The following is a 144,179-nucleotide window of genomic DNA, read 5'->3' on the forward strand; positions in this document are numbered from 1 at the left end:
TGCGAATATGCCGTTATACTCTAATTATTGAAATATGTACATAACTTCTGACTAAAACAAGATAGAACGCTACAGTCGAGCAAGCCCGACAGTAAAATAGCCTGTACTCTCCACAAAAAAAGAAAAATTAAAAAAAAAAAATTTTAAAAAAAAATTAAATTATTAAAAAAAATTAATGAATTAATTAATTAAATTAAATTAGAATATATGTTTATGTTTAGTTTTAACAGCATACATTTACATCACGTACCTATGCGTGTTTATATGCGTGTATGTATGCAGCACAAAGTTGAACCAAAGCAGCAACAACAACAACAGCTGCGGGCAGCGCTGCCGACAGAGGCAGCGCATGAGCAGCGATTTTACTTATGGCTATAACTTTCTTCAGAATTGACCTATCATGATGAAATTTGGCACACGGACACATTAGTACTAACTGGATGTACCTACCAAAATTGATTTCAAAATTCCGAGAATTACGGAAGTTATAAGAAAAAACACGAATTGCGGGGGAGTGGGGGGGTGCATCGAAAAAAAACTCAAACTCGTACTTTCTCGGTCTTAGGAGAATATGGAAACCAAGTTTGGTTATTCTAGCTCTTATACTTTCTGAGATCCTTGCGTTCATACGGACAGACGGACAGACAGACGGACAGACAGACGGACAGACGGACAGACGGACGGACGGACAAGGCTATATCGACTCGGCTTCTCATCCTGATCAAGAATATATATACTTTGTGGGGTCTGCCACGCCTCCTTCTGTGTGTTACATACATGCGCACAAAACTAGTATAGCCTTTCACCCTTTGGGTACAGGCTATAATGAAGACCGTCTTGCTACCAAAACATTCTATTATCAATGAAGTATTTTGTGATTTTGAAAAGAAGTTCTAAAATATGGAATTTGTACTTAAAGAGGTATTCAGTATGCCCAACTATTACGTAAAATGCATACATTTTTCGCTGCGTGTATGACTGTGCGGCAACATCAAAAGCCTGCCTCGGAAAACTTTGCAGTCTCACCCACTCTCTGTCGATGCTGGCGGGCGTCCCGTGCACTAAAAACACACTAACTGCCTGTGGGCGGATTCTAGGATCCTAGTCCAGGTCCAGGTCCAGTGACAGTCGCAGTCCCAGTTCCAGCTCTAGCTCCAATGTGGGTTGCTGATTTCCAGGCGACACTTGTCGAAAGTTGCGCGTAATTACGACAGTGTGCCAGCAGCAGGGGGTGTGTGGATGCGAGTGGGGGGAGGGGGTTGGTTTCATTTTGCTGCGGGCCTTGTTTTAGTTTATGTGCTCGATGCCCTACACTGAGGCGACAATGCGGGCTGACCGGTTAAGTTTGTAAAGTGTTGAGAGCGTACTTATCCAAAAGGTCCTTGAACAGTTTTCTGCAGACGCCTGCACTTGGCATGAGCTTGAAATATTAAAAGTTTAATTAGCTAAGCACTTATTGTTTAATAGGCTATCTAATGCTGGCCAACATTTAATTGCATCAGAACTCTACTTACCTTTAGCTGGCCGGCTTAGTAACAAATGTACAGGGCGCAAGAAATTGCGTTAAGTTGATTGATGAGAGGTTTTTTTATCATTTGAAAGAAACTTTAATACTTTGAAAAAGGAAGTATTACTTTTTTATAATTAATTAAAAGTGATTAAAATCGCATTACGAGAGTTATTGTTGTTGAAATATATACCCAGCAATGAATTGCAATTCATATTTATAATTTCTTTTAGTGATCTTGCAATTCAATTGAATTAATATACGAATAAATACATTTACATAATTATGTAGTCGATGTTGAGCACAACAACAAAAGACTGTCATTAATACGTTTACGTGACCGAAAAGTATGCTACATTTTGGGAATAAAAGGTTTACATAGAAGAAAACATAAATAAATGAATAAATAGAAACCTTTTTATAAATGATTTCTTTGTAATTCACAAAAATGTTATTAACAAAATGCTATTCAAATTTAATGAGATTTTTGAAAGATGTCTTTAAAAATTAATGGATAATAACATGAAAATACACTCTGCGCCACTTGAACCTTAAAGTTCTCATTTAAATTGCTAACATCTTAACTATGTCTTGTTTATATCTCATCTAGATATAGATGATCTAAATCTTAACTGTATCTAATCGATATCCATTTTGTATCCTATCTTTACCCTAACTATAATCGTATCTATATATAATCTATATTTTATGTATAATCTTATCTATATCTTACAACTTCCTAATTTATGCCTTTACAATATCTTACCTTTCTAAGTTTTATTTAAATGGCCCCGATGGACTCTGTAGTGTTTTAGGAGGGAGCTGTTAATAGTATGCGGAACAATTTCGAAGGAAACCATATACCATTATATTAAAGATATTCGATTATATACTAAGTAATTTATGATCGATTAATAAAAAATTCATTGCAATTTACAGCTCATTCCCACTTCGTCTAAAATGCACCTCATAAACGAAATTCAAAAGCCGGCTAAAATAAAGTAGCATGATGTTTGGTGCAAAATTGTTTGTCGTTGTTTGGCGCCTTGGCTTTGAATTGTGTGCCATTGTTAGGCTAACTGAAAAGTTTGTTTCAACTTTAAATTGTTCCCATATATGATTCCCCACTGTATTCAAAAGATGGCGACAGCATTAATTTGCTTTTAATATAATGATGCCACTTCAATGGCCCCGTCACGAGATTGCCAAGACAATGAAAGTCGTTTGGTTTCGGCCATCAATCAAAGCCTGCAGTCCATCGTCCGGCTTGCGCCGTCCACAGTCCGATGTATGAGAACCATAATAAAATCATTAGTCTGGTAATCCCTAAACGTTTTCAGCCGAAATCAAAATAAAATCATCCGGCGGCCAACAACGAGCCGCCTGGAATGATGATGAATGGTCAGCACACTGTGGCTAAGGCTAGGCCTTTGCCTGTCCCCGTGTCCGGCCAAGGACACGCACCCACAGGATATGGGGGTCATGACAAAATCTTTTTGCGCTCGAATCTCTTTTTAATAAACAAAACACAAACATAAGCACACACTCACACATGCATTACCATGCAGTACTGTGCGATGAGAGACCGGATCGACTCAAAAGAGATTAAAAGCTGTTGGGAAGGGGACGATGGCTGACTGATTGGAGACAGTGTTCATGTTTACCTTTTTGCTATTTGTCTCTTATTTAAAATTTTTGTTGGTTTAGTTTTTAAACGTTAAAATGTAATAACAAAATAAATATTTAATACTAAAATATATAAAAATAGACTTCGTAAATAAGAGGTTAACAAATTATTGGAATTAAAGCTTGAAAACATTCAAATAAACTGAAAACATAAAATATGTTAACAAAGAACAAGGGAAAATATATTGCAAGAAAACAATGTAGTAATATACAAAATAAAATAAAATAAAACGAAAATAATAAAACATAAAACAAAGAACATATTTTTTGCATTTAAAAAAATTACAATAAGAAAGTAAAATAAATAAAACAAACCATTACTATATAAATAAAAAGATTTAACAAAATGACAAATATAAGAAAAAAAAGAAAAATATTCAGGCTTTCCATATAAAAAAAAACCAATTAAAGTTAAAGTTAAGTTATATAAATAATTAAATTTACTATGGGTCTCACAAAATTGTCGACGCAGTCCCGTTACTGCGGGGTACTTTCAAACATATATGGGGCAAATGATTGTGTTGAGCATGGTTCAGTAATTTTTGCTCGGCATATAACACTCAACATGGCCAGTGGGAAAAAATGACGCTGGCGACAACAGCAACAATGCCAACATGAATGGCAGCAACAACAACATAATTTACAGACAAAACGTCTTGCATTGCGAGGCTGCCTTTTTGTTTTCTTCGCTTGCTGCCATTTGTGTGTTTCATTTTCTCCCTCTCTCTCTCTCTCTCTCTCTCTCTCCGCCAGTCTCGCTCCAGTCTTTTTCGGGGGCTAGCAAGAAAAATGAAAATGTTTAACGGAAAAAATAAAATACTCACGTTTCTCCCAAGCGAACGTGATTCAATTTGTTTTGTTGGTTAGAAAACTAAAGTAGCAACAAAAATACAGAGAAAAAAGAAATAATGAAGAATAGAAAGCAAAGCGGGAGCATGGCGAAAAGGAAAAAAATGTTTAAGGAAACAGCAAAATATAATGTGGGTGCATTGTTGTCAGTGTTACCAGAGTTGGCGGCGGGCAGAGGGCGACGACAACGACAACGACAACGTTGTTGGGCATTTTTGGCTAAGCCTTAAAGCCAGGCAGTTAGCGGCGGGTGGCATCACTGGTTAGGGAATACTGGAAAAAGAAATTCATGAATGAACAGAGTGTGAAGGAGAGAGTGAGTGAGGGTGGGATTGTGAGAGGAGAGAAAAGAGAGGAAGAGAAGAAAAAAATATATCATTTCACAATCATGCAAAAGTATTTGTATCTGCTTAGAAGAGATTTCAATCAAATGAGAGAGCGAGAGAAAGTGAGAGAGAAAAAATGCCACTTTAAAAAAAAAATAAAACTAATGGCGAAACTAATAATAATTATTTCCCAATTATACAACAGTATTTCATTAACAATGGTCCTTTTTTTTAGCAATTCTCGCAGGAAGAGTAAATTAGTATTCATGAAGTGTGAAGTATATATAAACTAATCACGTAAACAATAAATTATTGGTGTATTATTTAAGCTGTTTGGTCGGTGAACGAACAATGTCAATCCCATACCTCTTTTTTGTTTAGTCTAGCATGTGCGAACTGACTGATACTGATATTAATTATTTTACAATTATGCGAAATTGCATTGTAATTGCGTCATTTTGCGCGTATGTACATACATGTATGTATGGAGATAGATCGGATGAGTTGTCCAGATCGTATGATTTCTGTTGCTCCTGATTCATTGGTAAATAGGTAGAAGGTATGTTAATAGTGGTCGCAATATTTTTTATCTCTCTTGTACGAGGGAGAGAGCGCGCGATATATTCACATTTTCTGTTCATTTTTGTTAAAATTCATGTAAGCTTACTGCAAGTGCCACCACTGTTTGTGGCGTGTGGCATTTAATTATTAACGTTGCACACTCTGTCTACACCAAATAACGATATTTTGATTGAACTTTAATCTTAAAAATATAAAATAATAATGCATTGCGGCTACGCCTCGTAGTCATAATACGACGTCACACGAGTAACGGATCTGAGTTATTGCATACTATTTTCTTTGTACCATGAGTAGCAGCAGCTCATTACCAGCTACTTATTTAACTTACGGCTCTTTGCGCTCACTTGTTTGACCCTACAGTTATTTAGTTGAGTTTCAACTCTTTACTCTCACACATGTTGGATGCCAACAATACATACATAACTATATGTTAAATGAGACGGACATTTTGAAGTGCCATTCAACGTTCAGTTTGGCTTGATCGGTTGCGCGGGTAATGCCGCGATTTATTTTGTCATTATTAATAATCAATGATTTTTTGTATTTGAAATACTATAAAAGTTTTAAAGTACATACATACAAGTATATGTATTATTTTTATATATGAATGTATGTAAGTTTGTGCTGATCAAATCAAATAAATGTTTAAATTTAGTTGCTTTGTGTTTTTGAAGTGTTTTGTGCCTGAGTGTGTGTGACAAAATTATTTAAAGGTAAGTTTAAATAGAAATACGTACAAGTTTTAAATTCTTTTAAAAATTTGCAACACACGTATGCATGATTCATGCATAATAAATACAATAGCTATAAGATGCTTTACTTGTGTGCATTTATTTACATATGTATTTATTTATGTATATTCATTCCTATTTATCCTAATAACTAATTTTGAAAACTCGAAAACCGAAAAGGAAATTATTCTCTTTTTCTCTCTCTCGCTCTCCTTCTCTTTCCGTTGTATGTTGGTAGAACCAATTGTAACGCGTTACGTTAATCGAGCGGCGATCGCACATGTTGCGCTAAAAAGTTGGAGCAAACATGTTGGATCGGCAGTTCGAGTGTCGAACTGTAAGGAAAATATTGAGAGCTGGGTGTGGGACGGAATAAGCGGAGGGTAGTGGGGCTGCTGAAATTAGTTGTCTTGCTGATTAAGAAAATAATCATTTTGCGGGGTCTGCCACGCCACTTTCTGGTTGTTGCAAAAATGCGTACTAAACTAATAGACCCTCTACAATTTACGTACAGGCAAAAAAAAAAAGAATCCGCTCGCAACATACTCATGTGTGTGTGTGTGTGTGTGTGTGTGTTATATGAAGCCATGGAGAGACAGCATGTCGAAGGTCATTTTAAATTAGTTTTTCTATCTAACATTTGTTTTGTTTTCGTTTTGTATTGCGGCTTTTTCGAGATTTTGCTGTAAATATTTTCATGTGCATCAGAAACAAACTGTTACCATAAGGACTGTGCCGAAAAGAAACTCTATATACAGGGTGCGCCATCTTTTATGTCGGTATGTAAATATTGAATAACTTTGTCATTAGTGAACCGATTGACTTGAGTAGACCAGTGTTGAAAACCTCAGTTCAAGAAATTGTACAGAACCAAATTTTCAAAGATATTCAATGATTACATACCGATATAAAAGATGGCGCACCCTGTATGTATGTATATGTGGTCTGATTCCGTTATATTTTCCAATTGTAATGGCTTTGTTTTATAATTTTTTGTTGAATCTATTACTATGTATACCACAGAATCATTAGACAATTGAGTATAGGTTTTTGATTTTTATCTGCTACTTGTTTTCAGTTTTATTTGCCATTCCTTTTATTTTTGTTTTATTTTTCAATGATAAAGGTAGTACTTTTTGTCATCAAATATCGCAGCGGCATTGGTTTATTCATGCTGTTAGATTTTTTTTTTTTTTTTTTTTTGAAGATTTGGTTAACGTTTTTCCGTCCATTTTTTGGCAAATGCTTAAAGAGTTCGTTGGTAGGCTTTTTTTCCGCATCTGCAAAAGTGGCCCTCTAATCCTTGCTTTGTAATTCTTTTCAAACATTACTAAGGATATGAAATAAGCCGTGTGAAGGTTTCTCCTCTCCTTAGAACTGAGCTAGCTGTCTAAAGATGATAGCCAATTGTTTGTTCGCTAAGAAGAAGAAGAATTGTACACAGTAAGAAATAGTGGCTATAATCTGTGTGCGTTTTCTTTTCAGAACAGTCTGCATATTTGTGTGTTCATAGAAATGTTGTTTAGACATTTCATGTCACGTTTGCGAACTCTGCGAGGAATCTCGACTCACCCTGGGATACTGGAAAAGCATTAACTAAGCAGAGCGCCACTTAACTTGTAATGCTGACTCATGCCAGTCTCGATTTAACTTTTCTTTCTATTTTGTAACTATTTTTCTTATTTATTTTTCCACAACTTCATTTCGAGCCAAATGGAGCAATCTGGAAGTCCCTTAGCAATATGCTCTTCACACTTGGCAGCAATTATTGGTCAAGAATGTGAGGGTCAAGTTATGTAGTATGTCAACCTCTTGACTGCGAGTATGTTATCTATATACTATATATATGTATGTAGCTATAAGTACTGTGTACACGCGTATAGAGTATGTTCCTACATGTATGCCCACACCGGCATTGTTCAGGACATGCGCTTGTCACAAAAAGTAATAATAAAATAACAGAAAAGTGCGTAACCCACTTTGGCCACCTGTCACAAGTATCTGTGTGTGTGTGTGTGTATGTGAGTGTATGTGTGTGTGTGTGTGTGTGCGTGTCACGATGATGTCGCAAACAATGAAATAGTGCCGCCTGCTATGATGTTGTCATTGGCATCACAATCAACGGCAATGCACAGTGGGCCACAATTGTTTTACAACGCAGAAAACTCAAAGTCCATTAACAATTTGAACCATTTGGGGTTCTATAGCAGAGTTTATAGGTATTGGTTTCTCGACTAGAGCAAGGAGAGTGTGGCCTCTAAATGCTGAGGCTGGGCTCGATGGAATGCTTGCTGTGCCAAATTTTTCTTGTGGGACACCATTTATGGCCACGTGTACATATGTATCAGGGAGACAGCATTTATCACCTTCACTTGGAACAGTGTGAGCTTTGCTGAAGGTAGCTTCAACTGTGGGTCCCACTGTGCATGTGTCGCTCCAAATGACATGCAACGTATTTCAGGCAGGCACTGAAGAATGAGGAATGAGCGTTTGCCAACGGTCCAGCGACTGAGCACAACTTGCAGAAATCTTTCAATAATTTGCGCAAAAGTCGTTTTGTCATTTTTAGGACACGCAACAGCAGAAGTAGAAGAAGCAGCGGCAGGAGTTGAACAACTTCCAGGACATGGCTGTGCAATGTCAAAAACAGGAGCAGACAACACTCGCAACATCGCAAGAGGGCAATGGGCGATGGCAACGACAACGACATTTCTTTATTGAAATTGTCGTAAAAGTCGATAACAGAGCAGTAAGTAGCAGCTCCAGAGACGTGGGCGACATGTGCCCCATAGCCGGGTCACAAGCAATTTAATGTCAATTTTGGTATTAAACGTGCTGCCAGCGCCTGCCTTACTGACTGCTTTCTGCCTGCCCGCCTGGCTTACATTGCTGTTCTGACAGAGGTCTCACACATTTCCCTCACCTGGTCGAATCGTTCTCTCACCTACATATACACAGCCATGCGCTTGTGGGCCAAGGTTTGCCGAGCTGGCATGTGTTTGACATTATTTGCTTTCGTTTTCAGCATTCATTGTTGTGGTTGTGAGTGTTGTGACTAAGTTGCAAGAGTTGCAAGAATAAAATAGTTCTTCTAATACAGACAAACCTTCAAGATAATTAGTAAGTGGATTGTTGGATATTAGTGATCGTCATTCTTTTATTTAATTTTATTTAGAAAATCTAGTTTCCCATTTCAAAGATATATATGTATATATACATATGTAGTAAGTAAAAATGCTTCTTTGTTTTACTGTTATTTATGTTTAACTTTAGAAAAAGCTGTTTTTATTTGAGGGAAAATTTGTTTTTAAAAGAATTTTGTGGAAGGACGTGATTATAAAAGCACGTCTTCTTTTTTAAGTAGCTTAATTAAGACTGTAATAGCGAGTGATATTTTATTAACATTAATTTAATATTTGAAACATAAAAGATAATTACAAATGCCAATTTTTATTTTATCTTGTGTTGAACTTTCTCCTTCATTAAAGATATATATAATTTCTTCCGTTGTTTTATTGAGGCCTTTGTGGTCCGTTGAATAATTGCCATTAAATACGCGTATCGACAGCATTTTAAATGAATTAAAAACATTACAACACACACATTTTCATATATAAATACATAAATTTTTCGTTTAAATAGTGCTTTCCCTACAGCGTCGTCATCAGTCATACTTACTTGATACTTTTGGGTATTCATTTTGTCTTTTAAATTATTATTGGCTTTTAAATATAATTGGAGCTGTTTAAACCAAATTCGCCTGTTCTATGTCTCCTTTATGGCTTCACGTGTTTTAGCCTTGCTGCTATTTTTTTATTTATTCTTTATCAATTTTTTTTTATCAATTACTTCAATGAGAACAAAAAATATTCCAAAATTAAAAAAAAGCAATTAGTACACTTTATTGCTGCTTTTTGTTTAAATATTTGTAATAATAAATGTATGCCGAACAACTTTTCATAATTTTTTTATAATTTGAATTCCTTTTCTACCAAGTTGGAACCAAAGTCAAATTGCAATTAGCACTCAGCGCTTTTTCCAATAAGACACAATTTGTCTCATCACTGTTATTCGCAAAATCAGATTTCACACACAGACATATGTACACAAACGTCCATGTATAAGTATGAATATATATACATAGAAGGATAATGTGTGCCAAATGAATGTTGACAGACCTTTGGCGTTTGATTAAATGTAATTAATTTTGTCCGCTCATATCGCATGGATTTTGTTGCTTTGACAACCTGCTTGATATGCCTGAATTGTTTGCCTTCGATGTCATTATAATTGCGAATTTTAGTTGCAGTGCAGAGATACCATAAAGTAATTACTCATACGCACACAGAAGCGAACGCCTAAAAGCACGCAACATTCTTTTGAGAGCAACTTGAAATTCTCAAATTTATTTCGCCGGCCAGCCCGTTGGCATATCTTAAGAGCTGGTTCAAGGTTCAATTGTGTCGTACACATAACACATGTTAACAAAATGGCCGCCTGACACACAAAGGCAACTGTCATTACACACAAACACACACACTATAATCATTGCAAGCTGCTGTCACAAAATAAAAAGAAAGAATGAATAAGAAAAGAAACTGTGCCCGCTGCGTTTTGCCTGGCGTTGGCGTTTCGAGTTGAGAATTTGCAAACAACCGACCGACAAAACGAAATTATATGGCAAAGAAGTCAACTTCTGTCGCAGGCACTGGAAAAAAAACCCAAATATAAAAGCGAAAACTTTTTAACACACCACATAAAAATGTGGAATTTAAGTCACACAATCACACACAGAGTCGGCGACACAAATAGACAGACCGGCGGTAAGAAGGACCCGCCAGCAAAACAAACTAGTTTACTATTTACTGAGTGCCTAACATTAATAAATGTGTATTAAGTATTACTTAATAATAAAGAATAATAGCATTTGTTAAAATTTTTAAATTAAATTTCAAAATATTTGTATTTTTGGTATTTGTTGTTTTTTTTTTTTTTAATAATCCTGTAGAAACTTTTTCTGCTGGGCCCATTTTTCCCGGTTTTTTGTGGCCATGAGTAGGTTTTGTTTGCTCTCTAATTGTCCGCCAACGTTGACCATAAATTCCCTGACATACACTCTTTTTATATCTGCGATTTAAAGTTTCATTAAGAATTCATTCACCAGTAATTGCGATAATCAAATATTATTTAAAAATTTTTTTTTAAAGAATTAATTAATTTTTGTTATATACTTTCGATTACGCAAAAATAATTTTGTTGGGACTTTGTTAAGCAGTAGATATTAGTGTTCATATATATTAATTATTTATACTATTAAAATTATTAATATTTAACGTTTTCTTTAAGAATTGCCCTTACTAGTTAATGATATGATATTCCTTTAACACTAGTCTAGTTAATTATATATACTTATGTCTGTAATTCCAACTAGTTCACCAACTGATGCAGCAATTAGTGCGGAGGCTGCAACTGACACTCTGGGGCTTTTGGGGCAGAGATAAACACTGAAATCCAGTGGGCCAAAGCGACAGTTTGCATCAAGGCCGAGACGCTGCTTGTGTTGCTCTGAATGACACTGTGTGTGTGGGTGTGTGTGGGTGTGTGTGTGAAATGTTTTTGTGTGCGTGCGTGAAACTTTTCAAGTCAACTGCCACCATTTTGCGAGCATACGAGTATAAAAGACCCAAAAGCTGTTGCCGCTGTTGCTGCCTGCCTTCCTTCTTCTACAGTTGATGTATTTATTTATTTATTTTTTTTATTTTGCATTGCGTCTGAAAAGTTATTTTATTTCAGTGCGTGTGGCAAATGTTGTAAGATACAAATGCCACTGCCTCACCGTACAGCAATTAGCCAAATTGCCGAGCAGTGGCTCGGGGTCTGGCTTGGGCTCTGTGTTTGGGTCTCATTGAGTTTAAACTGCTCGCACACACGTTTATCGACTTGTCTTGACTTGATTAACCAACCTGTGCATGTGTGTGTGTGTGCGGTGTTCGGCTTTCAACCGTAATTACATTAACAATTCCAAAAACATTGCAAGCATGTGTGCTGCATGTTTGGCATGCCAGTGAATTGGCAAAATCGGGTTGTGGGGATAGGAGAAAGGGGGAGGGGGAGCGGGCGTAACGCCAAAATTCGTGTAATGTCACTCACTGTTGGGCATTCAATGTGGCACGAAACAAATCCATTATTCAGAACGTGGTGCAAACAACTCGACCGACAAGCCAACAACGTGCCTGCGTGTAAGACGCAGTGTCCAGGCAGTCCCCTACACCCCCTACACCCCCCACAACTCACCAAACCACTAACTCCAACACTATCCAACTAGCCAGTATAGCGAGCAAGTTTGTGACATAGACTCGTCCATACATCTGAACTTATAGTCTAACCTTGTGCATGGGTTATGCTGCAATTGGCCCAAAAATGGCCTCAGGCCACACACACACACCAACCCCCACACACACACACACACACACACGAGTGCACAATTACGGTGCAGCAGGCTGTGCAAACATGAGTGCTGTGCCGTTGCCGATAACGACGGTTAGGTACAGTCAGACACGTTTCCAATAGAATTGTGGCCATCTGATGCATGGCTTAGAGCCATAGAAAGGATCTTGGTTAACACCAGGGCCTGCCCACATGAGTCGTTTGCTTTTGTGTGAGATGTAAATAGCAATCCTTGCTTACTGAATTGTCAAGCATTTAATTCTACCTTTTTTCCCAACAAGCTTGGAAAATCGTTCGTAGCATTGAAAGCAGGCGAATAACAAGTCATGACATAACTAGGATAACATTAAGAAAGGCTGCTGTAAGGCAATAGCATTAGTGGAATTATTTACAATTGGTCTGCGTGATTATAAGTACCCTACTTTTCTGGTACTATCATAACTTTCATTAGCAAGCATTTTATACTTATTTTACAATTGCTTTCCATTCGCCACCCTCGATATATCTTTAGAAATAAACATGTTTTTCATCTGCAGGATGTTCTTCTTATCAGTGAAGAGAATTAATATAATTATACACACACAATTAATAATATAATTAACAAGTTAAGTGTTCAACTGTGTGGGTACAGTACAATCTCGATAGCTCGGACAACGTATTAATTCGGACCGCCCTTTCATTGCTATTGTAGACTTTGAGATCTGAACATTTAATTTTTTTTTTACGCCCAATAGCTAGAGATATAAACATTTAAAATGTACTTTGTGATTTAGCAAAAGATTTTTAATTAAGAATTATCTTTAATATTCTAAAAGATATTGCTTCTCTTGAAATGCTTCACGTATTTTTGAATAAAATTCGAATAAAATAACATTTAAGCAGTAAGTTATTGATTTCAAAAATAAAATACCTTTTGATTTTAACTTCTTTAACGGTATTTTGGTATGTGTTCGGATTATTTTCCCAATAATTTATATATTTGTGTCGACAAATAAGACTTTCAAAAAATGGAAACAATTTAATAATAAAAATTCGTCAATACATTTTTAACGCCAATTGTTTATCTTTCTGTAAAATTTAAAGAAATTTAAGTGTAGTTGTTTATTCACTTAATAAATTTTAATTATTTGATTTTTAATATTGATTTTAATTGAACAAAAAAGTCTTTAAATTTATTTAAAATAAACGTGATTTAAAATTTCTATAAAAATTCCTTTAAATTCAAAAGATCGTAAAAACAGCTTGCAAATAAAGTTTACCTATTATTGTTATTATAAATTAAAATATTTGAATAATTTTTTGTTATACGGCTTGAATCCCAAAGAACTGCTTATGTTTTATAAAACGATAAATCACATACTAATATATAATATTTTTTAATAAAATTTTTTTAAATAAATTTTTGCTGTTAATTTTGCTCTGCCAGGACATAAAAAAGCAATGAGCTCGCTTTGAAAAGCTTGCATACATCAGGTAAATAACTATTCAAGCAAGCATTAAAGCTTGTAAATCAAAGGATAACAAGTCTTACGATGATGCTATGATGCTTGGAGCATCTAAAATGTTCCTCAGCTGGGATGACAAGCAAATCTGTTTTGAATATACAAGTACATACACATATGTGTACATAAAAGACAGCATGATTACATTACTATATATATACATATATACACATACTAGTGGGCAAGTGGAAAGCTATAGCTTCGAAATCAAGCTTTTAAAGCCCCATGTCCATCTCTAACAAAACGCCAGCAGTTACTTGCTATACTTGTATGATAGTCATGCTGCTTTGCATCAAAAGACACACACAGTGGTCGCTCCAATGCATTGGAAGCCACATAGCTATAGCCATAGTCATGGCCATATCCACAGAAACGCTGCGCCTCGTTGACTTGGACTGCGGATTTTGTTTTGTGTAGCATGTTTGTGTGTGTGGGTGTGCGTGTGTGTGTGCACACGCCTGGCGGCTATAAAAACGACAAAATGTATGTTGTTCCAGCTGAATTGCAGATTTAGCTCGCATGCTTACACATATATACAATATATGCACTGAGAGAAAAATGCTTGGCTATTTTACAGATTTATTTCATTGATTATTTAGTTTGTAATTTGTCTGCAACTAAAATGTAGCTGAAGCAGCTAATCAAGTCATAAAACTTACTATCCACAAATAAACCCTCCCCTTCATTGCATCTTCATCATCATCATTGTAGTGCTTAGTTTCTTTCTGTGTAGGCACGAGTGTGTGCTACCTGTGCCATTTGTGTTTTACTTTCTGGGTTGTTGTAACAATGTTTTGCCATACACATGAATATATTACTAATGCCTCATTGTGGCATGTGCTTGCCTTTTGCATTAGTCGTGTTGTTCGAATGTAAGCAGCTCTGTAAGGATTAGGCACGACCAGCAAACAGGCAACCATATTTTATGTTGAACTTGCCAGCTGAGCAACTGGATGCCTATTCGCTTAAAAATTAGCAGCAGCCTTCGAATGCAATTAAGGGCTGGTGAATGCTCCAATTGGTTTTCATTACAACTGCCCTCCTTCCGCCCACCTTTTCATCACCCAAATGCCAATCACGGCCAACCGGCTGTGCCGTAAGCCTTAAGCTCCTTAACAGTCGCTATGGTGACGACAGACGCCCTTCCCGCTCCTCCTCTCCGCGAGCAAATAATGTAGTGTGCCTGACGGCCCACCGACATAAATTATAACAATAAAGACACTAAAACGCATAAAAATCTTATTTATACGCCGCTTTCACACGCAAGAACCCCCAGCAGCATACCCGAACCACCAAAAATCGCTGCGTTTGACTTCGACTCGTGGCCATTGCTGATAATTTACGTCCATAAATTAACCAAAACTTCCGTATATACATCAGTACTATTTATATAACAAATGAACGAAGGTGGTATGATAAATCCCCACAATAATTCATAGAGACTTAAGGCAAATTTAAATTAATCGCTGAGCTCATATTTGAATTTAAAACGTAACATGGAAAGGTGTTAGAGATGAACCCATTGGACCCATTTTTTAACCATACCTGAACAAACGACAATGTCGTCCAGTGCTCGTATGAAGAAACAATTCTTTGAAATGCAAAATACTGCCATTAGTTATGAGAGGTGTTTATATTGCAACAATAGAAAATCCACTTGACCTAATTCAAGGATGTGCTTTGTTATGTTTCCATTGATTATTGTTAATACTCTCTTTTAAAATAAAGGCTTTTGTTGGTTACACGAACGATTTTTTACTGATATTTTCTTTCGAGTTCTACTATATGCTGAAGAAGTGCTGGAATTAGAAAAAATTCGAAAAAGCTGAAATGGAAAATTGAAATGCTTTTTAATTATTTATAGGGTCAAAAGTTGAATGGATAGTTAGGATTGAATTGAGTAATCTTTTTTCATTGTTTAAATCAAAGAAATCATTTTTTAAGGGGCTTTACTTCATTACCATTACGAATTTCGAATCTAGGAATTTTAAAAACAACTTAAAATGTTGATATTTAATTACTGAATAGCGTAACATATAGTATGATAAATTGTTTCTTTGTTTGTAAAAATCAATACTCTTTAAAGGATAAAATTAGCATTATTGATTTGCCTAAAAAAAAGGCGTATATTTTAGTTCGCTCGAGCTATTTCAAAATTGTCTAATCTACAGTTTTTTTTCCTTGTATAAGAGTTTTATTTTAATCTGTAAGGCTCAACAGATGTATGTTTACAAATTTACTTGAAAAAAATTTACTTTTCAAAAGTGTTTAAAAACTAATGATAATCTATAGTCTAATCTACAGTTTTTTTCCTTGTATAAGAGATTTAATTTAATTTGTAAGACACAACAGATATATGTTTACAAATTTACTTGAAAAAAATTTACTTTTCAAAAGTGTTTAAAACCATGTTGCCGTCAAATATTTTTCTATTTGCATATTTTCCTACATTTTCTGAAATGTTAGAAACCTCAGGAGCTTTCCGATAATTGATTGCACTGCCTGTGTTTTATTGTGCGCTTTAAGGTAGAGCCTAAATGGCTTGGCACTTGGGTCTACTTTGAAGAAAAGCTAGAAATTATTTCCCTCACGGCTCTTCGTAGCAAACAAACTAATTTGTGGTGTTTAATAATTTATAGCTACAGTTTTCATAAATATTAATAAACTTGTCATACCATCCTCGTAGTGATGCACACACATATACATACACACATATGTGTGTGAATGGCGTAGAGTTCGGAACTGGTCGATGGCCAAACAATGTGTTTCCAATTTCTTTGTGGGCTCCATTCAGGCCCAGCAACGTATGCGGGCGAAATTAAAAACTGCTGATGTTCTCTGCCATCCAGCCGGTCCCGCCTCCTGCCAGAATAGCCTTCGGAATGCCAAAAATGGCTTTGTGCGTAACGCCATTAGTGGGATGCGTGGCCAGCTGGTCAAATGCCGGTCTGGCCTAGAGCTGGTCTGGTCTGGTCTGGTCTGCTCCGGACTCGTCTGATTTCTGTGCGCCCATTGCAATCTGTTGTAATTTTTGCAATGCGTTTGCTGTTGCTTGAATTGTGTCGTAAATCTGCAGAGAGCGTTGATAGCTGAGGCCTATGGCTGTGGGGGCTTAGCAATTCGATGGTTGTTGCTGCCCCAAACCACTGTGGCTCTACTGTGGTCGTCTTCATTACGAATTGATGCGCCCTCATGTGAAATAATTGGCGAGTAGTCCATCGGCGCTTAATAATTCATGCACCAAAGCCAGCTCCGTTGGCATTGGGGCTAATAAGCTTGGACTGCATTGCGTGTAGGCTACGGATACGGTTCCATTGTTATTTCGTTTAGCTCTTTGTCTGTAGTCGGCAGTTCATCAACTTTTGTTCGCCCACCATTCAGTTTACTGTTGTGGGGATTTCTTTAATGGAGCTGTGGTAGCAGCTCCTTCATGTTGCTGCCACTTAACTCGGAATAGCCGCACAGTTGCTGGTCATGCATATAGAGCTGTCTAATTGATAGGAAATACGCTGAAAACAGATTTTTCCAATCAGGCTGGTTTCAGTGACAGCATGAAGCACTGTGGAAAGGATGATGTGTTGACATGTTTTCTTCAGCTGTGGCATTCCTACTAAATGAATAATTAAGCGTTTTAATGCATTTGTACATGACAATTGATTTAAGTGCGAAATCTATTAAGTTAATTAATTATCCTAACACGACCAGGTAGCTCAGACTATTATTGGATCTGGCCTGTTGAACTATGAACTATGAGACGCGACTCCATGATAGCTATGCCTAGCTTTGACTTTAATTTCGCAATACTGTGTTCCTTTTTTAAAAAGCAATGTTGACTTTAGAACTCACCTTATAGGTTATATGACAGGGTTGCCAATGTATCCATAATTCACTGCTAATAGTAATGCTGCCTCATTCCAATTATTTTAACATTCAAATTGTAGGGAATATTTTTCTTCATGAGTCTTTCCTTTAATTTAAAAAATTATATATTAATAAGCTTTACCAGCCCTCTAATAAAATGATTTCTCCTAAAAATATTCCAAAGTCCGTTCCTTCCCTAGAGTTTTCAAAAAAAAAAAAAAAAATGGAACCCTAATTACCGACACATTTTTGTGAGGGAACTTACCTTTTCGTCCTTTTCAACAAAGTAAGTTAAATAAATAAAGTTAACCCTTGAGGCTTACAATTTGTATTCTATTTTTAAAATCCATTTTATTTAAATGAACTGTATTTTACAATATTCGTGTGTTGTTATTCGTTTTTATTTACTTGTTGACAAATACCAATAAATGTTAGTTGAATAAACAAATACACAAAGAAGCATTCTCTGCACATTAAATTTAAAAATAGCTCTTCCACAAAGAGCAAGAACTATATGTTTTATTTGTAAAAAGTTGAACACTTTTTTGGTAAGTTTTTGAAAGTTTAACTCCATTCCATGTCGAGTTACTTTTCTATAATTTGAAGTGTGTTTTTAAATTATTATTTGAATGGGAAAGAATTGTTATTTAATTTTCGAAATTGATATTCTCTAAGTTTTCAAACGGATCACAGTAATTTTTTAGACGATCTATCCAAAGAGAACGATTTAAAAGCCACCAAAAGGCTAACAAGTTGAAACTTTTTAAACAAATGATGAATAAATAAGTAGTGTAGTGTTTATGTTTAATTTTGTTGTTTCTCTATGCTTGCTAAAAATGTATTTACATTCAAAGAAAAAAAAAATAGTTTTAAATATTTGCCTAAGATTGAACCAACTTTGTGCTAAAAAATGTATGTAGTTTCATTTACTCTTTATTTTCCATAGAAATAACTAGCGTATAATTTGTATAAATTAAAATGTACAAAATTGTACTTCTACGCGTTTTGCGTTAATCATTAATTTTCCATTTTCGACTTCACATTTGAACTTTAACAAAATTTTAACAATTTCTCGCTTTTATGGAACTTTTTCATGTTTGATTTGAGTTTTACTTAAGACTTAAAATGAAAGGCTGACTGACTGCTGGCTCCACGTTCCTCGCATATACATGTGTGTGTGTGTGTGTTGGTGTGTGTGTGTGTGAGAGAGGCTAGTAGTGGTAGTTGTTCTTGTTGTCAGAATGGACGTGAGACTGTGTGTGTGTGTGTGCGTGTAGGGGCGCCGTTAGTTGATCTCAAAACGTTGCGCCTAGAAAAGTTAAAGTTTATATAGACATGTGTTTATGTTTGTGTATGTGTGTGTGTGTTAAATTTAAATTAAATTTTAAACTAGACAACAAATTGAATTTGTTGAGTATTTTGTTTTCAACACTGTTGTTATTGTTATTATAATGAACTTGTTGCTTTTCTTGTTATTTTGTTGTTGTCTTTTCTTTTTTTGGCATGCTTTCTATTCTGCTATACAAAGGTGTTTCTTGAGTGAGATGCCTTGAACTTAAAGGACTTGATAATAGGAGTTGTTTGTTGTTGAAATACCCGGCCATATGTGATATGTTATATTATATATAATTATATATAATATATGCTGATTATTTGGTTTTTCTCTTATGTATCTTTTGCTTTTCCTTCTACTATTTGCTTAGACACAGGCCGTGCCTAAATTACGGAGCGGCGCTTTGGCCTGCGAATGAAAAGAAAAATAAAAATCGTGTGTTAAAATACTAGAAAGTGAGAAAATTGTTGAAAAATAAAAATACATTTATTTTTCCAACTAAAAATTAACTTACTCTTATTAAAAGTAAACAAATTTTAAATTGGTTAATAATTAAAATAGGTTTTTTTTTTTTAAATGAATTTCAAAAAGTTCAATTTGAAAAAAATCCAATTCGAATTAATTGCATTTAATTTTAAACTGAAAATCGAATACAAAGACATAAAGTTCAATTTTTTCCTTTAGTTTAACATTTTCAGAATGAATTATATGTTCTCAGTAATAAAAATTCGATATTTAAAGAAACTTAATTCCTTACTAGGACATAAATATAAAGTACATATAATGAAAATAGTTTGCTCGAATTAAACTAAAGACTTATGAATATAATTAAAAAATATATAGAATAAAGTATTAAGAAACTATTGATTTATTATAACAGCAAATAAAACGATTAACAGAACTAATTAAAATAAAATAAGTAATGTTCCCAACTGAACAAATAATAATAATAAAATGCTTCACAAAATGCAATTTAATGTATTTGTTTTGATTATTTTTAATAAACTAAATCTCAATACGAAATAAAAAAAAAATTGCAAAAAATATTAAAACTCTTTCATGGATTTTGAATTATGAAGTTTTTGAGAGGGCTGTGTTGGCAGTATACTAATTTTTGAATCATTAAGACACTGATTTCTAAAATTGTGCTGTTTGTTTTTTCGTATTAAATCAGTTATATTTCATTTCTAATATGTAGAAATGTATGTTTTGGAAAAGATTTCCAGTTACAATATTATTAAATATTGCACAAGCCTTAAATATATTTTTTGAAAATATGACTGCATGGAATCTAAAATATTTTCAAATGTATGCATTGGAAAACTTAAAGTTTCAATAAAATTTCCAAGACAAAATGTGTTCTATTGTAGTTATTGGAACACAAAAGTGTTTGAAACATTGTGTTAAAAGCTAACCAAAAAATATCTTTCCATTATGCAGTTTTCGTATTCATATTCGACTCTTATCTGACAATTTTGTTGAGCTACGAGTAGAAAAAATCTGCGCATGAATTGCAATTTTATTGCATATTGCACGCATTGTAAATGAATAATTTATATGCGTGTTGTGCCTGATTTTTTGTCGTTGTTTAAAAACAACAAATAACACCCATTTAAATGACACGATTTAATACAAAGCTACTGTTATATCTTGCGGCTTAAAGTCAAAAATATGTACATATTTGTTTGCGCATATTTTGAAAAGCTGTCGTTCAAATTGCAAATTTCAGGCAACGAGCCTGCAAGCAAAAATCCCCTATAATACCATTCTGTTTAATTTAGCATAATTATGTATTTGTTGTGTCGACACAGACAAATACACAGAGATATAGAGATTCTGTACACAATTTATTAATTAAGCGGGGCTAATTAAAAACTGCGGCAGTGGCAACAGCCCCGAATGTGAAAACCCAAAATTAAATTTGTACACAAAACCAATTAATTTTTTTCCCCTTTCAGGTGACAGATTTTAATGTTTCTCAGTTGACGCTATTTAATTGGCCTTTTTAGGTAATTGGCCAGTTGATTTTTTCGCATTTATGCTACTGTTTAGGCTTAGTTGTTTTTAGTCGTGTCGCATTAATCTCCAATTTCTATCGAATGTGGCTTTCGGTTTGTTGCCTGATTTGTGGCCTGACTGTGTTGACCAAATTAGTAATAAATGAATTCATGAAGCAATCAAATGGTAATTAAATTATGCATTAAAAATAATAATGCTAATATGTGTGTGTGTTCCAAATATCCGCATAACTTACCTGTTATTAATGTGCTGGTGCCCCTTTTTTTTGTTTATCGATTTGCATAGCTCGTCGCGTGCAAATTATCAAATAAATAATACACACAACAATTTAGTCATATTGACGCTTGAACGGGCAACATAATAAATGAATGCTCTCAAAATTCGCATATTTACTAAACCTAATTAAAACCTGGCAAAATTGTTGTTACAACCGTCGAGCACTGAATATACACTAGTCGTTACGTGAATAGAACACCCATTAAGTCTAACTGAATTGCTGAAAACTTAAAGTTAATTTAATTGTTACAGTTCATTAAAAGAAGGAACTAATGCTGAAGCTTGAGGTACTCACAGGAAATAATAATTGCAAATAGAGTACACAGGGTGCTCTATTCATGCGTCGAGGACTGTATATACATATGTATAATTATGTATTGTCAGGGCTATAGAAAGTGTTACGTTGTCGTTAATTATATATTGAACTATACAAATACTTGCAACTGGAATGGTTTTAATGCACCAGAAATCATTAGCATTATTTATATGACACAAAAATTGTTAGCAAATCAAATGTAAATTAAATTGTTGTGAAAAAAGGCGAGTAGTTGCCATTGATTATAAGAATTACAAAAAAAAAAAAAAAAAAAAAAAGAAAAAAAATACTAATGCAAATGGCTCTAACCAGTTGGGAATTTGAAGAGCCAAGTAGCTAATTAACATTTTGCTCAGAAGTAGGCAATATTTTTTGAAACAAACTTATTATTTTTTTTTTTCTAAAAAATATGTTGTTTCTTTTAAATTTAAAATAATTTGTAATTTGTTTTATTTAAATTGCTCTATTGGTTAAAAAAAATTGGTTCGAAAAGTCTACCCGTTTGGAGATCTTTAAAGATCGAGTTGGAAGTATGGCCAATGGCCTACAGCGCAAGCTAGATGGAACAATTTTCATAAAATATTTCAGCTTGTAAAGCAGGATGAAGCGCATTTCAACATTTATATTAACACGTATTCAGAAGTAAGCCATTGTTCATCTATTTGAACATTGAACATTTATAAATAATTGGATTGCCTAATCTAAACTATATTTGGCAATTAGCGCTAACTTAATGCTTAGTAAATGAACTAATTTTTTTTTCATATTTTCAATCATTTTAGTTTAATTTACAATGCATTTTGTGTGTGTGTGCGTGCAGCAAAAAACTTAGTTTTTTAATTTACTTTCATTTCGTGAGCTGATTAGTTAGTAATAAATTGTTGATGATTGAAATATTTTTGAAAGAGCGATATTTTTGTGCGAATTTGAAAACTATTTATTTATTAAAAAATGACTTCTTTCCCACGATTAGTGATTTTAAAAATCCATTCTAACTCAGCATTTTTCAATTCGCTTCTTAGGGTATTCTTTCTGAAGAAAGAATTGTGAAAAAATATAATATTGTGAAATGTGGGAGTTTTTGACTTTACTTTCATTTCATTTATTAAAAAATGACTTCTTTCCCACGTTTAGTGATTTTAAAAATCAATTCTAACTCAGCATTTTTTAATTCGTTTCTTAGGATATTCTTTCTGAAGAAAGAACTGTGAAGAAAATATAATATTGTGAAATGTGTGAGTTTTTGAATTTACTTTCATTTCGAGAGCTGATTAGTTTGTTATCAATTTTTGACAGATACGAGTATTGGGTGAAATTGGAAACTATTTATATATTAAAAAATTACTCATTTTCCAAGTTGAGTGATTTTAAAAATCAATTTTAAATCAGGATTTTTAATTCTTTCTGAAAAAATATAAATATTTTAGAAATATATTGAAGAGTTTTTCTTCAAAAAGTAGTTTTTATAATGATTGTTTTTGGTAGCCATATTATTCATAGCATTGGAAAACACATTTGGAAACATAACAAAATATAGGATAGTGGAATATTTTATTACGATTTCGTTACATCGCTCAGTATGTTTGCTGCACACTCATCAAACACACACCCACCCACAAGAATAGACGCACTCGCTCATAGCTGACTCCAAAGCTACGAGATGGTTTGGTGTAGGGTATGCCTTAAACCTATTAAGCACACACACACACACCCGATACATAGAGCTAGCAAGGGGACTTAGCTTAGCATAGTATGTATGTATGTATGTATACGTATGTATTAAATGTAAATATGTACTACTTATCGAGTCTATGTACAACACTAACTTAAAACTTAGCTTAGCTAGAGCTACAGAATTTGGCTAGTGATGTTTTTTTTGGCATCCGAACCGATTTAAAACCGCACATAGCTAAAATCATTTGGATTTGGCGGCACCCCGCTTACCTCTTCCTCCATTGCTGCGGCATACATGTGGGAGCGGGCGTTCTTCTCCAAGCTGAAGTCATCCTCGGTTGTCTTGCGATAGACAGGATTCTCGAAATTCATTGAGTTGCCCGGTTTTGTGCAATGGCGATGGGTGAGGAAAATTATCTGAAAAGCATATAAACTTATAGTGAGGGGGAGTGAGGAGGTAACAAGCTCAGGCTTTTGCTCACCAGCGCTGTTCCCGATATGCTCATCAGCACGGCTATAACAATGATGGCTATCTTGCCCGAGTCGGCTTCCGGCGTCTGTGCTGCAACGGTGCCGCCATTATCGGGATGTGTTGCATTTCCGGTGGGCTGTTTGTCAACTGTGAAGCAATTAAGTAACAGTGTGAGAAATATTCGAAATTGTAGGTGCTGAAAAAATTATGAAGCCATAACCGGAATACGAAAACCCACAGTAACACACAAAACAGGTGAGAAAAAAGCGTAAAATTAAATTAAAATTGTTAGTCAAAGGATGAATGAGAAGAAGAAATTAATGAATAAGTCAAACAGGACTGGCTTCTTGCTTTCGCTACTGCCAGTTTGGAGCCCAAATATAATTACAATATTTCTTTTTTGTTTTCTCCCACTGCCCTCCCCCTCTATCCGACGACATCCCGCCGACAACATTTCCGTCAACTTTTGTGCCACGCTTTTCTCTTGATTTTCATTTTTTTGGTCGTTTTGTTTCGTTTGGGGCGCGGCGCAGGAAGTTGTTGGATTTTTCCGCTGTCAACATAATTCGCTTTCATATTTTCCGCTTAGAATTTGTTCGAAAGTTGTGCGCGGGGTGCAAAGGATGTGCCGCATTTAACGGCATGGCACGACGAGATGTTTAGCGCATTTTTTTGTTGTTATTAATTTTTTCTATCTCGGTCGCTCTATAACTTCCCTGAAGTGGACGGAGGATGCGCGCATGTGGCAGCAGAACAGCAGAAAATTTTTTTCTCGCAAAAATATACAGAACAAAAAAACCAACTAAGAATTATCATTAAAAGTTGGCAGCGGCGACAGCTGCCGCGCATCGATTTTGTAACTGACTGTGGAGTGGGAGCGGGGGGGGGGGAGGGGGCTGGGTTTTGGGGCATAGAGTTCCGGGTGTGCTGACAACATATTTGTGGCATTAACAGACAGTATGCCAAGCAATTGAAAAGTTACACGCATATTGCTACAATTAATTGCATGCCAAGGGCAGCTGGGGATTGGAGTTCGACTGTGAAAGCATGACAAGGCCGACTGAATGCCGGGCAAATGGGGCGGGAAGTAATCAAAAGTTTGGGTCGGTCTAGTTGGGAGGGGGACCAAAGAAATGGTTTTAGTTTGAACAGTCAGTGCTCGACAATTATATTTCGGGGTTGGCTGAACACTATCTGCAACATTGAAAAGCTGCAATGAAGCTAAAAGGGTCTCTAAGACGCTCTGGAACGGAAAGTAGGGTAGGGAGTAGGTTTCAGATAAAAATGTAGATGATGGCTTATTCGTATTGTTGGACTGTGGAAAATTGAAATACTAGAAAAATGACACTGGAAAAGCGAGAATAAATATCTAATATATTGAAAAAAAGAGACAAACTCTAAGGGACACACCTAAAGTCTTTCAACCTTGATGCAGAGACTGAAAAGTCCTCCCAAGCACTCCCGCCTAATAGTCGGTGTTGCCAGAAAGGAAAATCATGTTGAATTATCCTTATAGCATATGGCTTATATGGCTAGTAGCTATAATACAAATGCTTGTGGGGGGAGGTGGGGCAAGATGATTTGGTGGCACTGACAAAACGCTTATGGGGGGAGGTGGGGCAAGATGATTTGGTGGCACTGACAAAACGGCAACAGCAGATAGCTTAAGCGTAATGGCATCGGCAAACATTCGCTGTTATTGGAGCGTGCCAATGCGAGCGACACTGTCTGGCATGTTTTATGAGTCGCAGCTATAAATGTCATATATTACAAACCCCAACTCTGGCACCGCACCCCCCACACCCTGCACACTACACGAAATGCAATTTGCCTGTCACATACTATACACATAGTCCATATATTCAGAACGCACCGAAAACGAAGGGACCGAATGAGAGAGAGAGAGAGACAACAACAAGTAATACCCATTTTTCTAATCCCCACATGTGTTTTATGTTTTTTAAACGGCCCGTAGAGCCGAAACAGACAGTGACACAGGTGTGCGCCATGCGGCCAAAAAAAAAGGAGAAGGAAAACAACAACAAAGAAATCAACAGAAAGCATAAAAAAGACGCGCCTGCCATAAAAAATGCGACAAAATGGCGCACGACTATGAGGCATGCCCCCACCTGTCCCCCAGCCTACAACTTGTCTCGTTTTTCGCACGTTTTACTGTCGAAGGTTGCGCTTTTTTTCCACAGCGAGCAGCGCTCGGGGGTGTCAACATTTGCAAATGAAATAAAAACGCATAAAATGTGCGCCGATGAGGACTTCACCTTGCTGCCAAACATTTTTTCCTACGCAGATTAGATAAACAAAGTTAAAAACTTTGCAACGGAAATAAAAATGAAATCGTGCGACTCTGTGACTTTGTCAAAAAAAAAAATGGCGAACGAAAAAGGAAAACAAAATGGCGGCTTTGCTGCTGTTATTTTGAACTTATCTTTTGTGTGGCAACGACAATATGTAGTAAAAAATCCTCAAATCGTAAGAAAAACAATGGAATCTGTTGGCCAACTGCTGGCCAATGGGAATGCACGAGGTCGGTTTTATAAGTGGCGCTAACGAATTTATATTTAAAACTTAGAAGGTCTCTTGCCAGGCGCCTCTGGGCAGCTCGCCCGCCTAATTATTAACTAACCCAAATATATAATGTATTGTAAACTTGTGATACTTTGGTCTCCTATATGTATGTTTAATGTAATGTTATGGCCTAAATCTGCAGGCCGAGTTTAATAAAATATTAGAAAAAAAGAAGCTCTATGAAAATATAGACTGCTGCCAATGCTACCTTGAAATGCCATCAAAAAAAGATGTCTAGGAAGAAGATGAAAAGAATAACTTTCCTCCAAGAAAAAATGAGAAAAATGCAGGACCTTTGCTTTGAAACATGGAATCAAATCAGATACTTAGTAATAATACTATAGGAAAAAACATATTTAATTTAACAATCGATATTAAATGAAATAACCAAACCATGTCACTGGTCCCTGTTGTCTTCTTTTTCTTGTGATACTTATCAACATAATTAGACTAGATTTAATATAATTTTAAAATATAATGTAAAGTTTCCACAAGCATGTAAAAGTGTCTCTCTGGAAAGAATTGTTCGACGAGCGAAGAAGTTCCAAAATGCCGATAGAAAGAATGTGCCTGGGCAGCTACAGAAGAGTACTTGTATGTTGAAGATGAAAATAAACGACTCCAATGCATTCTACTTTCAAATTCTTCCTTCCTTTCCAAATTCTTATTGAACCAACCCACGAAATAATACAATTGCTCAGACAACTAGAGGAGAGTGTGTTGAAGATGAAAATAATCGGATCCAATGCCTTCTATTGTTTAAATTCTTGCTTGGACAACTACAGAAGAGTATGCAGAAGATGAAAAGAAACGGGTCCAATGCATTCTACTTTAAAATTCTTCCTACCTTTTTAAATTCTTATTGAACCAACTCGGGTAATAATAAACTTGCTTGGACAACTACAGAAGAGTGTGTTGAAGATGAAAATAAATGGATTCTATTTTCAAATTCTTCCTTCCTTTCCAAATTCTTATTGAACCAACCCACGAAATAATAAAATTGCTCAGACAACTAGTGGAGAGTATGTTGAAGATAAAAATATTGTTTAAATTCTTGCTTGGACAACTACAGAAGAGTATGTAGAAGAAACGGGTCCAATGCATTCTACTTTCAAATTCTTCCTTCCTTTTCAAATTCTTATTGAACCAACCCGCGAATTAATAAACTTGCTTGGACAACTACAGAAGAGTGTGTTGAAGATGAAAATAAATGGATTCTATTTTCAAATTCTTCCTTCCTTTCCAAATTCTTATTGAACCAACCCACGAAATAATAAAATTGCTCAGACAACTAATGGAGAGTATGTTGAAGATAAAAATAAACGGATCCAATGCATCCTATTGTTTAAATTCTTGCTTGGACAACTACAGAAGAGTATGCAGAAGATGAAAAGAAACGGGTCCAATGCATTCTACTTTCAAATTCTTCCCTCCTTTTCAAATTCTTATTGAACCAACCCGCGAATTAATAAACTTGCTTGGAAAACTACAGAATAGTGTGTTGAAGATGAAAACAAATGGAAATAATGCATTCTATTTTTTAAATCAAATTCTTCCCTCCTTTTCAAATTCTTATTGGACCAACCCACGTAATAATAAACTTGCGGCCAGGTGGCCACTTTATAGACTGGCTATAAAAAAGGCAGTCGTTACTTCGACGGCTTAAGCTTTATGGTTCCAAATGACTGTTCATTTGTAGCCGCTGCCAGTATTTGCAGTTATGCATTTGTCCCTCCCCCAGCCCCTTCTCTGCCAGCAACCACTGTGTATATTTGCAGAACTTTGCCTTCGCTTAATTAAGCAATTTGAAGTGGCGAAGGCAGACTCCTCCCTGCAGGGAGAAAGTGAGCGAGAGAGAGGGACGGAGAAAGGGAGAGAGATCGCAAGCAAAGCAAAATGAAACCGCTAATTGAAATTGCAGTTATGGCAAATGGGCACGACTATCGTCCTTGCCGCACTGGGTCATCTAATTGAAATAGTCCTTAACTAGTTTATAGTTATTTGCTTGCCCCCCTCCCCCCATCGCTCCGCCCCTCCCCACTATGCAAACTTTTCCTAAGTACCAAACAGTTGCTCGTCGTTGTCGTCATCAGCAGGCCATGAAGCTTAATGGAAAATTTCTTACAAATTTTCTTACAAATGTATTGCAGTTTCTATTCCTGGCGGCTTACGATTCTCTTCTTTTTTTTTAAATATTTGAGCCGCTTAGCGTCTCTTTTTTCTCTAACTTTTTTTAAATTGTTGTAATTAGACGCAATTGTGCGGGTTCAGGGCTAAGCTTCAAGATAATTTGCCAGAAATTTTTTCAAGAGGGTCTCAAGTTATTAGCAAAACTTTTTAGCAAAAAAATTGTTCGTATTTACTTGATTTTAATGAGAGTCGCCATTAGCATGGAAAAAGCTAACTAAGTAACTAGAGACAGGTATAAAGATACAAGTATTTATAATATAAATTGGCCGTTGGCACTCTAATAAATACACACATAAAAATAAGAAGCTACAGTGGGTTATAAGCAATGAACATAAAGCGAAATACAGCTAAAAGAAAACAATTCACAACTTTTTAGTAATTTGAAAATAATATTAATGGCAGATATATTTGTATTATACTATAATAAATTTAGAATTCTGTATTGAATAAATTAAGAAAGAAATATTTAAGAGAAATCATCAAATATTTAAGTTGTCGTGAAAATGGTTTTGAAGAATATATAATATAATATAATAAATATTAGGTAAGTGTTGTAGAAAGTTCTAAATTGTGGATTTTTATATTAATTTAAAAATATCGATATCGATTAATTCTTAGACATAAATATATGTTGCCGATAACGATTGTTTTAAAATGACGTACTAATGTAATAATTTAATACGAAAAATAGCAACAGCATCGATGAATAAATGTTTGTCAAATCAATATCGACAAATATATATTGGATAATATCGGTTGACAAACATAACACACACACACCAAAATATCAAGAGCCGTACAAAAATGTAATAAAATCGATCATTGGTAGAAAATAAAATTATGGAAAAATTTAAAAATAAACAAGAGAGAACGCTACAGTCGAGCAAGCACGACAGTGTAATACCCTGTACCCAGGTAAACTTCCGTCACTGCGTTATATGCGCCCAAAACAGCAGCAAAAAGAGGAAGAAGAAGAGCGAACTTTTTGCTGCAGTTTGGGGGGGGTTGTACTGGCGAGAATTTGTTTCGCTAATAACTTTTCTTAGAATGGACAGAATTGAATAAAATCTTAAACAAAAGTAGATAATTATTTATAAATTATGTGTGTTTTGTTTTGTTTAGGTAGCATTTGAAATGTGGACGCTATTGACGAAATTCTGTAGCGGAAGGGGGGTAAAATTAAAAAAAAAAAATAAACTCGTCCTTACTCGGACCTAGGAGAATCTGGATGCCAACTTGGTTATTCTAGCTTTTATAGTTTCTGAGATCCTTGCGTTCATCCAGACGGACAGACGGACGGACAGACGGACAGACGGACGGACGGACGGACAGACGGACGGACAGACGGACGGACATGTCTAGATCGATTTCTCTCGTCATGCTGATCAAGAATATATATACTTTATGGGGTCGGAGATGCTTCCTTCTGTATGTTACATACTTTGCACAAACCTAATATACCCTTTTTACCCTACGGGTACAGGGTATAAAAATATCTGCACTGCGATATTATATCAACAAACGTAGTTTTAAAAGAAAACATTGAAGAAAAATTTTATAAAAGCACATGAAAATGTTGAAATATTGAAAATCAGAAAAAATATTAAGAATTATTATTCGTGTTCAGTTATTATGACTATCGACTCGAATAGTTTTTATGATTTTCTTTTTATTAAATTAACTAACAAATCAGAACCAATGTGCACGCACAGTTTGACATCAATACCTACTCGTAAGTATAGTATGTATGTGAGAAGTCTGAGCTATTGGGTTTTTGTTCCCCTCTTTAGAAATGTTTTTAATATGCTCGCTTTCTTTAGCATTCCCGGACTCGTTGTTAGGGAAATGCAAAAAGCTCTAATTTCAATTGATCAAAGTGTACTTTTAAACGCATGAAGGAGGATGCTTGGAGCGTGTGTTTATTAAAAATAATGACATGGCAACTTATCGTTGATTGACTGACTGGCAGACTAAGAGTCGTGCACAAACGTGGGGGGATGGGGGGAGTATATCAAGTGCTTACTGTTCTAATTATATGGATGTTAGAACATAAATAGCATATATGAGAGACGACGACAATAACCACAAACAAACAAACACACATTTTCTATCGATGGAAAAAAAATGTACACTCAGAAAATTAAACTTCTTTGATGTTCGAAAATCGCACTTAAATTTTGAGCAAAAAGAAGATAGATATTTCCTGATTTGAAGAAATACTTTGCTATTTTCATTTAATCTTAGGAATATATTCAACAAATGTGGGCTTGTTTTTAAACGACTTCAAAAAGCAGGAGGTTCTCAATTAAAAAGTATTCTTTTTTTTCAAAAGTGAAACTTCTTTTTTGTAGAAAATATGTTTCTATTTTAACAAATATATGATTCATTTAATTTCACATTTAAAGAAAAAAGTTTCCCTAAATGAAATCTGCGTAATTTGAAAAACTGATTTTATAAAATATTTTTCCAATTTAATTTAATTAAAAAACAAAATGGCACTTCTTTGTAGAAAATATTTGCTGATTTTAACAAATATGTTTATTCATTTAAAATTTAAAAAAAAGTTTTCGAGCGTGAAATGCGCGTTATATGAAAAATAGGAAATATCAAAATATTCTTCTAATTGAATTTAATTGAAATAAAACAAAATATTCCCCACCAGTGGGCCTAATTGTCTTTTTGCATTTTAAGAGCTATTGTCTAAATTGAAGTGCGATTTCGGCCAACTTATTTTGCTGAGTGTATGGCAGGGCTCTGTGCATATTTGTGGGACGCCCCAAACCTGTTACATGGCACCCATGGTGGTCGTATTTCATTTTGCGACACAACCAATGTAAATATTTTGGTTTTAGGCCCACTGCCTGGCGATATGCAGATGCAGGAGCTGCTGACAGCGCCAAATTAGCGGCCAACTTGGGCGATAGCTCTGCCGATGTCAGCAGCAGGAGCTGCTCCTGAATAGAGCCGGGCAATGTGTATGATGATGGTGATGGTGATGGCGATGGCGATGGCGATGGGGCTGCTGATGCTGATGATGAATTTCTGGTTAAACTATTTGATGTGTTGCTACTGTAGTTGTCGTCGTTGCTGTTGTTGCTGTTGTTGCTGTTGTTGTTGTTGGTATAGTGTTGGTTGTCGCTGTCGCTTGTGTACAATTTAATTTCGTGGCGATTTGTTGACTGATATGTTGCTGTCAGCCGTTCATCATCGTCGTTGCTTTGCTGACAGAGTTGCGTGCAAATTGCATGCAGAAATTCGCCCGGATAAGTGTCGTAGGGTTGTCGCTTAAGCTCACTAACACCCAACAGGGTGGCGGGGGTGGAGACGTCAGACGTTGTTGCGGCTTCGTTGCTGCCGCTATCAGATCCGTTGCTGCCATTGTTGCCATTAAACACGTCAGCATTGCTTCCTTTTTGTGGTCCCGATATTTATATATGTATGTATATTTCACACATTTCCAGCACCCCAGTCCCACAACATGGTTGTGTATTGAGTACGTGTGTGTTTGTGTGTGTGTGTGTGCATTTTGAGTGATTATGTCGATATCATTGATGTTGATTTATGATGATGACAAGTTCGGTGCACGAGAAATTGGCGTGAAAAATGGCAGACAAAATTAAAATCAAGCGCATTTGAGGTGAAACGGCATTTACATATCGCACGTGAATAAACATATACACGTACTACCAGTATGTATGCCTTCACATATAAACATATATAGACGAGTAGGTGACTGAGTATAATTTGTGGACGTAACACTTGACATGTAGATGTGAGTGAGCACGAGCAGGCTGATGAGGAAGCATTTGTAAAAGAGTGCAAAAGTATGGAAGTGAAGGAAAAATAACAGAGTATGAATTGTTGGTGCACCCGAGGCGAATGATAAAACAACATAAAGTAACAGAGAAGAGGAGAGGAGAGTTGTGGAAGCCACACAAATCGACATAAAAAGCTGAGGTATGGAGGTAATTTGTTTCCTTAATGTAACTTTTTAAATGGATTTCAGGTATGGGTAAAGCAACAACACCTGGTCATAGGCAGATAAAACAATTTAAAATAAGTAAAGCATTAGAAAAGTTTAGCTGCACTCGAGACCTGCACGAATTATTTTGAAATATACTTCTGCATTGTTATAATCTATTCAGGCTCATATTTGTATTTTGTTGTTTAATTATGATTGTCTGTAAAATGTTATTGAATTCATTACTATTATCATTCCATTTTCCATATAATTATAATATTATATATAATTCTGCATTGAGATGTTAACTTTTCGACTACAAAAAGTGCCGTTTTTTCAATACTTAAGATACTTAGCGATTAATAGTTTTTATTATCCTTTTGATACTTAGCTCGAATGATCGTTATATTCTTTCCTAAAATAAAGCCGATGCTATATAACTTTGTTTCTATTTATTCATTTGGTTCTGTTTAAAATAATATTTTAATTAAAATGTTGCATCAATTAAATAGCAAATGAATTAAAAAATGAATCATAAATTGATTCATTCACATGACATTAATTTAATCGTTAATTTAATTGAGAAGTGCGCGAATCATTCAATGTTTTACTCACCAAAATAAAGATGTTTTAAAGGAATATCAATAATGCAGTAAAGTAATAATATATAAGGAATTTTAATTACAAACATTGAATGAAGATCATAATTTTCTTGCAATAATCAAAGAAAATTTAAATAATCTCTTTAGTCTTCTCATCACTATCTTGCCCTTACATGGAACGATTACATTTAACTTTTTTACAGCTCTATACTTTACTTTCTCTCAACTGCATCGAGAATTTATACTATAATTTATTTATCTTTTCTTTTGAGAAATTTTAATGATTCTTCTTTATTAGAAAGTTATTTTTAATTGTTTGCGGTTTTAAAACTAATTCGTGCAGGCCTCTACTACGCAGATCTGCTATAAAATAATGCAATAATTGAGTCTTTTTATTTAGATTTAGTTTATGACAGAAATATGCAAATATCTTCAAAGGATTGCCTCCAATCAGTCCACAATTGTTGCACATTTTTATGTTTAAATGTTAAAACCTTTAAATTGTTGCTTTGACCACGCTTGAGAAACATAAATAAACGAATATACATATGCACATAAAAGGCCCATCACCAATGAAGCAGAACACGAAAAAAGTGTACACCAGAAAATAAATATATATTAAGGTTTCATACCGACGATGTGCGCTTCAGTGGACGCATCTTGAGGTAGTCTCGGGGAGGCGTTCGTGGAATTGACGCGTGGAGACCGCAAAATGGGACGTGTGGTGACTGTGCACACACACAAACACAATAAATTTGGTTGAAAATGAAATTAAAAAAAAAAAAACAAAATACGCAAAAACAAAATTTAATAAACTGAAAACAACAAACAAAAGGAATTTATATGGCCTTTATGGGCTTTAATGGGCGTCAAGTGCAGCGGCGAAAGCGGCGGCGGCGATGGCAACCACAACCACAACATGGGCGATGGTCGTGAATGAAATCACACAATGCGCTTTAAAGCCCGCACCAAAAAACCAACAAAAAAAAGTCGGAAAACAATGACAACAAAGCTACTTACGATCCTCGACACACATGAGGCCGTCGGCCATGAGTTTGAGGCCGGTGGGGCAGGCGCAGGAGATGCGCGGACTTCGCTCGTTGATGCGCGGGGCCGGCAGACACAAATGCGAACAATGTCCATTCACCGATTGGCAGTGATTGATGCCGTCGGGCTGGCGATAGGGATGATATACGTGTATAACCATAGGGTGTTGTAGCTGCGAATGGGAAGGGTATATGGCATGAGTTGGCATGTCGCTGAAGGAGCTTTCAAATTAATCTTACCATGTGCATGGCAGTAATTGATTCCACACCTTCGCCCGTAAATTTGTTTGCCTTGAACACAGTCTGCTTGTCCCAGTCGCTCCAATAGATATAATCCTCGAAGGTGGTAATGGAGAAGGGATGTCGCAGATATTCCGTCGAATACAGAATCTGACGACGCTGTGAGCCATCATAGTTGGCCGATGATATAATATTCAGTTTCCCATCCACCCAATAGATGCGCTTTCGCACCAAATCCAAGGTAATGCCATTGGGCCACTTCACATCGTAGTTGATGATGGTGGTTCGATGCGAGCCATCCATGCCGGCGCGCTCGATGCGTGGCGAGGCGCCCCAATCGGACCAATACATCCAGCCCTCAATGGGGTCCAGAGCAATGGAGCGAGGTATGTCCAGTTCGTCCTCAATGAGCACCTTTCCCATGTTGCCATCGAAGTTGGTCAGCTCGATGGTGCATTTGTGTGTGTCCGTAAAGTAGACGTGGTTGTAGATCCAATCCACTGCCAGACCATCGGAGGTAACTGAAGATTTCTTCAGCACCACAGTCTTCTCGTTGCCCTCGTCGATGGGCGCCTTATATATGCTCTGTGTGGTGACATCGCTCCAGAAGATCATGCCGGTGCGGAAAACGAAGTCCAATGCCGTCGCCGACTTCGTGCTATTCACTATAGACGTCATCTCCATGTGGTCCAGCGCTATCTTGCGTATATCATGACGTCTGGCGAGGAGCAGGGAGGCGTGTCCTTCGGTGGCTTTGCAGCGAGTGTGGTTGCGCGGATCTCGCATATAGCCTGCTTCGCATTCGCACTTGAATCCGCCCACCTCGTTCACACAGAGTTGAGAGCACACTCCGGGCTGTTCGCATTCGTTCACATCCACACAAGTGTGACTATCGGCGGCCAATCGATAACCGTTTTTGCATTCACAGCGATAACCGACTGGCTGATCCACACAACGATGCATGCAGCCGCCATTTTTGGTGGAGCACTCATTGATGCCACACTTGCCCGCCGGCTCGTCCTCGCCATCGGGGCAGTCCTTGCGTTTGTCGCACACCTTCGAGAGCGGAATGCACTGACCACCGCCGCAGTCGAACTGGGTGGTGGCATTACACGTGGCCACCTCGGCGGCAAACATGCAACGCCTCTCATCGCTGCCATCCGCACAATCCTCTTCGCCATTGCAGGTCAAATGTCCGGCAATGCAGCTGCTGTCGCCGCACTGGAACTGATCGGGACGACACGTTATATTCTTGCAATGCATGGGCAGCTCATCGTCGGCATCGGGGCAGTCGGCCTCGCCATCGCAAAGCCAGGTCCAATGCAGACATGTGATGCGATCCTTGCACTGGAACTCGTGCGGCAGGCAGGGTGGCGTTGTTTTTGGCAACTCCTCGCAACTCTGCGTAAATAAAACAAAAATAGAATACAAAATATATGTTAATTTAGAGAATACTTAAGGGCTCTCAACTTAATAGAGTGGCTGCCAAGAATCCTTCGGATTAGTTCTTCTTAGGCTTTTCTACCTTGTAAAATTCATTTTATAATTTGTATATATTATGTTTGTTCACATAAATAAATAAATAAAAAGTTGTTTGAAAACTAAAAAGCTATTGAACTGGTTTAAAATTTGGGGAGCTCTGTTAACGCAAAGAACCTAAGATCTTCACTGTCTCATACGACTACAATGCTGCACTATAGCTTTATTTAATTGAGCTTCAAAGCAGGGACTCTAATCATTATGTGTTATTTAAAAATTATCAATTTCAAAAGAGTTGAATTGTAAAGTATAACACAAAATTTATCATTATGTTGTGAGAGAATAAAAAAAAAATTTAAAATTTTTAATTTTTTTGTTGAAAATTACGTTTTAAGTGAATTGGGCTCTGGTTTTGGCCATTACAGCCGTAATTCATTTACTTGTAACCAAATTTTTTTAAAGAATGCCCAAAACTGTACTATAGGTTTGTCTTGGCTCATTGTTTAGGCATATAAATAAATTTAATCCTTATTCCCTATGAAAAAGGCAAAATTACAACTTGTTCAAACAACTTTGAAGTAGAAAAATTATTTTTTTATTTTTTTTTTTTTTGCTGAAAAATAATAAATATTGGTTGGCTTTTAAGGTATAACTAAAAAATAATCATTATATTGTGGGAGAACGAATAAAAATTATAATTTATAAATCATGGTGAATATGCATAAATAATTCTAAAAGAAGGATATACGTATAATTCTCGTTTTTTGAATGATTTTCTCTCTTAAAGAAAAAAAAAAATTTATTATTTATAGTCCCTGCTTCAAAGATGATGTTTCTATAACCACGAGTATCTAATTCTGTTCAAGCTCTAGTTATTTGTGTGTAACATAAAATAAATTGGCTAAAAGGTTAAACAAAATGCTAATCTCCATGGGCAAGCCTAAGTTTTGTTAACGAGCTAATTTGTTTGCAAGCCGCAGCAATTCTCTGGTTGGCACATCTGGAATATAGGATTTGCGTAAAAAAGTGAACAAAGCGTCTACCTCTCAGCATGAAATGGTGACTAATAAAATTTATTTAAGTTATCCACAATTCCCCTAGCAACCAATTCAGCTATAAGTATTTATAGTGTATTTTTCAAATTCCACTCAAATGAGAGAACGAATTGATGAATAGAGGCGCTTTGTCTGCATTGTCCTTATTCCGCTTAAGCGTTATCTACTGTATATAAAGGAGAGCATCTTTAGTCAATGAAATTGCCTGTCTGCGCACAACTTTATTTAAAATGCAACTCATGGACGTTGTCAAAAAGGAAGCCTGGCAAGGAAGTTTGCTATAAAAGTGCCACGGAGCACAAATACAACAACAAGCACAACAACAATAGCAACAACAACTGCTACGAGTACTTGGCTTGTTGTTAAGTGGCAGCAAATATGCATAGCAGCTCAGCTCAGCTCACACATACACACATATATACACACACACATATACACACACATATATACACACACAGCTGCACATTGCCGGCTGGCCATCAGAGCTTCAACATTTTTGTTGCATACTTTTTTGGGCGCTGCCTGAAAATTTTGCGCATTTTTTGTCTGTCTCTATGCCTTGGTCTGTGTGTGTGTGTGTTGGTGTGTGTGTGTGTGTTGCTTAGCTCAGTGCCAGGCGCTATGCAATTTCAAGCGTTGCTGGCTGACAACAAAAGCTGCTTCGGCATGCTGCACATAAATGTTTATATAGAACAGTAGTTGTTGTTGTTGTTGCTGCTGCTTCAACTCGTCGCCGTCGCCGGCAGTTTTGAATAATGCGCGCATCTTGCATAATTTATGCGCGATGTGTTGCCCACCAGCCACTTGCTTATATCTACATTTCATTTTCTTTTATGCGCTCCAATATATATTTCTATATTTCTGTTTATACGTAAATATTCGAATATGGCGGACGAAATAGAAAATGCAAACGAAAATCATATCGACTAAGTTTTTCATTTCTTTTGGCTTAAAATAAAGATAATCGTTCCCTTAAGTCTCATTCACTACAACTATTGCCAATTCTATGTGTGCTTAGTCTTTCACTGAATAGTGCAATAAGAGCAAATTAAATAAATGCATATATTACTCTATTTATATTATATACGAGTATATCTTTAAAAACAACTACCGCATAGAGATAAGACACAATGCTCGGCTAAGTTGAAAAAAAAATTACTTAAATTATGATTGTAATCATTTAATTACAAATAAAAACTGAGACAAACAGAAGTTAAAAGAAATTATTTAACAGCTCTAAATGAAAAGCTTGTTAAAGCTTCGATAATTGTAAGTAAGTTGTATGCCTAGAAACAAAAATATTTCAAATATTTTGATTTTTAAATAAATAAAAAATATTAAAAAATAAAAACAAAACTGTAATTTATAAATCGATTGTTTTAAGCTCTTCCTAGACATTATTATTGTGAATATATGATGTTAACACTTATATAGGAGTGCTACACTAAACTCTAGATGATCTTTAGTTGTTTTTAAAATCACTCGAAAAATTAGTAGGTGCTACATAACTTCGAAAGATTTCATTTTTCGAATAATAGTTGCTTAATTTCTAATTTTTTTTTTTTTCAAGTTTTATTTATTTATTGAATCTTCTCTCACGGAGACATACGATAAGTTATCAAATCTTAATATAGTTATAGTTCTTTAATTAATTACAATTAAATATTTGAATTATGGCCCTAACTGTTATTGCTGGGTTGGGAGGTCTCTTCACAGGAGTCGTGTATTTTTAATTCAATTATTTTTTTATTAATAGAGAGCTACAATTACTGAGAGGTATTTAGAAATGATCGCATTATTAGAATGCAATTTTGGCATTTTATAAATTTTGGCTTGCAGTTGAGATTCAAGATTTTTTGGGGTGGAAATATAATTGATATGACTTACGCGCTCATCGCTGCCATCGGAACAATCCGGATCGCCGTCGCAGACCCAACGCTTGGGGATGCAAGCGCCAGTGGCGCATGTGAAGGAACTAAGTGGGGGGCACTCCCGGGTGGGGCAGCCCTCCTCGTCGCTGCCATCGCCGCAGTCGTGGTCGTGATCGCACACCCAACGCTTCTGTATGCAACGGCCATTGCCGCAGGTGAACTCATCTGAACGGCAGGTGTCGTCTACACGATTGGCAAGCAAAAGTTAATTATATTAGCAATGTGAAGAAGGATTGTTTTTTTTTAGTTTTGGGAGGATTTGCGTGCATTTAAGTTGAATGTGGTGCGAGGATGAGAGCTTTACTTAGTACAAATGAAAATGTTGTTTAAAGTATGCCATAAAGCAGCGACAAGGCCACTTCTCAGCTGTTTTATAAATAAAGCCATGAAACCAAAAGTATGTGAAACATAACTCAGTTGAAAACCAACACTGACAACAACACTAACACTAAGACCAACACCGTAATAAAAATTGCCAGCAAACAAACAGAAACTGAAATACAAAAAGAAGCATATATGGGAGGTGGCATGGGAGAGAGATTTGATGTTGAGCTGCAATAAAGAAGACCAGCACCAACAACAACAATGCCATAAAACATGTTACGAGCACCAGTGTGTAGTGTTTGCTAAGCTACAGAACAAAAAAATTGTTGTGCTGTAAATATTTGTGCATTGTGTACAGGTAAGACAAGTATGCATAGAAATATAAAACATAGTTCTGTAGCAGAGACATAGAAAGGTAAAAGAATGAAAAAAGAAGATAAGCATCCGACACCAAATGTTGCAAGTACAAGTGCGATGCAAGATAAGAGTATAATTTTTATGTTCATGTCTTACTGCAGGCGGCCTCATCGGAGCCATCGGAGCAGTCTTTGCTCTGATCGCACATCCACGCTAAAGGTACACACTTAACCTCGCCGGACTTGCAGACGAAAGAATCCGGCGAGCAGGTTTGACTTCCTGTAAAAAAATAAATAAAATTGTTTTTGGAGAAATATGATATGCTGGTCAGATAATTGGTTGAAGGTCACTCTTTGCTCTTCATAAAAAATTTTATATCAGCGTTGGATAAGAATTCCAAAAAAAGGGTGACACTTTCTTAAGAATTCCTAAATACAATGTTTGTTTGGTAAAATCTTATTATTTGTAACAGAAGCGCACGTATGTATTCTAATTAAACTTCAGAATACAATGAGAATCCATAAAAACCTTAATTTGCTTACATTTGTTTAAGAAACGAGCGCATATTTTGGTCAAACGCGCTTTTTATCATCATCCATCATTAATTATATTCGGACATTTAAAAAAATTGATAACTTTCAAATATAGTTACAATCTCATCCTAAATAAAAAGTAGTTGGTTAGAGTACTGTAGCTGTTTTTTTAAACAATAGTTCCCATGGCAGCGATGTAACGAAATATATTGATGCTATATATGATTCGTGATAGACTTAATCTTTACAAAGATAGCATAGCTCTACATATTAAGTTTAAAGTCCGTAGCAGTTATGGTTTAATAGTTCTAGATGTTCATACATTCGAACAGAGCGGCAAATGAAGGGCACTTCAGAATATAGCGAAGCATTGTCAGAATATCAAATTGGGCTGCGATATGCTAAAACCTTTTTCTGGTGGTTATGGTAGTGCAGTGATATAGTGCAACGATTTGATAAAAGTGATATTTATATATTAAACTCTATTTGCAAATCATTAGAACGCGTCCATGTGCCATGTTTAGGTAGCTCTAGCTGCTGTGGTCTACAAGATATAGACGTTCATACAGTAAAACATTCGGACAAATGAACGGATAAGCCGGCTGCCATCGACACAAGCTGTTTCTTTAATTTGTGTTCTGCCACGCCTACTTCTACACAATATTTTTCATCCCAACTAAATTATTTAAATTCATAAAAATGCACAATAGACTGGGCTTTAAATTCGTTCACTTAACCACATATTTGGCATAAATAATAATAATACAATTTTCTGTCAATATTTAAACAGTTAAGGCGCTGTAAAGTATGCAACACATTAGGTTTAATGCGCTTTGTGTTTGTGCGCCCATGAAAGCTTTTTCGGTTGTGTATGTATATAGCTCTGTAATTAAGTTTATAAGCAACAGCAGCAGTCAAAATGCGCCACATGCCATGCATGTAATAAACATAGTTCTTACACACAAACATACACAAATAATCATACACACATACACACACCATGCCCGGCTGAGCAACGCCATTTTATCTAGGCAGTAATTAAGACATTATCAGCCAACACTCCATAAAGTTAAAACGCACACATGCGTATGCACATACCAACATCCACACCCATACTACTTACATTCGAACATACACGCACATTAAAGCAATTATCGCACATATACTCACGCATACAAACAAACCAACACCCCTGCACTTGCCGAGGATTGGTTAGCAGCAGCGTCTTGTGCCTAAAACTTTCATTGAAGTTGGCGCAGCAGGGTGCTTCAAGTGCCACAAAACACAGCCGGCTCGGGCATTAAAGTAAGCTGAAACCTCCAACACACACAAACACACACGCACACATACACAGGCAATCACATATACATATGTATAGAAGTACAGCAACGCTTGTGTCTAACCCTTAATGCCTATTAGTATGCTGCCTTTTTTTCTCTGTCGCTGAATGTCCTCTTTTTATGTGCCAGCAAATAGCAAATGAAATGGAGCGTATATATTTCGATATCAGCTTGGCGGCACTACTAAAGAAAAGGAGAAACAATTGAAAAGACAATTGTATTTGATGAAAATCAGTTCCCCTATTATTATAAATATTAATGGTAGACTCTACAATTCTAACAAAAAAGTAAGGATAAGGCACTGCGACCCTGTTTTTTCTATTGTGCCCAGCTACATAATCACTGAGCTATTATTTGTTTCTAGAAAAATCAGCAACAGATCGAAAAGAGCCAGCTGCAAAGTTGTTGAGTTATTTTACTTGCAAATAAACATGTTTAAGGCTGAAGTTATTGTATTCATTCCCCACAGAGTCGCCTCATCTCTACATGAATTCGTTTATTAGATCTTACTCTTTTGCGCTCCGGTACTTAACAGACAAAACCTCTCAGATAAAAATGACAAATTAATAATTTCAAAGATCGCCCTGCAGAATTGTACAAAGTAGTTTCTAGGATTAATTTTCAATCTGTCGATGGCTTTCTGATGAAATTAGGAATGAAAATTGATTATATACCTTAATGAAAGTATGTTGGCGTTTTCCACTGCTTGCTTGTTCTTTTCTAAAATTTGTTAATAATAATTGAAACTCTTCAAGGACGCTTCCGCTGGCTAAGAAATGTATGTTTATCACAAATGTATCTTCTGTATTCTAAAAAGATTATAATACACTATCCCAGTCTTTTTTAAACCACATAGAAAAGGACCTATGTAGAAGTGCACAAAGTTGATGACGTCCTCAATGAGCAGGCTGCTCAATACATGGCACAGAAAGGGAAAAAAGCTAAAGAAGTCACATCCTGTTGACCGTGTCAATAGATTTACATAAATTATGAATATTATTTAAAATTTAAATACGACTAAATTTCTAGTTGTTGTTTTAATTAAATTATTGTAAATAGTAAAAATAATTTTTAAAAAAGTCTTTTTTAAACGCGTTGAATTGATTTTAGAAGCACTCATATAATAAATAAATAAAATGAAGCCAGGGGCTGTTAGGGGATACCATAAAATATTCGACAATGTCTTATTAATACTTTATTTTAAGCAATTCCTGCACTTTATAGCATTTTTACAGTAAGTAGGGCCTTACTTCGGATACAGCCTCTTTCTCTTAAAACCCATGTTACCATTCTACTTGTATGTCTCTTATTTCATAAGTGATACTAGATAAGTTTTTTCATTACTTTTTACATTTAAATATTACGTTCTAACACATACTTGTACATCTAATTCTGTTTCTACACGGACTTTTTTTTACACGGGTTGGATTTAACACGGTTTGAAAATTAAAATTTGCATATATTTTTTTTATTTAGAGATAAGGAACCAATCACTTATTCTGCATATGATCAATGTTTTTTTTTACACGGTTGTTTCTGGAACCAAGCTACCGTGTACAAACAGAAATAGGTGTATTACACTAATTTTATTATACATCTACAAAATCAGCCTGATAGAGTATTGTGCCGCTTAAGGCTTCAAAGAGCATGCAAATACCGGCGTGTCAGTGTAGGCGTTTTATTTTTGTTTATGTTGTTGTTAGCGCAGCCGCCATTATGGTTTGCTGCCACAGTGGTCGCCACTGATGCTACCGCCATGCTTGATTTTGTTGATAAGATTATGTAATTCCTGCTGTGTGCAAAAGTGTGTCTGTGTGTGTTGTCTTCGCTTCATTTTTGTTGGCCATTTTGTGTGCGCTTATCGCTGTGCAATAAAAACAAACGCATGCACACCCAAATACACACACACACACTCACACGCACGCACACACATTTGTTTGAACGCGCTTTTTCCCAAACCCAAACCGACACACACACACACACACATGAGTACACGAGTACAGTGGCAGACATCCAAAGTCGGTTAAGCGGTTGTTTGTTTACCGTTATACACGCAACACCTCGCCATGCACAAATTTTTGGCATTTTTGTGTTGGCGCAAATAAATTAATTTATTATATGTGTATGTACACACACATATGTACGTGTATTTGGAGCTTTGCATGTGCAACGCGTCGTATGCGTGATATGCCTCAAATTGGAATTTATTAAGCGCGCACGTGTGTGTGTGTTTGTGTGTGTGTGTGTGTAGTGGGCACACACTTAATGTGCCTGTGTGTGTGCAGCATCAAATTTTAATTATATGCCCTGTAGATTTCCTTTATTATGATATTTTTCTGTAAATATTGCGTATACGCCGCGTTTTATGACTTCATAAAATTTGCAGCGCTTCTAGGACTTCCTTTTTCAATTTAGCTGGCCGCTGAGCACGCAACTATGCCTTCAGTGTGCTGCTGGGCGCTGGATAGGGCGTTGTGGGTGGGGGCTGAGCGCTGGGGGCTGGGGGAGTGCTCGTAAAACTGGTAACAGTAAGAGGCAACCAACAACTGCTACACGCTTGAAAATGAAATGTCACTTGTGCTTAGCCTGGCCAACTGTCTGAATGCCTCGTTGGTTTTACTTGCTTTTATACTTATATATTGTTGTTCAGTGTGCGTGTGTATGTATGTGTGTGTGGGTGTGGGTGTGTGTGTGTTGCAAAATCAATTTGCCATTTACAATGGCAATGGCTGGCTCCCAGCACAGCACCCACACATCCGCACCATAACTTTGTATTGTATTCAATAGAATTTTCTTGTTATCTGCTGCCAACTGGGCTACTTCATCGTTGCTGCCATGCTTGCAATTTGATTTTAATTTTATTTAAAATGCTTTTAGTTTATGTACAAGACGTGCAGAGCTCTACTCTGCTGTAAATATATCCTTCACTTCAAACAACACAAAGCCAATGAAGTTTGATGTCTCATGTCGGAGCGAAAAAAGAGTTTCAAAGCAAAGTTTGTCAATATAAAAAATAGCATTTCCTCCCTCTCTCTCTCTCTCTCTCACTCTGTATCTGTATCTGTCTATTTGCTGTGTTGTGTGCGAGTGTGTTAGCGGAAAAGTACGAACGAAAGTGCTAAATGAAATCTAATAATGAAAAGTTTTTCAAATGCCAACTTCCTCGCACATAAATATTTGATAGCATTCTCGGGAAGGTGCCAGCTTGTGGATGGAGAGATGGATGGATGGGCATTGCTCTAAAAGACTAGGTGTATAACGACTAGGTCAGATTCCAAGAAACAAGAGCAAGCACAGAGCTTGTTGTTTTAAGTAAATGCGTTCTAAAAAAGACAGTAGTTGAGTAGGTAGTGAAAAATAAGTAGCGGAGAAATAAAAAAAGAACTACACAGATTTTATTAGAGAGCATAAAAGGATTTGGCATTGCCAGAAATAATATAGTCTGCTTCTTAACTAACTCAAAATATTTTGAAATTAACTCCACTGCTGATAAAAATGTTCGCAATTCGATTTAACACTAAAATATGCCTCTAGGAATACATTTGCTTATAACTTTGTTACTAGCTCTATAAATTTAGTGCGGCTTTAATAAACAGTGAAGCATTTTTGTAATAATCTGAGGCACATTCCGTTTAATTTAAATATATTTTTAGAAAATTCCATTTAATTGAAAGTGACTTCAAAATTTCGATTTCTAAGTCGCGATAAAATTCCACACAAGCTAGTATTTTTCATTTATGCAAGCGCACAATTTTGAGGGTCTTCCCCTCGCCATAAAGTTCAATTAAAATACGCGGCGAAGCCTGAGCAGCCCATCGGGTAATACGTCAGTCAGATACGAAAAAATGTGATTTGATGAAAAAATTTAGAGAGGCAAAAAGCCATAAAATGACACACGTGCCGCTGCTGCGGCCGGAAGCGCTGGGGGACCCGCATAAGTGACGTTGGTTGGCAGAAAATAAACCACAGCTAAACTTTGATTATAAACATTTTTATTTTGCAGCTGATGAGTTACGTGATGAGACGATGATGGGGCAGTCAGCGGCGATGGCAACATAAAAATCGCATAATTTTTTTCAATTACGGCCAAGTTGAAAAGGAAAACAAAGTACCGCATGGACTCAAAATGTCCGTCACATGCTATATGGTTAGTCGTTTATAAAAAGTTATGTTTTAGGCAAATGTGACAGAGAAAATAAAGTGGACAAAAAAACAACATGTTGGTCAAACATCAAACAAAAGGAGTGCATGCTGGAGTGGAGAAGGTGGGGGCGGAGGACAGTAAAATTTTGGGCCAAACTAATACATAAATACAAATTAGTTCCGCTGCCAGCGGCGTTTTTGATGCGCATGTCGAGATATTGTCATGGTCGCCAAGCGCAAACTTTCCCTGCCAGCCTGGCTGACAATAATTTATGGCTGCCTGCTTTTAGGCGCGCCGCAGCCAACAAGCCATAAAGTATGAAGTAGATGATTATGAGGCTGGCGGCATGCATTCAAATGTATATTATAAAAAAACAAAAAAATACAACTAAATTATCATGCTTTATATGGCAGCCACTTGCAACTCATGACTGACTTAGTCTAAGGCGATGTGACAGAAAATCTTCAGAGTTTAAAAAGAGAAATTGATTTTAAAAAGGTTTGCCATAAATATAAAGGCTCCTTAGCTAATTAACTTTTCGTGACTGATTAAATACTTTCTGCAACCGCCTAAGAATTAAAATCGTTTCAAAGTGAGTTCTGTTGTTAGTTTGAGTGTGTCGATGAAATCCTCCTATTAGTAGTAGTCAGTGATTATTATCGGTAATTGCTTGCTTACTACACTCAGCCTCGTCCGATTTGTCGCGACAATCGGGGCTGCCGTCGCAGACCCAGGCACGTGGAATACACTGCTCTCCATTCTTGCACTTGATCTCAAAGCCCAAGCAGAAGTGCACTGTGGAGTTGCAATTGAAAGATTGTTCGCACAACAGGCACATACAAGTACATTGAATATTTAAAGCATAAATGTGTATACTTGCATGTACTGATACATCGACTTTTTATAAGTATACGGTTTACTTACTGCAGAGGGCCGGCGTTTCATCGGAACCATCGGCGCAATCGTTCTCGTGATCGCAACGCCATTTATTGGGTATGCAGTTTCCATTGTTGCAGCGAAATTGCTCGACCCCGCAAGTCGACTCTGTAAGGAAGCAAGAAAGAAAATGGCTTGTTAAAAATTCAATTTGCAATATGAGTTCAAGGGGCAAACAATTCATTTTCCTTTTCTTCGCCCTCTACTTCTTATTTCTTGTGAATATACTATAAGAGTATACAAGTATAGAGCATAAGTCGTAAAATATGTAAGCCATTTGCGTGAAATCAAAGCATTCCGCCCTCCCATCCACCTTCCCATCCAACTCGTTAATGGAGTGGGCGTGGGCGTCGCGTCGGAAATCTACTTTTTATGCTTCAATAGTTTTTCATGTCAAAAAATAAATGTGATTTTTATGTTGTTTGGGAGGCTCCCAGTGAAAAACGTGCCACCATCTAGCCCGAGGAAGGAAGTGTGAAGTGAGAGTGTGCCGGCGTTTGCAAATTTTTGGCAAGGCTTTGTTTTATGCGCACAGATACAAAAAGTATAAGATATATGCATAGACATTTTATGGTCATTGATTGTGTTTATGAGTTGCTTCCGAATTTTCAAAGCGCTTAGCTCAGCAACAACAGCCATAGATGATTTGCATTGTTAAATTGCTTTGCCAAGCAATAACATTTTAAACAAAACAAATACGAGTCCTAGCCGGTTACACTTGTATTTTGGAATAGCTGTGAGCCGGGCTCTGAAATGAAATATACTTGTACTCGTGTTTTCAAGACAAAATAAATTGCTGTGAAAAATTGCTTGTGATTTCAATTGTGGATAAAAAATTAAGCGTCAAACTTTCCTTATTTCCACTTAGAAAGGTATATTTCAAATTTAAATTTAAGCAAATTTAGTCAAGCAGAAACCAATTAATTTTGTAGAAAAGAAAATATCTAGCGATTTTTTGTTTGGTATTTTTAACTTTAAATATATTGATAAAAAAAAATGAATTTTTACTGAACGAGCTTTGTAAATTTAGTTTTCGAATGTGGCGTTAGTTTCAGATAGAGTTCTTATTTTTCTAACTTAACATTAAAAACTAAGAAGAACGCGCCTAATTTTAGAGAAAATAATTCTTTAAGAGACTTTTAATCATTTAAACATTTTTTTGTAAAGTTCTAAATGAAATTCTAATTATATTATATTTTTCTAAAACAACATTTATTCTGAAAATGTAGAAAATAACTCTTTTTATGGCATTTTTTTAAACTAATAAGGAATCGAAGTTTTCGGTTTAATTTCTAAAAATGTTGAATTGTTTAATTTATTTTATGCAGCTATTACAAAGAATGGATCCTTTTTTTTGAAGAACTTTATTCATTTCCAGAGATGGAATTATGTGCTTCAAATATACATAAAGCTTTAAAAACAGCATATTTAGGAACTTTGTAAGCTATGCAGCTATCAAGAGATAGAAAACAATGAAAAAACTTGTTAAAATTACAGAACAACAAATCTATTTTTTGCCATTACTATAGTTACTTTATTTGAATCTAGTGCCTAAAATTATAACAACAACAATTTTTCTGAAGAGAAAGTGTTTTGAAGTCTTCTACTTACGTATTCAATAAAAAATACTGTAGCCAGATAATCTCAAGTGAACTGTTACTGAGCATAAAGTATGCAATAGCGGTTTTTTATATTTATTTGTTATATTGTAATTGAATAAAATGTCAATGCAAAAATACTTCGTTGAAGAGCTTTCGAGTAATGTAAGTGGCTGCTCGAGTTTGACCCTATTTGGCTATTTTTGCTTTCTGTTCAACATAATAATATAGGGTGTTTCTTTCTTACTTCAAATGCCAATTGCATATTTGCAAACATAAGTGTTACATTACGAGAGTTCCGATGATCCCCATCTATATGCCATTCTTCTAACACTCTTGCATTGGAGATGATGATCAACAAATAGCAAGGGCTATCCTAAATGGTCTGTGGCTTCTATCTAGAAAATAAATGTTTCTTTTACGTGGCATGGACAGCCAGAGCTCTGTTCGTTCTCGTTCTGACGACAAAACGAAAGATGTCTTATATCGAGAGGTGCTTCAATGAAGGCGCATGCTTCGAATGCAACCCATCCAACAACAATAGTTTTACAAAAAGTTGTGCAATAATATTTGCCTAAAAAAAGAAACTAAAGATGTTATACCTATACTCTATGATTTATCTATACGAGTGAAGGAAATATGTTTTTCTTTGTAATATCAATTCAATGGTTTTTTGACAGGTGGTTGCTTTTTTTAAACACCATTAAATGAACATAAAAGCACATAAAAAGATATAGAGATATAATTTGAATGCATTTTCTGAGATGATTTCAGTATAACGTATTTCGTTTATTTATTTTATTATAATTATTTTTTTTGAAAGTTCGAAACGACTTGAAAAACACCCTTTATTCCATTATATGGCTCTTTAAATGTTCAGTTAATGTTTTGCATTTAAACTAAACTACAAATTTAATGCGAAAATACCAACCAAACTCGACTCCCCACTGCCGTTTGAATTTCGTCATGCCACCCAAACCATTGGTGAGGCATATTCCTAGCCCCCAGTCAACGTGCAGCTGCCACTGCTGCTGCTATGCGGTAGCTTTGGGCAGAGAGGCCCCCTGCCGAAAACCATAAACTTGGGCTCAACTTTTTGCATGTTTGCTGTGCCTTCGCCCGGCAATCCCAGCAGGCCGGCAGGCTGGCAGGCAACGTGGCAGTCTGAGGGTCTGGCAGCTAGTCAGTCAGGCTGTTAGGCTGTTAGGCAGTCAGTGTCACCGCACTGCGAAAAATGCGCATCACGTTTTCCGTTTGGGGACCTAAGTAACGTATTTACCTAGCAGCGGCATTTAACGCAGCGACGCGGCAACTGAGCGTTAAACAAAACTTGGCCAGCGTAATGAAACAGACTGCCACGGCCAGGATGAGCTGATTGGGGGAGACTAGGTTTAATGAACGACGCCAGCAGTCGGCCAACAGTTAGTCAAAAAAAGTGGAAAAAATTACTTGCAGTTGTATGTGAGATTGTAAGAAATTAATGAAATTTTCATAATGAAGTTATGAGCTGAGATTATAGTTGCCCGACAGCTGCTTGCCTTAGAGGTCTTAGTTCAAAGGTCCTGCTGTTTATACTACCGGCTGTCCTGTTGCTATTGGCTTAGCTGAGTGGCGAAGAAATAGAAAGTAGACAATTTTTCATTTTGTCATTTTAGTGACATACGCTGTAAGTCTGCGGACGACGGACATGCCCAATGAATATACTTGTGTGGAGTAACTAAGACGAGACGCATCGATTGCGACATGTCCGCTTGTCCATCAATCTGTCTCATCCGCTGTGCGAGTGTATGAACAAAGATAACTTTTGAGCCATGGCAGCTAGGAACAACAAACTTGGCATGCAGACTTGGCCTATCTAGCTGCAGATAATGTCAACAACAATATACATATATAGCCTTATTATTTTATATAGCTGTCATAGAAAGAATCGAAGAAGAAAGCACAACTAACCAGCACTACTAACCAGTACACTGTATCTTATAGTTGCCCTAGGAATTATCTGTTAGAAAACGTTTTTGTACATCACGTTTTCATAGAAAAATGTTGTATTTGTCTGTTTTTAAGAAAGCTTATATTTGTTGCTGAACTGTGGTGGAGAGGGAAGCCGTTGCAGAGTATCCAAGAGTCGTCTTCGTGCGTGTTTGAATGTTCTATGTGTTCCTTTTTCTTTGGTTACTTCATATGTCAAAATCTGCGCGCCTTGTTTGCTTCTCAATGTCAGCACAGCGTCAACATTTGCATATAATTATTTATTTATGACTTAATAGACTGGCAGTAAAGTCCACACCTACACACTCACGTCCACACACACACGCAGGACACACATTTTGTAATTCGTATACATATAGATACCTATGTATATATGACTGTATATATTCTATTCAGAGCAGCCGTCTAATGCATTAACAAACAGTCTGGCATTGAAAGCCTACAAAAGTCATCTTCTTGCTTGTGTTTTAGAAATCTTGGGTTGTTATGTTTACGAATAACTGACTACGTTGTATGGCTTTTTTATAATTTATTTTTTTACAGAGCTCGTTATTTGTGCAATGTTTATGAAAAGAAATTCTTTTAAAGTCAATACACGAGTAGCTCTCATATTTTTGTTGTGTGGCATATGTTTCGATATAAGTAGAGAATAATACATTTATGTATTTATATTCGAAACGGCCGACTTTCAAATTGTCTCATTTTAATTGGAAGTGTGGTTTAATGTGCTTTTTAAATCAGGAAGGAAGGAAAATCTATTAATGAACAAAATAGCTAATTCCAGAGTGTTTTGAACATTTTTATAATGCTATTTCAACTGTGATTGCGAATGCATTTTAAACAATGATCGAAGTTCTAAAATTTATTGAAAAGGGGAATGGATAGGTGGCTGAAAAGACGGATTAATAGATTGAGGTTTACGTTAATGGATAGACGAATAGATAGAGATAAGAATAGATAAACTTAGAGACAAACGAATAAATAGACAAATTGAAAGACGAACATTTAGACGTTTAGGTAGACGAATAGATAGGCGAATAGATAGACGAATAGATAGACGAATAGATAGACGAATAGATAGACGAATAGATAGACGAATAGATAGACGAATAGATAGACGAATAGATAGACGAATAGATAGACGAATAGATAGACGAATAGATAGACGAATAGATAGACGAATAGATAGACGAATAGATAGACGAATAGATAGACGAATAGATAGACGAATAGATAGACGAATAGATAGACGAATAGATAGACGAATAGATAGACGAATAGATAGACGAATAGATAGACGAATAGATAGACGAATAGATAGACGAATAGATAGACGAATAGATAGACGAATAGATAGACGAATAGATGGACAAATAGATAGAAGAAGATATAAACGAATATATAGACGAATAGATAGACAAATAGATAGACGAAGAGATAGATGAAGAGATAGAAGGAGAGATATACGAAGAGATAGAAGAAAAGATATACGAATAGATAGACGGATAGGTAAACGAATTGATGAGGAATAGATAAGCGAATAGATTGACAAATATATAGACGAAGAGATAGATAGATAGATAGATAGATAGATAGAATAGAATATATAGACCAATAGATGGATAAATAGATAGACAAAGATATAGACGAAAACATAGACAAATAGCTTGACGAATTAATAGACGAAAAGGTAGATGAATTGATATAAGGACAGTTAGACAGAAGGATAGACCAATGGATAAAGAGGTCGGCGAATAGACGGAGGGGAGGTACATACATACATATACCCGTTATGTAATATACTTTTTCACAATTCAGTAATTGTTTCTATCTGTTTGGATAATGGTTCATAAAGGAATGTAAATGAGAACAAAGTGAGAGACTAATTGACTTCGCAAGTCTACTAATAGAGGAGAGAGAGCTTAATTAATTCAATAAAAATGTTCGATAACAAAATATGAAATGCGACATAATTTTGAATTCATACGTTGAAAAATTGCGCGAAATTGTTGGATAAATGACATTTTGTTGCCGTTTCTAATACTGTTTTCTTATTCTGTTTGTGCGTTGGATATAGCGTCTGTAAAAATGTGATTGCTGCCATATTTTGTGATGCATATTTATTATATTGCGGTGCCGTAAAAGCATTCAACACGCCTATTTTTGTTTGCTATTGCCCTCAACGGGACGGGTTGATCAACAATCGCCAGATGAGGAGGTGGACGGACGGACGGACGGACGGAGCACTTTTCCTATGCAAGCTGCGTGCCTGCTTTGCCCATTTCCCCACCGATGTGGAGGGGAAACTTCATTATTTACAGTCTGTCGCGTCGCGACGACAGCTTAGGCATCCAAGTGGGTCTGCAAGGGGGAGGTGGGGGGCGGTTGGACTTTTTCGAGATGAAAAACCTTTTAATTCTACCAGCTGACAAGGGATACGGACGCCGTGTGTATGAATATGCGCGCTAAAGAGTGTGCTCATGTATGAGTGTGTGTGTGTGGGTGTGTGTGTGAGCCAAGGTTGACGTTGGTGCTCCTACCTAGCACGGTCTCATGCATATTATGCAATTCATTTAAAGTGCTCGTCGTTGTCGCCAGCGTGGCACGTTGGGTGGCAATGTTGCCATTTCGTTGGCACCTTTTTGCCGCGTCCGAAGTCGTGAGTGTGCAGCAATGATAATGAATGGCACAGAGGCTATCCATGTGTATCTGTGTGAGTATGTGTGTGTGTGTCTGTGTAGTAGGTGTACAGTGCGGGTGTTTTTGGTAATTCCATTGCCATTTCAGTTACAGTAAAGCAACGTTTTTAGAGAAACTCAACTGAAGGGGAGCGTAATTAGGAATATAAATAGTTATTGTTATATCTTTTGCATCTTTTAAGGTCAACTTTTTAAAGATGACGACACTGCAAAATAAGGCCTTGAGCTAAATAGTAGACTGTGACTGTTTTCTTTCAGTTTTCTATTTAGACTGAGACTCGGTTAAAAAGCAGCTCGTCTTTTTTGTAGAACAGCGACTCATTGCTGACCAGGAATACTAGCTGATGAGCTCAAAACCAGAAATTAAAATCGCGTTACTTTGTAGATTTCAGCCTGCTGTTTTAAAGATTTTCCAGTACAGTCAGTGAGTTAAAGAAACTGGCTTTTGGATATAAAATAAAACTGCCTGCAAATAAATAACAAAAGCATACACGTATGTTCAAAATCTAATAAAATTCAAAATAAATTAGAAAAAACACGCATTCTTTCTGTTGATGGTAGTTGGAATAATGCACAGTGCTTTTGTTAAGTATTTAAGGATTCGTCGAATGATTGTTGCAAATGAAAAAAGAACTACAGTTTATGCATTTAATACATTAAATTACCTTAATTTGTTCTTGCCATAAAACCATAAATTAAATGAATTTCTGGACTTGTGTTTCTGGGCCTTAAAGCCATTCATGCTACAGCTAAAAAAGTACATGGAACGTACTTCTGTAACTTTATACATATGTGTAAATAGCAGGATGCACTTAAAGGTTTTAATATTTCCCAAGGAATTATTATTATTCTCTTGTTTTGCAATGCCATTTAAACTAGTATTTTATGCCCATCCTAATAACTTAAAGAACATCCACTGTATTCTATTTACTCTGCAGCTATTAAGTGCTAACGCGCCGTGTCAGTCACTCTTCTGGCCGTCTCGCCAACCGCATATACTTGTACGTGTAAGTACATATGTGTAGATATGTATGTATATATGTTTGACAACATTTGGAATTGATTTAAGGCCCTCCTGGAGTGCACTGCACTTTGTGTGTGATGCTGCCTGTTGATAGGCACCCTATCATCGTCAACAACATGACTTACAAGCCACTTGGCTTTGTTGGCGAGCCCACATTAAGTTGAAATCAAGGTTCAAAAGTTATTACCACAATGGGGCCCAAACTCCGGCACTTTTTCACACTTGGCGCGCTTTTCATTGCCGCAAGTGTCAAAGTCGGCAAATAGAACATGAAAAGTTGCATGCAAGCCTTAGAGGGAAAGAAAGGAAAATAAAGTTTATGAACAAAATGCCCACAAGTGCAGCGATCCCCACCCATCCCGCTGCCCCCTCGCTCATTTACACTATTGGCCACAGCTTAAGGCAAAAGTTCTCATGTTCGAATGTCCAAAAAGAAACTTTTGCGGTCATCTATCGATTTATCGCATTAAAACTTTTTTCTTGTAATATTTGCAGACTTCTGTAAGAGTGAGTGTGTGTGTGCGTCAAGTCTATTACTGTGTGTGTGTGCCATTTACTAGTTTTGTATGCCATTCTGTAGTTGACTTTATCCTGCTGACCGCTTTCTGAACTTTAAATCCTGGCATCAATAGGAAAAAAGTAAATTGAATTTAAAGAAATATTTATAAGTTAAATGAGAAATGATTTCGTGTTATTGTGCGTCCTCTACTTCCTGTGTGTCCGTCCGTCCGTTCGTCCGTCCGTTTGTATAAATGAAGTTTGTTGGTGCCACATAAATTGAATTGTCCGTTTCATTTAAAGAGCGGAAAAAGGCAAGAAAAACGTGCAGAAATTTCACTTTCAGTTTCGCGTTTCTTGCCTCGTCCTGTCTTGTCCTGTCTGCAATAAATAAATGAAAAATTTGTGCCGCAGTTAAGGGATTTTCTTTTTCATTGTTTACAATTGTTGAACAGTGCGGGGGCTCCTCCTTATTGTTGTTGTTATTGTTGTGCCCATAAAAAAAGGCTCGGCACAATGTTGCTCATTGTTGTTTATGGCACCTTTTTGCGCTTTATTGAAGTTGTGTTGTGTTGTCTTTTGCTTGAAGTATTCCAATAAAAACCAGTTTGGGACAGATGGGGGGGTATGGGGGATGAGCAAAGGATGCGGCTATTGGCGGCTGGCTTTGACTGCTGCCTGGGGTCATAAATCATTTGAAGGGAGGCAGTGTGGGCAGCACAGCTCTGGCTTTCCTTCACTTTCTTCAGCAATTTCATGCCTTTTTTTGTTCAGGAGGTAAAGTGCCTCCATTAATGAGCGCCACTTTTACATATCTTCGGAGCAACAGTTGCTTGCACCCAACCCCTTTTTCGCTGAACAATGAGAAGAAAAAGCTTCTACAATAGACGGTAGTGCTGCGCTAAAAATCACTAACTGTGCTCAAGTCGCTGTCTGATATTTCTGCGCTAAGTTTTATGTTAAAACTACACTTAATGCTATGTTAGTTGCACTGTTAGCCTATTGCCACTGTTAATGGCGCTTCATGTTTCTAAAAGTACAGCTGTTAGCTTATTAACATTTCTCAACATTAAAACTACACTTAATGCTATGTTAGTTGCACTATTGCCACTGTTAATGGCGCTTCATGTTTCTAAAAGTACAGCTGTTAGCTTATTAACATTTCTCAACATTTTTAATTGCCCTCTTCGCTGTTAAATGTACAGCTGTTGAAACTTTTACTTTATTAACATTTCTCAAAATGTTAAGTTGCCTTGTTTGCTATTGCCAGTGCCAACAGCACAGCTGTTAGTTCTTTTGTAATTAAGTCTGTGAATGTTAACAGAAAAACATTCCGATTGCTGTTAAGACTCGAGTTCTGTTAAAAAACCGCTGTTAGTGTTATTGGCATTCAAATACCAAAAGGCGAAGGACATTGTGAATGATAACAATTTATTTTAATTAGTTAATAATTTAGTTATATATATTAAATTTATTTCAAAAATGTTAAAAATAAAGTTTAAAAATAAAGTTTGCACCACCTTGGGTTTTCTTTACATAAAACACAAAATATTTTTTTAAATTATTGTAGCTACTCAGTTTTTAAGTAAAATACTTTCATTTTGTGCAAAAACATCATCAAAAGTAGCTACTATTTTCAAAGTTAAAATTATTGCTGTTGAATTTTTTTTTTTAATATTTTATTTATTATTTGAAGGGAATTAGCTTATGGGGAAATATATTGTTGGATGCGAAAATACACAAAATGCTTAGACAACTTAGAATATTCTATAAAAATAACGTCGCATATTTTATTCATTGATTATTGTTTATCAGCTTTTTCACAATATATAGATATATTTCCAACCCAAATATCTATAAATACTTTCTGCCTTAATTGTAGCTGCTCAGTTAAGAAACGACAGTATGGAATCGCAGTGACAGCAGTCACAAAAATCACTACTTTTCTCAACACCCAGTTGGCTGTTCAAATAAATTAACGGTCATTTCCTTTGCTTTTAGCATTTCTCCTTTGTATTCTCAAATGGGCTGCAGAATTTAAGGCTCTCGTTCTATGCAGAAAATGTCTGCAAATGCATTTTAAATGCTTTGCAATTTGTATGTTAAATAAAGGCAAGCGCACAAATTGAATTGAGCGGAAGAAAATGTTGTCGATTTTTTTCGACTCCTTTCAACTTCTCCTTTAGCTATTTTGCAGGCAGCAGCCTTGCGAATAAGTCCAGCTACTTTGCCTTTTACATATGAGTTTCCCATTCCGACAGTGAGGCGAGCAAACAGCATTTTTTTTGGCTTTGCCTAAAAAAGTGAGGCATGCATAATTTATGGCTTATAAGGCTGGGAAGAGGCAGAAAGTCGAGCAAAAGATGTGACTTGACTTATCTAAGGTTTGCAGCGCAGGCACACACGCTCACACAAACAAACACACACACACAGCCACGCGCACATGCAGACCAGCAGCATTCTATTTTAGATTTTTCAACATTACAAGCCAATGCACTGATAAAAATAAGTGGTATCTTGTATTTGTTGTGGTGTCAACAGAGAGTATACAAATGATTGAAAGAGTATGCATAATGTGTCTATTATAAGATGGATTCTTATTATTCACTTATTTTAAAAATTTTAAAATATCCTGTTTAGTTTGAGAGGTTCCTTATATTATATAGCCTTGACTCTTCCTGTGCAATCATTTATCTATCTATACTAATAGACTTAAAGACTTTCCTATAAAACCCAAAATTAGAAAGCTTTGAAGAATCTTTCAAAGTATGTTCATATCTGTACGTATTCGCCATCTATGTGAGCTGAGTATTTTAATATATCGGTGTATCCAATTGAATTGAATTTTCTCTCAGTGTGGCATGGAATGAACGACTCTCGAAGCTTATCAGCTGTCTGCTTTTTTCAAATGTGTTGCATGAATATTTATGCGCATCGATATCGAACGCCTGCAAATACAAATACTCATGGGTATATAGACATACACACACATACATATATACTAAGCATACATATATATCTGTGTGTGTGTGTGTTTGTATGTAGGTGTGGTATGCGGCACATGTGTTACTCAATGCTGTGCGGCAAGCTGCTTAAAAGTCCAACATCGTGGCGTCTCGTGCTGGCATTTGAGTGCACACTATTCTGAAGAAGGCGCTGTTAACGCGGCGTATACGCAACGTGGCAGGCACTTAACGCTGCTCTGCTCTGGTCTGGTCCTCGTCGGCATGCTTTTAATAGCTGCCAATAATTTATTTATTTATTTACTTTGGCATTGCTTTTGCTGTCGACATTATTTCCGTTTGCCATGTTTTTTTTTGTTATTGCTCTTGTTATTTATATATTTTTTGGTCGAGCATTGTCATTGGGCTTAAGTTGTACGACTCAATATCATCGATATCAATAAGCCGCAGCCACGCCCATGTAAAGGAGATAAAAACCAAAACAACAGCCAACAGTTACTGACAACAACAAGAACAGTGAATCGTATTATACTTGAGCAGTTAATGTTTTCCCTCAGAGGTGGCTCTTGTTGCTGCCTTAAATGCGAGAGCCTGTTTGTGACAGACCCATTTGGTTGACAGGTATTTGAATTGCCAGCGCTGGATTCGAACGTATACACGTAGAAATCGTATTCAATACAAGTAGGTGTACAAATGGCCAACCAGCATGATGCTAGGATGGGTTTATTAGTGGCTTTAGCTCAAAATTAGGGAACTGATGGAAAACCGTACTGTGCGAAAGCAATTACAGGTAGGTAAACAAATTCCTTAGAGAATAATAATTTGTAGGCATGAGCTTTTCTAAAGGTATTTACTACATTTGTACATACAATTTAAATCTTTATTAAATATTGAAATGTAAGAAACTTTCAAATGCATTCTTTTCAAAGCCGGAGAATGGGGAAAACTTCAAACAAAAACTAGGATATGTAGAAATTTGTTATGTTTTGAAAAAAAAAATGAACAATGGAAAAAGTTGTAGCATAAAATTAAAAGAAATTCAAACGTCAAAATATGTGTTCGGCCCAAAATGAAAATACATAAGAAATAACATTACTTTTCAATTATTCTGCTAGTTTATTATGTTTCAAAATAAACACATGCTTAAATTTCTAAAAGTCTTAACCCTAAAATACCCAATCAAATGGGTTATGGCGCCAGCTTTGGTGCCTTTTTAAATTGCAATTCAATCAAAAGAAAAGCGGGCGTCGGAAAAGGCTTAAATTAAAGCCTGCCATTCATTGTTTGCATATAAAATGAAGCGATAAACTTTAACAGCAGGCTTTGTCTGTCTAGACCAAGTAAGTTGGTCGGTAATCAGTAAAAGTTGAAGCAAACTTCGCTGATCACCCACGAGCTCCATAAAAAATAAAATGTCTCGTTGCAGCACTCAGAAAAAATTGCGAAAAAATATAAAAGGTAAATGGGAAATCCACATTCAACAACAAAAAAAAGGAACACTCTTTGTCTATCAATTCAGGATTTAATAGATAATAGATCGAGTTAAGTAAGTGGAAGAAAAATCATACAATTTCAACAAAATGTCAGTATGACGATTTTATGAGGAGGGATTATTTAAATGAAGAATAAAACAAATGTTCTTCCAGCTAGAATGTAGACCCACAAACTGAATGGGAATAGTAAATGGAGCTTCAACAATTTATGAGGCTTTATTAAAGTCATTATTAAATAAAATAGTAAATTAATTGTAGCAGTTGCATGCTTGTGAATGAATTGAACTATCTATTTAATCTGAACTACATACAAGTATTTACGAACTCTTATTATTTTAATCCATACCACGATTGCAATTAAATCAACCATAGTTTATATTTATAATTTATTTATAACTTGTATATTGTATCTTGATTGAAGAATCGTCTTTTTTTGCGATAAATATTGGTACTTTGTCATTTTATGGTAAAAAACAACTTGAAATGATCATATAACTCTTATATATATAATATATAAAATATTTATAAAAACAATATCTATCTTACGACAGACTGACGAAAACAATAACTGTGGTTATAAGTTAGCCTTTTTGGTGCTGACATGAATTTAGAAATGTTTTCCCAACGGTAGAGCGACAATGTCGGAGTTTAAAGGTGAATTGAACACATTTGAAGAATTGAAAGATTGCGATCTAAAAACTAAAAATTCCCATTTGTTACAATCGCCCTAAGTTCAAGCCAAGAAATCTGCTCAAAAATAGAAATCTTTTTTAAAATGTAAGAGCGTTTTTTCTTCAGCGGCAATTATCTAGCACCTAGAACATTGATTTTTTTTGAAGTGTGTTTGCTTTGTTTTATGTTTAAAGTTTAAAATAATGGTCATACCGTTAGGTGCTGCTGCTGCGTATGTTTTCGGCTGTTGCTCGGCCTGCTGCAACATCCCTGTGATGAGCAGCAGCCATCCAAGGCCATTGCGTATTAGTCCCATGCTGATAGGTTAATAATTGTCGCCTAAGTATGTAGTATGTGCAGTTGAATTATTAAATTAAATTTGTTGTTACACTTTGCTGTTGTTTTTGTTGTTGTCACACACATACACAAATTATTGTTGTAATTATTTTAAATGGCATGAGACGCTGGCGGCGGCGGATGCGGCTGCGGCGGCATTAGCAGTAAGTAAAAATGGCAGCCCAGTGACCTGAACTGGCAGTCAAGTGGCGCCGCAAAGCAGGCAACGCTTTTCCCCTAAATGGAGCGCAAAATTGTGCGGCTTACAAAAAGAGCAACAAACAACAGTTATTTTTTACGTCTGTTGAGCAAACTTAACCCATTAGCGGCATGTTGCGCTTCAAGTTACTAAAATGATGCTTCATTATTTAAAATGTTTTTCGATGCACGTAAATTTGTGAATCAATCATTATTCTAGTACTTTTAAAACTTATTTATTTGTTATTGCTAATTTACAATTTGTAAATCAATCGTTATCGTTTATTTTTAGAATGGTGTTTTATATTTTTATGGTTATATTGGAGTTTTGTAAATCAATTGTGTTTTAATTAAATAGAAGTGTTTTTAATTATCATTATTCAGGTTTTAGTTTGGATTTTTCAACCTAAGTTTTATGAATTTATAAATTTGTTTCTAACTTGAGCGCCAAAAAGTGCGGCTTACCAAATACAAGTATCTTTTTTGCTGGCTGAGAATGCTTTAGCAATATTTAATAGCATTTTTAGCAAATTTCTTAGCTAAAATAACAAATTTAATGCTTTTGCTTTTATGCATTTTAAACCCGAATATTTGTTATTTAATTTAAAAATAAATTCCATGCGTACTAATAATATCTTAGAAATAGAATTCATCAATATATTTCCCTTTTAATTTTAAGTTTTAAATATCCTTAGACATTTTTTTTGGTTACAGAATAGTAACTATCCGAAACGATAGATTAGTTAGCCTCTCTTCTAAAGTTATTCAAATATTATTACATATTTAATATCGTTTCGATGCATACAAATTTCAGAAGTTAAAGTTTATATACTTGTATAATTTGGTTTATTGGAAATTTGCAAATCATTTGCAATGACAGCAGTCATTTGGTAAGAAAGAAAGAAAGAAATTAGTTTGTTCTCAATTTGGAAAGTACTTGGTGGCTAGCTAATGGGCATTGCAATTGCCTTTCGCATAAGTAATGAAAAGTTAATATTGAAAGGTGAGCAGCAAAAAAGTAGGTCAGAGAAAGTTATGGCCAGACCACAAGGGGGAGAACAAAAATTTGTTTGAGTTCGTTCATTAAAAGTTCGATCGCTCATAAATACGCTTAGGTAGCGAGAAGACCAAAATAAAAAGATGAATTCAATCGTTAAGATGTAGCAATTATTATATCAATGCCCAATTGATATGAAATACAATTTCTTTTAATTTTTTATCGCAACCACATAACTTATTGTCAAAAAAAGAGAGACTAGTGATATCTTATTGTTATTATTCTCTTGATTATCGATAGATTAAGTTATTAAATTACGTACTAATATTTCAACAATACAATTGTTCATTTAATTGCATTATTAATTTATATTTATTTATTTATACGCGATGTTTATACCTTTAAATATTATTTGGATATTTGGCGAATTTAATAAATATTAATTATCATTTGTTTCTCATATTTAGCAAAAAGAAATTACAAAGCCTAGACTCTTTTGGTTCTAATTGGAATATAGACATATTTGTTCATTAAATTTGTTCTTTACTTTAAAAGTTATATTCCAATTAGCATTAAAATTGCATTCTCTCTTTTAATTGTTAATTGATATTAGTTTAATAATTGCATTCATTCAATTGAAAATTTTGAATGAACTGAAAATTGTTTGCCTGCTGTTATTTATTAATTTTGAGCATTTCTGCGTTTTGCAGCAAATTAAATTATTTGTGCTGATTAATTAAAATATGTAAATGGCATTAATTAACTTTTTATTGCATTTTCTAAAGTTTTTTCTTCTCAATTGAGGACTTCATTAAATTGTCATTTAATCACAATGCAATGCTACATTTGCTTTGATTGTTTTTCTTAATTTTTCTCTTCTATTTTTTAGCACTTTTGTTGCATTTGTTGTTTGCACAATCAAATTAAAAATCCCGCCACATTTTTTGTGCATTCATTTAATGTCAATTTCTTTGCCGTGTTTATTTTGTATTATTTTTGCGAGTTATTTCATTTCAGCGGCACTTCTTTTGTCTCTCATAATCCGCTCATTGAAATGTTGCGAGTGTTGGCAAAGTGTTTGCTTTTAATTATATTTGTTTATTATCAGCGCAGATGAACAGACGGGCGTACTTAATGCACGAATACATATAAGGCCAGATAAATGTAATGTGTATTTATGTTCTTAGTTAACTTTTGCATTGCTCATTGAGAGCGTGTTAATAATTTAAATTAATAATTAATAACGCTTTAACATTGCGTGTGTGAGTTTAATGTTTGATGTTTGTTGTGTGAGAGTTTTCATAATAATTATTGAACTGCCACTCCGTTACAATTGCCACAAAGAAACATTTGCCGCACGCGCCACACTCAACTCTCTCAATGGCAATGGCCGCAAACAATGGCCATTTATGTCAAGTTCAGACCGAATGTAAACAAAAGGCCAAGGAGACGAGGCAATGCCAGAGGCACAGCTAAATTGCAGTTGGCAAATAAAATTTGCAATACAATTACGCACTATTCGCCTTAAACTAGTGCTGGCTTTAGTTTCGTTCATCCTATTATTGTTTCTGTCCTTTTTTGTGGGGTTTAGCCTGAAGAGTTTTAAGAGCGCGTAGACACAGACGCTCTCAACGCCCTTTTGCCTGCTGATGGCACAAAAGAAAAACAGACGACGACGACGACGCGCAGAAGCGTGAAAATAACAGACGCACAGACAATGCCCAACAGACAGACGGACGGACGGACGGACGGACGGACGGACGACACAAACAAAAATCCAAGGAAGACAGTACGCGACCAAAAAAGCTTGCCAAAAGCTGTGTTGCCGCCAATGGGACGCCAAAATGCCAGCGGCACGAGCCGCCAACACCAAGATTGAAGCCATATTAGCTCGGAAGTATTATTATTTGCGCGCCACACTTCACTGCCAATGCTGGCAGGCGCCGCCGAAACGCCTCAAAGCATGCCATTGATTTTTTCGTATTGCACATTTTATTTATTTTTATTAAATTTTTGCCGTTCAACAGCTGTTCTTTTTTTTGCACTTTTCCTTACTTTTGCGAAACTTTGCCAGTTATTGTGGTTTTTTTTTTTTTGTGAAACAATGAAACAGTTTTTGGTTTGTTTATAAAATACACTGCAGGCGTGCTGTTCGAGTTCGGTTTGAATTTATACGCCGCCTTTGGGCAGCTCCTGTTCTATAATTTCCTGCAACTTGTTTGCAGCACACGTCCGTTTAAATTAAAAGTTCGATGCTTACTGAGTTTTGAGCGCGTGTTCGCAAATCTTAAAAATACAAAAAAATAGCAGCAGTCAGTAGCCAGCAGTGGCAGTGGCAGCGGCATCGGTCGTCGCAGCATCAACAGCCAGCCTGCTGCGAGTCCAAACTTTTGATAAGAGCGCGCCACACGGCTGCGAGCTTTTCCTCCCAACCACTGCTCCCGACTCCAACTGAGTGAGCGAGCCATTGAGTGAGTGATTTGTGAGCAAAGCACTCAAAGCCCCTCAAATAGCGCTCAATGCCTGCACACATCTTCTGAATGGAAATAAATGGCATACGTAAACATGTTTTTTCACTGCCTGTACTGTCTATAGTTTGCAAATGCGATTCAAATTTGTGCTTTTTTCAAAATATTTGTGCGCAGTTTTTACAGTTTTTAAGTGCAATTCAAACTGCGCAGAAATTGAAAAATCACAAAAGTGACATTAACAAAGGAATGAGTATCAGCTAGTTCTTACTATCATAAAGACTTTAAGAAGAAATACAAGTTTGAAAAGATAAGCTAACTATCTACTGAGCTAGCCACTGAGCTCGTGATGAGTGCTTGCAAAGCACTTAACATTAGTTTTTTTTTATCTGATTTCACTCATGATATAATCCAATTAATAAATTTAAAAAAATATTAAAGAAGTAATTGATCAAATTATGAAATTATAATATTTTATAATTATGATTATAGGTAAAACAAAAAACATTTTCTACATCAAAATTTTAAAAAATAATTGCGATTAAAAAAAATCGCAAAGAATCGCAAGACGAGAGATAAAGATAAGAGATAAATTTAATATTAATTGAATCCTCATTAAAATTAATCGGGTTATTAATAGAAGCATTTTATGTTTAGTGAAAATACTTTAAAACAATACTTTAATACTTTAATAAATAAGCTGCATGGATATTAGCAGAGTCTACATATCAAGTTTGAAGTCCAAGCGTTCCTCCAGACAGACGGGTATGGCTATATTGATTCGTCTTGGTGCTTTTTGGGGATAGAGATGCTTCCATCTTTCTTTCATACTTTGCATAGAGCTCTAGTTAGTGTCTATTTTATAGTTGATTGGTTAAGTTTTAAATTCGAGAGTTCCGTTGCTGCAGACTGATAAGTGAAGCTCAGTTCTTAAAAAAATATATATATTTGTCATTATTGTTTGCAATAAAATGAAATCCGCAAACAGTACATACTCGTATTAGAGATATAAAAATTAAATAAGTTGTTGCTGCAGCTGCAGCGGAAATTTTAAATAAAAGCTGCCCTTGAACGTATCTGAGCACAGATAGCAGTTCTTGGGAAATTCCAAAAAAGTACACTCAGAAAAAAAATGGCTTTAAAAATTTAACTAATGGCAACTTTTACTTAGAAAGTAGATGTCTATTTTAATAAGCTATGGCATATTTTTGGCGCGTAAACAAGGGCGTGTTTAAATAAAGATGTTATTATTTCACCATATATTTTTTATTTTTGAACAAAATCTTCTTTTAGGTTTATTTAGCTTTTCCAAACTTCCAGAAAAAAAGCTTTTTTCTCTGCAAAACCTACTTCATTTGAGCTAATTTATTTTTGCTGAGAGCCATGTTTTTAAATTAGAAAACATAATACGGCGTTAATTGCTAGGACAGCCGAGTAAGGTGGTTGCGGAAGCAATTCAAAGCCGTCTAAGGTCCAAGCCTTGCTATGACATTATTAGTTGTTCATTTTCGTCATTATCATTTAATATATTGATTGCCTTATCATACGAGACACTTACAGCCTCAGTTAGTTCACAAACATTCGTTTGGCGATCAGTTGAAGTCATTTCATGAACCTTTTCTACGATTTCCTCGTTAACCACCTCCTGGCTGTTCCTCATCGAAACTACTTGAGCTCTTTAAACCAATTTTTCCCTATTGTCAGAGATTGTGAACATTTAACTTTTATTTTTATTTCTACGCAATTTTTTCCATTTAAAAATAAAAATCGAATTACACATTGATGTTCCCATTTTTTTATTTTATCCTTATAACTTTATACCTTATAATCGTTATAATAGCCAATTGCTGGTATTTATTGATCCACCCTCGAATGTAAGGAAAAAGACCGGCGTAGAGTGCTCGTCTAAATGCGTTTAGTTCATTGTAGAACAATTTATTAATAAACATTAACAAGTAATTTATATCAGCTGACACATATTATAAATATGCGCGGATTAGTGAGATAATATAATTAAAATGCATTCGTAGATAAGGCTGTTTAGTTGTGATTTCCCTTGAGAAGCTTGAAACAAAGGAAAATGATTTGTCTATCGGACAAATGCCAATATTTCTACATTCAAAGCATTCGCATCTTCGATCACAATTAATTGTAAGTGTTATATGTTTTCAATAGTCTGGAAAATTATAAGCGTGAAGCACATTAGACAAATGCGCAGCTGATAAGTCGATTTGGTCGGCGCCTAGGGTCGATGCGAGTTGATAGCTTTCTAATCAGCACTGGAATATGGCCGATGAACAACTGCCACAGCCGGCGCAGGGCAATTCCGCTTGCATCACTGCAACAAAATATATATGTAGGTCAAGTTTGTGCCGTCTGCAGCCATATAAGGAAGACGCAAATCGGAATGCAGGCTTAGCAGACAGTAGTCTGTAGCTCGAGTGCGTAAGTCGCAGTTTGCGAATCGATGATAAACTGGCGGACCAGACTGGTGACCAGACTGGTGACTGACAGAGGAAAGAAGGGCGGAGAAAAGTGCATTGCGGTCTTATCATTACAGTATGTTTTCTGGTCAGCCAGTTGGCTCACTGACCTCTCGACTTCCTCCCCACAAGCACACACTGCTGAGCAATAGTGCGAGTCAACGAACCGCCTTTGTGGCCGAACTTTTCGGCGGATAAACAAACATTTCGAAACATGGCTTATCAGCGCAGTACTTTGAACCAAAACCAACGCTAATGTCGTTGACCACAGCGGCTCTGGGTTTTTGCACTCTGTGGTCTTTTGTTTAATGTAAAGTAGTTAATAGAAAGTAAACAAATACAATTTATTACAGCTAAGAGAGACAGAGAAAGAGAAAGAGAGAAAGAGTTCTATGCTGTAATACAAAATAAATGGAAAACAGTTATTAACAGATAAGTATACGGGGAATACCTCTGTATACTTCAAATCCAGAGTCCATAGCTCTACAAACATAAAATAGCACACATTTAGAATATTTGCTGTAAAGAAACTACAGTGGACTCTATTTCTTCAAATGAAATATTTCGACAAATATCGGCATTTAAAATTTGAACAAATTTCGTTTTCCTTTCACGAGACTTTTCCGTAAAAAATTATAAAAATAAATATTCATCCACATTATTACTTTATAATAGAAAGCAGTTCAACATTATTCCACAGTGTCATAATTCTTTATATTCTACCTATTTGCATTTATTATATTTTTTTAGATTAAGCAAAATCAACATATTCATCAACATTATTACTTTACAATAGAAAACAGTTCAATATTATTCAAAAGTGTCATATTCATGTAAACTATTTATTATCTATTTATTTGTATTTTTATTATATTTATTTTGGATTAAACAAAGTCAATAAAATCATTTTAATTGATATTAATTGGCAAATAAAACTTGTAAATGTCATTTACACTAGATAAACTGTAAATTGACATTCTAGTAACGTAAATATTTTTCCAATTATATAAATTTAATAATTAAACATTTAAGCCAATATCAGCATTGTGTTGTTTATAATTTCTAATTTGTTTACATAAACACATTTATTGTATTACTTTTTAGACACATTTTTTGTTTGTTTTAATACGTAAATAACAATATTCTCATAAATTATTTTGATAACGTTGCGATTAGCAAATTCAAATAAAGGTTCAACTATTGTCGTCTACACTAACACACACACTCACACAATCACACACACACATACACACTGGCAGTGTGTCGCTGTGTGGCCGCAGTTTGAGCTTTTGGTTTAGTCTTTTCGAACTGGTTACGAGTGCGGAGCGCAGCTTTTGTTGCAAATGGCATGATGCAATGGCTTAGTTTGATTGCACTTGACTTGTTCTTACTTGCTTCAGTTTAGTTTGGTTTAGTTCTGTTTGGAGTGTCCCCCACTGTCGGTTGTAAATAAGACTCAACACTGCTTGGGTTACACAAAGTTCTTTGGCTCTCTGTGGCCCGCTCCCTAGCTCTTTGGCTGCTCAGTTCGGCTCAAGGCTGTTGTTTATGGGCTGGCAGCAAGTCGTTGTAATTATGGTTTAGCAGCTTAGTGGCTTGAACTTGATAAGCCGTTTGGACTTAAATTGCTGTCAAAGAATGGGCTTAACTTTTGCTTAAAAGTGCAGCAAAATTAAAGTGTTGCAGAGTTAAAATAAATCGTGAAACGTAGTAGTTCAAAACAAATGTAAATAAATAGAAAAAGTGAATCCTATTGTTCAGCTCTGGACACTCAAATCTGCTAATTGATTGCAATCAAAATAATAAAAGTATAAAACAAACATATATACCACATTTTGTAAAAAATATAATATAATAATATTTATATACATACGATTTATTTAGAACTAGAATGCAAGAATTTTCTTTAAAACTAAAGTACACAAAAAACAAATGGGCATCATTTAAAATATTTTTGCGCGTGAGTGTGCTTTTTAGTTAGCCCTGCCTAATATATGTGCGGCCATTGTATCATTTGTGCTTAATGGCGCTGCCTGAAAGTATGCAATGCATTTCGCAGAACTAACTCCCTTGGGCTTAAAACGAAAATATTGTTAGAAATGGCGCCAATAAGTTAAATTTAAATTTAAATTTTAGCAAAAGACAGAAAAACGAGGACTATCCAAAAAAAAGTAAATAAATGAAGCCAATTGAATGCAGTAAAGCGTGGACACGAACAACATTTAAACCAGACTGTTCTGTAAAGCAAACTGAAATTAAATGGATAGGCTAATAAAAAAAGAGAAAACCACACACACACACGCACACACTAAAAATTAAACGAAAATAAATGTGCCAGACTGTGCAGGCAGTGAACCAAAGGCTCTGGTTAGCTATTTGCCCGTTCCGTTCCGATCCGAGCCGAGCCGAGGCTCATGTCCAGCTGACACTAAATAAACAGCCAGTTGTTACTTACTCAACAACGAAGCCAAACAAACAACCAAACAAATGGCAAAACACCAAAACCAATACAAGAGCAAACACACATAAGCACACCCACATATATGCACAGAGTGCAACGGCAACTAAGTAAATGGTTAGTTCTGTGACATTTCCAAATTGAAAAACTACAAATGACTGACAACAGATTAGAGAAAGGAGCGGGCACGTAAGCCAGAAGGCAACAGCTGTGTCCATGGCGAAGGCGTCGTAAATCCAAAGGCAACACAAATGCTTGACTTTGAAAAGGGATGCACATGACAAACAAACACACGTACATATATGTGTATATATAAAAAAAATGGCGCTGGCAAAACTTACTTTGTAAGTCAACAATAGCAGCAGCAACAACAAGCAACTCGACGCGACAAGATGCGACATGGAATGCCAGGACACTGACTTTGTCTCTGTCTCGGTTCTGTTTCTGAAGCACAAACACAATTTGGTAAAGTACGAGCATTTTGTTGTAAGTGCTAGTTGCGACCACAGTGTGTTGGCCAAGGTGTTGCATAAAGTGAATTGATGTGCGCTAAACAAACGCAAAAGTCGAGCGAGCTCATTAGTGTAAAAGATGTTGCGGTTCTGCCTCTAACTCGGCCATGATGGATGTGCAGAGGAAAGTACACAAAAACATAAGATATTCAATTTAGAAAAGTACAAAGTAAACGCACTGGCCAGTCAGTGTTATTTATTTTCTCTTATTATGAGACATTAGAAATGGTTGTTTATAAAAGTGACAAATGAGAAGCATAAGCATCCATTTAATCTGGTAAACACTTTCTAAAAAGGTAAGAGTGCTTATTCCACTCTTAACTATTGATAATTGAGAGACATTCTTAATCTATTACAAATGATTTACAATCTATGCATGTCCCTGGCGTATGGATTTATTAATTTTCTTTGAAATAAACTTGAACTCACCACTTAATTTACACTCTGAGCGCAGCTCGTCACTACTGTCCCGGCAATCCGGATCTCCGTCGCAGACAAAGCGCGTGGGTATACATTCGCCACTGGAGCACTTAAATTGCTTCTCGTCGCACTGAGCTGGCAAACTTTGGGCTGGAAGGACAAATCAAATGCATATCAATTAATTAACTAGAAATTTTTGCGGTTGCCGAGGCTCTCCAGAGCCCTCTCTAGATGATAATTAAACAACGGGTCTAATACAAAATTCATAACTAAAATTTAAAGCCGAAAACTTTTGTCGTTAACAAACCAAACGGATAGTCAATGGATACGGGCTGGAGAGCGATGTTAGTTAGCTTTGACAGCCGTTAAGCCCTTTTTAATGAAAGGCAAACAAAAACTTGTAAATAATGGAGCCCAACATATTTAATTGAGGGCAAAGGGGAACCATGTGTGTGTGCGTCTCAGTCGCAAACGAAAATGTCACAAATACCCGCAAAGAAATTACAACGACAGAGACGGTGACGATGACGACAACTACGTCTGGGCCACAAACAAAAGGCAAGTTTTCTGAAATTAATAAGTGAAAATTGTGCGGTCTAAGCCAGCGAGGGTGTGTGTGTGTTGAGTGTGATATGGCGTTTATTGGGGTAGGCAAGAGCCCTGTAGTTCTATGGCTGTAAGCAGACAAGGGGAGCTTACTGCTGTGGGAAAGGTGAGGCGGGAGACATTATTGTTGGAAAGTTATATGATTACGTATGTGGAAGATCCACGTGGTCCCTAAATCCAAGTGAGATCAATAAGAGAGCGTAAACGTCTTATCCGTTTGAGTTTCTTTAATACAGTGAAGTGAGCCTGACTTAAGTGCTAGTTACAAGGCGTAAATTAATCAGCTGTTATTATACAAGTTCTTAACCCTAACATGACAGTGTTCCAACAATTATTACTGAGTCAACCATCTAGAAAAACAATTTGATGATTTAAGAGATTTTAATATATGCAAAAGAGTTAAAAATATAAATAAATTATTTAAGTTATATTTAATTTTTTATTAAATTTTCAGCATTTTATAGATATACTATATATTTGTTGTTACTCTTTATTAATGCGTCAACCATCTAGGAAAAGAATTTGGGAATTAAAGAGTTCTAAAACTTATAAATTGTGGCCTGTAAAAATTGAAAGACCATTCTTTGCCGGATTGGGTTTCATCTTCAAATCTCTATCGGACAATCGGATAAATAGAAGCGGGATAACACTTTGTCAGTGCTACGAACGTTAGGGTTTATATTCTGTGAACTCTAAAACTGTGGTCAGACATTATTGAAGCAGGCTTTGAAAAGTAAATATAAAACAATGATTTTGTTTGCAAATTATTTGCATGTCTGACCACATCTTAAAACCCACGAACGACAGGGTCTATATGCTGTGGAGTTTAATACTGCAGTCGGATATTATTAAATTAGCCTTTGTGAGCATACTTATTGGTTTTAATTGAAAGAACAAACTATTTATAGCATTCTAGGTAAATGTTTCAAATTATTCTGCAAATTATTTGCATGTCTGACCACATCTTTATTTTTTTGAAGCATTCTTATTGGTTTTAATTGAAAGAACAAACAATTTTTAGCAGCTAAATGTTAAAAATGATTGTGCAAATTATTTGCATGTCTGACCACACCTTAAAACCCACGAAGAACAGGTTCTCTTATTATTAAATTAGCTTCTTTGGAGCATTCCTATTGGTTTTAATTGAAAGAACAAGCCATTTATAACATTCTAGGTAAAAGCTTAAAAATGTTTGTGCAAATTATTTGCATGTCTGACCACAACTTAAAACATACGAGTGGCAGGGTTTATATGCTGTGGTGTTTAAAACTGCAGTCGGATATTATTAAATTAGCCTTTGTGGAGCTTTCCTATTGGTTTTAATTGAAATAACAAACAATTTATAGCAGTTAAATATTACAAATTATTGTGCAAATTATTTGCATGTCTGACCATATCTTAAAACCCACGAACAACAGGTTCTTTATTATTAAATTAGCTTCTTTGGAGCATTCCTATTGGTTTTAATTGAAAGAACAAGCCATTTATAACATTTTAGGTAAAAGCTTACAAATGTTTGTGCAAATTATTTGCATGTCTGACCACATCTTACAAGGCACGAGCGGCAGGGTCTATAGTCGCCTGAGTGTGCCTATGTGACCCTTTTCAGTGTATAGTATATAGATGTTGGCATATCAATCGGTTCTTTGACATGTTGTATGGGTAACAAATTTCTTGACACATCTGCTGCCGCCGCAGTAATGGCGGCAGCGGCACTTCCGTTTTGGGGATTTGTGGGGATTCAATGACGAAAGCGTTTCAATCGCAGCTGCGTGGGAATTCCATTGCGATTCTAAGGTGGAAGAGAGAGATACTTTCTACTCAATTAGCCGATATTGCTGGCATATGTATGTTTGCTGACGCGTGGCAAAGTCACGGCGCGCAAATTTGCTCCGATTATGCTTTAAGTGCGTTAAGTGTGAGTGTGTGTGTGTGTGTCATCTATGAATGTGTGTCTGTGTGTGTGTGTGCGTTCCATTTGCCGTTTAATTGGGCGCATTTAACACAAATTGACAATTGCTTAGGCAGCCAGCCACACGCACGAGCGCAGCCATTGGCACACGCACACATTTAATTACAAAAGCAGACATGTCAAGCATTGCCCTCAACACACACACACACACACACATGCACAGAAATATACACACACACACGCACACACCAAACACGCACAGCGCTTCATTATCATGGGAAATACACGCGCCGTTTTCGTATGCAGAGCGCATGGTGAAAGAATTTCACGTCGTTGCCATTTTTTCCCCCCAGCATACACTAGACGGAGTTATATTGCATTGCATCTAGTATTTGTAACGCCTAGAAATGACAGCCCTACGATCTGAAGTCTATGGCCATGTATACGTGTGTGTGTCTTGCAGTTTTCAAGTTAAGGAGTTAAAAGGGTTTTCCATCTGGATTAGATTCTTTATTACTTTCTAAATAAATTGAAGTACTTTTTGGTTTCAAAATCAAGCTGAACCACAATTTAAATATGTTGTTTGATTAGTAGTATTTATTGCAGTTTGAAATAAATCGGACTGCTTTATATAATGATAACATTCATAGGAATGTTCTAATAGGAACTATGAATAGGTCCATTTAAAAAAAGTGCGTAGAACTGTCTGTCCTTTTTTTGTTAAACCTTACGTTGTTGTCAATTTTAATCGGATCGGCTGCCAATTAGGGAAACCAATTGAAATAAACAGCTTTATGCATATTAGAAAGGTTTGCCAAATTTTTGGATGTTAAATAGCAGAATCAAATAAATTTGTGCTCCAAAGTCGTCAACTGAGAACTAAAGACATGGCCGATGTTGTTGATAAATATTTCTATGATCATTAGAGCGGAATTGTAAATTGTAATTCACGGTTAATATAAGTAGAACTGGCATGGAGATCAATTACTCAGCATTTCAGTTAAGAGATTAATTCAATTCATTAGTTCAACTACATATATTTCAAAAACTAATTAGATATTAGAACATTAAATAATTTTACACTAATACGGGTTTTTGAACAAATTTTGTTAGAAATTAGAAACAGTCCGTTCACTCATAAAGTGTAAAAACACACTTTATATATAATTAAGGTCTTATAACCTGAACTCTTTATTGTTAACTAATAAAAGAAACACACAAATTCAAAAGCTCATTTGTTGTACAAAATGAAAAATTGTACACTTATGCATTATAAATAATTTAAGCCTAATACTTCAGATGCAAAGCGCTGCAAAATATGTAGAAATCAACAAACAATTTCAAATTCTTTTGTAGATACAATAAATAAGATACTTTTAATTCGAAGCAGAAAAAAAAGACTATTAACTATTGGGAACACAAAACACATTTCCCCCAAATTGAATGTTCAGTGGTTTCTTATTATCAGCTCTTTGTTAAAAAAAGAAGGGTTCATTCAGAAGTGTATTCAAGTGTCGGTGTGCAAAAGCGTGTACGGTTTTTGCTTTTTTTCATTTTGCAACACGGCTCAAAGTCTCAGCGGACGTTGTCAGGTAGTTTTTGGCGTGCTCGCGAATTTTGCGCAAAACACAAAATGCAATCAGAAAAGAGGGAAAAAGTTGTAAATTAAAATTAGTTCTAAATAATTTAGTTGCAATATGCTTTAGTTGAAATATGCTTTTGCGATGCATAAAAGAATTTTGTTAATCTAATATGAAAAGAGAGCGCCAAATGGGTTTGTGTGTAATTTACAATTTATATGTAAACATTTATGCACACACACACACACACATATACATCTATACATATATATTGCAGATTGCAAAAATACACATATCTGATGTAGCTGATGTTATTATTATTATCGTTATTGTTGTCATTGTAGACAAATCTCTATGCAAATGGCCTGCAATTTGCATTTTAAGTGAGTCGTTTAGGCGCTTAATTGAAATGGTGCTACAATAAATCGAAATAAATGAATTAAGGGGGGCTTTGTGCAATACAACAACAACAACAACAACAACAAACAAAAAGTAACAGCAACAACAACAACTGCAAGAGGCATGTACTTGTAAAAAGTTCTCTGCATAAAACTCACATTTAATTCGCATTAGTCGCGGGTATTACTAGAAAATTTATGGCTGCCACATGTGCCAAATACTCGTATGAATTGCAATTGCGTCCAATCAACAGTTATGAAGAAATAATGCAAATGCAGCCGAACGATAGCAACAAGAGTTAAGGCGCTTTTATGCAAATGGTAGCTCTATATTGTCAGCCAAATAAGTCACAAGAGAGACTGCCCATCTCTATAAAACCACAAAGAAATGGGATTAAGTTGAGATAGAAACTAATTTTCAGCTCGCATTTCATTTAAGGGGGAGACAAGAAAGTGTGTAGATAAGTTTAGGATTTCCCAAAAAAAATATTTAGTTCGAAACAATCGTTAAATATATAATAAATATTTTAAAGAAAACATTGAGAGTGCAATTTGATAAATATCGTTAAAAAAAAGTTTGAAAACGTTTGATTATGAAAGATAAATATTTAAACGCAACCACAAACAATTCTTAGAAAAATATTTTGCAAATAAAGGGTTAATAAAAACCGCTGCATCTGCATTTATATATAAAATTAATATATATTAATTATATATATAAATTTAATACATATTATTATATTTAATTTGTAATACTTATGTTGGAGACTGTTGACTTTTTTGAAAATTGTGCAGCTATTGCACATAAGTATTTCCCTCATGGGACTGGCCGACCCCAGCCTAGTACACCTGCATTTCAAAATCCTGCACACCAAAGCAACATTTAACCAATAATCTAATTACTAGCAAGCTCAAAAGCCTCCAAGTTGCGGTAGACATCTATAACTAACTTTGTTTGTGCTTAAACGACTTTTGACTGTTAAGTCTGTTGTATAGTGGGTGCGAAAATTTAATTAACAATGAATCATTGTTCGCCAAACTAATACTGTAGATGATTTTAATGTTAGTTTTGGATAATAATCGAATAGCCTACAATCGATTTTTAATTTTAGAGAAAAGCTTTTTATATATATGTAGTATGTATGTGTCATCAGATATCTACAAGTCAGAAGTCACTTTTATATTTGACATGTTAATTTCATTTTATAATGACTATAGTATTGTGCGCTTTAATTGTTTATAATTTTAATTTTGAAAATACTAAATTATGTTATTTTCTTATTTAATTGAATTATTAATGCCAGAAATGATTCCATTTTATTTACTCTACTTGCATTGAATTTTATAGTGGTTTTAAATATTTCGTCTTTTACAAGCCATTCAATTATTTGTTTTCAAATGTTTTCTTCTATTTTGTGTTCAAAAGTAAAAGTTCCTGAATATTTTAAATAAAATATGCACATACATACTTTATTTATAATTATTATTTACTCAAAATATAAAAAAAAGTGTACAACCTCAGATGTTTACCCGCCAGATGTTTATTCGGCAACGAAAGTGAAGCCATTAAATTATTTCCACTTTAGACAATCTACGATAAATTAAATCAAAGAACTAGAGTTTATGTAAGCCATAAGACATGATGGCCCATCAATTTATGTAAATTCCTTCTTGCCTAGGTAGGCTCTAGGCTTTTATTAATTTGTCGTTCACTGCCAGCTACTCGCATTGTTTATTGTTTCCATTACTGCGAGAGCGTTCCGCCCAATTCTGCCAATATTCTGCGGCAAAGCAGCCACTTACTGGCCCGACATTTGATTACAGCTCGTTTGTATAAATTAAACTTGAACAATAATTTTGGTCCACCAAACTACAGACAGACAAGCCCACAAAACCTGCCAGCCACAGCCAGTTTTATTGACAGTCTCGGCTTCTGTTGACCAGCCAGGCAAGTGTCGGCCAATTAAATGCGTGGCGAAGTTCATTGAACAGTTTTTCAGATTGCAGAGCCCGAAACAGAAACAAAATCAGCATCAGAACCAGAACCAGAACCGTAGGCAGAGCCAGAGTCTCGGGTAAGACCGTAGAAAGGCGGTCAACAAAGAATTCGCATGAAAAGTTCGCACCATTAATTCAATGACAGACGAGACGCGACGCGACGTCGATATAATTTTAATGGTTGGGCCAAATAAAGGGGCGATATAATAAACAGAAATCAGCGCAAAAGTCAACCGAGGGTCAAATCAATATAACTGTTTTATTAATAGCCAGAAGGCATGTTTTATATTACTGTGAAATCGCTTATGTTTTCTAGATAATTAATCATGATTTATGTTTTAGTAACATTATCAAAAATGAGGATTACTTCGTACAATTGAAATTTATTTTCACTTATTTATAGCCTTTCGACTTGGAGTATACTATATTTTTAGTTTCTAGCTTTGAACAAATTTCAGAGAAGAATTCGATTCAAACTAAATGTAAGCCATCGCTGACAAATGTTACAGAAAACAATATAACATTTATTTCAATGTACTATATAGAAATATTATATGATTTTTAGTTTGTTTGTTTTAGCTATTTTTGAAATACATTTAAGAAATGTAAATAAAGTTAACTACTTAAATCAACAGACTAAGTATTTCAATACTTATATTCTTTCGTTTTTTCTTTCTTTATTTCTCAAAGTTTTTAAAATTTGAAAACATCTTCGAACAATTTGGTATTAACTTAGTAGTTTTGCAGTTAATTTTAATTTATTATTTTTATGATTGAGTTCAAATAATGTTTAAATTAAGTATTTCAAGCAAGCGGAATACATATCAGGGACTTATCTTAGGGGGATCTTATGAGCTAAGGTCTTGACTCAAGAATCTGTTTTTTATAAATGCAGAAAATTTGATCAAAAAGAGCATCAAAATTTAATCAACTAAAAAGAAGTTCGTATTAATATGTTTCTTTTTTTTTGTTGAATAAATGATGAATGACATTCGATTTAAAATATAAGACACAATATTCTTATTTTAAGGTTGAAAAGGCATTTTTTAATTTATTATAAATTTGCTTTTAGAATTAGCCAAAAGGAAAATTGGGCTAACTTTATATTTGTGAGGAAATTAATTGCGTGTTTAACATTTTAGTATACACTATCAAATATGTACTGTAAAGAAAATATTTTATATTTACTTTTCTACGATCTGGAATCTGTTTCATAGATAGAGAAAATATAGTTAGGTTTACTTATTTGTGAAGCAGATAGTCACACTTTTTGCTCAAAAATGAATAAATAGAAGGCTTTATTTGTATCTTTTTTAAAAATAATTTTGTTAGGAAAAGAGCATTTTTTTTCATTTATTATAAACGAAACTACAATTCTATAAACAAATATTAGCTTCAACGTTTTCTGCACAAATGGAAGAAAAATCTGCATTAATATGTTACTGTAGTAATAATTACTAATTAATATTTATTTAATAGGCATTCGAGTATTGAGATAATGGTTGAAAGATTTCCAGAAACACCTGTTGAGATCCTCATACGTGTGTTACACACTTTGTAGTTTCTCTTTTGAAACTGACGTGGTCATACGTTGTGTAATGAAATTGATAAAGCCCTCATAGTTTTAGTGCTCAGCTGACAGTTTGTTGTTGTCGTTAATGTATCTTTAATTCTTTCTTATCATTTGCGTGTTACTTGAGAATCGATATGTGAACGTATTTCGCATTTCGTAGATAGTGGCGATTCGCAGTCATATGCCAAATGGCCAAGGTGAAGGCGTACGTTCAAGTGAACCTAGGACACTGGTCCGAACTGTATTTTAGACGATTTGTTTACTGAGCATGATTTGTATTTATTAATATAAACACAACTCATTGAAGTGACGCCAAAAACTGAACAGTTAGCAAGCACTGAGAAAACATTTAGCCCCCAATATATTCGTATATACTTCTTCACAATACCCTCTGAAGGGCCAATCCGTGTTCAAATAAACATTAATGTTCAGTCATTCTCAATTGTTATTTTTATTGTTATTTTTGTGTAAATCACTAATTGTTTCAATGTATGCATACTTTATTTATGAACTTTTTTTTAGATACTTATATAATTCTTTCATGGTGAAAAAAATGAAAATAACTGCGCAATAACTTCGCTCAAATATTACACCTAACATTTTAATTGAATGTGAAATGTAATGGAGAATTTTTTGAAATTATGTGCATGTATAATACATAAATAATTTAATGCCATGTTATTAAGTCTGGCTGATAAAAATGTATATAAAAGCAACTTGTACTTTGACCAAAAAAGGTCTATTGCACCTAAGCCTTTTATCAAACGCTCAATAAAAATACCTTCATTATTTAACCATCAATTGGAAAAATTGCTCAGATATTGTAATGGTCGCCTGCATTAAAATTAAATTAATGTTACTTTTATCGCAGCTCGGTGCTACAAAATTAGCACTTGCGATAAAAAGGGCTAATATTTGTCCCAAAGCTTCAGGCCCCTATCAGCTGTATTACTCTGAAAGCTTTAGTTAGTACAACTCTGGGTTTTGGTTGGAATGTAAAGTGCATCTAACTTTACGCACTTCAGTAGTTCCCTGGAATTAGGTGTTATAAAAGGGCTGATCTTGCTAAAACCGACCTCTTTTGTTCATTAACTTTTGGATGGCCAAGTTCTACCAAGTAGCCACGTCCGTCAGCTACGCCTAACACATGTTTTGGGTGTTATTCACTGGCCCAAAAGGAAAACGGCGTGACACTCTCGAACCCAAAGATTTTGTCCACGTTAACCTGGACCTTCTTTGAGTGTAAATCCGTGCGGCTGGAGACGATTTGAAGACCCCCCAACTGCCTATTAAGGGTGCTGCCAAGTAATCGGTGGGCATCCGTCACTAGATTTGCGACTAATACCTTGTCGCTGCTGTATTGGGTGCAGCCGAATCAAATAACTTCGACATAAGGGTTATTTCCCGGCGGAATTCAAACCGCAGTCTTTGTCTACACTTGGACGAAACATTTGGTTCCAATCGGCAAAGTGAATTGCCGTATGCTACAAGTCCGTCTTCCACAAAGGAGCTTGCGAACATGCGGGATATATCTTTTTGCTCTGAGTGTCGAAACGTCATTAGCCCAACCTGACCACCGCCGACGTCCCTCTGCCGTAGAAACCATTGCCGCCACCACCACCTCAGCGTTAACTACATAAAACGTGCTACTGCTCACAAAAAGAGCCTATATAGTGTCTAAGTTTGAAAATCACAGTTTAAAAATTGAAGAGAGTGTGTGTACAGTGCATAGAAAGGGAAATGCCTTAACACCCAATATCGGGCATATACTTATATGTACCAATGGGTACAGTTTTTTTTTGCAGACATGTGCATTTAAGTCTGTGTAATTTTTTTGCTATTGTTTTTTTCGTGCCCAAGATCAGTGCATAAAAGCTTAAACCGAAATAAAAGGCATGTGTACAAATATATATCATAAAAGCAAAAGAAAATGAAACCGAAAAAATATGCCTCGAGATAAATAATCAACCTAAAATTAACCCATCCATATAATAACACACCAAATAAATATGCATTTGCATATAAATGTAGGTGCATTGAATTAATCTGTACATAAAACAACGACAACACCTCGCTGGAGGGCCCTTCATCGCTGGAGTCTGTACGTAAGTCTGTATTTATCATTGCTATTGCTTTTGTTTCTTATCTCGTTTGTAAGCCGAAGTTAAATTGATATAATGTGATACATACATACATATCAATTTTAGTAATTTTTTACTTTCGTCTTATACTAACTTTTTCTCTTATACTAATATGCCTTTGAGAGAACATATGACAATAACTTAAAATGCGGAGGTCAATGAACCCGCAAAGAATGCGCTGATCTGCAGCACTGACCTGCCTCACTATCACTCATGTGAGCTTTTAGTTTAGTTTTGTTTTTTTTTTTTCATTTAATTGCCATTAAATAAACTGCTGCTGATTTGGGTAGCTAAATTTTGAATCGACGTTACTTTAATGCATAAAGAATAACATGAAAATAAATAACATTAAGCGTATATGCACACACACTTTCTGATTTCACCATTAATTTCTTCTTTTGTTTGATACTAAAATATTAAACTAATTTACTTTTAATTATATGCTAGTTAATAATATAAATAACTACTTGTTTTTAATTTTGTATACTTATACTGAACAAGTTTTCTTCCATGAACTTATAAACGACTATTATGTTTGCACTTTCATTTGAACTATCATGCTACTAGAAATATAATTTCTCGCAAATGTTTATCTTTATAATAACTCATGCCTATTATTAAATTCTGTTTAAAATGACTTGATAAAGTTTTATTTTTTCTGGTGACATGGGGACATACAAGTAGCTAGAACATTTACTATAGGGGAACTCCATAAACAATACTCGCATTGGAGCTTCATGGTTGGGTGGGTATAGATCGCGAGCATCGACTTCCATCTCAAGATCTCGCAAACTAGCTAGACATATATTCTGATGCAAGAAGCCATCACCGTCAGTTTTCCTCTCCCGTTTAATTGGCCTTTGATTTGTTTTAGTTTGTTTTACTTTGTTGGAAGTAGGCCTTCCAAAATTTAATTTCAGCAGGGACTCTATAATAATTTAATTTATGTACTTAGAGTCTTCAGGACACAGCAAACCCACCCCACCCCGAAAGAGCTAGGGTATCAAAGGGTCCCGACCTCCGCTGTGACACCGTCGGCTCACGCTATCTGTTTTTTTTTACATCTAGCTAGGATACCTCAATGTAGATTCAATTTACATAACCTGTTGGCGCTCTATGGGGAGCCCAGGCGACCCGATAAGTTTTATATCAATGATATAATATATATAGTATATTACATAAATTTTTGGCGCCCAACGTGGGGTAAAAACTAGATAGCGTTTTACAATATAGTTAATGGAACGTTAAAGTATTGTTTTTGAGCAAGTATTTTGTTTTCATTTTGATAAAATGTATAACTTCAGAACGAGATCCTAGTATTAAATGTTTTTATCAAAACAATTTAAAACTTAAATATGCATTTGATTAGAATAAATTGAATCAAAATAATGCAGTTTATGAAAATCGAACACAGTTTAATAAACAATTTATATTAACTTTTAACTTTAACAATTTATATTAACTTTAATCGATTAAAACAAAATTGACCAAAAATGAATAAAAATTGAATTTCAATATAATTTCATTATACATGAAAATTAAGAATGCTGTTTTAAATTTAAAAAGATTAAAGAATAAGCGTAGAAAAGTTTAATATTAAGTAAAGAAAAATTTAACATAAAATCAACTTTATTTTATTTAAGAGACGTTTTTAATATTGAAGAAATTAACGAGAATAAACACACAAAATTAAACAATTTAACACTGCACAAAAATTTAAATGCATGTATAAGCTTTAAAAAAATTATAAAAATTATAATAAAAATGTATGAAATTTAATACAAATTTTTTTATATTTTTTTTTAATATTAATTAAGTGCACAGAAACAATAGTAGCAATAATTTAATACAATTAAAGCCAGATGGAAAATAGTTCTAATACATTTAAAACACGTTTGAATTAAATGTGTTTGTAAGTAGAATAAAGTTTTGCGATGAGGAATGAAGTAAATATTCATATCAAGATGATGGTTGTAGCTTTTCCAATATTTAGTTTTTTACAAAAAAGTTCTCTTAGTAAAAAATAACATTATTATATCGTTCTTTTCAGGGACAATGCAATTCTAAGCAAATAAAATATCTGATGACACATTATACTAAGAATGTAATTTTCCATGTGAATTTAAATGCAAATATTTTTGCAGAGAATCTAAGATAACAATATTATCATACATAGTATATGCTAGTAGCATGCGTTGTACTAAATTGCATGTTGTTGTTGGTAATGGTTGTCTGGCAAAGCGATTTCTATTCATAGTGCTGGGGGGCCTTCCCAGAGCTCTCACGATTGCGGTGTTTCTGCGACCCTCAATTTCATTTTTTATCTAATTGTACAAATGAACTTCATACCGTGTATGATAAAAAAGAACGAGTTGATAAAAATTTCAGCAATTACGATAAACAGTATTAATAAACAAACAAAAAAAAGTATCTTGTATTGTATAATCATGTGAACATTGGCTATCATATAAATATATATGTATACATATGCACGTCTAATGTGTGTGGTTGGCGCCTATTAGTGGGTCTCTGGCGTTAATTACAGAGCGTTGAAAAATAGTTGAAGAGAAACTGAAGCCAATGCGCTAATGAATCTGCTCTTTAAACTCTTTGCAAATTAAAAAAATGAACAAACCCCAAGCTTGTTGTTAGTTTTGTGTGTTATGTGCACATTTGTTTCGTGGTAAAAAAAAGGTGGCCTGATCGTTGTCGTCACACAACAGCAATAACCGCAACAAAACAAATTACTCACCTGTTTAGTTACTTGGATAATACTACATACTATATATACATTTGTTATTTCGCTGACTCAGTTCGAAATCGGCCGAATAAGGCATGTTTTCCAATCATGAATGACGTTGGCGATCATCATGCGCGTAATTTTAGCGAGATGATCATAAAAACAGATACACAGTCTGCCACGACAGTAAACCTACAGATATAGTACACGTATAACGATAAATACATAGAGGTATATACAGTTCGACGCCTCATTTGGCGAATTTCTAATGAAAAATTCAACGGGGTGCCGGTGCCAGTTCTCTGTAATTTATGTGTGGGTTTCATTGTTTTGGTGCTGTTGTTGTTGTTGTTTTTTTCAAATGTTGTTTTACACAGACTTTTAGCAAGTCATGTGCATATCTAATTTGCCTTGCCAACAAATCACGCCACCTTATATTTTTGAGTTTTCAGCTGCGACACAAATGCAATTAAATCCAACACTGCGTATGCGTGATTTTTCGTTTATTTTCTTTTCGCCAGGCCAAAAATAAAAGTTAATTCGATATGTTCGGCAAAGTGTGCCGCACACGTTTCAGTCTTTTGACTTTTAAAATCAATTCGATGGCGAATAGAATACTCTCTCGGCAGGGACCGTTCTGAACACATATTAGGTGTCCTACATTTTTGTAGGTTAGAGTATTTTTGTGCTGAACAATGTTTAGTAGGCGTTCAGATCGCGTGTCTCTGGCAATAGCGTGTGCCATCAACGATTCCAAGTTTTTTAAAATATTTTTTTATAAATATTATGAACTATTGAGTACATTTTGTTGTTGATTGGCTTGTGTTATTGATTACTTGGCTTAAAAATCAATTTATAAATACGCAATGAATGACTGTTTTTTATTTTATGCAACACATTTATTTTAGTGTTTTGATTTTAGTTGGCCAAAGTTTGCCTTTTTTCGATTTATCCTTAGCACTTTCGACCAAACCAACGGGATCTTCAATTGCTTCAATTCTGAGAGACTTCGCCGGTCTGCTTAAAGTCATTTGCCGAGCTTTATTCACTGAAAAAGCCCATGAGAATACTAGAAGTCGATCAACAGCTAATGAGCAGCAGAATAAAGAATATATATATTTGGATGAATCGGAATGGCAAGCAATCGTAATGTCAACACTTTGGACTTTTCTATATCTCCAGCAGCAACTTAGAAACCAAGCAGGAGCTCGTAAACGCATTCAAAATCTTCACATAGGTAGATTACAACTAATTTAATATAAAGAAAACTATATTTTTTTGTTGCAATATTTGCTAATTAAATAAAACTTCAATTATTTATATTAATAATGGATAAATATTGGATTCACCTTCAATCAATTCCTTTTTATTTCAAAAAAAACTCGTTTGTTTCGTAGCCCCAATATGGTGTCTCACAGAGCCTAGAAGGTATTCGCATACATTCCTGACTAATCCGAACTAGGAAAGACAAACAAACTTGATATGCACTTTCTGTTAGGTTCGCATAATTTGTAATAGCAAACTTTTAAATATTTGTTTGTGGCAATACCTTATATTTCTATTCATTATTAAAGATACTTTTAAATAGAGATTAAAGTCGATTATAGTACAGCATTTAAAGAAAATTGATGGCTTTATTCGCTTTTTTTCCATAAGTCTTTCATCTGTTAGTTAAATGAAAGAAAACTTGCACTTATTGTTGTTAGCATGCAAATAATTAACATTACATTTATTTTCTTTATCTAATGGTGGATTTACCAAAACTATTTCCTCATTACATTTATGCAGAAACATCGCTTGCTACTTAAATATGTAATTCAAGGAACTTCCACAATATTCCACAATTACCTTGAATCGAGAAACATTCGATTTTGTTCTCGTAATACAAGTCAATGATGGATCATATTTCCAGAGTCGTAACTAGCTTGGCATTTTCCAACATTATTGCCAACCATTTATCAACGAAATCTCAGCATACTTGTACATAAATATATGTATATATGTGTGTGTGTGTGTGTATGTATCTGTGTGTATACATATTGTATACCTTTACATCGTGCAATGTAAGCATCAGAGATGTTGTTATTGTTGTTCCTTTTGCAGTAGGCAGTTATGAAATTGCAAAATACCATACTTGTTAACAAACAAATGCATCACATATTGCACACACAGACGCACACAAACACACACACAAACACACACACACACGTGTATAAGCACAGTGGCAAGTTATTTGTTTGTCTGTTTGTTGCTGTTACACTTTTTTGGCTTCATCTCTGAAAGTTGTTTACAGCTCCGACTGCTTGTGTGTATGTGTCTGTGTGTGTGTTAGTGGCTTTAATTAAAACCAGTTTTTATGCAGCCGGCAACACAAAATAAAACTACCTACAACCTATATTTGTACAAAAGTAATTAAAGCAAAAAGGTATGTTAAATAAAAATCAAACCTTCATTTAAAGCCCAAAAGGGTCTGTAAAATAAAATTCAAAACTTACACTCTGAGATAAAACTAAGTACTTCGAAAGGTTGGAAAAAATTGCAAATATTTCTTATTTTAAAAGGTATATAGCATAATTTGGTAAACATTAGAAAAACATTTTATTTTGAATTAAAAAAATGCTTTAAAGAGTGTGAAAAGAAATTGTTTCTTAGCTTTGAGAGAGTTGTTTACGTACAGCATTTTATTTTTTAATAATTATGATAGACTTAGGACAAAAAGTTTTAAATGATTGAGGAAATAGTGATCAGGAACAAACATTTTTGCTTTGCGCTAGGCTGGATTTCCAGTTCTTTTTAAGGTATATCCAAATATATGATGTTAAAGAATAGCACTCTAAAGACGTGTCAGCCAGATTTCTACCCTTTTTCTCGCTTCAGAATTTGAAATAAAATATACTTTCTTGTGCCAATCCAACCTATTACAGCTATTACAGTAATAAAGTTTACCGATTTTAATGCAATTTCAGTTTATGGTACGGCATTATAAATATCTAATTTTCTTAAGATATATTTGAGAAACAAGAATGTGTTTTAAACTAAGATTAATTTCTGCAGCGATAATGCCTATGACAGCTATACGATATAGTACATGAATATTGATACAACTTCATATATACTTGTAGTTCCATGAAGAACTACAAAATCTGATTAAAAATATAGTACCTGTGGCTGTTAAAAAAATAATCAGTTCATACACATAATCTTCATCTTCATACTTATTTTGGTGTTCGTAGCTCTTCTGGTTCAAAAGTTCTCGATGTTCATACAGTCGAACAGACGAACAAACAGACGCACATCATATTATCGAAATAGGGCCCGAAAGCCATGTAAATTCATCACTAAGTTTAATTTACTTTACTTTAAAAAATATTTGTGTGTATAGTTATTATTTAATGGCTATTCTTTTTTGGGAGTGTAGCCAATTGAAAGTGAGGCAAGGTCTGAAGAGATCCTCTGAGCACGTGCACATATTCCGAATAAGATAATTAGCCAAGTTAATTACTAAAAGTCTGCGACTTGGACTTGGAGTTGGACTTGACTGTGCTGTGCTGTGTCAGTTTTTATGATGCTGTCATACGCGTCTCGTAAACTTGTTTAATTTCAATTTTAAAATTCATGAAAAATACCGACACGAAGCAAGTCCGCTGGCGGTTTCCTGCAGAGTTCGATTCGATTTTTGTTGCAGCAGAATTTTTGTGGCATAGAGCTTCATTTGTATGCAGGTGGCGAGTTGAAGATGCCACAAACAGTGGCCAGAGATGGTCAGAGGCGGCACGTCTGATTGCTGTTGACAATTTTTCAGTGGAAGTGCAATTAGTTAGTCGGACTGGCGGAAGGAGATTTGGCTAATCACAATTGGCCAGAATTGAGTTTGGGGTTGTGGCAATAAAGACAACGACATCGACTAATTGCATTCATGGGCAGCAAACACTTCATTTCGCTGCACGCGTTCTGTTTTGTTGGGTTCGTTTTATAAATAACGAACGGAAGAGCATGAAATATTGGCAGATTTCTTGCTGACCCATTTCTGTCCCACTAACTGGCTCTACCTACTTCTATAAATGCAATCGGCAATCGACTGTGCGCTGCTGGCAAGAAAGCAATTTATTTGTCATCTATTTTTGTACTGTAAAAGTTGCAATTTATTGGACAAGTTAATATATCTAGTGCCATATATAAATGACCAGTTTATTGACAATTGATATGAACAATAACCAGGCACTTAGCCTGGACTTATAGACCCAGCAGCGCGTCTGCTTAACCTTTGCCTCGAACTCATGACCCAGCATTTACTTTTTCGTGCTGGTCCGAGCTTATTTTGTCTTGACATTCACCGCGTTTTAGTGTTTTGTTTAAGCGCTTCTTGAAGGTGATGTTTGTTTTTGCAATATTTAATTTATTCATACTGTGGCCTAAAGTTTAAAGTCAGACATCGTTATGAGCTCGCGAGTTTTCAACCGTGCATGTGAAAGCTATTAATTATGCATATCGATAACTTGGGCAACTTTTTCTAAATGCCAACTACATTCCACAGATGGATATTCAGCTAAAAAGCTGATATAAAAATTTAATATGGCGTATAATTATTTTTCGGGACCTCTTAGCCGACATCTGAAACTAATGAGCTGACCGCAGGGCATGTGGTGTTAATACACTAGTGATATCGATAAAGCAAGTCGGCTTTTAAATGTCAGCTAAATTCGAAAAACTCAAAGTTCAACAAGTATTTAACGTTAAAATTAAATTAGAATTGCGTTTCTGGACCTTTAAGATGGCATGTGAAAGTAATAACACGCTGATCCATAACTAAAGCAACTTTTTTAAAGCATGTTCAACAAAAGAGCTCGGACAGTTGAATTAATTAAATAAAAATATCGATAACTTAAGAAAGCTTTTCTAAATGTCGATATAAAAATGGAGAGTTCACTTCAGGGCTTAAAATTTGTATTGAAGATGTATGCGATATATTCTTATAATAAAATAAGAATAACCTTTTTTTATGAAAGAAGATCTGAAGAATACATTTTTTGAAGAGAAGTCTACATTCAGTTGGAAGTCTTTTGTCAGCATTTCTGTGCATGCTTCAAACTGCGGGTATATTAGCAACAGCAACAAGTACGTCACCATTTTAAAAACAAAGCCAGCAAGCTTAACTCTTAAACAGGGTATTTAACCAAAAAAATAAACAAAACGGATTAATCGCTTTGAATGAACTTTGAACCTGTTACATACAATTGCACAAATCTAATATGCTCTCTGTGCGAGTATCCCTCGGGTATAGTGTATAAAAACCACTTGTTGTGGTTCTGTTGCTATTTCGTTCTCCGCTACCGCTAAGTCGACTTCACCGTCACTCTCTTGGTGCTCCAGCATAAGCCGGCCGGTATAAAAGGCACAAAAAGAAACGGAACACAAAGAGTGGCCGTCAAAAGAGATTGCTAAGAAGAGCGGTGCATGGTGGAGAGGGAGAGCGACAGAGCGATGGTCCAGCGGTGCAGCGAAAAGTAAAAGGCAACAACGTCAGCATAAAGCATACTCGCATGACGTATAGCCAGCAGATCCAGAGACGGCGGAGGGGACGCGTAACACTGAGAGAAATAACACGACAAGAGCAGCATAGTTACCGAAGACGAGTAAATTGTTTGATAAAAGTGTGTAAGTATGTTCGATCTAAAAACTTCAAAAAACCAAAACTTCTGTTATGCAACTCACTTATGTATATGATTTCAGTTATCAGCAAATACTTATAGTAAAGCTACTCGAATAAGTGAATTGTTCATATCTTTACTTTTTGCTGTAGCTAGAAATTTGTTTAAAAAGTGATTTTACTGTTTTCCAGTTTTTTTTTTTTTTTTTTGCATTATTTGAAAACTAGTTTTGTTGAATGCCAAATATTAAGATCCATTTAAGGTTTAAATCGATATATTTTTGAGAGTGCAAATAGCTAGCAGTAAGAAAAATTAGTCGATTTCGTGTGTTATCAGAACTGTTTTGTATTCAATTGTTGTTTTAATCTTTTCAGACACTTTTTAAAACAAATAATTTTTAAGCTTTAAAGAGAATGTAGGGAAGTGAAAGATCAGCTAAAAATGTTGTAGAACACAGTCCTATATATAATGTACAGAAATGCTATTGAATTTCATAAGAATTAATTATTATTATTAATTAATAAATTAATTAATATTCAAAAATGTTGGACTGTTGTAAAATTTATGATATTGTTTCTAGATTAAGATCTTAAAGATGAAATACAAATTTTACCCTTTCTGAGTGATAATGAAAACAATTTTTTAACCTTTAAAGAGAATGTAGGGAATTGAAAGATGAGATATAGATATGAACAATGAAGAATACTTTCGTAAATATGTATTTTCATTTATTTACAGAGTTGCTACTTAAATGTCACTAGAATTACTTATGCGTGCGCTTAATATGCCAACATTTGAGTTATATAAAGATGAAAAGAGAGTGGATATTTTTCTTAAAATGTACCAATAATAGATCTCAAATGTTATCCAGAAATGTGTGTGAATTTTGAAAAAGAAGATGCTATTTTCACTGATACTCTATAATGGCTGTTCTTAACATATGAAGTAGGGCTTTTGAAATCTTCAAGATTTAAAGATGAGTTCGCACATTTTGCTTTTGAGTTAAGAAGACGAAGAAGAAGAAGAGCTGAGAAATACGATATGGTTTTTCTTTAACTGCATGTAGATGCCGCCAATGCCAGACGAATCGGCTGTTCGGTTGTTGGCTTCGCATAAATAAAACCCGACTCCGAGCCTGTGTCCAGAGCAGACCAGACATGCCCAGTAAAACAGGGAGTTGGCAGAAATGCGAGAATTAAAGTCAATAAACATCACACATTGCAATTTGCCGTCGGCCCCAACTATTTTTAGCGCTAAGCCAGTCGGCGGAGCAACGCGAAGCCGCTAAATTAGAAAACTAAGTAATGCCCATGAGCCATGAGTGGCAACATTTTTACAAATTCTACAGACACTTAAGTATATACGCGTATACGTCTCTATACTCACATATATCCAGTGGTGAGCCAATTTTGCCCGAGACATTCAAAAACTTGAAATCCATGTTCAAGAACGAATTGCCAATGCTGCCAATACCGCTGCCACTGGCGCTGCTACTACCAATGGCCTGAATGCTGTTGGCCGCTGCCGGCCCCAAGTTCTTCAGCTTGCCAAGTGGTGGCCCCAAGGTGGTGGCTTTCAGTTTCTCCAGCAATGTGGAGCCATTGAAGGTTTGCATTATCGAACCGGGATTGCTGTTCGCGGCGTTGAAGGCGGCGGCATTGCAGAACTTGCTGATGCTCAGGATGCAGGTGATGAAGAGCAGGTGGAACGAGGAGGTGAAGCTGAAGCTGATCAGCTGTTGCACGCGACTCTGGTAATTGCTGCAGTTTCCAAAGAAGAAGCTCACTTTGGTTGGCTCACTGGATGTTGTTGCTGCTGCTGCTGCTGCTACTGTTGTTGTTGTTGGTGTTGTGGTGGTGTTAAGGTTATCCTCTACTTGTTGTTGTTGTTCTTCTTCTTCTTCTACTTGATCGGTTGTGACATAAGCGGCTGTTTGACACGGCGCTAGTTGCAGGCAGACTGTTGCCATTTTTTGTGGGCCGCACTTTTTTTTCAATAAATACTATTATTGCTATTATATTACAATTATAATTATTTTGTGGCACCCTTTACTGCTGCAATCGAAAGAGGTTTGCACTTTCAAAACACTTTCCAGACCAAATGTTCACTTTATTTATTAAATAATACACAGCTCGGCGCCTTGGCATCAGCTGTTTTTTTCCCCCCATATAATTGACAACGACAATAATAAAAAAAAAAAAAACTAGAAAGACTCGGCGTTTGCCAAGAAAAAAATTGAAAAAAAACTCGCCATTAACGAAAAAAACGTACGACAGATGCGAAAATATTCGGCAATGTATCGAATTTTTGAGAGAGGAAGAGAGATAAAGAGCAACGCATGATAAACGTGCGAAAGAAGTGCGCAAGCAAGAAAAAAAAACATGTAGAATTACATTTTTCACCGAATAACGAAACATAAATGCCCTAACTAAGATAAAACGATGATTAATAAACCGCTCCTCAATAGGAACTTGTATTGATTTTAGATAATATTGGGCCGTTTGTCTTATTTTATTTAGAACCTGTAGATTATTTTGAAGAATAGACCAACAGTGTCAGTTTTCTATTCATAAAGCAATATTTAGCCAAACAGGAAAATATGATTTGCATGTTGATTTCTTTGTATAATCTGTCATATATTCAATTTTCATTATTTGTTTAGGAAATTTATTTAACTGTTCCTACACCCATCTTATATAGAGTGTGAAGCACCCCATTTGGTGGAGAGTATTAAAAAGCGTTAAGCAATGTTGCAGAAAACATAAAAATGAGCAACTGTAGGAAGAAAAAACCGAAAGACAGCATAAAAGAACACATGGACGGTCGGTCGGTCGGTCAGGGGCAGCGGGCCGAGCACTAATGGCCAACTCGAACGAGACCAGCTATGTAGCCTCTAACAAGTGTTAACCACCGTGTGCTTGCAGTAAATTGCTTCCAAAGATGCCAAGCGGAACAGTTGCAGTATTTCGGATATTTAAACATATTTCTCTCTCCTTTTTTTGTTTTTTGCAATCCATCGAAATGAGTCATAAATGCCATACACCTTAGCGGATCAGAAACCCCCAATACCTGGGCATTTCATAGGAAGTGTGGGCGATAAGTGTTCTAGGGTTTCAATGAGTCAAAGAAAAGGGGGAAAATTCACTACACGTGCTGTGTCTTATTTGCCGATATCAGCAGTATCCATTACTCTACAGTTAGTCTACTATATGTGTTCACACACTTGTGTATACAGCTTTGACGCAACTTAGCTAAATATTTTCATACATTTTCAATTAACACTTTCGTTGGCTAACACTCGAAACGATTTTTTGTAATTTATTTTTTTGGTGGATTCGCTTTCAAACTTTTCCTATTTGCTTTTCTTTAGTTCATCTGCTATTTCGCGCATACAAATTTTTGTACATTCCGTAACCGATGCGACACACGTTAGATCGAGCTCTATAGAGAGGGCAACCGGTACCACAACTATGCGCAGCTCACGGCAATAAGCGACTAAAACACACGAAGTTGTTCGTACCAGGTTTTGCTCTGGGTTCGTGGCCGAGCCGGCAGCTTACAAAAAACCGACAGCCGACAGCGAACAGCCGACGAATCGACGAACCGACGAGCGCCACGCGCACACCTTAAGACCACTGCCGATCTAGCAAACGATCGAAAAAAAAGAGCGAGCACTATCTGCGTAATTGTGAAGCAGTTCCACAATCAAAATTCATCTGTAAGTGGGCTCGTCGACTGCCTTACAACGTGTCAGAGAAAATCTGAAAAGAGCGCTGGCCAGCAAGAGAGAGCGCGTGACATTGAAACTGTTTGAGCGCTAGATCTCTCTCTTAAATAAAATCAAAAATTCACTCTTACATAGTTATACACATATTCATTCTCTATGAACTATGCATGTGCTGATCTAATTACAGCAATCGACTTTTTTTTGGAGGTGTGTCCGCATTTCGTTTTTGATACACCAATTAAGCCTAAAAACTGGTAAGTGGTAAGGTCACATAACTTGTTGCCCCAGGTCGTAATTGCTAGAGCTTTACTGGTAAACAAGATCAACAGTGTCGTAAAATTCGAAGTGCTCTTTAATGAGCACGTGCCCTCTCGAACAGTTATAGTAGATGGTTGAATAAGTAAATGAAGCTAATTTCTTATGTTCTAAGCTTAACCCTACCATCAAAAAATTGGTGCTTAAACTAAAAGCCATAATAAATCCTTATATACATTCAAATATAAAAGCGATACAATATACAGACAATATTAAAAAAGAGTATTTCTGATTTAATAACTCAACCAATTTCGAAAATATTTGGGGAATTTAAAACATACTTGTACATACAATTTTAATTCCAAAGAAAATATTGTACGTACATAGCTTCCACATTTACTTTACAGAAAAAAAACCTGCAGTGACAAAACGCGTTTTCAAATTTCTAGTTTTAATTTGGAATTTTTGAAAGACAAAACAGTTTATTTGTAAAAATGAGGAATTTTTCGAAATTTCTAAACATTAGTAAGTTGAACAAATTTAATGTTAATTGTACATTTTTTTCAGATCAAGAAAAGGCTTATTAGTTTATCTCATTAACGAAAGCCTCTCAAGTTTTCTTGATTGATTTGAATAATTAAATATGAAAAATGTACTCAAAATTGTTGTATTATATTTTATGTATTATAGAACTTCATTCTAAAGAACGCATTTTGTTACATTTGAAAATTTTTATGAAAAGTCAATGTGTCGACGTAAGCTATTCAGATATATCGAAGCATCGATCGATAAATAAAATCAATGTTTATTTTGGACTTACTATACATATATTACTTCATTCAAGATTTAAAAGTATTGATAAACAAATAAAAAAACAATTATTTTCAAAGTTTAATAAAATAGGTGAATTTATGTAATTAATTGAAAAGCAAATAGTCGAGGCAAAAATATTGTGTCGAATCCAATAATTTCTCAATTTTTCAGATATATCGTAGCATCGATCTAATCTCTGGCAATGGTTGTTTTCGATAAATAAAATCAATGTTTATTTTGGACTTACTATATAATCACTTCATTCAAGATTTAAAAGTATTGATAAACAAAATGTATGTATTATTTTTAAATTATTAAAAAATTATTGAATTAATTTGGTCAACAATTATTTTCAAAGTTGAATAAAATCGATGAATTAATGTAATTAAATGAAAAGCAAATAGTCAAGCAAAAGATATTGTATCGAATCCAATAATTGCTCACTACAGACAGGCTTCACTAATTTTAGTGCTGTCACTAAATATTTAAACATGAATTTTGTTTTGTATTGGAAGTCTAAAGCGCACGCATTTTTTTCTTCTGCATTTATTTACAAATTATTTACAATTAAATTATGCAATAGACGTCCACTCCTATCGGCTAGAGACAGTTTTCGGCTTGTCTGCGCGGATCAGAGTTGAGTCGAACACAAAAGCGTACTGTACAAAATTTCCAGTCCATTAGCAAACCCAATTATTTGCATATTTTAGTCATTGACTTTTCTAATGCGATATGCAAATGCTTTGGCCCATTTGAAGACGGAAAGGTGTCTGAATTGTGGGCTTAAAATAGGCACCCAACACGTGTCGCATCGGAAATTGTTTTGTTGAGCGATTTAACTATAACTAGATTGAGGTAGTTGTGGAAACTAAGAGCATGTGTAAAGGTTATTTAAGTACATAAGATGTGTTTCAAAATGGTGAGGTACTAGCACTTTTTAACATGTTTTTGGCAGAGTAATATGATTTTGAGAGATTGGTTTCAGCAGAAAAGACACATATTTTCATTTTGATTTTAAAGTCAACTTCCTTTATGAATTTTTGCAGGTATTCGACTTCTTAGAAGTCAATAAAAGCGCTTTGGAGCGCAAAACAAACATTTTTTCCTTGTGATTGTTTCTAATAATTCAAGCAGTACCTTAGAAATATGAAGTATGTGCATTATATGCTTATGTCTCTATATATTGGCATGAACATTAAGATTTAAAAGTGTTGAAATTCAATTATATTTTCAAGCATGCTTCCGGGTAAGTATTCCGAATAACATTTTTTTAAAATAACATAAAGCAAATTTATTTTTAAAAGTTGAGCTTGTTAACAGGATGTGTGAAGTTTCTTTTGTTTTCGTTTTCTAGATATAATGCTCTGATGAGCACTTTTTGTTAAATATCAAAATAAATGAATATTTTTCTTTGATAATCGACTTTTCAAAATATTTATCAGTGCTTATATCAGCAATAATACAATTCTCTGCCGAATTCATGACAAATATTCATAGCTTGTAGTATTTACAGAATATATTTAAGCTACAATTTTGACAATAAATCAATTTTTGTTGAAACCCCCAACATATTTAACCTTTTCACCTCATATCTCAATACTAAAAACAAACCCCTAACAATCATTTATCGATAGAATTTAATATTGAGACATCACAGATGTTTTCCAGTTGCTGCATCTTCATCAGACAAACTTTACGAATTTGTTTGATCATTTTCATATTTAGTATTATTGACATTGTATTTAATTCCCGAAAAATGATGGGTCAAAATAAAATACAAATTAATAAACCAGTGACGCAGAAATTTATAATTTTTCTTACCCAGCAAAGTCGCGTAAGTATTTTTGAGTTCAATTAGTTTTTCAAAATAGTTTTTTGAGCGTTTGTATAGGCACATTTTTTTAAAGACTTCAAGCAGAAGTAGGCCTTTTTCTTTATTGTCAAAAAACTGGCAAAGTTAAATCACTAGAAAAAAGTATATATTTTTGGTACCCGGAGCAGCTTTTGTAGTTTATTTGTGTGGAAAACAATCTCTCCACACCGACAAGATGGTAAGTACTGAAGTAATTGGATAACCAAGGCTGTGACAAATATACATACTTGTACATACATATGTATGTATGTACATACATATGTGCATCACAGGCCGTTTTGGAACGCACTGAGCAGAACATGATAATGTTCGTGAATGCTAAGCTGGCCATGAAGTATGGCATTGGAAAGTACATGGTAAGCAACATTGTGCTGCTAACAGAGAACAAGTGTGCGCTCAAGGTGAAGGCTTCCAAGCCCATTTCAAAGAAGGTGTACGAGGAGTTGAGCAAATATGTCAAACAGATATCGGCTGCGTTCAATCAAGAGGTGTCCCAAACGACTATTAATTAGGTGTGGAGAGCAGCTCCGTTCAAATTAATATGAAATATTATCCACTGCAATAAGGCGTTTGACAAAACATGAACGGCTATGACAAGTTATTCAAGTATATAGTAAATTATAGTGTTTGGTTTATTGCTTTGGTATTATGAATAGAAACTATAACGTTATTTAGAAATGTGTTGTAACGCAAAATTCTAAACACAGCTTGGTTAAGTGTGACCAGCTTCTATTCTAATTAAACTGCAACTGGTCACACTTAAACTGACTTAAAAAAACAACAACTCAACACTTGAAGCTATGCAATTTTTGAAACAGGCAGCAGGCTTCCGAGTTCCTTGTCATAGTTCAGCAGTCTGTGTCTGAAATTGGGAATCCAATATCTTTATTTATATATTTTTTTGCGTGCTCGCCGCTGCTGTTTTTGCTTTGTTAAACATATAGTGTTCAACATATATACGCTACCGGTGAAATGGTAAGTTGTTAACAAGAAATGCAACAACATGCCCCTCATCATCACTTCGATCGCCAGGCCGTTTTGGAAGACACTAAACAGAATATGATGGTGTTCGTGAACATGAAGTTGGCTGGCAAGTTCGGAGTGGGATTGTATAAGGTGCTCAGCACCGAGCAGACTGACAATGGGTATATATTCAATGTGGTGGCCTCGAAGCAGATCACAGAGGAGGAGGCGAACGTAATGAATAATTTTGTAAAGGAACTATCCACTGAGTACTATCAGCAGCTACAGAAGCCGAGTCCCGCCTAACCCCAAGATCAGCCAAAAAATTAAAAACAAACACAAGTACATATCGTTGTTATTTACTCTCTAACACATATACATATAATATATATATTTCATTTGGCAAACTAAATGACGGAAATTGCAGATTATTCAAGTATAAATGATCGTGTTTGGTTTATTGCTTTGGTATTTCTGGTATTTATGAAACCTGAATAGAGACTATAACATTATTTAGAAATTCTAAACTCTTCTAGGATAAGTGTGACCAGCTTATATTCTAATTAAACTGCAGCTGGTCACACTTAGACTGACCTAATAAAGCAATTCAACACTTGGAGCTACGCAATTTTTTAAACAGGCAGCAGGCTTCCGAGTTCGTTGTCATAGTTCAGCAGTCTTAGTCTGAAATTGGGAATCCAATATTGTATGTATTTATTTTTTTGGGTTCTCGTCGCAGCTGTTTTTGCTTTGTTAAATATATAGTGTTCAACATATATACGCTACTGGTGAAATGGTAAGTTGTTAGCAAGAAATGCAACAACATGCATGCCCCTCATCATCACTTCGATCGTCAGGCCGTTTTGGAAGACACTGAACAGAACATGATGGTGTTCGTGAACATGAAGTTGGCTGGCAAGTTCGGAGTGGGATTGTATAAGGTGCTCAGCACTGAGCAGACTGAAGTGGAGGCCTCGAAGCAGATCACAAAGGAGAAGGCGGACGAGTTGACCAGTTTTGTGAAGGAACTATCCTCTGAGTACTATCAGCAGATACAGAGGCCGAGTCCCGCCTAACCCCAAAAAACAAACAATTATGTGTTATATATATATAGCATATGTGTGTGTGTTCGTTTTTATTATTAATGCGCCTCTAACACATATAGAATATATATATTTCACTCATACATACAATATGTACACTTAACAATACGTAATAATTGTAATTCACAATATTTATAATAATAATAATAATTAGAATAATACGGGAGCATTATCTCTTAAAACATAAACAATAATCGATCAACTCTTTTGCTTTTTGTTTCTTCTAAGTAGTTATTTTGTTAGTAATAGTACGTAGATTGCGTTTGCTTTTAAAAATAATGCACACTTACAGGCTATGTACAGTTTGGAACTATTTGTAATATTTAATATTTAGGTTTACGTTTTTAGTTATCAGCAGCATTCAGCGCTTCAACTGCTTCCGCCGCCATACATTTGTACAACATCCTTTGAGGATTAATAATATATTATTTCTCATTATTCATCATCTTTGAATTGGTAGGCTTCTCTTGCGTCATCTTTGTGCTAAATATGCGGTTCGGCCCGTGCTTAAAATTTTAAAATAATTTACACATATAGAGTTGCTCAGTCTTCAGGCGTCCACTGCGATTTTGTTGTTGTGTGTGCTCCACCAATAAGAACAAAACCAACAGCAATAACTACAACGTCTCGAAAGCGTCTTTAATACGACGATATGCCTATGACGGGTGAGTACTGACAAGAAGCGGAAATTTGAAAGAAATTGCATTTGTTATTTCCTAACTCTTGTTAAATATAAAAAAATACTCTTTTTGGAAAGTAAAAAGTGGAGTTCATAAAATAATATTTATTTAAATAATGCTGTAGATTATTTTGGGTTTTTGCTTCGGTCTCTTTAGATCGGATAGTACTTGTACTATATTGTAATGCTTACCTCCTCATCCATAACACTGGTATGATCGTAGATGCGTGCTGGAAGATTCTTGCGCAAGCTAAAATGGTCCTCCGTAGTGGTGGTCTTGCGGTAAATGGGATTCTCGAAGTTTATTGAATTGATGCGTCGCTTGCTGCAGTAGCGATAGCCAATGAGCAGGAGCTGAATCGGAAGAAGAAGAGGGCAAGTTCGATTACATAATGCGCTTCTCGCAACTGGCCAACAACACTACAAGTACGTACCACCGATAGAAGGACGGCCGTGCCACTTAGACTGGCGATGACCACAAGGGCTATGAAGCCGGAGTCCGGTTGGGGACTCGGCGCCGTGGTTTGTTCGACATGTGTGTTATTTTTCACGGGATGCTCGGCAACTGGGAACAGAGAATTGCAGATATTCGGGTTTGGTTTTAAATGCAATATTAAAAGCGAATCGACGAACACAAAATGTGGCAAGCATATAAAAATCACAGCAATAAAAAGCGTAAGAAAAAGTGAAATCATCGAGTGTAATATATCGCGCAAGCTCCTTCGCTTTTCACACAATCATTTTAGCCGCCAAAAAGAAAAATCAAAATGAAATAAAAGGAAGAAGGGAGATAAAGATGGCGACGGCGTACAGACAACCAAAGGAATTTTCAATCAAATCGTTCAAAGTGCGCATTTAGGCGCAAATAAACACTTAAACGCGAGCGCGCGAACGCCTTTGATGGCTAAACTTTTTATGCTGGATGGAATCGGATGGAATGGATTGGAATGAGCTGGATGTGCCAACGGGCATGGGGCATGAGACATGAGGCATGAAGCATGAGGACTGGGTAATGACATCGTTAACGCAACGCCTTTAATGGCGCTCTCTCTCTCGCTGTTTCGGGGCGTTTATTATGCAACGCATTTCTGACAGTAAAAGTTATCAAACATTAACATCAGCTCAAGTTCCCAATAAGAAGTTTAAAGCTGCAGGCGCTCATGCCTCATACCTCGTGCCCCTTGCCCCTTGCATCGTGCAACATATTAACCACAAGCTTCTATGGTGGTCTGTGGGTCTCAGCTATCAATGACGCACAGGTTGCAACATTTTGCCATCTCTGCGGCTGCTGAGGTTGTGCCCGCTATGCGCTCACTATGCAAGTGGCTTTCGGTTTAGTGGCTGAGTGGTTGGGTGGTTGGGTGGTTCGTGTGGTCGATGTCTCGCTTACTGCGCTTATGAAACTGTCAAAGCTGTAGCTGAGTTGTTGGCTTTGATGATGATTAATGTGGTGGCATGACAAAGCTAATGTTTTGACTGGACGAATGAAGTGGACAGGACACGCTAAATACACTCAGAAAAAAATCTACATATCTACATTAAAAGCCCCTAGCTATTTAAAACTGTATCGCGCATAATTTTAATGTTGGTTTACGAACTTCAAAGGATAAAAGGATATACTATTGCTTAGGCCACTTATTTAAAACTTAAATTAATATTAAAGATTAAAAATTTAATTAAAAATATTAACCAAGCATTAATAAAAATTAATCTCTTAATGAATTTTAATAAAAATTTATAGTTTTAATAAAATTTGTGAGCCATTATTCTGCTTAGGATTAGGCCACTTTTTTAAATTTTATATTAATATTAAAGATTAAAAATTTAATGAAAAGTATTAACCAAGTATTAATAAAAACAAATCTTTTAATGAATTTTAAAAAAAAATTTTAGTTTTAATAAAATTTTTAAGCCATTTTTCTGGTAAAAGAAGTAAATTGTTCGATTAAGTACTGCAAAATAAAAAACTAATTAATAAAAAAAATTATGCCTATAATTTTGAAATCATTCAAAACTCATTGGAAATAATTTTAAAAAAATTGATAAAAAAGTGTTTTAAGGAAGAAAGCAGCAATGTTTTTACTAATTGAAAAATAAATTGTAAATTTTGATTGAATGGTTATAAAATAAGTATTCAATGTAAATTAAGCATTTAAACGTATAATAATTGATTTTTTTTTATATTCTCAAATATTTAAATAAAATTATTTTAAAATCTATCTTGTAGAAGAATTTATTCTCGCAGTTTTTCTCTGAGTGTAGACCCTAAAAAACATAAAGCACGTTTAGGACGACGGACATTACAGTTTCTGGGGCATACCCATAAGAGCTGAGCGTCCCGACGGAGTTCTTGTGCTAAAATTAAGAACTTCGTATTCATCGGCGGGGTTCTGGGCGCCAAAATTCCAAAGTCGATTCGTTTTTGATTTTTGTGTCTTTCTGTGTAAACGGGGCGGTGTAGGGCGGTGTAAACTAAAGCGGGCTGCATACATTGCAGGTTTGGGAGGTAAGTGGGTGGATTAGTTGGGAAAAAGCATAAGTAAATAAAATTAAGCTAAGTTAAAAATAAGTTAGGTGCAGCCTTGCAACTATTGTGGGGCTGCCAACTTGCTAGGAAAATGCAACTCTGTGTTGTAGGAGACCCTTTTCCAATATTTGAAGTTTGAATGTTTCAAAAATACTTCTTAAAGCTCATCTGCACTATGAAAGGGTACTTGTGATATTATTCTCGTTTTCTTATAAACTTAAACTGTTACTCAAAGAAATAATAAATTGTAAATAATTGCACAGCTATTCGATTTCGTGTAACCAGCTGGACTTAATGCATTTGTCGACTTTCTAGTACAATCTAAAATAATAATAATGCAGACTTTATAAAAAGTGAAGACTAAAGTCTCAGAGTGGAAAAAGCCAGAGCTAACAACTTGCTTAGACATGACTCTCAATGCAATCCTGGGTTGTTGGCAACTAACCAATTTATTTTATATATAAAATGTTATAACAAACTACTTATGAGTTATAAATAAATCAGCTTCCGCTGTCCTACACAAGAATTGAATATCCTTTTCATAAAACTGGTTAAATGTGAATCTAATTGCTTAATAACTGCCCCAACATTTCATTGGGTTAACTTTCAAAATTAGATGTGGATTTTAATGAAGGCTGCATCAAAAGGTTTTATTAATTGTATTAGTCTCTCGAACTGAACGGGCAAGCATTTTATGAAAATTAATTGAATGAATGAGGCTACTTACGATCTTCGACACACATCAGGCCATCGGTCATGAGTTTAAGACCCGTAGGACAGGCGCAGGAGATGCGAGGACTGCGTTCATTGATTCGCGGCGCTGGCAGACATAAGTGCGAGCAATGGCCATTGACCGATTGGCAGTGATTGATGCCATCGGGCTGGCGATAGGGATGATATACATGTATAACCATAGGGTGTTGTAACTGTATACGAGAGAGAGAGATAGAGAGAGAGAGAGAGAGAAAGGGAGTAAGAGGAAACAACAGAGATGGGGTGAGTAACAATGACAAATTAGATAAATGGGACGGCTTCAAATAGCGCTTACCATGTGCACGGCGGTAATGGGCTCGACACCTTCACCCGTAAATTTGTTTGCCTTAAAGACCGTCTGCTTGTCCCAATCGGTCCAGTAGATATAGTCCTCGAAGGTCGAAATAGAGAAGGGATGTCGCAGATATTCCGTCGAGTACAGAATCTGACGACGCTGTGAGCCATCATAGTTAGCCGATGATATAATATTCAGTTTCCCATCCACCCAATAGATGCGTTTGAGCACCAAATCCAAGGTAATGCCATTGGGCCACTTCACATCGTAGTTGATGATGGTGGTTCGATGCGAGCCATCCATGCCGGCGCGCTCGATGCGTGGCGAGGCGCCCCAATCGGACCAATACATCCAGCCCTCAATGGGGTCGAGAGCAATGGAGCGAGGTATGTCCAGTTCGTCCTCAATGAGCACCTTTCCCATGTTGCCATCGAAGTTGGTCAGCTCGATGGTGCATTTGTGTGTGTCCGTAAAGTAGACGTGGTTGTAGATCCAATCCACCGCCAGACCATCGGAGGTAACTGAAGATTTCTTCAGCACCACAGTCTTCTCGTTGCCCTCGTCGATGGGCGCCTTATATATGCTCTGTGTGGTGACATCGCTCCAGAAGATCATGCCGGTGCGGAAAACGAAGTCCAATGCCGTCGCCGACTTCGTGCTATTCACTATAGACGTCATCTCCATGTGGTCCAGCGCTATCTTGCGTATATCATGACGTCTGGCGAGGAGCAGGGAGGCGTGTCCTTCGGTGGCTTTGCAGCGAGTGTGGTTGCGCGGATCCCGCATATAGCCTGCTTCGCATTCGCACTTGAACCCGCCCACCTCGTTGGCACAGAGTTGAGAGCACACTCCGGGCTGTTCGCATTCGTTCACATCCACACAGCTGCGCGCATCCCCAGCGAGTCTGTAGCCTTGGTGGCATTCACAGCGATGGCCAACGGCGAGATCCACACAGTGGTGCATGCAGCCACCATTTTTGTTGGCGCACTCATTGATGCCACACTTGCCGGCGGGTTCGTCCTCGCCATCGGGGCAGTCCTTGCGTTTGTCGCACACCTTCGAGAGCGGAATGCACTGACCCCCGCCGCAGTCGAACTCTCTGGTGGCATTGCAGCTGATGGGCTTGGCGGCTAATTGGCAACTCTTTTCATCGCTGCCGTCCGCACAGTCCGCCTGTCCGTTGCAAGTCAGGTGTCCGGCAATGCAGCTGCGATCCCCGCACTGGAACTGATCGGGTCGGCAGCTGATGTTCTTGCAGCTGGCTGTGTGCTCATCGTCGCCGTCGGGACAGTCCCGGTCACCGTCACAGAGCCAGTTCTGGTGCAGGCAAGTGATGCGATCCTTGCACTGGTACTCATGGATCAGGCAAGGTGTTACGGTTTTGGTCACATTGGCGCAGGACTGCGGTGAAAAGTTAAACGGGCTTTTTTAAATTTAAAACAAATCAATACGATTTTTGTATACCCTGTACCCAAAGGGTGAAAGGCTATACTAGTTTTGTGCGCATGTATGTAACATACAGAAGGAGCTGTGGCAGACCCCACAAAGTATATATATTCTTGATCAGGGTGACTAGTTGACTAGATTTAGTCATGTCCGTCTGTCCGTCTGTCTGTCTGTCTGTCTGTCTGTATGAACGCAAGGATCTCAGAAAGTATTAGAGCTAGAATAACCAAACTTGGTATCCAGATTGTCCAATGTTCGAGTAAGGACGAGTTCGTGTTTTTTTTTCTGATGCACCCCCCACTCCCCCGCAATTCGTGTTTTTCCCATAATTCCCGTATTTCTTGCAATTTTGTACTCAAATTTGGCATATATGTACATCCATATATGCTCGTGTTAAATTAATTCATTAGACTTTTTAAATTTTTTACATTTAGTATTACTCAAATATATATATTTTTTTTTGAGTTGAGTCTGCTCGACTTTAGCATTCTTTTCTTGTTTTTAAATTGAAAACCCCCAAGGTTTAATAAAGAGTTTGAAGAATATTCAAAACTTCAAAACGAAATCAGTTCTGGTTTGCATTTATTTCTGTGAAATTGAAAACTCTGTGCACTCCACACAACCCCCACATCCCACCACAATTCCTTGGTTCAGCCAAAAACTTCCCATCCTTGGCGCGAATCGTGCAAAAATGCAATTTTATGCGTACTATGCGTTGACAACAAAAGCTGCTTGAGCTTTCTGTGGTAAGTTATGTGCCGGCTATGTGTAATTTATGTGTGTACGCCCCATCCCCCCATCCCCTAGCCCCGTCATGCCACTTGGTAGTGCGCTGCATTCAAAACTTAGCCTTGAATAGACGAGCAAACATTTTTCGCTGCTAACCACATAAAATTTGAATTTATGACTCCTTACTTACACGTTCATCGGAGCCATCGGCGCAGTCCGGATCGCCGTCGCACACCCAGCGCTTGGCAATGCAGGCCCCATTGCTGCACATGTGCTCGGCGACCTCATCGCAGGGCACTACCGGGCAGTCGTGCTCATCGCTGCCATCGCCACAGTCATCGTCGTGATCGCACACCCATCGCTTCTGAATGCAACGCCCGTTGCCGCAGGTGTATTCATCGGAACGGCAGGTCTGGTCTGTGTGGAGAGTTCGGACAAAGCATTAGGAATCTGGACACAATCGGGATTGTGTTCCAAGCTGGAGCATAGTAGCTGACAAAAAGCATTATGTGCGTGAGTGTGTATGAGTGTGTGTGTGTGTGGAAGGGAATTTACATAAATCAGGTGGAATGAAGCGCTGAATAGGATGGATGAGATAGTTAGTTGAGAGGTTGCTTGATTTGTGGTCGCTGCCTAAACAATAATAGACTCTTACAGCCAGTTTGAACATTTTCAAAGATCAAAATTACAATATATTGCTTACTAGATTAGCGTATGATTAACCCTCGTGTTTAGATAATCCCTGTTATAATTTCAAAAACATGCAGTGCTAGCTTCCTATTTTTTAGTTGATTTATTTATAAAAATGCTTTAGAAAATGTAAAAAATACTTTAAAGAATGCGCTAAATAATAATTTAAAAATTTTTATTATGGTTTTTTTTTTGCTTAATTTTTCCAGCTTTTCACTGATTGATGATAAAACTTTTTTATTTCTCCATTTTGTTTGTTAGTTTGTAGAAAAGGCCATGATGACTGTACTTTTCACATTATTTTAAGATTTTAAGAAACGTGAATTAATTTAAATTGAATAAATGTTTAAATATTAAAAACACATATTTCAGACAAAAACTTATAAATAAATAAAGAGGGCACAATACTTTTAAAATGTTCAAAACATGAAAATTAGCACTTAAAATATTCTAATAATATATAAAGAATAAAAATTATGCATATTTTGTTCGAATATCAAAATTTAGCTCAAATTAAAATAATCAAAAATAGTTGATATTTTTTGTTTTAAAAGCGATACATTTTTAAAAATACTCATGGTTTTTCTACAAAGTGATTTTCGTATTTCCAAAATAAGTGATTTTAAAGGCTATTTATTCGCATTAGTTTTGAAAATGTTTTGGCTAAAATTTTTAAAAGGTACCTAAGTTAGCTGAACCCTCAGAAATTGGATGAATAAATTGACTAAAATATGCTAAGACAGCTGCTTGTAGAGAACAAAAAAAAGCATTAAAGTTCCTTAAAAATAGCTTTCTTTTTCAAATATTAGTTGAGGCAAAATATAAAATTCTTTAAATGCATTTCAATGTCCTTGATCAGCTTTTTAAATAAATGAATGCACAGTATTAATTAAAATACGTTTGTGAATTATTTGCGAACTCACTTCTTGCCGCACATTTATTGCTGACATGCTTATTTATGGCTTATGGCGTGCAAAAAGGAGTATTGAAAACATATATATGAGGCGGTGATAAATGGGGAGAAGCATTCATTATTGTGATATATATTCAGTTATTTGTGGTTTTAAGTAGATGCTCAATGAACAAAAAGAAGTGTTTGTAAATATTTATGACGGGAAATGGTGAAGTGCATGCTAATGATGTTTGGTTTTGCTTGAATGGTTGAATTTCCAACTAAATATCGTGGAGAGGAACATAAGCTCAGCTACAGACTAATTTGGAACTCAAAGTACTGCTGCACTACAACACAAAATCGATGCGAAGTATAAAGATATAGTATTTGTTGGCTTACTGCAGGAATGCTCATCGGAGCCATCAGAGCAGTCTTTGCTCTGATCGCACATCCAGGCCAATGGCACACACTCGCCCTCGCCACTCTTGCAGGCGAACTCATCCGGCGAACAGGTGCGGGCCTCTGCATTTTGTGGGCAACAAAAAACAGACGAAATTCAAATAGAGAGAGAGATGGAGAGAGAGAGAGAGAGAGAGAGAGAGAGAGAGAGTGAGAGTTGATTTTTTGGTCAACAGAAATCAATAGCAATGGCAATTTATAAGTGTAAGTTAACAGCCCACGTAGGCAGTTGTTGTCTGGCTGTCTGCGGCAGCTAATAAATTTCAATTTAATGCATCACGCATACGCCATGTGTGACGCGACAATGAGGCCTGCTGTCACGGCCTGTCTCTGTCTGGCAGACAACCTGTGTGTGCTTGTGTGTGCTATTGTTTTTAATGTTTCATGGGCTCAACAATAAATTCATTTATTTTGGCAGAAACTTCAAACTTCAAACCTAACCCTCAAGACACGCGCGTACTTATTTTGTGACTCTATGCCAGTCATATTGTACTTATATAGCGCATTATATAATGCCAGCAAGGACATTGCTTTTTGCCAAGAGTGTGCGAGTGTGTGTGTGCGTGTTTCAGGCGACGACGACGACGACGACGACACATAAATGCTGTAATAAATGCTTGGGTGGGTTGCTTGGCGAATGGGTGAGTTAGGGTTAAGCATTTTATGCGTTGTTACCAGGCGCCACAGGCAACCGGAGCCAACGCTGCGTATACTTGTTATGCTGTGCGTCGCTGTCGTCCTGTGGCGTGTGTAAAAGTGTAAGTGTATGAGATTGTGTGTGTGCGTGTGTGTATGTGTGTGACTGCGGTGTGCTGCGTGCCTTTGGCTATGTGTTTATGAGCGCTTTAATGTTTGCTTTATATACATTTATAGCTCCCTTCAACGACTTGATTAAACTGCAGTGGCAGCATGTGTTTACGACAAACGCACACACGCACATACACATACACACACACACACCCCTCTCTAGCACGATATGTACACTCGAAGAAAACATAATTCTAAAATCGCCAGGAAATATTTTGCTGTTTTTTTTAAGAAAAATGTTTGTTGAATTTAAAGAAAAAAAATGCATTCTTGCTTTTATCTCTTTTGTTTGAATAACAGATTTAGCTAAATTGTTTAATTGTAACAATTTAGAAGTATTTTTTACAATTTTATTTTAAATGTTTTTCAAAAATTGTTTAAATAAAAGATTGAACTGACATTGAATAATATTTTTAGCCAGCAGCTTCATATTTATATTTTCATCAAATTTTAGTTTAACATAGATGTTTGAAAAATTAACAGAAATTCAATTTACTAAATTTTTAGCTCTTTTTAAAAAACACACCATATTTGATGTTGAAATATTTACAAAATATTTAAATAATTTTTTAAAAAAGCAATTATTAATATCTCTTTCTCATATCTCAAATGTTTCCTAAATTGTGAAAAATAATTTCTTATTTAGTTTTGCTTATTATAAACAATTAAGAATCTTTTTTCCTATATCCTTTCTTTCCTTCTTAAATTGTCGTTTGCGAAAAGATTTGATAAACTTGTTTTAATGGCGCTTTTGTAGTTTTTCCGAGTGTACTTGTTTGTAGTTTTGAAATTATTTGAAAAGCACGCCAGAACACTTCATTAAATGCACATGAACGAGTTAGATGGGAACGAGGCACAAAAAATGATTTATGAGCCGACAGGCCGATCGACCATTTTGTTAGTTCAGCAAAGCACGGCATGTTAGACAAAGAGGAAGCGAAATTCTATATAGTTTGCAGTTGTTGTTGCTTTGCTTACTACAGTCCGCCTCATCGGATTTGTCGCGACAATCGTTGCTGCCATCGCAGAGCCAATCGCGTGGTATGCATTGCTCGGCGCTTTTGCATTTGAATTCATTATTCGGACAGGCATTCACTGTAGGGGATATTTATGTATATATACTATATATATTCATATAGCTGCTTTACAGACTAATTTACAACTATTCATAATAAATGTGGTTGGTTGTGGATAGAGAGCGTCAATTGCTAAGTACTTTATGGGACTAAGTTATTGTAATTGATCAGAAAGATAATCGCTTGATGTTCTTCTTTTTTTAATTCTATAGAAAATTGTTAACACTAGATCGACTATTTTTATTAAAAAATACAATTTTATTATTTATGCAATATTTGGAAAATTAATACAAAATTTAATTTTCTAACCGACTCGCTAATCAATTGAAGATTTTATTGAGAAAGATAAAATTGAATTTTTAAAATATTACCAATAATTAATATTCAATATAATTAGTTTCCAACTAATTTGTTTGCTGCTGCGCTCTTTCTATCCCACACCAACTATAATTTTAGATACATATGTGTATTGAAATATTAGGAAGCATTACTTACTGCACAGTGAAGGTGCCTCATCGGAGCCATCGGAGCAATCGTTCTCCTGATCGCAACGCCACTTATTGGATATACAGTTGCCATTGGAGCAGCGGAACTGATCGGCCGAGCAAGTGGCCTCTGCAATAGAGCGGAAAACTTAATCAATGAAGTGGCATAATGCGGGATGTACTCGTATGCTAATAAATACAATGGGCTGCCATGCTTACTCGTAGCAAGACTTATGTATATATTGCTGTGGGCACTTAAACTGCCCGCTTGGCTTTGAACTCTGACCCCAACCCATGTCAGAAACAAAAGCCCACCAAAATGGACCCCAGTGTGTTTTTATGCTTTCGTTCTCAATGGCTTGCTTTTTTTTTCGTTGCTATTTGCTTTGTCTATGTGTGTGTATTTATATTTACACGCACTTGAGCACGTGCTGTGTACAACACACACACACATAGAGAGACGCAGAAAAAAACAAATAATATTAAAAGAAATAGTAGAAGCAGAAAAGAGAAACCATTGCATACGCGTGGGCTCAATGTCCAATGGCTTTTCAATGCCCCTCGAGGCCAACAATATTTTCTACTCATTTCGTGTATGTGTGTGTGTGTGTGTTTGTGTGCATTTGTGTGTGTGTGTGCCACCATTGAACACTCTGGCAATCTGCCTGCTGTTTTATCAACATAATAAAGCAGACATCGAAATCCAGTGGAGTGTGTTGGTGGCGCTTCAACATTTAAGCCGATATTCAGGTGAAAAAAATGTACATTCAAGAATTGGGCATACATCGGCTTAAAAAAAAAACGTTCAGGTGTACATTTAAATCATGACAATTTTAAAAATCATTTTAAAGAATATAGATTTGAGAAATTATAATTAAAGCAATCATTTGTGCAAAGACGTTCAATTTATTAAACAAAGTGTTGTTGTTTTCTTTTTTTGGGGGGAGGGAGTATGTATAGTCTTTGAAATAAATTTTAAACAGGGGGAGGATGTGTTAAGTGGCTATTCATTTTTTCATATATAATCGCTTTAATTATCGCGTGAGAGCTGTTAGTTGGATTTCTATTATATATACATATACATACACCGATTACGTGCACACATGAGGCAAATGCGAAGAAGTTCTTGTCTGTGACAAAAACTTGAATAACAGCAAGGATTTGCTGAATTAGTTGGAAACTCTTGAAAGTTGTTCATAGTTTGTTATAAGCAAGCATTTAAAACACTGTTGCAAATCGAAATATTACACAAATTTTATATATAATGTCTTTTTCTGTTGAATAGTTAAATGTTTATTTTTGCAATTTGTAATTTATGCATTTTAATTAGTTTTATATGCTAAACGACCGCATAAGAGCTGCACTTAGGCTTCATGGTCCTGTGTATCTGTCCTTGACAACCTAATTTTGTGAAGGTGTAAAGATTAATAATTTTTCCTGTTTGCCAATGGGTCGATAAGCTACTATCTAATGTGTATTTATTATGCCCCGAATGCGCCGTGAAAACTTATCACAAAAGCCTGTATTTTTGCATTTTGATTTTACTTTAGAAACCAACTATAATATTTAAGCATTTGAAGCTTTAATTATTTAGCACAATTGCGCAGTGATTTCTTTTTTGTTGAGAATAAGCTTTTAGTTAATGTTAAAGCAGTCGTTTGGCAAGTAAATTGTTCAGCAATGTTTCGAACTAGCTGTTTTTTCTTCTTCTAAGCAAAATATAAAACCTAGAACTGATAAAGAGCATGTAATTGTCTGGCATATGTTTTGTATTGCTACTTTTAATATTCATTGTAATAAAAATACGTTCTATCAATACAAGTTTTCTTCACTGTGTTCCTAGCTTCTGTTTTATTTAGTTAAAAACATTTCTCTAATCATTATTGCAAATTTTAAGCTTTTTATTCATTTCTTTTTGAAGTAATAGTATAAAATTATGTTACCTTGCATAACTATTATTAATAAACAGCTTCCTTTCAATGCTTTTGTATTTTATAGATAAATAAAGTTTACACATACAGTCCCTCTTCGTTGCACATGCTCTAAAAATTGTTGTTTGCTTCTCCTCTTCTTTCAAAGAAATGCTAAATATTTGAAAAATGCTCTTAGAATTGAAATAGAATAAATTTTCCTTTTTAATCTGTGTTTCCGATTTATAAGCAAAAATGTATTTAGATACCTTTCACATATTTCTACGCTTCAATACAAGTAAGAGATGCCTGCATTCTTATTAAATCCACAAGCTATTCCACTTATCATGCAGTCTGTTTATAAATCTTCTAAATCCTCATAATTGCTTGCTTAGCAAAAAGATAAAAATGCTGCACAAACAGCAACAAAAATAAAAGAGGAAACTTTCCTCTGCAGAACATTAATTTTAATAAATTTTCATGCTCGGTGCACATTTCTGTCACGCCGCACAACTTGCCATGCAAATAAAATTTTATATGATTACTTTTCTAAACTTTTTTATGGGCCAACCAGACCCGCCCACCTCGACCAACCCAATCCCATTGATTGCGCTTTTTTTTCCGGTTTTTTTTTGTGTTGTGTTCAACTCTTGTTGCCAAATGTAGCATGGAAGCAAACAAACATGAACTTGTGTGCGATATGTTTTAAAAGCAAAACGAAACCAATATGTTCAATATTTGTTAAAAAGCAAATACAAATACAAACAGTCGCAGCAACAGTAACAATAACAATCAAAATGGCCACATGTGCGCGAGAAGCCCTAAAAAAAGAAGTCATATGTATGTACATATGTATGCATATTTATGTCAACCTTTCAACGTATTTGTGTATTTCGTTTTTGCTAATACGTGGCACGCCCAGCGCACAAATATCGACGACACCGAATCATTTTTCAAAGTACTTTTATGGCGCTGTTTGTTTTGGGCGCATATTAAATGTAATGTCACTTCGGGCAGCAATTAAAAATGAAATTTACAAAAGCTGTATACATATGTATTGTACTATATATAGAAATTATTTAATAAATATTGGTTTCGCACAACTGTGCTTTAAAATGCAGACGGAAATTAAAAAGAATTGCGAACATGTCCATTGATTGCTTTAGCATTTTAAATGGGCAACCAGTAAGGTATATACTTGTATGTATGTATCCATGTAGTTTGCACAAAAGTTCTTGATCTACATTTCATAATTCGTGTGTTTAAGTAAGTTTTAAACGGCTTTTTAGTTGATTAAAAAACTTTGGCCTTGCCAGCTGCAATTTGTATGCAAATGTTAGGAGGGTAAAAATTTCTGCTGCATACATCAAGGCGTTGTTTTGCGCGCCACATCCCCCCACTCCACCCTCCAACCCACTGGTAGCGAAAAGGTGGCGAATACAAATTCTGTACACTTTTTTTCCAAATGCTTCTGTGACACTTTTATTAGACTTGATAGGTCTGAGAAGGTTTGAAAAGGGCAAGTGGAGATTAGGAATGATTAAATGGTTTATTTCAGTAGAGGAAAGAGTGCACAGATGTGAGAATAAATGAAAACATCTAAATATTAAAACTAGTTCTCACAGTATACTAGTTAATGATTCTAGCCGTTGTACCAATTCGTCATAGCCACACCTGAAGCGTAACTTCTTATTAATCGCGGCTAAACCTTGAATATTACAATAATTGTGGTATTTGAAGTCACTAACCACTTAAGTTTTGTTTGCTTACTGTCTGCTTTAAGTGTTATCCAACACTACTCAACAACAACCAATTTTTTTTATCGCTCAATTGGAAATGTTTATTTAAAGTTAAATAAACTTTTAGAAAAATTTTCAACGCATTTCAAGATATTTCCCAATATTAGCAATAGTAAACGCATTTAGTATATTTTATTTATCAATTTAAATCGATTTTTCGAAGGTACATATTCTAGACTGATCTACTAGCGGTATTTTTCAACATTCATTTCCAATTTTAACTGGTTGTCAACATTATCAATAGTTGATATAACCTTAAAAAGCTTTTTCGAATTTCTATCAAGTGTTATCAAAAATAGAAAATTTAATTTTGTGCAATTATAAAATATTATTTATTTCTAAATAAGTATAATTGGGCTTTTTCCAACACATGTCGTAAATTGGAACCGTTTTCCAACATTAGTAATTTCTGTTTTAGTTTTATAAATCGTAGTGCTTTATGGAATGTTATCGACAGTAAAAGCTTAAATTACTGCTTTAAAAATTAATATAGTTACGTTTTGTTCCAACACTGGTTATAAGTTTGAAATATTTCCGAACAGTGTCAGTGGAGGGAGGTGCTAACCTGACACCTTTAATATTTAATAGTTAATTGTTGAAATAGATCGACTAACATAATAATAATATTGTATATTTTGAAATAAAGTGAATTATCATTTCTTTCTTAACTTTCAAGCATAAGCAGTGCTACAGATAATTCTCTCTTAAAGTTATTTAGAATTCAAATTGCAAAATCTTAAGGAAATTTTCAAACTGGCGCAACTTGTTGCCCTCCTTCATAATCCTAAGCTCTCTGAATATTATCTGCCAAATGCTTACTTTTTTTTCCACTGAATCACGTTTCATTTGTCTGAATGATAAATGTGACTTGGCATTATATCCTCAGGGACCTAGAGAGCGTCACTATTTTGCATGTGTAAAATGATTAAACCTATTCTGTACAACAAACTACTCTTAACTACAAGAAGTATAAACTATAGAGTGCTTTCAAGTGTAATTCAGACACTACTTTTAAGCAAATGGATAAAGTTTCTCATACCATTTGGAACAGACACAGCTTCAAGGCTGTGACTCTGCGTGTGCAGCCAACTCGTCACGAACAGTAAACACCAGATGTAACCCATGCTTGTTGTCGAATGTCGTAGAGGATTTCAGATGTTTTGTTAACGCTTTAAGTAAGTTGAAAAGGACGAACGATTAATATTCGTTTACAGCACTGGACGTTGTCAATTCGTCAATGAACTTTTATCGTTTATTATGATTAATGTTGGCCACGAAAATAAAAAACTTTGCCCAACAGCTCACACTTTTAAATGCTTGTCTTTAGTTTTTTCTTTTTCTTTCACTTAAAGGCCAAGAATGTTCTTAAGCACACAAACATTTTCACGCTTCAACTTGCACAAATTGATTGCATAATTTCCGCTGTGCCGACAAGGAAACAAACAAACAAACAAAAATGCGGACAGACAGACAAACAAACGAATGAATGAATGAATGAGCAACAGAGAGTAATGCCAACGCAATTTTCAAGTTCATAATGACAATGGCAAGAGCAACATGTATTGTTGTCATTGACTGTATTATCCAAGTGTCGCAAAGTCAGGGCAGCACAACAACAATTTTATATACATACATACATATATATGTATATAGCTGGCCTGAATTGTAAAGAGAGCGGCGGCGACAGCAGCAGCATTTTGTGGGGAAATTGGGGAAACACATTTAATGGCAAAACTAAATGATAAATGATAAGTGAAATGGGAAATCAGATGTAATACAGAAATACACAAATACACAAATACAGGACGTAGGATGAGGGGCCAACAAAATGTCGCACAGTCGGGTCTAACGGATGTCTCTGACTGACTGATCGCCAGTCCACTGATAAGCGACAACTTTTTCGTAGCCTATCTTTGAGCGCACATGCCAGGATAAAAAGCAAAAGCAATAGCTGCTTTGCATTATTATATTTTCTGTTTTTTTCCTGCTACTGACGTGCTATTTAAAGAAACGAATTTTCAGATAAAATCAAGAAACTCTGTTTAGCATTTAAAAGTGTGAACTGTTACTCAGTTAAAAGGAAAATAGGCCGTCTTTTTTATTTAAATATTTTAAAGCACAATATAAAACACGCGCACACAGTCGCTTTAGGCCGCTGCTTACATTTAAAAATGCCGTTCAACTGTTTTTAATTTTTTGTTTGTTTTATTTTGTCTATTTTGTATGTGTTAGCCGTTTTGCACGCTTTCGGGTTTTTCACCGTCCGTTTGCTTGAAAAGTTCGCCGCCAACTGAGTGGCCAGTGGCTGAGCGCCAATCCTTAAAAACAACAGCCCGAAAGTTGTTTGCGGCAGACGGCAGACAGCAGCCAACTCTATGGAGAGCGCGCAGCATCTCAGCAGCCGTTAAAGCTCTCCGAAGAACAAAAGCAATAAAAAAGCACTCAGTTGAGTGAGTGGCAGCAGCTGAGTGAGTGGCGTATTTGTGTTGAGTGAGTCTCGCTTTGAGCTTTGTTGTGAGTTTTATAAGCACAGCTGCTGTTGCATTCCTGTGGGATGTTTGCATGTCAGAGTAAATCCCCACAATTACTTGTTATTATGACAGTTTTTTTTTTGGGTTTTTTTTTTAATATATGAGACCCAAATGCGTAGCTGGCACAAATTGTTGATAAAAACATAAAGCAGACGACCTCACTGCTTCCTTTTATGTCGCTGTCGATTGTGCGACGCAAAAAGTCGCGTGCGCCAGCATTTGCTGATAAACTAAGCTTAAACAGACTTTTTGCTGATGCAACAACGTGGCATGCCGCAGTCAGCAAAGCGCGCCAATTGCGTTGCAGCTTAGCCTTAATGAGCGGCTGACCAGCCAAGACTTCAAGACTGGCAGACAATTCGCAGCAATTACAATTCGTAAATGCTGTATAAACTAGTTTTCATTTGTTGACCCAAAAAACAGAAAGACGGACACGCACACACACACACACACACACACATACACACACATACACACACACAGACGCACACAGTAAGGCACACAAATCAGCGAAATTGCATCAGCCACAGAGACAGAGAGACAATCAAACATGCGTTGTGCGCACATTTTGTTTGGCACAACGAAAGCAGCCGCGACTGTGAGTCGAAATTTTCATGGTGCGCCCAAAAGCATGCTACACAACATTTCACTTCCATTCTTCAAGTGGGTTCGTGCAGCTCGGAGACAACAAATGCAGTCACGCGTGAATTTGTGTCGTGCTCGTTCGCATCGCTATTGTTTCGCTAAATATTAGCTGCTGCCAAGGATTTTGCAGTTAAGAGTATAAAATTATATTAATTATATATTTCATTATTTTTAATTAGTCAATGATTGGCAATGGTGGATTTAATTATTACATTTGCGCCAGTGTCTCTCTATTCATAAATTAAGAACCCTTCAAATGGCATCATCTCGATGCAATTATAATAAAATTTTTGGTTGCTAGCACTGTAGTATTTGGTTTTCTAAAATGTAAGGTGTGCGAAGTAATTAAAAAGGATTTGGCAAATTATATTGTCCACAAAATGCTATTATTCGTTTTCTTTCTTCCTCTTATATTTGAATTTGTCCTAGTTATTTATTGCGTTTATTAATATTTTGTTAATTAATTTTGTTAATTGTTAATTTTTTTTTAAAATATTTTTTTGGATTTTTTTTTGCTTCATTTAACTTCAAAACTTATGATAATTTTATTAAATTAAAGCAATTATTTGTTTTTCAAAAATATATTTAACAGTTCAGTTCATATACTATGAAACGTATTCTCCTTTTTCAATAATTCGCGCACCTTTTATATCGTATGTTTATCTGAATCAGTATTATTATTAGTTATGAAGAGGGGAGAGATATGGGTCTTTATTGGGTTGAACACATGTTTTTTGTTTTTGTGTTCTTGCGAAATTAGTTTAATTTTTAAATGAACCTTCAACTTTTGTTATTACATGGGGGCAGATTTAAAGAAAAATTGCAACACCTTCCAATAAATGAGTAGCAGATATGACAAAAAAAAAACACTATCGATTATTTAAACACACTTTGATAATTATAATAATAATATTAATACTACGTTAGGGAAATATCTAATAAAAAGTGAGAGCATGTGTGAATAGAACAGGAATTTTAATATTGCTACTAATACTAAATTGAAATAATTGCATGTGTTGGGAGTTGGATAATAATTATTACAGTTTAGAATGTTTTTTGTCTAGTTTTTAATCAAAGTTTTCCTTTTAACTTTTTTCCCTTTGGCATTCTTGTTATATCGCCCCAAATTATTAAATTTAAATACGAACTAGCACATTTTTCGCATTCACGCCACTTTTGTAGCTCAATTAATGGTATTTCGCGTCCATCTCTATGAGGCACATTGTTGACTTACCGCGAAATTTGCACTCGGGCACCATCTCATCGCTGTGGTCCTTGCAATCGGCATCGCCATCGCAAACAAAACGTATGGGAATGCAGTCGCCGTTCTGACATTGGAACTGTTTTTCATCGCATTTGTCGGCAACCAGGGATTGTGCTGTGCGAACGAGAAGAGGACAAGTTGTTCAGTTGATGGGAGCGATATGTTAAACAAATGATTTAAGCTAATTATGTCAACTGTTCCTTAAGTGGCTGTGGATGTGTATGTGGGAGTGTCAGGAATTCTAATGCGGCTAGATATTTAGGCTTAGCTCATAATTTAAACTTAAGCTGTCAAACTTTTCTCATTAAAAAACGACAAACAACCACCACTCAGCCAAGTGCGCCATGAAAAAAAACACCTAAAACCAGAATTGATTAGGGCTAAGAACTTCAAAACAATCAAGAGCGTACACACGCACCCAAACGACACTCTCACACACACTTCTACATAGCTATGTAGTATATGTGTGTATTGACGGAGATGTGTTGTGCCGGCAAATCATTTGCATGGGACAAATGACAATAATACCACACTCGTCACGCCACTCACACCGATGGGCATAAGTATATGGACGAATATTTGTTTATGTACAAGCTGCAGTAAAAGTCTAAGCTCTAGAAGCTATACAAATTCGAGTTGATGTTTCATTTTCCAAATACATATTTTCAAATAATAATGTTAAAGTAAATTTATTTTAGTATTTTCTACATTTTTGATTATTTATTTATTTAATTTTTAATGCCAAAATATAATTATAATAAGGGAGAGTCTGTCCACAGAAATGATTTAAAAGTAAAGACATTTTGAACTTTATATATATATTTAGATAAATTATTTGTATATGAAAAAATATGCTGAGTCCTCAGTTCTTCTATTTCCAGCATTTCTCATAACAAGTTGTGATATTTATAGCGTTAAATATCAATTTTATTTAAGTCAAATACTTACGCAAGTAAATATTTGAAACGCCTCCTCAACGATTCTCACAATATACATTTTAAATTGAATGATCATTTAAAATGAATGAAAGTTAAAAGCCCCTTCTTTGCGATTCTTTTATCAAGCATATATGTAATGACATTCTAAAAATTCAATATTTACTTTAAATAAAACTTGTAAGTGTTACAGAAATCTGAAATCTGATGCCTTCCTCTGCGATTCTCCATCCAAGCAATTAAGTCAATACGTTTTGAGCCTTATTCAATAATTTCTCTGGACGCCCCACTCTGAGATTCATAAATTTTATTACATAATAGTTTTAAATGTTGTAATTTTTTATAGAAAGGACTTCCCCCTCAACTGCATTTTAGTTACTTTCCTGGTAATTGTTTCATTATTATTTTTATTTTTAATCAATTCCATCGATGGAACAACAAATTAATCAAAATATTTCTTGCAAGCAGTGTACGGCTCATTCTTTTCTGTCGGTTAGTCAGTCAGTCATGTGGTTTTAATCAACAAAAAAGCTTGAGAATAAGACACCAAAGCAAAATGGTGGCTGTGAAAAACTTTGTCCTCCTTTGGCCCCAAAGAACGCAACTTGACATTTTAAAGGAGGCCCCCAATGCCCCCTACCCTCCTGCCCGCAACACACACTCAACTGTGAATGCTACACGCATGGGAGGTATGGGAGTCCTTGCATGTGGAACATCAACAACAACATCCTTAGGGGGGAAGGGTGGGGGAAGGCTTCAATGAGTACGTATCGTATTATAATAGAAATAAAACAAACAACCATAAAAGTACCGGCACAGAAATGTCAACAACAACGGTCCATAATAGAAAATGTGACAGGCGAAAAAGTTATAGATAGACAGGACCTGTGGGTAAACACAGCTCGAGTAGCTCCTGGGATTTGGGATTGGTGTGCTATTTGAAAAGGGTTTGCCTTTGCGGTTGACAGTTGCTTTCGATTCGAAAGAAGCTTATTTTTGTTGTCTGACTGCTGCTGGTTCCCATGCTCTGGCAATTGTGGGCAGCGATCAATCAAATTTATGCAAGCGAGCATCTGCATAAATTCACAACCAATGTATCGCATAATTGTTGTAATTGAAGTTCGCTCAGCGCACTCGAGTATACATAGTTGTGCCAACAACAAAGAATTCACCACAAATATGCCCAATAGCGTCAATCAATAAGGTCAAATCAATTTGCAGGCACTGACAGATGCAGTCGATTCGCACATTTAACAGCACGCTGCATAGCAAGCCAGTGAATGCTCTTCAACAATAATGATGGCGGAAAGAAGGCTTCCATTCAAAACTGCGTGGGAAGTTCCAAGAATTTGTAAGCATTTGTGAAATATGTTGCAATAATTTGCCGATAATTGAATGGGTTAAGGATATGCCTAGCAACCAAAACAAAAAAAAACTGCGTTCCATTCTGGTTTTAAATCAATTTTGCAGCAATCTTAATGCATAGAAATTCGGCCTGCAGTTCTCTGCTAGACAAATTCGCATTTTTGTATTGTTTGAGACACATGTAGTTCTCCGAATACCCTTATATTTAAGCTTAAAAGCATCTGTTTGAAGGTAATATGATTAGAGTGTATTGCCCTAACGTCTGCCAATTCTGTCGACTCTGAAACAGACAGAGAAAAACCTCGAATACAGCCAACGGAAAAGGATAATAATAAACTTGAATCAAATTCTTGCACTTTTAAGCACCTCTAACAAATGTTTTTGTTTTCCAAATGTCAAAGAAAATAAAATGATATTATTATTTTTATCATTTTAACATTACAATTCTAGAAGCGCAATGCGCAGAAAATTTTGAAATTTATACCCCTTAGTTGTTGTCCAAACAGAAGCCGAAAAATGTGGCTGTATTAAAGAAACCGATTTAAAAAGGCTTCTAAGTGGTATTAAGATTTTGTACTAGTATAATACTTAAACGTTTTATATAGTTCAAGTGTTGAGTAAATCAAAATCAATAACGTAGTGTATACCACATATCCAGTATTGCTTCCAAAGCAAGGATTAGCACAACAATACTAATTTTAACTGCAAGGATGGAATCTGAAAAATAGTCAGGCTATAAACTTATTTATTTAAACTTGTAAACTTATTTGTAAAATGTAAAGCTTCATCCAATACTAGTCGTGAGCTGCTTATATAAAAGTCAACGACATCGTCGTCATTTGTTTAAGAAATTGTGTCCATATTAAATATTATTTAAAATCAATTTGGGAAGCCACTAGTCACTGAATCATCCCTTAACTTAAAGCAGAGGTTTATTATTGCCATTTCACTAGTTGGATCTCCAGTATATACATCTTGAAAATGTTTCCAGCGGGTTACTTTCACGGTGGCGATTTCATTTTTAACGGATCCTACATCATCATGAAATCCCAGTCTTTATTTATTATTTATTTATTTATTTATTATTTATTTATTTATTTATTATTTATTATTAAATTACAATTTATGTAAAGAATTTTTTAAAAGAAAAATTCAGATCTAACTCTACGGCGAACTAAAGAGATTTACGTTTATATGTATTTATGCTTTCAAAACATACCTCTTCAAGCAAGAATTTCTAGCATTCATTAACTTTGAATTTAAATTCTGCGCAACTAAAAACTGGCCGAAATATCAAATAGCTTTAATTAATGTTTCCAAATTTGTTTGTCTTTAATGAATTTTTTAACGAAATAGTTTCAAGTTCTCTAAGCCGGAAGATTTCCCCTGCTAGGGAATTCTAAACAATGTTCCAATTCGTGGCCTACATTTCATGAAACTAGTTTATTTTTTAAGCTAAACGTAATGCAGAAATTTCGAGATTATGGTTTATAAAACTCTATAACGATAAGACAATCAATACCCCACTTATCTACACACATAAGTTGGCCGATTATGACGTCAGGCGGCACGCAATCGGAAGAGTTAAAGAGATGGGTGTTTAGTGCCGGCATGTCTGCTCTAAAAAAAAGCCCATAGCTCCGCTCTTCGTTGGCACAAAAAACTAATTAGCATATGGCATGATGTCCGAAACTAGTTGGCTATAAAAACTAGTTTGCAGCGTCTACGAATAAAATTGTTGCGCTCTAAAGCCGATAAACTGAACAACTAGTCTAAGCTATGTATTATTATTTGTTGATAAGCTAACGGCAGTGTAAAGACAGCATTACATGAAAGCGTATGAGCATAATAGACAGAAAGACAGACAGACAGACAGATAGACAGACAACTACTTATAATTGTTTTGAGTGTGAATTTGGAGCGTTCAGCGATTTGTTCGATAAGTTCGCCGATCACGCAATATTCGGTCGGGCCAGACAGAAGATAAGCGGCCCCATGGTCAGCGAAATGTGAAAACAATACACAATCATAATTGCGTGACAAAATTCGAAAATAAACTGAACACTATTTTTGAATGGCATTTTTTCCGAATGCGCACATTTGTCGAAGGTTGCGAACTTTTATTTTCATTTTATTACATAGTTGCTGATAAGCCCTGAATGGGTGTTTATACATATGCATACTTGTAGTTCGAGTGGTGGGAAAATTTGTTTCTCTAATCAAATGTCGCGCCACTAATTAACGCTAATTTATATGAATGCTTTGAGCTCGGAATCTGAATCGAATCTGAATTGGAGCGCGATAAGCAGCCACCGTTTTGGCATTCGCTTGACTGACAATTCAAGTTCAATGTCGTTGAAATTAATGACGATTATGATGATGATGCTGATACTGATAATGATGGTGATGATGATGCTGTGAAATAATTAATTCGAGTGCTTATATATAATGCACGTATTACGGTTTAACATGTGATTTTTGTTTATTTGATTCATGACGTGTGGGCCGTCAGAACAGAACACGCACACCTGACTGTACACTGAGAGAAATGTTGCCAGACATTTTGTATAAAATAGAAATTATCGTTCAAATGGGAATATATTTTAATATAGAGTATTTCTATATACAAAATGTTACCCACAAGGTAACACATTTTCAGTTTAAAACCAATGTCCGAAATTGTTGGCTGTTTTCAGTAAAAGGCTAATTTTTGAAATAAATGTTATCTCTAAATAAATAAAAACAAATTGTTCTTTTGTCTGCAATGTACAAATTTAAAAAAATTGGCTCCAATCGAGCTTAAACACATCCTAAAGGTCGGGTCCAGAAATGTTTTTAGGGAACATTTCATATTTCCGATTGCATCATTGTTTTCCACAAAAAAGAGTACCCATTGAATCGATCCCACAAGATTACACAATCTTTTAAGTTGAGTTTATTATTATTTTTGTTTGTAAGTTGTTGTAATAATAGAAGTATAATTAATAAAGGCACTTGAAGCAACAATAACTGATTTAATCAATCCCTTCTTGTTGCTTCTGCTATATAGCACGTAATCGAAGCCTGTTTAAGCACTAATATTAAATAATTTTAATCATAAACTTACTCGCGTCTCATACGAAGGCCCTAATGGAAGCCATAAAAATCATAGAGTCCAAAAGTTTAAAACTTAACTTTTTACTGTAGCTGCAAAAAGCATACAGACTTCGTTTTTTTTTTAAGTGTATGGTTTTGGAGATTATCGAAAGGCCATCAGCGTGCGATTTCATAAATATACACGCATATTTATAGGCAAATAAATGCGCAATTGGACTAAAATTCTCATATGACTAAACCACACTCAGGTCATATATAATAAAAAACAAAAACAACAAAAGCATCAACAACAATAACAATAACAACAACGACCACGACGGCGACGACGACGACAATCTTTAGTACGCCCACGGAACCTCATCTTAACCCATTGACATGATAAATAATCAAAACATGTTTATTGGCAATTGTTTTTTGCGGGCGCTGTTCAAAACAAATCAATTAATGGCCACTACGTATTGTTTTTCCCCTTCTTCTTATAATATATAGTAACTATTATCTAGAGAGAGAGAGCGGCAACACGCCCACATTTAAGTATTGCAGTTATTTTTTAATTAATTTATTTTTTTGCCACTTGTGTTGTTGTTGGATTTTTCCATTAAATAAACAAATTGCAATCACAAACTGGTTTGACGTGCTGGAAACAAATTAATTCCACATGGAAGCGTTTAAAAAAATAGAGAAAAATGTTCATACTACTATATGTATCTATGTATAATATGTATTTATTATAATAAAATGCTAGAGAGAATGGCATGAAAATTGAATGAGGCGAAATAATGCAAATATATAAAGTGACGTGCGACCTTGTCGTCGTCAGCCAGAACCGTGTGTGTTAATCTCTTTGACGGCTGCCAACTCAAATACATATATCCACATATACTCTACATACCTAGTATATATGCCATGAACGAGCAAATACAACAAGTACTTAATTGAAATGTAGAGAAAGCGCCGATATAAATAGCAAATATCTGCGAGTTGAGGGCCAATATTTGCTAAATATGTACATCTCTCCCATGTAATGCAAAGAAAAAGGGGCTCGTCTCTTGAGAGACGACAACTACTGACAACTACCTGCTCGTGCACTCTGATGAACTATATGTGTCAACAGAAATGTGAATGGAAAACAGGTGAAAAGGGGTAGAAGGGAAATGCAAGTAGACTGGGCGGAAAAGTTCAAAAACTTGTTGATAAGCCTTTTCCTTTAGATTAAATTTTGAAAAATTTAGCTTGGTTATATTAGGTAATAAATAAATTTAAAAAAAATAAATTATAATAAATACATAAAAGTAAATAAATGAAATAAATGATGTGGATAAGATCTACACGCATATAAAATAAACTAGGGCACAAAATTTGATTTCTGCAGCAATTTGAAAAAACTTCTGACTATTATGACTATTACAAAACTCATAAATACCAGATTTTCTTTATATATCGATATGAACAAGTAATTTTTTTTAGTACTAAGAACGATTTCTGGGAGGCTAATGCACCAACAAAGACATTTTCTTGTTCCCTAAGGAAAGGAAAAATAACTCTTTACGGCTTTATTTTACTTTATTGCATAGTTATGCCTGTTAAAAATTATTCAAAGTTGATAATATGTATGCTAATCGAATTATAATAAAGTAGTCCAAAAGTTTATTAAATAAACAATCGATTTTAAGGATAAACATATTTTTCATTACCATGAAACGAAAACTATTAAACAACAACGGAAGACAAAAAAATAAATTTTTTCTCGCAATCAATGCGAAATTTTTAAAGGCAGTTATAACGAAATAAAAATAAAAATGGAAGTAGAGCTTATTGTTAAATCATAGCTTCAATTTGAACTGACTAGAAACAGTTTTTAAATTTATATAATATATATTTATATTTATGTATTCCATATTAATGGAATATACAAACATTTCTCAATTGCGTCAAAAATTTTCTGCCTACGTAGTTCCTGAAAGAAAACAACTCTTTAACTGCGCCGTTTGGACATTTGTCAAGAATTTCTACGAAGGAGCAACAACCGAATGGTATCGACCAAAGTACAAAGTTGCAACTGTATATTTTTGGATTGATTTAAAAATAACTGTGCCAATTCTTTGGGTTCTGGCTCATCACAAAGCGCAAAGCAATTCTAAGAAAATAGAGCGTACATACCTACATATATTGCAAACACTTGGAAGTATTATGGACACACCCCTTTAGAAAATGAACACAGTGTTTAGATGAAAGTGAAAAAGTTAATAAAAATGTTTCATTAATTTCATTAATTTTATCAAGTTTATAAAAGTAAACTAAGTTAGATAACTCTGTATAATATTTATAAATGTATTTCGTTTGTCTGTACTGTCGTAATAACTGTTTGATTCATTCATTACCCGAACATAGCTCAAGACATATAGCTTTTAATTTAAGCTTAATTTGAACTGCAGTTGGAACAAATTTTGACGCCTAAGTGGGGACAAATTTCTATTAAACGGGGACTAGTTAGGTTCTTTAATCCCATACAAAAAAAAGGATAATTATTTATAGTTTCTATCATCTATTTTTAATTTTTTAATACATTTTTAATTTTAATTTTTAATAAATTAAATACCTCTAATTAATTTCTAAAAAAATTACTACATTTATATTTTCTAATGAACGTAGAAATTTTAAATAAACTTCTGTTTTTCTAAAATTAATTTCTGTATTTAAAAAATCAATTTCTAAAGTAAGTAAATTTATCAAAAAAAGTTTAATAAAACCGGCGCTGCCTGTTTTTGTTTTGCTCGTTAATATATTCTTGATTCGATTCGATGATCCAGGAATGTCCTTGGATACATTTTTACAGTGTCTAACTTTTCTCCACTTCGTGCAAAACTATATAAAGCATTAAAGCCAAGCTAAGTAAGAAGCACTAATCTCTCCAATGCCATTCGACGACTAATCTTGGCAATTTAATATTTTAAAACGCACGTTCCACAATCACCTGATTGCTACGTCAGTGCTGCGTTTTTTTTTACAACCTTGAGCTACCACCAGCCAACATTGATGGCAAAATCCGTGCAAAAACGAAATAAAAACAAATCGTAAATTGAGGCAATAAGAAATAGACAATGATAAGATTATCTGCCTAGACGTAGACTCCATAAATGCCAACAAAATCCAATAAATCCATTGCTGGGGTGATTCCGAACAATTTACGATTGGAAATTTGCGTGACATTTGACAATTTTTGCTATCAGCACACGCCATTCAAATTGAAAAGATAGCAGAAAAGCCAATCAATAAATGCTAAAGTGCTGGAATTGCGGAAATCAATAAACAAATGAAGAAGCCAATTCAATGATCGGAAATGGGGCGGGTTTGTGCGAACATTGGACCACGGTGCCAGCCAGCCAGTGTGGCAACAAGTGTTTGAGCTTCAACTTCAGTCTGCAACTTTGTTGCCAAGCCGACAAAGGCCAAGTGTGGTTCGTGCGAATTGCTAGAGTGCTTGGACCGGGCACATGGACTTCAGCTTAAAGCCAGTGTTGCCAGTTCTAGAGCGTCGAAAAGCTAAAAGAGCAACTGATAAAAGCTAGAATTGGCTAAATAAGTAAGACTGGATTGGACGACTTGTTCTAAGTTGCGCTTATTAATCGCGCTTCAATGAAATACAATTTGATCAAGAAATTCGTTAAATTGTCTTCTCCCCACAATTAATTAATATTGAATTAATTAAATAATCACAGAAGTTGACTTTTTATGGAAAACAAATGAGAAATTATCATTTCATAATTAAAAAGTTTGTCGAAACAAAAAAACATTTTCTTTGCTTCCCAACTCACGCACTTATCAAAAAGTCGCAGTAGCGCTCTTTGAATTCATATGATATTTAAGACGAAAACCTGCATAGATGAAAAGATTAGATTAGTTTTATGACTGCCTACTTATACAGGGGTCTGATTATTCTTCTTTTAAAAATTAATCAATAAATTCGAGAACAAATATATATGACATGATGAGAAAAAAAACTACTCAGAAATAAGTCAATGTAATGGAAAAATGAGGAAATAGATTTTAATTATATATAGGCTTAATTTAAAGTGTACACAATTACACTTACTAAATTGAAAATTAAAAATTAATTTTAAATAGTTAATTTTTTGAAAGCAAAATCTGGTAATATGTAACTTAAATCAAATAAAGGGAAATATGTTTTAAATTGAAAATTGTAATTAAATTTTAAAAAATTATATTTTTGAAAGGAGAATGTGATAAAATGTAACTTAAATCGAACTTACACTGACAGTATTCGTATTTGATTTTAAAACAAATATACTATTTCCACGGATTAAACATTCAAACAAATTAAGTGAATTATGTTTTAAATTGAAAATTAGAATTAAATTTAAAAAAAAAAAAATTTTTTTGAAAGGAAAATCTGATAAAATGTAACTTAAATCAAACTTACACTGTCAATATTCGTATTTGAATATTTTGGAACACATATTTTATTTCCAGGGTTTGAACCTTCAGACACAATGCTTCAAAGTTTTAGTTTCAAAAACTTGCAAGACTTCAAAACTGGTGCTAAATTTGCAACAGGCTTAATACTCGCTCTCACACATGCTCTCCCATACTCACTCATTCACAGTAACAGTAAAGTTCAGTAAAGTAAAGTACAAATGAGAGAGCTTTGAGATTTTTGTTATTTTCAGTTTCCAAAAAAGGGCTATAAGATTCGTCAGCTGCATTTTGAAAAACATTAACTCTGATGGGAAAGAGCCGCAGTAACAAACTCATTCTCTGTTATCTACTCTCCCTCTCTCTCCCTCTCTCTCTTACACACACACACACATATGTTCTTTTTCGTTTGATTTAATGCTCACCTATGCCCAGGGGCGTGCCGATTTTGCCGGAAACATTCAGAAACTTGAGGCCGAAGCCCATGCTGAGGAAGCCTTTGCCATCTAGAAGTTTCGTTAACGTGGTTGCTGCTGGTGTCGCCGCAGTTGTTGTTGTTGTTGTTGCTACAGTTGTTGCTACAGTTGTTGCTGTTGTTGTCGACGCCTCAGAGAGCAGCTGCAGCAGCGTTGCATTCGGCATGGAGGTGGCGTTGGGTGTTGCGTTGATGTGCGCGGCGGCCGATTGCGCGGGCAGAGCGTTGCAGCATTTGCTCAGAGAGAGCATAAAGGTGAGCAGAATGAAGTTGGCGTTTGCGCAGGCGCAGCTGAACAGCTGTTGAGCGCGGCTGCTGTTACGTTTGCTGCTGCTGTTGTTGTTGTTGTTACTACTACCACTAGCAGTAGCTGTTGTTGTTGTTCTTTTTGTTGCTGTTATGCTATCACTTGCAGTGTTCGTAGAGTTAAACTCTATGGCCATTGTATGTTGTGTTGCTGTTAAAGTTCTTTCGATATTGTTTTACTGTTCAACACTTTCAACTTTTTCAAACACTCTGAATTGGAACAAAGTTGCTTTTGATAAGTAGAACGAAATTCAAATTAACACATTTAATTTATTTTATCTAAGCAGCACGCCAGCATTTATCGCTTTTATCAGTGTTTCAGGAAGCGCGTCAACTGCGTGAATTATCTAATCAGCAAGTCTCTCTACACACTATATATTTATATATGTATGTAAATACGTACGAATAGTTGCTTATAAATAAATATACATTTAAGATCTCAGGCGCAGCATTGAAAATGTTGCCAAAAACAAATGGGAAGGGAAAGAAAAAAGCACGAGCACTCGAAATACGTTGAGAGTCGCCAAAAACAAAATAATATAAAATGTAACACGAACAACACAAATATATATATATTAAGCGTGTCGAATACTGTATTCTCTATTTGAATGCAGATTTTTGTTAACAGATTTAAATAATAATAGCTGCTCTAATGAACATCAAACTCAGATATTCCTAATGATCATCGGCTTTGTATAAAACAGAATTTATTTTGGCTAGTTCCCCAAACGTGCCTGAAAGCCTTTAAGATATTTGTTTTTCTTTATTGTTTACTTTTGGGTGAAATTGTAAGGCGTTTAGAAAAGTGAATACATCTTCAACTTCTTCTTTTTTGTTGTTCTGTGGAATATAGTTTGTCGTTTTTTAAGGTCCTGCTTTAAGGGAGCATACTACTATATATTGCTACAAATATGGGAACTTCGATTAACCCATTGCTGCTCAAATATATTAAATACTTGTATATATATTTTTTTGTTTAATTTTTTCCGGTCTCTTAATAGCCATTATTTTTAATATTTTTAATTGTTTGCTTGCGGTAATTGCTTTTCGATAATTGTTTCTACATTCATTCCAAATTTTTTTTTTTAATTTTTCTTCACTTTCTCCAAATAAACTAAATATTTTGCATTTTTTCTAAAACAGTGACAAAAATGATCGTTTGGAGTTTTTCCTTCTATTTGTTAGATTTGCTTCGGAAAGTTTTACTTCAACAAATTTTGTTAACAATTTATGTTTATCAAAGTTTAGGAAATCACAAATTCGAGCAGAATTGAGTGCAGGCCCAAGTTTTGAAGAAAAGCGAAACTCCAACCAACCTCGCGAACAATGTATAAGACCCTCACAAAGGGGAATTCAAAAGAGGAAAACATAAAACAAAAATCGCAAACTGGTTAAAAATCGTACGACACTCACACAACAGAAAACGACGACAACGACGAGCTAAACATGAAAAACAACAAAAAATAAAAAATAAATCCAAATAAGAGATACATTTGCGTACAAAAACATTCGAAAAGAAATGCAAAGAAATGCTTGTGAGGCGACGCGTGCAGGTAAGTTTGCTTTTGGGTTTTTAGTATTTAGTGCCACTTATTAAAAAACTGTTAAACCAAATTGTTAGTGGGCTTTTAATCGTGTGCCGGCAGTTAAATGTTGGCATTATTTTTGCAATTAATTCAACAGCATTTTTGGCATGCGTCGTGGGTTTGTCTTCCTCTTCATTGTTGATAAAAGTTGCGCGTTTTCGCATTCACTGCTTATCACAAATCTGGCGGAATCTCAAGATAGCGTCAAATGTATCTTTTCTAGGCACGTGTTGGATTTTTAGTTCTTTTAGTTTTCTGTTTCAACTTAAAAGGTTTGGATTTAATTTTAATATTATTTAATTACTTTATGACGAACTGCGTGTAAAATCTTTCAGTACTTCATTTAGATCACAATATATCGTTAATAGATTCTTGGTGATTTGCAAAAAACCGCAACCGCCCCGTGCCACACGCGTTTCACAACTGAACCCATCGACGAGTTGGGACAGACACTTAAGTGATCGCCGCCGACAACGACTGCCCGACGTCGAACGAACCAGTCCGACATGGTGATCTCCGTCGTGTCTCTCACGCGACACCCACCTGGCTTATCAACAGGGCCAAGAACAGAAAACTCGACCAATGCGAGCGCCACCGAGCGAATGCTCCAAAAGAGAGCTCGCTGCTGATGCTGCGATCGGCATTTCTGCCGATGCTCTCGTTGTATCCATCTATCGACGAAGCAGCCCGACATTCTGATCTCAAATGCCCATCTTGCTTACCTACGAGTGAGTCCCAAAGAGCAATTTGTGGCCAATATTAACATTTTTTGCTCTTAATCGATCTGGCATTGTGATCTTTAAACAGCCACCTTGCGTATCAACAAAGTGCATAAAGAGCGAACTACTAGCTATCTATTGATGCTGTGATCCATATTTGTTGCTCTTAATAGAATTCTCTCTCTTAGGAGACAATTATCAAATATAGGTACTTGTACTCGTATTTCCTTATGAATGGCTATTTATGAATGGAAAGGCGAAAATACTGATAAGCTACGACGAGTGATTTCGGAAATGAGAATTTTGCGTGAAGGTGTTAATTGAGGGGTGATAAGTGATAGTTCAATAAAGAGCTGAGTATTTATATACACAGACTTGTTTAAAAAATAGCACCAGCTGAGTAGAATTTCCTATTTATTTAACCCTTTCAACTCCCAGCATAAAGCATGTGAGATATTTTTTTGGTATAATTTACAGAATGCATCTTCATAGTGTTATATTTTTTTTATTTTTTTTATAAATCACATACTAGTTGGAAGAATAAGTCTACACAAACTAGCTGATTTTTTTTCAACACAACCACAAGAAGAGCTTAGACATTTTTTTAACATTACAAAAATCTGAACTTCTTCTTTGAAAATTAATAACAAGGAGTCAAGTGAAGTCAAAACACAGGTCATAGAGCAAAGAGCGCTAGAAGTTTAGAAATACACACCACTTATTTAAGTTAAAACAAGCTGATATGGAAAAAGTCAGCGAACTATATATGTGTTCGAAAGTGTAACACAAATGACTATTTTTATTACCACAAATCAAAGCTTTTCGAACTTATATTCGTACATGTCTGCGGAATCGGCTGCAACCGATTGTACTCACAGCTTAGTTTGATTATAGTTTTCTGATAAGTGTTTTAATATAATTTGTATATTTATATATTGCTTAAATTGGTTTTACTCTGTCCACATTAACCTTGTACTCTAGTCGATCTCTAATTAGCTAGAAACACATTGTACTTAACATTAGTTTTCGCCAGATTTCTTTATCACATATTTACTGGATTGAGTTATAGAAGTATGAAAATATTATAATTAATATTACTATTAGATCTGCCGACAATAACTACCTTTGGACCTAGCATTCATAATCAAATCTGGACTCTAGAATGAAGAAATATATATATATATATATATATATATATATATATATATATATATATATATATATATATATATATATATATATATATATATATATATATATATATATATATATATATATATATATATATATATATATATATATATGGGCATTTCCAATCTGACGTTATGTGACATTCGTACGACAAAATATTAAATAAATTAATGAAAAAGTGAAATTTTTAAAAAGTTTTTTTTATAGTTGAGTAGTAGTTTAATGGCACTATATGCGGTAAAAAAATTATAGCATTTGACCTTCAAGTTTATAAGACATAAGCAAAAATAGGCCCTGACGTTACGTTACTAAAAAAGGAAGTGGGTTTTGACTTGGATTACAAAATGGCAAAACTCTGCGAATTGGGAAGGACTTTTTGCTTGAATTTTTTTCAGAAGGCTTTAAATAAATATAAGTTTATTATTCAAGTTATATAATTAAAAAATCTGTACTCGTTTTTTTTTAAATTGGAATTATCGTCTGACGTTACGTTATCTGACGTTACGTGACAGAATTTCCTTTGGTAAATTTGTAGTTAAGATTGTTTTTAAAACATTATTTAACGCAAGTTTAGTTGTAAGAAAGTGATTTTTATTGTTATATAATGATTATTAGAACATAATAAGAGGTAAAAATGGTAAACATGATTTTTATTGTAATTCAATGTGATTATTAGAATATAAAAAGAAATTAGAATAAATGATTGAATGAATATATATATTATACATAAGTATTAAAATGTAAAAATGGTGGTTGAAAATGCAGTTTCAGCTGCTTTTATTTGCAAGCCTTCGCCGCTAGATATAAAATGAATCTGGTGTATACCAGGTATGTTCGGCAACTCCTGCCACTTTTCAAACAAGAAAGTTGAAAACTTATCTACCTGCTCTGAGGAAATGTACATTAATCTAATCCCAATTATGTTACTTTGAGCACATTTATAAAAAGAATAGGCATCGTCAAGAATTATATTTTTAGTTTTTGTTGTATGCCAAACTTTCCGTTTTATTGTCGCTCCTACCCCATCGACCGCACCTTTGCCGTGAGAAGTTGCAAAATAATTCCATTCTAGAACCTTGCAACCAAATTCACAAACGAAATCAGGCAAACTTCGTGCAATAAACTTGTTTTTAAATTGGGAGGTGCACCCATCTGAAAAAATATAAATATTTTGAAACTGTCCATATTCTTTTTGGATTGTATTCACAAGTGTTGTTAAAAAGCAGCATACATCGTACTTATTGTGGCTGAGCTTGTCACTAATGATGGCATAGGACTTTACTTCGCCAATAAACCAAGCAACGCAAGTAAAAATGGTCACTTGGCGATAACTGAAGTGTGCGCTCTGTACTTCATTTTGATATATTAACCTATAGTTCTCTGCAAAATCAATTTGCAGGACTAGATCTTCTGCGGTCAAATGTTTTTTTTTTTGTTTCGAAATACTCTTGTTGGGAACGTTTAACAAAAAAGTGGCGTTTAAAAAAGGGCAATTGTGCATCTAATTCGAACAAAAGATCGGAAAGAGAACCTTCGGTATGTGTCAAAGCAATTCGGTCTTCGACTTTGCGCCAATGTTTCCATCTAATGGTTTCATCCATTATTGAAAAATATTTGAGAGGTACTAAATCATTTTTCACATTTTTTACACATTTTCTGCAATTACTCGTCATACATTTTTCGTTTTTAATGTTGCAACAGGCAGATTTAAGAAAAGTTTCCAAATTTGATGAAAATGATTTTATTAATTCTGCACTGCTTTGCAAAGTAAATGCGAAGTTGGCGTGGTATTTGCAGACGCACATGTTATGTGGTATTTTAGATGAAAGTTGTACATGTTTTGGTCGCAATTCATAAAATTTTGACTTACTAACGTACTCAATATTACTCTCCCTTTTATATATCTCATACGCTTCAGAAACTGTCAGCAACATAAAACGCTTGGTCACTATTTCTCCTTCAACGATTAATGTATCCTTTCGATTAGCAGATTGGAAACTGATATCGTCGCGGAAGTAAAATTCTTTAATAAATTGCTCTTTTCCTTGTATTGACGATTTAGTCTGTAGTTGCAAAGGTGATGGAGCACGTGTTCTATATTTTCTATAAAGTATATCAACGACCTGTGCTCGTTTCTCTTGGTCTACCGGCAAAGCAGCTTTCACTTTATTTAAAGCCTTTCCTAAGGTTTGTTTGCATCTGTAGGGCTGATTGACTTGCGTACTGACATTCATTTGACCTTCATTCTTCTTTTTCTCCCGGAATTGTTGTTGCCTTTGGCGGTTGCTCTCTTTTACTTTTTCTTTTCTATTGTTTGATTCCAATAATTTTTGCCTGAATCTGGATGCTCTTTCCTTTGCCTTTTCACGGCTTATCTCCAGCTTAAGCAAATCTGATTTTACTTTTTGCCTATAGCGTTTTGCGTAAATTTTACCTTTAATTGATGATTCCATCTGCATTAACGGTAATTGGAAGTAAATTGAAAATAAACAAAATACCATTCTATGAAATTACTTACAATCTGACGTTACGTGACACACTTTTGAAAATCAATATAAAAATAACTATTTGCTTTCTTTCGGATATTTTTATTACAATTAATTAACTTTATTAAGCTTTGTTAAATTTCAAATTTTCACGCACTTGCGATCACCAACGTAGGAATAATGAGAATAAATGCCCTTTTTCTGACGTTACGTGACATTAGCAGATGGGTAAAAGCAAATCTAAAAATTTACCGTTAACTGATATTTGTTTGCTCTTCTGCATTTGTTTCAAGGTTTGTTGTTGTTGTAGCTAGCATTTTGCAATAAGAGCGCAGTTGCACAATAACTCTTACAATCGTAAATGGTAAAGATAGAATGCTCTTAAAATATGCAAAGCTGACCAAAACCCTGAACTTGAACTTTGTAGGCCTATATTTCGCCATCGCAACTAGGTAGAGCTTTGAACTCTTTAATTTAATAAAATTTGAACATTTCTCTTTAATATTGCATGTAAAGAAAAACTCTTAGTTAACTTTTAATTTTTCGGTCATGGTGGACTTTTTTGTGGAAATGCCCATATACATATATATCCTCAGTGCAATCTTAAAAATGCTCTTTTTGTATTATTTGTTCGCCACTGATTATATTTTATAAAAAACATTTTTTAATGCATCCAATTTTCTTTTCCTTAATTAATTCTTGAGTTGTACATATGTTATTAAACATTCATTTTTTTTATTATTTTTTGTTTTAATTATTTGTATTTTTAAAACTACTTTTGGTTCTTTTCGTATACGATTTGTGTTTATTCAGTTGTATATATATTTCTTAAGACAATCCTAATGTTTTCCGCATTTCCGCATTGGTTAAATAATTGGTTTTCCCCAATCGGGGCTTCAAATATGTACATACGTCATGCGGAATGATGTTTATGAGTCAATATATCAAATAATTATGGCGGATTAGTGCAAATATGCAGTTGGAATATACAATAGTGTCAATAAATCTATAGAGACTTGAGTGGCTGAGTCAATAACCCCTACTACGCACCTGTGTTGCAGGAGCAGTCAAAAGCAACAAACACTAGAAGTATTAGTTTGATCAAATGGCAATCAGTTAAATACATTATAGACCGATAACTGCGACTGCTATATACTCGTCGTTTATCAAGAAGACACACGCGCGACTTCCGTTCAATAAACCTTTATCAATGGCGCACGCAAATTTAATTAAATTAGAAAACCACCGCGCTAATAATCTATAGTAAGTATTAGATATACGAGTAGAGGTTGAACTATTTGCGAATATGGAAAGTTTGAGGTGCGATGCGCAGCAGCGACTGCAGCTGACTGAACGGTAAACCTCATTAGCATTGAAAAACAGACCGATTGAAAAGTGGCCGTGCTCTGGAATTACAAATTCTGACGAAGGTAGCGCTGATAAGAATGACGACAGCGTTCGATGTTGATGATGTTCATGATGATGATGATGATATTTTTGATGGCGATTATGTTGACGGAGTTGCAGCTGCACACAAAAGGGTCAAACAGGTGTGTGTGTGTGTGCTTGTGTGTGTTGGAACAATAACAACGTCATCGTCCGCTCATTCGATTTCTCGATAAAGTACGCTATCATCGTTCAAATCAGAACGCCTCACATCACATCAGTAGCGGCTCTAAATGCTGCGTTTGGCGGCGGCCACTTGAAAGGCATAATTTATGATTTACACACGTAAATCATTTTTGAAGCATTGCACCACCCAAGGGTGGTGTTGCAATGAGAACGCACACTGTGGCCAGATAATGATAACCAGTGCTCAAAACTAAAAGCAAAACTATAGGTGTTGCCCGTCTATGCTGGGCTATTATATATTATAGACTATTTCTCTTCCCATATTGTCCTTACTTCAGTGCTGTTCATTTGATATTCTTTCTGAGAGTATGCAAGCAAAGTTTAAAGTCGACTGTCCCCCTTTGGAGTAAGAGTTTTCCAAAACCGCTACTTATTGCTAACCTACACTGTCAAAAGAAACGTAGGCCAGCTTAAGCAGTAAGTCGAAACAAACAGTTTTATATATAGTATAAAGATATATTTTATATGTTGACTCACAATGTGAAAACGCTTTCTATCTTGAGAGCTTATAAATTGTAAAATGAGAGAATGGAGAAGCAATCTCACGGCTACAGTTCAGAAATTGCTGTTTAAAATGTTTGGAATAGGGATTTTTAATAATAGTACTCTATTAATACTGAGTTGGTAAGAAGCGTTGTGGTTATATGGTAAAAACTGTGGCTAGCTTAAGCAGTAAGTCGAAATAAAGTAGTTTTTTATACGTTTTTATACGTTTTTATACACGTTTTCTATATTGAGGTAAAAGCTTAAAAATGTTGATGTGACAAGAAGAAGCAATCTCAAGGCTAGAGCTGACATATTGCTGTATAAATATTTTGGAATAGAAATTTTAAATAATAGTACTCTATTAATACTGAGTTGGTAAGAAGCGTTGGTCTTTTATGCTAAAAACTATGTCAATTTAATTTTTAAAAACCATTCGCTTTTTTTTTATCAAAAAATGTAATTATATTAAAATGTACTTTCAACATTTTATAATTAATATTTGTTTATCCTTTGTGACCCACTGTGCCTGGGTTCCCTTTGTTTATGGTTTCAGCGCGTTTCTAATTGCAGGCGTTCCTAAAATCGCTGGCAAAACGCGTCTAATCAAATTAATGCGACTGGCACTTCAATTGACTGCATTTTATCGCAGCAAACGTGTGTTTGAGTTCCCATTTGATTCGCTTCGAGTGGCTCGACATCGTTAGACAGATAAACCCACTGAATGGGCCTTGGCTCTGACAGCTCTGAAGTATGTGTTTGCGCAGATCTATCAATGGCTCTAGATAGAACTCAACAGCAGATAGTTGCAGGACTTAGTGTTTGAAGTGCAGCTGCGGCTTAACGATTGTGGTTTGCATTCTGCAATCACTATTTTTGGCATATCGTAAATAGACCAATGCCCGATATTGATACTCGAGTGCGAAACTTCAATTGGTTGCCATTCTTGTTTTTCATTCGAATTGTGAAATATCTCTGATAATGGGTGAAGAGGCCTATGAGGCAGCTGCTATGGTCCCACCATTAGGTACACAAATCTTGACAATTATCAATTATGAGGGGAATAGCCCAAGAGAACTCTTTTAGTTACTCGCAGTAGTTAAACCTGTACCCCTTCGAACAATGCGTCACATATCTACGATAAAAGTAACAAACATTCCTATAACTATCTCAATTCTGCTAAATTATTTATATAGGTATATTTGTTTGGAAATATTTGGAAATATGTATGTAGTGAAATTTATAAATTCTCAGCTTAAGTCAAATATTTAAGAAAGAAAGTTAATTTGTAGAAAGTTTTTAAAAAATTGTATTTAAGACTTTTCATGGCAAAAATAAAGCTATTTATGTCTGTAATATATTAACTACAAATATAACTTTAATAATTTAATTTAATTTAATATAAATAAAAAGACGAAAGAAACACGCGATGTATGTCTTCTTTCACTTATTATTATAAGTACATGATTTTCTTTATATTTTTTGTATTTTAAATAATTGCATTTATTTATATATTTATTTATACGACATTTTTAAAACAAACTTTCAAACACTTTGTTTTGTATTATATAATCAATTCGATACACAGCTTAATGATAGTTAATTACATAGTTTAACACTCAAGTTATATAAAACATTGTTAACAATTTCCCAGCGCTACTTAAACGCGCTGGCAACAAATCTACTTGTTCTTTTGAAGCACTTTGGAGTTTTATTTCTTGATAAGATTGTTTATGAAACAGTTTTCAGTTTTTAGAACAAGTGCTCTTATAATTTGTTTTATACGATTTTTAATTTGTTTTTTTTTTTGTTTTTTGTTAAATGTATAAAAATAAATAGCACATTAATCGTGTTAGCAAATTAAATCCATAATTTTCTGGATTTTAAATTTAATAAATTTATTAAGTTTGGAATTGTTGAAGTTTCAAATGATTTGAAATTTTGATATTAAAGATCTGTTTGAAGTCACTGTCAATTTATTAATAAATAAGAATATTCACAATTTTATGTTAAATTCTTTTAAATGTTATGCATCACCGTCTTATCACATTTTTATAATTTTTTTAAGTTTTCTCGTTCTAAGGACTTTTAAAAAGAAATTAAATTCTTTACCCGGAAACTTCACAGTTAACACTTGAGATGTGAACATCGATCTTCCATAATAATAATAACACCAACACTAACAGCAACAATAGAATAACATTATTCCGATTACAATTAAATTGCTGGCGACAAGACGAAAAATCGCGCGCGCATCTAAAACAAAGGCTGGAAAAATGTGCTCGGCTCAAGCGGAATGTAAACAGCGAATGAATGAATGAAGCGTCGGCTAAGAAGTAACGGTAAATTTCACATGTGGCAAATGACAATAGAAGTTGCCGTTGCCGTTACTGTTGGCGTCGCAGCAGCAGTTACAGCGACGTCAACGTCAACTTCAGCGTCAGCGTCAGTCATGCAGCAGCAACAGCAAGCAACCGCATTAACATTACCAGTACGCATTAACAGTGTGGATGCTGCTGTTAGCTAAGCTGCTGCGCTGTTATTGCAGTTGCTGCTGTTATTTAATGTCAATCACCAGCCGTCGACGCAGCAGCTTGCGTCACGCTGACGTCGACGTCGATGGCGATGGCGATGTCGACTGCGTTGGCAGCGATATTGCTTATAAACGTCATAAAATAGCTCTATCTATCTACGCATGTGTGTGCATGTGCGAGCGTGCGTGTTGGTGTGTGTGTGTGTGTGTGTTTACCGAAGCGTAGCTAAATATGAAAGCATAAAAATTAATGTTATATTTATAGTGTGGCAGCCAGAACTTGCAGCAGAAGGCGTTGCGGGCCAAGTTGTTGATGACTGCGAACATCAAAATATTGGGTTGGGGGCTGCTATTTGCCGCCTGCCTGCGGCCAAACAACTACAACAACTACTATACTAGCAGCTATAGATTTGCTTTGGTCGCTGCTGTTCTTAGTTTGTTGTTGTTTATTCTGCTGGCACATTCTGGGGGGCCGGCCAATCGCCAAAAGGGTTTCTGCTTGCTCGCCTGAATTTCAATAACCGGCTAGCAAATATTTCTCGCAGCATAAATCGTACAAAATGCTGTCCAGACAGACCACCAGACAGCCAGTACATCGGCAATTGTGCACAAAAATCAGTAACTGCAACAACAACAACGTCCCCACTGTCCTCGTAGTCTGTGGCATGCGGCATGTGGCACACAAGTGCCACACATACCTTGCATGCCGCGCCAACAGCGCGCCCGCATCTAAAAATTGTAAGCACTGCGACCACTGCGGCGTATGAAACATTTTCATACCCTCACTAGAGGAGTGCTTCCAAATTGCTGAGCTTGCTGAGACATTTACATAGCAGGAGGCAGTGAAGAACCTGTATATCAGCCATAATTTCCACGAAGCAAAACGTTTGCATTTCACTTATCGAAATGTAAACTCCCGCAATCGCAAAAAATTACAAATCTGAAATCACACAGATCTGTAGGAATCTGTGGGAGAAAAGGCTACCGAAGAGGGTAAAAGGGTGTATCAACTAAGTGATCAGTTTGATGAGACGAGACGATATTCTAGCCATATCCGTCCGTCCGTCCGTCAGTATGAACGCAAAAATCCAAACTAGAATTAAAGGTTCCTTACATCTTTTATTTTTCGGTAAGTCGCGTCCACTACCGGCTTTAAATTATTTTCATAATATGCTTTTTATCGTCGTAATGTTAAATTGAATCGTAAGAGGTTAACTCTAAGACAATGCATAGTCAGAAATGTATTCTCTGCTCATACTCGGCCCACAAGTTAATGTTCATAATTTGTATAATTATTTATAATTAAATATAGAAAAAAGTATAAATACTGAAAAATATTTAAATTTAAGTAAAAGTGCAACAATTGGTATTGCTAGCGATAATTATAAATTGCTCAACAAACAATTTTTTAAAATTATTTAGTCCATCGGCTATCCTAAAGAATTTTACATTTCTTAAATGTTGGTTTAATTTTACTTGATTTTGCATAATTTTGTTTCGATTTAAATATAAGTAGCTATTTATTAATAATTTCCTTTTAATTTAAATTGAATTTACATTTTTAATAGTGCTTTAACTACAAACGAATATAAACAAGTAATAAGTAATATAAAACTATAAATATTCAATTCAATACTACTGAATATTTTATATTAGTATTAAATTGTTTTAATTTGGTAGTTTGTGAAGAACTCTTAGTTCATTATATTCATTTAGTATGTTTTTAATCCTATTTCCTTCCTCAGCAACTTTCAGTTTATAATGGGTGGTGGAAGTTTACCAAAAAAAATTCGAACAAATTTGTGTGCAAATTATGAAGACAAGCATAAATGCTGAGCTGTGGAGCTAGTACTCAATATTTTGCCTTCGGCTATACTCGCAGATAATAGGGGTTCCTTATTTTCTCAATTTGTGTGAAGAAGAACATAACTGCCTTATCGCCACAAATAAGCGATATTAACTTGCCAGAACATTAATCAAAAAGTGCGATGGATGGAGCTCGGGGCTTTGGGTCATAAACGGCGACCATTATTCGTAACAGCTGCCCCGCACTTTCCCTTCCTGCTTTGGCTGAAAAATGCTCTGTCAACACTTTTGAAGGCGTCTAAGCCGTCGGCCAATCAGCAAGTCGCCTCAAGGTTAGCAGGAATTCCCATAAGCGGCGTTTGGCCTTCGATTCCAAGGCAAGCGTTGATTGCAGCGCCAATTGGACGACTTCCGTTTGTTACTCAATTCGATTGCGACGCTTCCGCTGACGCCTCGTTAGAAATGGCCAAATGGCCAACAAGAATTTAAAGATTGACACAAACAGAAAACTTGTCACGCTTAACAATGAGTTGCCACAGAGAAGTAACCACAAGCCTCTCTAGTCGCTAGTCTGGCCACATTAGCAGCGAAATAATCATACGCCGCATTGTCCACAGACTATGCACTGAGAGAAAATGCTTAAATACTGGAGTTTGCTCGTACTTTCCCAGTGACAAGTTGACGCAAGTATTCAGAAAACTGAATGCTCTTCCAAATCTACTCGCTCAAATACTCACCCTTCAAGGAACGGACGCCAGACTCAGGAGCTCACTTCCTGGACTTCCTTCTAAGGACTGTCTAAACAGCATGTTACTCAAATGAGGGATAGTTCCACGATTTAATATTTGATTCGAATACTTACTGTCAGTCTCACAAAGTAAAGCTACACTGAATAGAAAGAACATACTTTTGTTGTTACACATTTCTTTGAGTGCAGGAAAAGGCAGGGGAGGATGATGATGCGGATGGGGCTGGTACTGGTACTATTTGGTGCTGGACTGGTTTAGGCAGGCTGTGTTGTGTTCCGTGTAGTCCTATTTGAATGCGTCGTTCTCATCATCAAAAAGGAAAACGTTTGCGTTTCCCTGATGGGTGCGGGACCTGAAACTGCGGGCCTTTTGTAGCTCAGAGCGGGTCCGCGCACGAGGCAGTGCGTCTGTAGATAGCAGTTGTTGTTGTTTTTGTTGTTGTTGCTGTACTGTGTGTGTGGATGTAGTGAGGCGTGTATTTGGCGGGGCTGTCGCTGCTAGACCGGCTGGTTGGTTGCGCCTGCTTTGCTTTTGCAGCCCAAAATCTACCGCTAAGCATTTGCCAACAAAGGACACAACACACACACACACATTGCCGGGATCATGGGGGTCATTGTAATCATAACGGTAATGTCAACGTTGCTTCGCTTCCTCATCTCAGTGTGTCTGCCTGTGTGTGTGTGCGTGTGTGTGTGGCAACAGTTTCGAGAACCGAAGAGCAAAAGCGACGGCGATGAAAGGCGCCAAATTAGTCAAATAGTACAATGGCCACACAGGGTGCTTCAACAGGGTGCCTCGAAAGGGTGCTTCGAGGAAGGGTCGGGCAGTTGCTAACTGCTTCGAAAATGAAGTCAATTGTCAACTGCTGGCAGTTCCCAGTTTCCTTTCCCATGCCTTCGATGTTTCCAAATTTCTCAAAATGCCATTCTGCGGTCGCCGTTTTTGGCAAACAAACAAAAGGCAGCGCCAAGAAGCTGCGACGCGTCGACCAAACAGTAGCAGCGACGCAGACAGAGCGAGAACTGTTACTGTAACAGCTGTTGTTTTTGTTGCTGCTGATGGACTGACAAATGGCAATTCGAAAAGTGAAAAACAACTGGGCAGCGACGCGACGGCTTTTATGATGTGTTTTTTTCTTGCCATCGAGTCTATTTGGCTTTGTTTGTTTTGCAATTATTTCCCCTGTGGACTGTAACTGGTGGTGGTAGTTGCTGCGCTGTTAACAGTTAACTGTTAACTGTGACCAATGCACTCCCACCCCCCACTTGCACCCTCCGCCATGCGGCATTTGTGCACATTCCACGCTTCGTTAATTCGCATTATCATCCACTGGTGAAATGGTTTCCACAGTGCTCGGAGTGTGCGCGTAGTTGTCTGTTTTCTGCTGCAGGATGAGGGCCTTTTATCTCAGGACATCAGCAACAACAACAACAAGAACAACAACGATAACATGAGTAGCCACCCCTGCAGTCAAAAGTTAGACAAACAACTGATGTTTTTGTTATTGTTGGCAGTCGGCACCGGTCCCCAAACGACTTTGAACAACTTATCACTTTCCTTTCCACTTAATTGATATCAGTTTCAGTTTCGCAAAACCTTGCGACAACTTTTTTGGCTTCGGTATTGAGTGCAGGCGACAAAAATCCGCTTAAACTGAAGTGGACTCATAAATTATTGATTTGATTATGTCACACCGAGCTGGTTGCGGCTCGTAAAAGCAAACAGCTGCCTGCCACTGTCGGGCTGTCAGTCCGAGGACCGAAAGGAATCACCAGCTAAGGCGCACAGCCTAAAAGAGTCTCTGCTGACCATTTGGCCACTGTCGCACAGTGGTACGGGATATAATTGGATAACCTTGGGATAACTGTTGAGATTTTGTGTAAATCATTTGTGTTCAAAATCATTTCTAGGTGCTAATTTTTATGTTTATCTTTCAATATTTTGTGTAAATTTATAATTATTTCTAATTATTTGTTTATTTAATATATATTTTTGGCGATTCTGTGCCATACTAGAAACATTGAACATTTAAGTTTCTATAACTTATTTAAAATCTTCAACTTTTAATTATTTTTTAAATTTAATTGTTTTTGTTAGTCAAATTTTGACTAGAAACATGGGACGTTTAAGTTTTAATAATTTATTTAAAATCTTCAACTTTTAGTTGCCTAAATATAATTCCCATAATTTCGTTAATAATTAAATGTTCTTCTTAATCAAATTTTGAAATTGATTAATATTTATATTCCAATTTTATTTCCAAAGCTGGGTTTTTATTTTATTTTCGGGTTCACGTAGTTAAATAGAATTCGGTAATGAGAACAGGCCTGGCTGTTATAAATACGCAATTTTACATTTAAGTTTTAGTTTATATTCAATTTTGAAAATCTTTCCGTTTAAATGCAATATCCCTAATAAGTGGGAACTCTTATTACATCCATTTATTTTTATTATGCCAATTATTATTTATATTATATACACGTCTATAGTCAAGTCATGTTTTAAGTTATATTCAATTATGTTTGTAACACATTTTTGTAGCAACCCATTAAAGCTGCTCTCTTTATTCTCTTAATTTATAAAAAATATTATAATTCATCCCCTTCAGTGCTAGTTCGGTTCCAATGTGCCGTGACGAGGCCAACCATGTTGTGCGACTGTCAGTGGTATTTATAAAGGATCAACAAGCGATTAAGTCCTGCAACCACTCAATTGTCATTGCGATTCGAAAAGTGTGCGCCTGTCGCTGGGATTTGGAGTTGGGCAAAAAGTGCGCGCATGAGAATGAAAGCAAAGTGCTGACAGATTAGCTGCTGAATCCAATATTCGATACGACCAGCATTCAGCATTCACTCGTGGCCTTCTGCATGCATTATAAATACATACGTATTGGCGGGGGGTATAAATATGGAGCAGCAGAGCCTCAATTGCCATTTACTCTGTACTCAATGCTATTGCCATTACTGCTGGCCATTTGCATGCAGGCAAGTCATGAACATATGGACGTATTCTCTATTTATAGTCAGGGCCGAAAATTCAACGGGCACACACGTGCCAGCTCTCAGACATTTTGAGACATTTGCTGTGCCATCAACCTGCCACATGTTGGCCATTTAGCCTTTGCGTGCGCAATTCCATTCGCATTCGCATTTCCATTTCTATTCTTTTTTAGCCGAAGGATGAAGGAGAAGACATGTCAGTCCCGTCTACATGATGCTGCGATTCAATATAGATATAACTGTGCCTTTGTCTGTCCGTTTGTTCCGGTGTTCGACTGTACGAGCAGCGAAGCCTTTGGACATGGACTGTAGACTTGTCATTTCTATATCTATAACAAGCAGATTGCAAATCGTCAAGAACGTCATTACTTTATGAACATGCTACAGCACCGATCAAAATCTGGTTTGTTTATTATAATATTTTAATTAAATATGAAATTGTTTGATTAGTTTATTGAAGTGCTTGAAGAGTTGAAGTTATTGAAATACTACTTTCAACTACTTTCAAATTTCGTAATTAATATTTTTCTTTCCATTTTCGGTTAAGCACAGTGTACTCAAGACTCTACTGCCGCTTGTGTGTAGATTTTTACGGTGCCTTTGGGACCACTATTTTGCGTCCTTGTGGTCACTCGCAGCTCCTTTGATTTGTATCTGATTTTGTCGTCGACCTTGCGCACAATTAAAGCGGCCATTGCTGTCTTAAGTGGGCTGCGGTTTTCGGGCATATTTTACAGCTTATCTTGAGACGAACCCTTCTAACCCTTTCTCCAAATTGCAACATCCTTCGCCTCCGCTACGTGTTAATCATTTGAGTTGACGCTTACTGCGTGCTGGCATCGTCGAAAGGGGCGTGCCCCATGTTGCCTCAACCTCTGACATTTGTAGACAAACAGGACACTGCTGCATCCCCCTTTTCGGGCTGGTTCTCTGCCTGGCATTTATTTATTTGTTTGCCTTTTGTTGACAGCAATTTAAACGCTTCAATGGACTGCAGGCAAGCGCAAAAGGGTTTCGCAAATAAGTTTCACCTCGTAAATTAATTTCCTTCAACGAAAACAGAAAAGATACAAATTATTGTGGCACCCACACACACACCCACACCCACATACACGTAGCGAGGGAGAGGGTTCTGGCTTTGTGTGGCTTGAGTTTTGTGTGGCATTTGTTTGCGAAAGGGTCAACTGGCTATAATAATTTTATTTCCGTGCATTATTCTTCTTTTTAATTGAAGTTGAAGCCAAACGGGTAAAAAGTACAATTGCAATACAGTTATGAGCGGGAAAGGATAATGCTTTGAAGGTCACTGAAGGGCACACAGAATGTCTTTTAACTTTCTTTGCTAATTTTTTAGAAAACATGAGCTCTCAGGCTTAAAAGTGAAAATGATTTCTTTCAAATAATGTTTCATATTTTAACTAGAAAAAAAATTGATATTTAATTATTTAGATATATAATGAGCAAGCTTGGTAGAAACTTAACTTCGTAGTCGGGGAGAGATTTAATCAAAAAAATCCCCCACTTGATGGGAGAAAAATTAGGAAAACAAGGCAACATGGATACATTTAAGTTCTTAAATGTATGGATATCCTTTTCTATTCCAATGTCTACACTGATTTTGCACCTCTTTTAAAAATGTCTGCCTTTTCTTATCAGCTTTTGTTTATTCCTCAAGGAGTTCCATAGGTATAAAATACATTTGCACTTTTTCTGGTTCTAAAATATGTTAGAATGTTCGCGATTCCGTATCTCCTTCTTTTTATTCCTTGAAATTTGTCACAAACTCATGCTCTAGGGTTTTATGATGTTTAACATTTTGCTTTGAGATGGATTAGCAGTTCGATATCAATGCCGTACTCTGTCCCCAATGAGATAGCATCAGACATACATCGAGACGGTATTATTATATCTGATTGTAGTATCTCAACAAGGCTATGTCGAGCATTCTCAACATCTT

At 35.5% G+C, this 144,179-nt stretch overlaps 2 protein-coding genes across 16 annotated transcripts; both read right to left on the reverse strand.

Moving 5' to 3' along the window:
- Positions 1 to 18,404: 18,404 nt before the first annotated feature.
- LOC115623431 (low-density lipoprotein receptor-like) lies at positions 18,405 to 91,183 on the reverse strand. Of its 11 annotated transcripts, XM_030517765.1 has the most exons (13): positions 90,974 to 91,183; positions 89,093 to 89,760; positions 69,120 to 69,260; positions 46,291 to 46,410; positions 39,506 to 39,628; positions 38,625 to 38,851; positions 34,204 to 35,604; positions 33,938 to 34,136; positions 33,550 to 33,645; positions 31,137 to 31,763; positions 23,592 to 23,728; positions 23,380 to 23,526; positions 18,405 to 19,232 (listed from the first exon to the last, which is right to left on the reverse strand). In XM_030517765.1, the coding sequence occupies exons 2-13, from the start codon at positions 89,673 to 89,675 to the stop codon at positions 19,191 to 19,193; spliced, it is 3,843 nt and encodes a 1,280-aa protein (XP_030373625.1). In that variant the 5' UTR covers positions 89,676 to 89,760; positions 90,974 to 91,183; the 3' UTR covers positions 18,405 to 19,190. The 11 variants fall into 11 exon arrangements, with proteins under 11 accessions (XP_030373625.1, XP_030373623.1, XP_030373622.1 ...); XM_030517763.1 differs by lacking the exon at positions 18,405 to 19,232 and having other exon boundaries at positions 23,314 to 23,526; positions 89,093 to 89,757; XM_030517762.1 differs by lacking the exon at positions 18,405 to 19,232 and having other exon boundaries at positions 23,314 to 23,526.
- A 5,425-nt stretch (positions 91,184 to 96,608) lies between these two features.
- LOC115623432 (low-density lipoprotein receptor-like) lies at positions 96,609 to 128,060 on the reverse strand. Of its 5 annotated transcripts, XM_030517778.1 has the most exons (13): positions 127,929 to 128,060; positions 125,683 to 126,267; positions 115,398 to 115,541; positions 107,289 to 107,408; positions 106,696 to 106,812; positions 104,851 to 104,973; positions 103,060 to 103,286; positions 100,695 to 102,095; positions 100,374 to 100,572; positions 99,440 to 99,601; positions 97,554 to 97,684; positions 97,312 to 97,473; positions 96,609 to 97,112 (listed from the first exon to the last, which is right to left on the reverse strand). In XM_030517778.1, exons 2-13 carry the CDS (start codon positions 126,173 to 126,175, stop codon positions 97,080 to 97,082), a joined length of 3,312 nt encoding a protein of 1,103 aa, XP_030373638.1. In that variant the 5' UTR covers positions 126,176 to 126,267; positions 127,929 to 128,060; the 3' UTR covers positions 96,609 to 97,079. The 5 variants fall into 5 exon arrangements, with proteins under 5 accessions (XP_030373638.1, XP_030373634.1, XP_030373635.1 ...); XM_030517774.1 differs by lacking the exon at positions 104,851 to 104,973; XM_030517775.1 differs by lacking the exons at positions 99,440 to 99,601; positions 104,851 to 104,973.
- Between the last annotated feature and the right edge of the window lie 16,119 nt (positions 128,061 to 144,179).

This window comes from Scaptodrosophila lebanonensis, unplaced genomic scaffold (genome assembly GCF_003285725.1).
Source record: "Scaptodrosophila lebanonensis strain 11010-0011.00,11010-0021.00 unplaced genomic scaffold, SlebRS2 tig00000053-arrow-pilon, whole genome shotgun sequence".
NCBI classification, from domain to species: domain Eukaryota; kingdom Metazoa; phylum Arthropoda; class Insecta; order Diptera; family Drosophilidae; genus Scaptodrosophila; species Scaptodrosophila lebanonensis.

Excerpts from the sequence above, each read along its gene's own strand:
- LOC115623432 (XM_030517778.1), bottom strand. The coding sequence starts at position 126,175 with ATGGCCATAGAGTTTAACTCTACGAACACTGCAAGTGATAGCATAACA. Across the intron at positions 104,974-106,695 it reads ATCCGATGAGGCGGACTGTA|AGGCCCGCACCTGTTCGCCG; the intron begins GTAAGCAAAGCA and ends CACAAAATGCAG. Across the intron at positions 97,685-99,439 it reads GGGACGCTCAGCTCTTATGG|TTGCCGAGCATCCCGTGAAA; the intron begins GTATGCCCCAGA and ends CTCTGTTCCCAG.
- LOC115623431 (XM_030517763.1), bottom strand. The coding sequence starts at position 89,675 with ATGGCAACAGTCTGCCTGCAACTAGCGCCGTGTCAAACAGCCGCTTAT. Across the intron at positions 38,852-39,505 it reads CTCCGATGAGGCCGCCTGCA|ACGACACCTGCCGTTCAGAT; the intron begins GTAAGACATGAA and ends CCAATCGTGTAG. Across the intron at positions 34,137-34,203 it reads CAATTACTGCCATGCACATG|CTACAACACCCTATGGTTAT; the intron begins GTAAGATTAATT and ends TCCCATTCGCAG.